At 36.0% G+C, this 144,179-nt stretch overlaps 1 protein-coding gene across 1 annotated transcript; it reads right to left on the reverse strand.

The window, feature by feature from the left end:
* Nucleotides 1-35,415: 35,415 nt before the first annotated feature.
* On the reverse strand, nt 35,416-97,651 carry LOC148677815 (neuromedin-K receptor-like). Its single transcript, XM_088626574.1, has 5 exons — nt 96,620-97,651; nt 80,358-80,543; nt 79,080-79,230; nt 44,797-44,993; nt 35,416-37,961 (listed from the first exon to the last, which is right to left on the reverse strand). Exons 1-5 carry the CDS (start codon nt 96,988-96,990, stop codon nt 37,649-37,651), a joined length of 1,218 nt encoding a protein of 405 aa, XP_088482700.1. The 5' UTR covers nt 96,991-97,651; the 3' UTR covers nt 35,416-37,648.
* Between the last annotated feature and the right edge of the window lie 46,528 nt (nt 97,652-144,179).

Genomic DNA, 144,179 nt, shown 5'->3' on the forward strand with positions numbered 1-144,179 from the left:
GTAAAAGTTCATTGTATTTTGACTTGAATGTGTATTTATTATTTCAAAAATTATCAAAGAAATACTTTGATTTTTAGGGATTAAAAAGCATTTGTGTTGTAGCTGTTTGTTTTATTATGAATGATGTTTGAGTTTTGTTTTGAGGTTATTTGAGAGAAATCCTTGATCCACTGTACTATATGTTAGTGACCTGTGTCATTACCTGTGTCATTACCACTGAGCACTGTGTTGATGATCCTCCCACCGACAAAATAGTTTAATCTGTGTGCTTTGGATTCACTGAGTAAAATTAACTGGAGGACTTTACAATATTTTGTTTTTCTTTCACCTCTCCAAGGTCTTTTAGTGGGTGTTTAAATGGATACAATTTGCCACCTAACATTACAGAGGATTAGGGCCTCTTAATTTCTATAGTCTGGAGATTCTATAGAGGAATATACTGTATTTCAAAGCATTAAATAGAAAAAATTTAAGTCAAGATACAGAATGGAGAAACACCTCAAGTCAAAAAACCTACTCGTGTCACAACAAAGCACTTGCAGAGATAAGAATGAAAAAATCGTTACTTTGTTTACCCCATACAGCCCAAACTAGCCAGCAAAGAGTGTTCAAGTCTCAATTCAAGTCAGTTTAGCAGAAGTACAGTGGCTTGTCCCTGCAAAAGTAAAACAAAACAAAATATTCCCACTTTCGGGTCTGCATAACCTGCACCAATAAATCCTGCCCTCTAATCTACTTCTCTCCCATCCTCACATTTTTCTCTCTTCACATTAAGTCTGTGCTACAGTAAAAAAAACACTGCAGTCAGCAGCATTCTCTCATGGATGGAAAGAAAACTTGTTTGATGCTAATTACATTAGGTGTGTTAAGGTGCGATACAGGGAGATTCCCCATCTGAATTAATGAAAAAAAAAAACAATAAGGAAAAAAGACCATCATGCTTTCTAATTAACATACAGTCATATCCATGCTAATAAAATTCCATTTTCCAAAAATAGTAGACCCTGTGCTTATTCTTTATACACTAAAACTAAACAAATTTGTTTTCAATATAGAACAACCTATTCTTAGTTTTCCTAAACACATACTTTGGCTTTTCAAGAAAAGGCAATTGGAATGACCTCCTTTAACTTGCAACCTGCTTCCTGTTATGAATTTGCCTGAGGTTAATAAAATCTACATATTTAGGCATATTAAGATCAATTTCTTTTTAACAGGATAGAACATCTAAAGAAACCAAATTAAAATACACTATATATATATTGAAAATGGATATTCTATTTGAAGAGGTGGAGCTGAGAATTTACAATTTATCTTCAAAGAGATAATAAGATGTAGAAGATAAGATACATACCCTAAAGCATGACAGGCATATAATATTTATTCTAATGCATAGAAAATGACTTGTTCCCAGAGGAGCTCCTTACTCCTTCAACTCCTATATGATCTTAAGTAGATGAAAACCAGTTGTTTCAATTACAATGTGACATGTTTAATGTTACATTTTCACCATATACTGATAAAGATACACAGCATAATGTCTGAAAAGATGAAAGCTAATAAAAAAATCAAACAATATTTCTTTGGATAAGTTCAACTTGTAATAGTACTTTTTCAGACCATGATGTGCGGTCAGTACCTGTTCAGGTCTCGGATACTACAGTATAATTCCTTTCCGACTGGACCTGCTACGTTATGATTTAAATCGTATCTTTTATCTAAGCAGTTATTCAGTTATTTCCACAAGGCTCTGTTCTCGGTCCATTTCTTTTCAGTATCAATACAGTACTGTATGTTACCATTGTATCTGATGCATCAGATTCTAATCAAATTTATGTTTGCATAGAATGTAACTTTAATCGAGAACTATCTTCCTTGTCTTGCTGCATACATGATGTTAAAATTAATGCAGCAAATTAATGCATCTGAACTTTGACAAGACTAAAATAATGTTTTCGAAACTTGTGCCTTTCCATGAGTTAAGTAAAGATTTACCTTGTTATCATATATCCTTAAATATTCCAAAGGCTTCCTAGATCATTTTGGTACTTACAGGCAAATTACAGAGCTTTGTGGTGATAATGTCAATGCTTGATTATGTATGGCCATCACTGGAAGAGTCAGAAGGTTACAGAAATTGTATTTTTATGTAGAAGAAATAAAGCCTTCCTACAGTACTTGTCTGGAGGTTGATCACTGTACATTAAATTAACTTAAAACATATGGCTAATGCAACCTAAGATTTCACTGGGAGGAAAAATGCAAAATCTTAGGATGGCTTTGTCAGCTTCCAAATTTATATAAAATTGAGCATATATTTAAAGGAGAACTGTAGTCCCAATTACTCAGACCGGTTCTTAAATCTCAGTAACACATTACATTTAATGACAGTATAGAAAACTCTCAAATTTCGAATTTAGTATAAAATCATAAACTTTGTAAAAGTTTGATAAGTTGACATGCTGTCATAAGCCCCTGGTCTCTCCACGGGCACAAGCAAGAGTTATTGCGAATTGCACCGTAATGCGTCCCTTCCTGCTTGCTAGTCTCTGTAATGACTATTGTAATTTTATTTATGAGCAAATAAGTACAGGTCATGCAGCAGACATTTTGCTGCAGAAATGTTGCAAAGTGATCTGCATGAGCAGTTAACAAGTAGTAAGTTGTTTGGAAGTTGAGAGCAATATTTCTATTGGAATAAAATAAATCTATTCACAAGCCTTATTGTTTATAATTGTAATAGGATCTGCCAGTGTCCACATACACTACAGATCACTGGAAGTTTTTGTTGCCTCGTTCTGAAACACAGAATACGGAGCTGCGCACACTTGGAAATTTGTCTGTTATGTGATGTTCATTGGAGGTTTTACAAGTTACTGTATACATTTTACATTATTTATTGTGGTTTGAAATGCACTCAATGAGGATTCTTTTTAACTCCGAAATAAAAAAAATAGCATTGCAGTTTCCCTTTAATATACTAAAAAATAAAATAAAGTCACAAAAACCCAATTATTGAAAAGAATTGAAAGTGTTTGCAGCAAAACATCTTAAATGATTACACAAAGAGATCAGTGAACTCGGTGAGTTGCAGGCTTCATGCAGTTATTGTTTAAAAGACATATTAATCAAACACTGACTTTTGCATTCTGAAATTTAAAGTAAACCTGTTTCAATACTTAAAATCACTTGGCCACTTCAAATTATTGGCTTGAGTACAAAGTATGTTGTTGCTCTAATATAATTCTCTAATATATTCTATATGCAGATGGAATTACTCCAAAATAATATTATAATTCTATATATGTATAATATTCTAATAATTATGAATACAAAATGCTTGATTAAACAAAGTTTTGGCTTTGCAATTTGAGAGTATGAACTGTGAAGTTTTATCACAAATAATGGATTAATTTAGATTATACAGTGACAATAGTTGTTAAATGGCTGTTGACTGGTCATCGTAAAAGTAGGCTTGTGTTGTTATTCTAACATTATTTATTTATTTTAACAAGCAACATAGAAGACACAATGTTTATGTAAAGAACATTGACAATTTAATGTGAACTCTTGTAATGTTGAAGCTAAGCAGAGGAGTGGTCAAGTGTAAGGAAGTGATGAGAAATCTCCTTTACTATAGAGTACAAAAACCTTTAGTGCAGAATGATGTCAGCCTTACAGCTCATTTTGACAAATTCCTTCTGCCAACAGTTGTCCCTTCCTGCATATCAATCCGGAGGTTTCAATTGATCAGCAGGGCAATGCATCATCACACAGTGAGGACTGCAATGACACAACATAAAGAAAACATTCTTAAGGCATTGCTTTGGCCACTTTCAGCCCATGAACTGAGTCCAGAAGTTCTTCAAAGTCATCAATGCAAGCCCAAAGCCACATACTGACCTTCACCTGTTGACTATAATTGCAAATAGAAAACACAATCTGAAAACAGATCGGGTCTGTTCATCAATGCTGCCAAGTTTATTTAATGCTCTGGGAGGTCATGCCCAGTATTAATTTTGTAAGGTTTTCATTTTGACAGTGTGCTGTATTTCATACCAAAAACATATCACAGTCCTTTGATCTTTATTTCTGTTCATGTTTTTTGGTTTTACTTTTATATCTATGTTTAGATATTTGGTTAAATCCATTTTGCTTTCAGAAGAGAAAAATAGAAATAGAAATATATAAATATAAAATATTTCATAGACTACAAATGTGATCGGGCAGAATATCCATTTATTCCCTGCCAGTGTCCACATAACTGTACACTTTGAGAAAACAACTACAACAGCTTTTATTATCACTACAGGCAGTAGGTCTATATCCATCAATTTCTAACTAGCAGGTCATTCGAGTGAGTTCTGAAGATTTAGAGAAAAAGAGCACTTCCACCAAACACAAAATAAACCCTGTAGCTCAAATTTGCCATTTATTATAAAAAAGCACACAGCAAGATCTTTTCAGGACAGTACTGTAATGTACTGTATGTAATGTGACATGACCGACCTGAGACAAAATCATCAAAATCAATGTCAAAATGTAACACTGCTCATTGGGATTTGCAGTAGATTGAGTGCTGTAAAAAAGAATCGACATCCTAGGTGAGTGGCAGATGAGAGCGGGGGGAAACTGTTGGCAGTGTACTGTTAGGGAACAGCTGGGCAGTGCTACGCATTTACAGAAACAGGGGCTGAGCGGGGATCTCGCACACTGGAACCAAGGTGCCAGGAGTTTGCTGACAGGTGAGCTGAGTGAGTCAAGCACGAAGGCAGACATGGTGCTGTGGCTAGCTAGAAACTCAACGGTGCAGCAGAGCTGTGCAAACAGCCAGAAACACATTTCAGGTCCGAGGTTGATCAGCTGAGGGTGGAAACCAGCAGTGAGACAAGAACACATTCCAAAACACAAAGGGGAGATCGGAGACCCAAGAGACATGGTCAAAGCAAGCAAGGTCCAGGAAACATGATAGAACAGTTCACAGCAAGGGCAAATCCTGGAGACAATGTTGTGAAGGCAAGCAGGTCCCCAAACTGAGAAAACATACAGGACAAGTCAAGAGGGAATCTGGATACAAAGTTTGAAACAAAGCAGAGTTTAGGTATCCAAGAGGGGCCATCACTAGGGAAACAGGAACAAGGTAAAGGCAAAGCCAGTTAAAACAAGGGCAGGCTCACAGTACAAACAGGATGACAGATCCCACTGGAGAATCTGAGCAGCCCTTCAATTCCCTCCAAATCACTCAGACAGGCCAGATCGCACTTGCTTCCAGGTGATCTGGGTCTCCAATCACTTGGTGCCCATGGCAACCGGCGCTGAGAGACAGGTGGATGGAAAAGAGGCCTGCTGCCACGTCATTGCTAGCTTAACCTGCAGAGCAGTAGCCAGGGTGAGCCTGACACAAACATGACGCATCAAAGAACTAAATCCCCACCTGGAAATATTGCTATCTTTTCCTTTTAATCTTCCTGATAATATCAGTAAAATACAATTTCAGGAAGCGTGAGTACGGCTGGTCTATTCCATTCTGAAAGGGAATAATTCTGCTCCTATATAAAGTATTGTATTTGTACTCCAAAGTGTGGTGACCCTTTTTTGGACACATTCTTTACATATTGTATATTAACATGTTCTAAAACATTAAAGGACCTTTGTCATGTTAGACATTGTACACTTTTCACTATGTCTGTGCCACTGCTTGAGCTGAAAGACCTACATTATGATTGTTATGCCACATTTCATGCTTTTACAAATGTAAAGAACAGAAATGCAAGATTTATATGTCAAATCCCAAAGTGATGGTCATGTTGATCAAAGAAAGAGAATTGACTCATTTCTTTTTAGTTTACTTTTTTTAAGTCAGTGAGATTCTCTCTCCTCACTGTAGCTGTTAAGAAAAACTGAACAGTTTTTTTGTTTGATATTCTGCACTTGGAAATCAAAATTGAAAGTTAAGGGAAAGAAAGATATTGATTTATACATTTTCTTTATCAAAGATGCTGTACATTAAAGTACATTTAAAGAATACTGAAACATGAGCCCTGTATTTAGAGTCCTAAAGAATGACATATTATGGATCTATGCTTTATAGTATATTCTTTTTTATATTCCACTTCAATAACCATAGTGTTTTTGAAGTGTACACAATGGACACTTAGTAATAACTTACAGTGTTCTGTGAGTATTAAGCAAAATTAACAGCAGTTTTTCTCAGAATTTTGTGCAGGAAATTGATTTTCTAAGTTTCTTGACATTTTGAAATTGGTGGTCTTACGTGATATTCACTGGTTTCAAGATGAATAGGTAACCTAATTTTACTCAAAGAAGTCTGGGTTTAATGGTTAAACCAGTCTGAGAAATTGATTATTGTTATTATTTCTGTTGCTGTTTAAACTAAATGAGAATGCCTATTTGAAAAATGTTTAGGACCAGCGAGCATTGTGAGCATAAAGCATTCAAGCAGGAATCTTATTTGGAATAATAAAGGAGATCATACAGCATCGTTAGTGCTGTAATGTTTTCTACAGCATTTCTATAACTTGGAACAAAATCTTGAAAAGCTATTTCTGGTGTAGGTGCATGGTGAATAACAGCTGATAATTAATAAAAATACATTCATTTCACTATTTCTACTCCATATTGCCAGAGGAATGTTGTTTTGAGCAGTATTGAGTACTATCGCCCACACACATTCATCAATACGCATCATGGCAGTTGCTAGGCTTGAAAAAGGGGTATAAGTACTGTAGCATGTCTTGGTGCTGTGGGTTGGCTCATTAGTTTTTGTTCACTCACAGAGATCCCAGTGACTTCAGAATTACAGGAAGCCCATGGTGGCATTCACTCCACAAATTTTTGGTTGTAGGCCTGCTTTTTTTGTCATTAGAAACTGTTACCTGTTTCAGGTAAACTTGCATTTTAAAATCAACAGACCTTTATCACCTTTGTAGAACTTTAACCTTCTTTGTTGAATTTTAAAGCTATTCAAAGTAACATTTGCTGATCAAATGTTTTAATTTTGTCATGATTAAAACATTTAATTACAGTATATGATTGTTTATTTACAATTTCAAAGACCCCACCTGATGACTATAATTATTATTCACAAAAAAAAAAAAAACTGAACTTAATGCAATATATTTCATATTTGCAGTGATGCTTTTATTTCAGACTTTTCTTAGGCTTTCTTTGAATTAAAATTTATGTAGGAATTTGACCTTTACGTTTATTACCATAGTTTCTTATTTTTGAATAGTTCATTCACTAAAAAAAACAACAGAATACCATTGAAGGTAATATTGGGGTAGCTACTGTAAGCTGCAATATCCATTTTAAATAAGCTGTCATTTACAGAGCAATTTTAAAAGAATACAAATGCATTGTTAAAACAATTCTTATCTTTGGTTTTCTCAAAAATCAATATTACATATCTGAAACTATGCAGTAAAATAAATTCATATTCATTAGTACAGTTGGATCCTAATGCAAGAGAAGATGAACATGTATGAAGTGTTTGCAAGGATTGAGTTAGGGAGCCGCTGCAAGGGTGTAAGTGGAGAGGTGAGGAGGGAATGCAGGAGAACCTTTCTCCCACATTTCTATTATACAGAAAATCATGTTATAATTCCATTAAACATAATCTGTACAGCTTTTATCTTTATATTACCGCTTACTGTAAATGTGAAACAATACATTGTTCCTCTTCATTATACTGTTTAGGATTGAGTTAGGGAGCCGCTGCACGGGTATAAGTGGAGAGGTGAGGAGGGAATGCAGGAGAACCTTTCTTTCACATTTCTAGAATCGAATTATAACATAAATTCTAAAACATAATCTGTACGGCTTTTATCTTTATATTGTCGCTTACTGTAAATGTGAAACAAAACATTGTTCCTCTTCATTGTACTGTTTAGGATATTCCTGATTGGATCTAAAAGAATAATGCATGACAGGGTGTGTATTGTGCTGGCATAACATCACAACCTGGGAGACTGGGTATGGGGCTGCACCTCAAGGGCATCCAGCACTAGAGAACAGTCATTATCCTGACAACAGAAACCATGAGGGGCAACCTGTTGTAAAATTGTTTGTTTCAGCATAAAAATATTTGTATTCTAAACTGTTTCCTTTTCTGTAAGGGTCATCAGCCTTGGAGATGTGTTGTATGAATAAGCAGATACTTCAAATATTTTTTGCATAACAGAATAAAATCTGAAAATGTACTGTACAGATGCAGCCATTCAAAGTGCGCAGTACAGACACGTACTGGAGGTAATTGGCTACGGTGTCGCGCATTGTGACGCATGATGACGCGCGGTACCGCGGTACGTGATTGGTTGACCGACAGGTGCACTCGTGGTCCGTTGGTCTGTTGTAGAAAGATTTACAGTAAACGTCTTTACTGTGCCCGTTTTAGTATTGAATATTTATATGGAATTTTCCCACTGAAGGGAAATCTTAGTAGTTGAGCATAAAAAGAATAGGAGCATACTGTAACGCGTGTGAAGGCCATAAATGATATTAATTTTGGAACATAAACATACAGTATATGGCTGGTCTTGGTACTTTAAAGAAAAAATACATACCAGTATTCCATTTCTCCCTAAACATTTTAAGCATCGAAGTCTTTAACTAACGAGATACCGGAGTAAACAAGAATACTTTTAGAATTTGATTAAAAGGGAATATAATATGGAATCGCGTATCTAAAGAAATTAATAACGATATAATTATATTCATGTACCGCAACACAAGAATAGTACATGCTGTACATTGTCTGTTGATAATCTTTCTGTAGTGCTTTTTCAGCAGTCTTCATGTGACCTTGCTGGTGGGGCTGTGGGTTAGGTTCCTGACTCCCATATCACATGGTCTGTGATCAAATCCCACTGGAGCCATGACTTCTTCTTTTAACAAATTTCTTTGAAAAATGAAATGTTTCCCTTGGTCAGAGATTAAATAAAACCTCACTCGTACCAAACAAATTTATATTTCTAAATATCACAATATGATCGAATTTAAGTCATTTTAATAACAAGAATAGTCACCTATGCGTTACAATATAAACATTTATATTGATTTAAATCGTAAATGCGTGTTTAAATATGTGTTTTTTAAATCACAATCAGACAAATGCAACATAAATTGATATCTTTGTCTTCTAAGTATCTTAATAAACTTTCAGCATAACTTTCTCCCCGTTTAGATTTATTTTTCTTGGGATCTTGGGATCAAATGTGGAAAGATTAGATTGTAATCGTTTTTATTTTTTAAATACATTTTATAAAAGTGTAATCTATGCTAAAAAGTTGTACACCGTCTGCTATAAAGATACATATTGTATACTTTCGGGTTTGGATAGGACAGACACGAGAACTCAGACTTGCGGAGTTAAAGCAAGTTAAAGCCTTGATTTTATATATCACCTCTAAAAGTGGAATCTCAAAGCAAAGTAAATACCCAGCACTGATTGTACCCATCTGTCATGCTAATAAAGCACCTTGAATTGAATTGAATTGAGGGAGAGAGGGGGGGGGGGAGGGCGAGCGAGAGAGCCAGGACAGACAGGCAAATAAGATACACTCCACAGACATTCACAACAGCGACATATCATAAAACGTTTGCACATTATTGTTGTTTTTATCCTGTAAAGCATTTTGAGAAGCCACCTTTAAAGGCGATATATAAAAGCGCTGATTCTTACGGAATGTGTTCTGCCGGGGATTCAACTTTTTTTTTTTTAATCGCATATCTAAGGAAATAGCAGTATAACTTTGTTCATGCATAAACAGTGGCATGTTACATTATTAATTTGGGTGTCTCCTCTTGCCAGAAAGCTCTAAATTGCATTTTAAGTGCGGTTTTTGACTTTTTCTAAATTGCAACCCATAAATAAAGCTGATACAGTTTAGATTTTGAATTATTTTAAACTGTATTACAGCAGCACAATGGACAATGCAACGTAAATTGCAAAAATGCACTTGGAATCTGTCCAAGCCCTACTTTGTCAGGCATTTTCTTTTACTGCAACAGACATAAAAACTCCCTTGCTTTTAACAGAGCGTTTTTATAATTTCTAACTACGAAAATTATTTAAACTGCAACACTTATCATTCATTCCATTCCATTATCAGTCTTCCATTTCTCCCTAGACATTTTAAGAATGAAAGTTTTATGAAACGGTACCCAAATATGCGATTGCTGTATGGAATGAATTTTAATTTAAAAAAATTATTTAACACGAAAATTTAGCTGTTTACATCTTCCGCCTGAGAAAAGTCAACCGTTGCTACCCAACGCAGAAACACAGCCACTAACTAGCAAAGAGAGGACATTAGCTAGCCAATATGATAAAGAAATAAATGATTATTTTGTTTATTTCTTTTGCAGATTTATTTGAACATTTCCGTCGATTGTACAAGCACTTGGAACCTGTCCAATCCCTAGTTCATCAGGCATTTTCTTTTACGCTGTGGGCATTCTCCCGGTCTGGCGCCGGTCTGTGTCTTCTAGGATATAATGCCAGCGAACTCTTGTTTTTATGTCCACTATAACAGACAATCTCCTTTGCTTTTAACCGAGCGTCTAACCCCTCTGATTGGAGAAAAAAGACGTGCTGGTTTGCTATACATACTGTACCAGGAAGATGATTTCTTTCTATTCGAAACGTGTATTTTAAAAGTTTAAGAAGTAAAAACCTTACAGCGTACACAGATTTCTAAACTGATCATGATCGTTATCTTTGTCTTATCCATAATAATGTTCACCTCTCTGTCCAGCAAATTAATAATAAACTTTATTTTATATAGCATTTTAAACGAATAAGTAATTAGATTGCTCATAAACCTAATCACTTTTTCTACATAAACACAGCGTGATTGCTCTCTGAAAATGCTTTTTCTTTTTATTTAGGCTCAGATTTCAACTATAGATCGTATTATTATAAACTTTCTTGGAAAAATGTCTTTTATGTAAACCATGCTTGCTATTAATTCATTTAGGGCTAGAATATGTTCATTGTCTTCCAATCGAGTCGAGTTGACATTAGAAGCTTGCCACGCCCGGACTGTTACACCAACGCATTAGCATGTACTGTAAGTACTGTTCTTCCTTGGCTTTGGAGGGGGGAGGTGTCTTTCGCTGGAAATCTCGCCCCCTTCTACTTTGAAAATACCTGTGAAACCAGTTTTATTTGTCACAGCCAGCACTCCCGCAGAGAGGGGGGTTGTACTCGTTAATGTCTTAGCAGGAACAAATCATTATATCTCATTTTGTATTTCTATTAAAAAATCGTTTGCCCAGCTTAACACTATTGTTGTTATTGTTTTTATCCTGTAAAGCGCTTTGAGGAGCACAGCTTTCTCACCACTTAGATTACTTTTTGATACCATCCTTACACAAAGCAGAAACTTCTTGTATTTTCCGATGACATACAAGTGGAAAGATTCATCATGTTTCTCTATTACAATAATAAAAAACTTTATTTTACATATCACCTTTAAAAGTGGCATCTCAAAGCAATACAGTAGATGTAAACCATAGATTACAAAGTAAATACCCAGACAAACGCAAATGCGTTTTTAATAAAATGCTTTTATCCATTCAGCATAGAGAGAGCGTAAAACCTGGGCGTAACAGCTGTTCCTTTTTCTGATCACTCGCTCTCTGGATAAACGTCTCACCTGTCCTGTTCTTTGTTTTCCTAATTTGCTGATTATGCCTTCTGCGATCCACTCCTGCCCTCACACCTAAAGAAGACTATTTTAAATTTCTTTGCGCGGTCCATTGTGCAATTAACCCTTGTATGTGCTGTCCTTAAGGTGATATCACATAAAGGTGATATGTAAAACAATGTTTTTTATTATTGTTATAGAGAAACATGATCAGATTTTCCTCGGTTCAGAAAAAAATATCTAAAGTATACTAGTTTGTCACTATTTTGCTTGCGGTATTAAAGGAGAATTTACGGTAACTAGCGGTATTTACCGGTAACTCGCAGTAGACTGCGTAAAGGGCACAGCAAAATAATGCGGTATCACCCGTGCATTTTGAATGGCTGCATCTGTATGATTTTAATTGGTGAACAAAATACAACTTCTGATTGTTGAATCTAGGAAATCTGTGGTGGAGCAGAACTGCACTGTGTTTGGTGTCTGATGTTTGCTGGCTCATGGGAATTTCAATGTTACACCTGAACAGCCTCCGAGCATGGAGATTATTTCCATATAGAGAGCTACATGCAGTTATTACTGCTGATGTTATTCTATGCAGAATTTATTGTGCCATTGCAAATCTAGTGTGAAAATAATTATGTACTGTATATGGATGGTTTTGGAACAGTGTGGTGACCCTATGCCTTCCAAAATGTGGCTGTCACAGACTGTTTCCTTTCTTTATGTTTCCTTCTTGTTATACAAAAGACTTAGATACAATCTGGAGATACAATACACATTAAGAATATCAGCTAAGAATATCAGACTTCCCTAGTGTTTGCTTTCTACTATAGGTAGGATTGAGTGAGAAGAAACCAAGTTTCCTAGTTAGTGATCTCGAACATTGATCAGATTCTTCAAACGCCTAGTGTCACAATTTACTTTAAGCTTTACATATGGAGTATAATTTTATTTCTCTCTATATTCACGTTAAGCTAAAAGGCTACCAAGTGTGGTACAAAATAAGTGTTATCTTAACAACAAAATGGCTATTGTTTCTGTACATTACTATAGAATTGTGTTTCAGCATGCAAAAGGAAAAGCTGAGAACTTTGAGTACATCTTTTACTATTCTTGCTTTAATTAAACTATTATTTTTAAAATACAAAGATTTATTTTATATTTAAAGTATGTGTAAACACTGTTGCATTTGTTGTGCACCTATAGTATTTTTGGGATGTGAAGCAATGTAAAAAGAACACTTACAATCAGTTGGACTTTCCAAGTGGTCTTTTTTCTTTATTTGTATTACAATTAGATGTCTGGTGGGTTGAGGAGGCTTTGGTTTCATTTTTTGAACATAATTTTTCAATATATTCAAGGAAACCAAGCTTCTAGATCAGCAACATAATTTTGCCAAATACAATACTGCTTTCCACGAATGCATCATATTTGTTCAGACCTATACTTCCAACATAAAAATAGTTTATACCTTTTTAAAAATGCTCATTATATTTTAAATTGACATTTGAAGACAATCAGACTTGACAGGCTCTTCTCACCATTTGTGGGACCCAGCTGTCTCCTCTGATGAGACCTTCCCTCTGATTTACAATGGCTGATACACTACAGTGACTGATGCCTTGGAGTAACCTATAAGATTGACTCCCTTTGTCATTATGACACCTGCTTGTCATAACTCATGTTCACCTTCTACTTCCTCTGGCTGACCGAGCTTCTAATGTCAAAGAATAATCTGCTATGAATTTAAGGCAGCAATTTTCCTGTACATACCATATACAAATAACTGGCAAGTGCAACATGCATTTTTGTATACTAAGAGAACTTCTGCCACATACAGTAACTCTGAAAGATTAAATATGCAGGAATACATACAGTGTATGTAGGAAACCTGCTGAACTTGTGAACAAGGAAAATACATTACTTTTCATTTTGCAGAATGAGAAGACATAATTTTCTTTGTTAAACATCATTTGTGGTAATGATCCTGCAAGATGGTCTCATGTTTGCTTCTGTTAGTCTTACAGGGTGGTGTATTACAGGTTGATTTTTATTAGCCTAGTAGTACTTCAAACTTCATTTCTTGAAGACTAATTTCAGCCTGTGTTGTCATTACATTGCACTGCCTTTACAGTATGTAACCAATAACACTGACCACTCTGAGAAGCAGGCTATGACACATTAAATAAAAAATCTGAAACATATGGTACATGTATTATGAATTTTACAAGACAAAATTATGATTTTTTGTTTAATCTCTTCTTATTTGTATACAATATGGAGTAAAGAACATCGTTTGTTGAAGTTTTAATAAACTGAAGGGGCGATGTAAATTTAATATAATTCTAATACATATTCCTACTATTCTCTCCTGGTTTATTATTCGGGTTATATACAGAATTAGGTTTGCTATAGGGGTAGAAAAATATATTTTATTGCAGTGCACAGGTACAATACTGCAGATGTACTGTTGGTCAATGATATACACAGGAATCTTCAATGCAGCACATTTATATTAGAGCCAGTGTTAGGTTTTGTTAGTGAAAGTGGCCATTATCTCATTTGAATATGACAAGCACACTTACAAATTTCAGCCACATGGAGTTCACATTTTCTTATTTCATAGAAACGGCAACTCTGTTTTGCAAAAACCTGAGGTCCTGAGGTGACATACACACATCATAATGGGGATGGAGGGGCAGTTACCTGAATATTAATCACTCCTAAGACAATTCTATATCTTATGTCAAAACAGTTGAGTCCCTGAGATATCAACACTCTTTTAATTAATTCTGAGTATTAGTGACCTACTATAGGATGGCAAACCAGTTCTCTAAATGTGATTGAAGTCTGTGGCACCCTGACCATCAGCTCTCCACCATTATGATAGCAACTAAAGTGTAAATTTAAACTACAGTACCTGACCTTCAAACCTTCTTTACCGATGAATAAACATTTGGGGTGGCAGCAGTCTGATTCTTTGAGTGACTATTATACATATTTTCTGTCATATTGGGTCTGCTTTATATTATTGCAGTGTATTGTAGTCCACATATAAGCAAAAATCAAAGAATATCCTCATTAATTGTAATGGAATCTAGACTGCTTTGTTTCTGAACCCTTCTGTTTCTTAGAGTTTATTTCTCTATTTTAAAACGATTTTCTTCAACATGATTTTACTGGAAAGTTTATTTTTAGACTCTAAAGCTGGAACACAAGAGCCCCTGGCCTGTTGTTCAAATTAAATAGCTCATTTAACCTAAGTCTGCTTTCTAATTAGCCCAGGAGAAATTTTCCATCCTCAAATAGCCAAGTTTGACTGGTGAAGAAAATGGCTTTTGGAATGACTATTAGTACAAACATAGCAGAGACAAACACTGAATCAAGCATCTTACCCCATATGGAACTCAAATAGGCTAAATGAGATAATCGGCAGCAAATTCTGAGAAACAAATGGAATGAATAGAAATGAAAACTGATTTAACAGATCAAAATGTTAGCTTAAAATGAAATTACACATTGTCACATAAGAGAAATAAACCCTTGTATCCATCAGTTATGTTCTGCTTGCTCAATCAAGCTTAATGAACATAGACCTCCACTTTCTGCCTGAAGCATAGGGCATTAGTAGTGCAACACAAGAATCTTTAAATAGTCTCTCATTTAGTTTAATAATAAACAGAGAAAGATGATTCCTTGTGTGCAGAAACCTCATTTGTTGCAGCACAAGGAAAGCTGCAATGCATTAGTCAAGAGATTGGCTGCCTAATTTTATGCATTTATTTTCCAAAGCTAAACGTTCTTTTATTCTGTCAGCATCTATTGGGAAAATGTTGAAGACCAATGTGTTTGGGGGGAAAAAAAAAGTAATTGATTTTCTTGAAGATTGAGATAATTTTTTGGTACAATCAAAACAGAATGAGTCGTTCAGATTTGAAGTATACTTTGACAGCTTTGCCTTCAAATATAACAGCAATCCAGTTAAGTCAATCCACAATTTAGACACAATTTGTCTTTTGTGTGTTGTCGTCACATCTATTTTTAGAAATTGAATACCTCCAAGGCAAGATAAAATAAATCACCCTATAGATTAAAGAAATGCTATATTAAGCATATTTATTAGAGTCTTTTTGGTCTAGAGCCAATGCAGTGTCTGTCCATTTTCTGAAACTAATTTTAAAAATGAAAAAAAAGAGGTAATACAGGTATTAAAATTAGTATTTATTTTTATACTTATACCTAGTACATGATGGCAATATAGGTTATTTTTGTAGATATAATGGTTTGGTTTTGGATTATGGGAGCTTTGGTGTTAAGATGGGTGGTTTGGTGGTGCCATGGTTAGCATTGCAGACCCTGGGTTAAATTGTGAGGTGCTATCTGCCTGAAGTTTGTATGTTCCCCTTGTGTCAGCAGGAGTTTCCTCCCACAGTGCAAAGATGGTCATAAGAGGCATGGGCAAGGCTTTAAGATAGTTGGAAAGTCTTCAAAAGTATAAGAGCTCCTCTGTTACCCTGGACTGGACTGCACAGTTAGAAAATGGAGGGATGGTATCTGGGTCCTACCTGAAGGCAGCCATCATTTCTCTCCTAGGAGGTCAAATTAAAAAGGACCCCATATGGGGTTTGCTGTTGGAGAAGGATTACTGCTAAGGCATCTTGTCTCAGTGTAACTGCTTTGAGTGGCTGATGGACACCTAATTGTTTGGGCCTTCTTTTCTTCTGAGCAGCAATATCGTAGCCAGATAAACAGAACTGTACCATTTGGCCAGGGATGTGCAGCTATAGAATAACCAACCTCTTATGACCCTAACTCTGGTTTCATTCCTTCTGCAAACTAGTGATTGCCTCTCTAGAGTCCTGCTCATAGTGGAAAGAAGATCCAAGTGGAATATAAGTTTCCTTGGCAGGTATTTCTTAATAATTCCTTTGCTGAACTCTCATGCGGAAATCCATGAAAGCAAGACCAGAGCCCACTTCTGCAGAAACCATCAGTACATTTGTCAAATAATTCTCAGAGTTATTTGTAATGGCACAGAGCCAAGATTAAAGTTGGACGCTATGCTGTAGCCAAACAGATAAGCACAGAGTTGTTGAGTAAAAGAGAAAGCCTGGTGTACTTAGCCAATACGTCTGATCCAAAAACGTTGTTGCAAAGCCCAGGTCACATAGCCTGGAGATCAGAAAACTTAACAGTTTGGTAGCAAAATAAAAAAAAGGTACTGGTAAGCAAACTTAACAGTCTGGTAGCAAGTGAAACAGGTAGAAGCTCCACTGAGATACCCAATACTAAGCACCATGATGATGGTAAGGAGTCCTTATGTATACTGGGAACCAGGAGGTGTGGTGGTGACCGAGGAGTGTGATTGGCTGATTAGGTCAGGTGCTGGCGTTTTGGAGGATTGGAAGATGCTTGTTTCTGATTACCTGTAGCTGTGTTAATCAGACACCGGCGTTTGCTCTGATTACTGTGGGCTGTGACAGTATCTTTCTGATACTGACCTGCCACAGAAGAAGTTCGGTTTAAAGTGGAAGAAATAAAAGCTGAATTTATATCCTTCAAACCACCTTGAAATAAAATAGGCTAAATAAATAGGTTTTTTGAGACTTAATTCCTCCTACTGAATTGTTTTCAAATGAAAACTAAATATTAAGAAAAACATTAGTCATGTTCAAACTATGGGCAGATCAATATTTGCCAATACCTCTATCAATATCTCTGCCTCAAAGCCTACAAATCGTGCTTCGTCAGATCCTCATTTTTTAAGCACTGTATATAACATAGTCATATTGATTTATACACTAAAACAAATTCAAGTATGGAAACTTAAACAAAAATGTTAGTTCTTTCTTTGAGAATCTTTAGAGTTATAGTAAGTGGAGCATACCGGTCATTTGTTTCCCAAACAAAACAAAAAAAGTTTGATTGGGGGCTTGTGAGATGCAGAGGAACTCAAACAGGTTAATTCCACAATGTAAAGTAGAAAGAAAAAAAGAACAGCAACACACAGAGTGGAACAAACCTGTGCATACAACTGTACTGTATATCAATTTCAGTTTTAAAAGCTAAAGAAACGTTTCAGAATGTCTGTAATGACAGAATGAGTGTCAAGTGCTACAATATAGTTTACTGAATCGTTATGTAAAACCTTGGGTGAAGTCTTGTATAATAAAGGACCAAGCTGTGGTGCCTCTGCAATACATTTAATCTCAATGACAAGAGGCACACAAAGATGCAGAATGGGAGAAAGGAGTACAATCACCTACTAAATAAGAATCCTATTCCTATCTCTGTCTACTTGAAGGCCAGCAATATTGCACACATATTCTAAATACACTGAAAAGTCTTATGTTTAATCCTTTACTTTACTGTGCTCCATTTCAAACACAGGAACCGTGCCTCCTTTGTTTAAAGATGGGACATATTTGCTAGCAAACATACTGTACATCGATTTAATTATTTTAAACCAACCGCAGAGACAAAGGGGAAGACATTAACAAATAAACTAATTAAAGCATTGAATTCAATAAAAATAGATTTTAAAATAACTGACTAATTAGAAGAAAACTATGTGCAGCTCATCTCGTTATGTTTACAGAAGTTCTTGCTACTGTTTATAAGGCAGCTTCAATTACGTCAACTTAAGATAAAAATACATATTTATTTCCATGGTTTTTCCATACTTACCAGGTTGATCACAATGTGTTAATTGAAATAGAGTTAATTTTATTTTCTTCTTCCTGGGACATTTTATGTGGAAGATTTTTATTTTTTTTATCCATTTTAAGCAGTGACTGAAAGGGTGGTGGTGAGATTATATTTATTCTGGCCGGCACAGAGCACAAGGCAGTACTACACACGGGATGGAATACCACTTCACTGCAGCGCACATATTCACACTACCAACTGACCCACACAACAAGTCTTTGGACTGTGGGAAGAAACCAGAGAACCTGGAGGAAACCCAACGAAACTGTGAGAAAATGAAAACTCCACACAGACAGAGCCAAACTCAGGCTGCACCTGGTGCTGTGTGGCAACAGCATAGCATTTTACCACTGTGCCAACCTATTATTAATAATCTGAGAAGTCATCTTAAACTTCTCATCTGAGTCTTTTATGATTAAATTCCATTAGTAGGGAACACCAAATCAGTAAACAACACAAGCAATCTACTTTACCAGATTTAGTCTCTCTCTGGGTTCGTCTTTAGTGTTTTGTATACATTTGAATTCTTGTTCCTGCTGTAGCACTTACTGTCTCTCTTCTCCCATTGTGGTACTATTATCTTTGAAGAACCACAGATTCATATTCATCACACCCTAATGATGGAAGAAAACCAGCCAAATCATTTTGAATCAGTACTATGTTTGTGAAACTTGAATTCCCTCTGTTAGGTTATATTGTACCTGCTGCTTATTTCTTCAGAAATGTTTAAATATCTATAGTAAGTACTGTACAATTACAACTCTAATGTTTTCTAACAATTTAATCTGAATTAATAAGTAAGTGTTTCTAGTATTGTATTAATGTACCCACACTTTCTGCTATACAACCATCATTTTTCCTCATTGTCCCTGTTTCAAAATGCATGGAAACAGCTCACAACATTCTTGACACTGTCCTGGTAGTTCTTCATTTGCTGAATCAAACACAATTGCATATCATCTTGTGATTAACAGCACACTCTATAAACTTCCTTGGCAAAAAGTGGGGGAATTGGGTGGGACAAGATATGGACTACAGGGAGGATATGTTGTGCTGCCTTAATGATATCTGAAATGCTGTGTTGTCTCATACAGTGTTACAAGTGTCACTCTTGCCAGCCACACATTGCTACACTGATGATTGTGATCCCATGGTCAAAGAAATAGAAGTGAGTTGAGTGGCACTTTAAGAAAGATTGCCAAAATATTTATTAAAGCATTTCATTAAAGAGATCATGAAAACAGAGTATGATTGATTGTTAAATATATACAAATGAACAAAAGCATGGTAATTTACATATTTTTTAAAGATTTTTTATGTCTGCTTTCTCATTGTTGTTATACCTACCCCACTGCTCCACGGCCAGCGTGGTTATGCCTGCTCTCACTGTTCTCCAGTGGGGTGTGTCCTGTAGTTTTAGTAGCTGACAGCCACACCTTCGCTCTGCCTTGATTGCCATGGAGACAGCGAGACAGAGAGTACCTGGCTTTAGTACAGCTTTCACTGTAGCAGGTGCTCTGAGGGGAATTTAAACCATAGGGGACCAGAGGTTGAGTCAAGCTGAGAAGATGCCTCCATTGGCCTGGTCCCAATGGCACCTGGGAAATAGGTTCTGTCCTCCTCCAGGCACTTCCCCAGAAGACTACTTGCCAGGAGGCCTCACCAACAGGCCTTGTCTTTGGCCCCCCATTAATGGCCATCTCCTGGTGCCCTTCAGAAGGACCGTTCTGGTCTGGAGTTTCCTCTCGGGCCTAGAAGGTCAGACCCCTCTGCTCTGTGAAGCCCCCTGGATAAGCACAGTTTTGGACCCTGGTGGCTCATCCCTTTCCTCACCAAACTTTTCTTCACTACCCTTCCCGCACTATAATTCTCCAGTCCACCTGGCTGCACTCCCACCATGAGGCCTGGCCACAGGAATCCACTCACGGGCAGAAGACAGGGATGCACTGGTGGCCCCTGCTCCAAGTTTCTGGTCGGTGGACTTAATCAGCACCAGAAACATCAGCACCAGAGGTGCAGTGAGCCAGCCATTCTCCCAGGTCTGTCACACCTACGCTCACTCTTGGGTCTGTTACACCTTCAGTTTTAGTCTGTTTCAGGGGGAGGTGGAGGAGGGAGTGCTGATCCTGACAACTGTATCTTGTCTTTTTAAAAAAAGGAAAAAAAACATTGCTGATGTTAACCAAAAACTGTACACATTTACCAAATGTATCTGAAAAATTTGCATTATACCTATGTACAAGAGGCAATCTGTCAGACAGTCCTCAAACATCCTGCTGATTTGGAGGAAATTAAAGATTTGAATGTTTTATATTTCTTATTAATGTTGCCTAAAACGATATGTTTTTAGATGCATTCACATGCTCGTTTGAATGATTAATTATTTAGTGTGCCCATCAGAAAACTACAGTAGTGATTGATGTAAGGCAATCTCCTCAGCAGCTGGGTCTGTCTTTCACATCTTGCAGCCTGAAGGCCAGCTAATAACAATTTAAAAAGTAATAGAAAAAAATATCTAAATATATATATATATATCTTCACAGAGTAGTTCAATATTTTATTTTACAGCAGACCCAAGAAAATGTTAATAATTAATTTCACTCCATTTTAAGAATAAAAGGAAATGTTACAACCAAGTCCTAGTAATGATTTTTCCTCCACTAAATTTACAAATTCTCCATCTAATAATGCCTTCAGGGTATTGGTAATAAACTGTTAACAATAAAAAAGAATGCAATCAAATAATTCTCAGAATGTTTGGTACTTAGGAAATTTGACAAGATATTTGAATTAAGTATTTGAATTAATAAAATCAACAAAATAGGTTAAAATTCATTAAAGGTCAAATCATTACTTGATGAAGTAAATTTAAATACTAAGGTCAAAGCTGCATGCCAGCCTTCACCTGTGCTCTTTACAGTATATTGTATAAAATGTGGTGTTACAGTCCTTCATAGGGAAATGCATTTCAATCTAAGAAAGGTGGTGATCTGTACTGCTTTTGAAAACCCATGACTACTGATTCCTGGAATAAAATCAGACGACTAGCTCCATTCACCCCATGAACCCACAACTCAGTTTCCGTGTAGATAGAAGACTCAAGAAGAGCAAAAAAAAAGAATTGAAAGGGATGGGAACTGATCTACCCTTGAATGAAGTACTGTAGAGGGTTGAATAGGTCTGAGGTTCAGTTGTGGTACTGTACTTCAATGTCTGGTTCTTACACATGCCTGTGACAATTAGCCTAACTCCTTTTGTTAGGACTACTGTACTACCACTACTACAACTAATAATAATACAATATCTGTGTCATTTTGAAAATGTAAGGGGGGTGGGGATATAGTACATATCTTTTGCCATGCTGTGCCTGCCAATTTTTTTTATTTTGAAGATCGAACCCCTAATACAACAAACAAACAAGGGAATATTTCCACAGCCTAGTTCAATTACTGTAGCATCCTAAAAGATTTATGTGAAACTTTGTTTCATTTGTTTTTTATTAGGAAAATAAACAGGAACAAATGTAGCGTGGTGATAAATGATATCTGGGTACAGTCTCTGATTAGATGTGCTCGTGACTCATGACTCTGTGGCTTAGTGCTTCTCCTTGTAAATAAACACTAGCTCCTTCAGTTTCTTTTCTAGGGTGTAGGATGCTGATTTCAAACCCTAGCACACTACTTGCTCAGTCCCAAAAATTGATGGCCTTTCAATGAAGAACTTTGACACAAGCTTCTATCACTCACATTGATGTTCCTGAAGTCAGAAAAGCTTTCTTATGAATTAGGAATATTCAGATGATCTGTTTTTCCACATTCTTTATGGCTTTTTCTATGTTACTAGAATTTATAACTCCATCCTCCTGTCTGCCTGCAATGTGCTTGTGCTTGCGAAATGCTTTTTTAGTTGTTCAGCTGCATATGATGAATCCTGTTTTATGTCAGGCAGTTTATAGTAAAACTAAAAAAATAAACATCTGACTTTCAAGAGGATATTGGCCTTCTTGGATTCAACATTTTCCTAGAATCATTTCACACTGAGAGTAATGATGTCTTGAAATAACTGTCTAATTGATTAATTCTTCAGCTGAATTAATAGATTAGGGAAAGCTGTTTAATGTGGCGCAAAATACATTTTAATACATATTAGATGTCATTTATGACTTGAATGGTGGAATTTATAATCATGTAAGTAAATCGTGGTACATCTGCAGCATTGTAGGTGCATCGATGTTTCTAGTGAGATAGTTACCAAGTACTAAGATTGTCAAAGAAATAAGCAGCACTTGGAAACTGTAGGCTGTTGGTGCAATGCAATACAGATTTGGCTTTAAACTGCTTTACATAACATAACATAACATCACATCACATCACATCACATCACATCACATCACTTTATTAGCCACATACAATTTCTTGCACTAGGAATTTGTCTTTTCACATACCCCAATTGTAACGAACAGTTCTTTCCGGACCCTATGCGGACGACACAATCCGAAGAAGTGGGAAACACTAGGACAAGGTCATGCAGGGATACGGGGCTGAAAACAGGGGGGCGTGTCCAAAGTGCGCTGGTGCATAGGGAAGGTGTGGCCGAGGCAAACAATCCAGAAGTAATCCATAGAGGGAATCCAAAAACACAAAAATAAGTCCATAGCCAAGTGATCCATCCAAACAAGGAATTAAAACCATGAACCGGGTCGGAACCGGCAGACAGGGAACGGGAACAGAGATTAAAACCTTAACGGGACCAGGCGCTTCCAGGTCCCGGACTCGCACTGTGCAGAGCCAGGATGAACGTCAGCACCTGGCTTTTAAGGTGGGCTGGGAAAAGGGGTCAGGTGCACAGAATTAAGTCTGAAGTGAAAAGGCTGGAGCACCCTTAAGGAGGGGGGACTATAATCATGACACCAATCCATCCCATGAGGAAAAAAGTCATCAGAAGCTCGCCATTATGCAGACTCAACCAAGGAGCACGCTACACGATTTAAATGTTTTGAATTACAGGTCCTCTGTTCATTTTAGGACATTGATGAACCTATAGTATCCGCTGTACTGCTTATCTCTAAGTTGGGTTGTTAAACATATTGTAGCGTTTTCAGGTTCCCTCAGGACAAAGGATTAGTGGAGACGTGATAGTAAACCAAGTGACTGCTTTATTCTCCTCTCGAAACCACACAAAAAACAAACACAGGATATACACGCACATGAGGAGACCGACGGAACACGTACACATGGATAGGGTGGTAATGTCACGGACGTCCAAAGGGACTAACCGTGGGGAGCAGGAGAGCGGAAAAAGACCCATATGCGTAGCGGCGAGACGGGAAAAAGGCCCGGGCTCATAATGCAAAGAGTTCAGGAATGCCGTATAGAAACCTATGCCCTCAGGGAGCGGACGTGGAGCGCCCTGGTGCTAGGCGGGTCTCAGGACATCCGAACGTCATGCTGAGCGAGGACAGAGTGCAAGACCCGGAAATATATAGCCCAAGGGAAAGAGAGGGACAGGAAGGACAGCAGACCAGAAACTAGGGACAGGACAGAGAAGGAGCGCCCCCTGGCTGCAGAGGGCGTGACAGGTAACTCGTTAACTACAGGCTATACACTTATAGAGCTATACAGGACACTAAAACTACTGTAACACTATTTACTGTACATATGCAGGGTCAGCTGCTGGTCATCTTGCTGACCCTCAGACTCCCCCCGGCTACAACTCCCAGCCTGCTTCGCGGTACCATGAGTGCCTAGATGCGCTCCCTTCTTACCACCGGGCGAGGATGTTACAATATGCTCCTTAGGCATTGTACAGGTACAGTATATTATAAAAATACATGAAAAAATAAAAAACTACTACTGTATGTCTTCCCTAAATCTTCATTTTCTTCATCTTCAGACAGGTAAATTAAATGTGTTATTCAACACTGTTCCTTAGGTTATTGCTTGTTTGAGATAAAAAAAGGATTTCAAAATGGACAATAAAGAGTATTGCTGCCAAAATGTTTCGGTGCAGCTCAAAATGACTGGGAAAAACAAATTCACTGGAAAGAATTCTATTCCAGTTAGGATTATACATTTAGTGGTGAAGAATTGGATTTGTTATTTTATGTTCATAATTTAATTAATGAATGTTAACGCTGTTAAAGGTTCAAATATAATACTTCTAAATCTAAGAGATACTTCTTAAAAAAAATCAAAGCAAAAAGGTTTCTGCACTCACATGTGCAAATAATAAGTAAATTATCATCAATGCATAGATCAAATACAAGATCAAATGTAACAATCCTTATTATTACAAAGCTAACTCAGACAAAGATAAAAATGCTGTCAACAACATACAGTAGATATGTTGGCAAAATTCTTGTTCTATCGATTTAAAAACCTTTACTTTTTCAACACAACAAACAAACCTAAAGTAGCAGTGTCTAACCAAAGGTTTAGATGACGCAAATCATAATACCCACTGAATATTAGTGATATCACTCACTCTTCCCAGAAAGATGCCAATGTGCGTTTCCTTGGCAACCCCAAGACTGATCTATATCCATTACATGGTTCTACGTTAGAGCAGGTCAGAATTCAAAGTAAAACAAAATATAGTTCATACAGGCTGTTGCAGTATTTACAATTAACAAAAAATAATATTAGTTTTTCAATTAAATATTTATTTAATATGACATATTTACCATTAAATACCTCATTACTAAAATGACTGCATGATTGGTATACATTTAGATCTATTAGAGTTCAAAGTAATGTGCAGCCATGTTTCTGTAACTTTATGACTATTCCAAAGCTTTGTTTAAGCAATTATATTGATTATATATACTGTCGATTGGGATTAAAATTACATATTTAATTCTTTAATTTGAATTGCCACTTATATTCTCTTCAATAACTGAATAAAAATAAAGAAGGAAAGGCACTGTTCTGTTTAAAAATAAACTGCATATTCAGGTATGCTACTTCAATGTTAGTCTTGTCCAGACGATGCCTAGTTGAGCTTTACCTGTTTCACATACTATATGTAATGTGAAAAGGTTATGGCTGTAATGAGGAATGATTCTAGTCTAAAAATATTCTAATTTTGTAATGTGACCCTACAGATTCAAGGAAAAATTACATTTGAGCCCCTGTCAATGTACTGTATGCACACGATACAAAAACGTCTGTCAGACAATGGAAGCATTTTAAATCATGAAAAAATTCGAGTGGAATGGGTTTTGGCTTACATTAGAACCTAAAAGTGAAATACCTGCTTTATGGTGTAAGGTCTGTGTAATCTCTCTTTAGTATTTCTAGTACAGGAAGCTACAGTATGCAGTAGCTAATCCCAAAAGAATCCTCTGCCAAAGATATGATGGGTTAGGAAGTATGTTATCTATTTTTAAAATTATGCTAGAATAATGAATCCTTTGTAATGTCTACCTGGCACTTGGATGGAGGTTATTTATTTATCATTTTGTGAGCCAGGTTTTATTTAACAAAAACTGTGTACAGTATAAGTAGACAAAATTCAACATTAGCAGTTGTGAATTTTAGAAAACAGATGTAGTTTTACACCATCAATATTGCATGGACATAAATGTAAAGTTGCCTACAGACTGTCAGGGCCATTCCTGCACAGTTATTAGATACATCAATAACAATATTCAAACATGAGAGGTTTTTGAACATGATTTTAAAAGTATAAAAAATGTATCATTTCTTTTTCATTGAGCTCACACTAAGAATTGATTGGTTCACAGCATGCTTTAGGGCTTTTATATCTGCATAAATGTTTAATAATATTCTTGATAATTTGACTTTACCCCATTTATTGTGTAAGATAATGCAATTCTTGGGTTTTGCTAAATTTCACAGAAGTTGACACTAAGCTTGCTTATGGGGGCAGAGTGATTTCATAAATTTTCATATGGACAAAATTAAATTGGGGAATGTTAAAAATATAAAAGAGGCTTCTCTTTTTTTCAAGGTAAGGAATTCTGCCATTACCACCTGGATGGTTTTAGGTCTTTGAAAAGGAGTTTTCAATGCTTGGTCCTAGGGGGAAATATGCCTTTAGGTCTTACAGAGCCCTGTCCATTCTAAACATGTGAACCATATTATTTGCCTTTCAATCACTGTTACGTCCCAGTATGTGTTCTGTGTGTGTTTTTTCTGTTATGTCCACACTGCTGACCCTTGATTGTTCTCTCTTCCCCATTGGCCCACCATTACACCACACTTTCAGTATGACATCATCATCGATTAGCTCTCAGCCAATCAGAACACATCTTATTCAGTATATAACATGGAGGTTTTCAGCAAAGAGAGGCCTTTTGTTTGACTTTGGTCCTGTTTGGTTTTGGTTATCCCTTCCCTTCCCTTCCCTTCCCTTCCCTTCCCTTCCCTTCCCTTCCCTTCCCTTCCCTTCCCTTCCCTTCCCTTCCCTTCCCTTCCCTTCCCTTCCCTTCCCTTCCCTTCCCTTCCCTTCCCTTCCCTTCCCTTCCCTTCCCGTGTTTTCGTATAGCTTTGGCTTTGTTGTTTTGTTGATTTTTGTTAGTTTCTTTGTACTTTCGTTTGTTTGTGTGTTCATCCTTGTTTTGCCATTACCTTGCCCTGTGTTACATGTTCAACTTTTGTGTTCTTTTATACCCTGCTCCTGTGGATTACTCTTGTTTTCCCTTATTTGTATTCCTGGTTCACTTGTGTTTGTGTGTGAACTTTAGTATATAAGGTTAGTTTAGGTTGTTGGGGTACACTTTACACACTTAGTTGATTTTGTATTAGTACACTAGTTTAGTATGGGTGAGTGCCATTTGTCTTGTATGGTTTTGGGTAGTTGGTGCAGGTTAGCTAGGGTGTTGAAGACGCCGAAGACCGTGTGTTTTGGGTTTTCTTTTGTAGTCAGATTAGCTTTCCCTCACTGTCCTAGCCAGCTCCATTTTGTTTATTTTCTTTCTTTTGCCACCACTCTAGTTCCTTACCCTTGTAATCACGCTTCCTAGTCCCTCACCGAAACCCACCTGCTTCCAAAAGAATTATCCTAAATGTTACACCCCTTTACCCCTAGACACTCGGTCGTAACAATCACAATAATCTGGATTTATATTGGGACTACTGCTCTTCCTAATTTATGGAAATCAAAGATTTTGCTGATATTAATTAGTAAAATTGTTACTGGGGTCGACAACAAGCAGCAGCGTAGGAAATCCAAAAAAACAATTTTCAGGACTGGGCCAATTACATTTAATGAAGGAAAGTGCATGTTGTTAATGTACTGGATATGCAGGTAGCAAAATCTAAACATTAAGTGGATGTCTTGAGTTTGATGTTGTACCATTTACACAAAGTTCTGTCCTGTTCGAGTGCAGTTTGAAAGTAGAACACATCACCTTTGTAGTTTTTCAGAAGCTGGGATGTTCAAATGCAATCTTTTCTGTTAATATTCCAATATCACAAAATCATTGCAAATACTCTGAGCATGTGCCTGAAATAGTTTACTGTAAATAGCAAACAGGTACCAACTGTATTTGTGATTCATAAGTTTCAATCTTAAAGCATGGTGCTTTGAGGAACAATGTGCTCAGATGCTGAAATCAAGGCACACGAGGGATTGGAAGGCACTGTGACTGCACATTGTCTGGGTAAATACAAGTTATCAGTTTTGTCATTATCATTGTTATCATGGCACCTTAAAGACAGCAGTACAGTTCGCACTGAATTGATTTAATAGTGGAAAAAGGTGTTTTGTTTCTTTTGCTTTGCTTTCATACAGCTACTGTTTGCTGTATGTATCTTGCTTACTGATTTATGTAAAGTATAGTGTTATTAATATGATACTTAATCAAGGTGAAACATTTGTCTAGATTGTAAGATTAAATACTCTGGCAGTTTGATCTTTATGTGTTCACATTGTGGTGAAATCATGGTGTTCTGATTTGGTCCTCATAGTGAAACAGAGAAATGTGAGCTTATGGAAAAAACAAAGTCAGGGATGTTGGTAAATTAAAGTCCTTTCATGATAGAGAATTCTGGCAATAAGAACTGATACCTGTGTGACAGATGTATTGCCTGTGGTGAAACAGCCCTAGTTAATGACAAATCTCTAGATAATGTGCAAAGGAATAAAAAATTGAGATCATTAAAACTGGTAAAAAAGCCAGTATTATTATATCAACTATGCTATTTATTTTTTATGTTTTTAAATTACAGTTCTCATGATACAGTATGCACATGAGATGCACAATCCTAATAAATTAAACATTACAAGACACCTCACAAGCTTACATCTTAGAGCCAATTGGTGTGAGTGTCACTCAGGACCAAATGATCAGACACGGCTGATCACTGATACCGAGTATGGAAAGTCTGCATGGATTCAAGGGGGATTTGTTTTGTCATATATTGATTCCTACGAAAGGACAGGGAAGAGAAGACTATGTTATCACAGGAAGAGGTCACATTGAGTCACATTTCAAAATTAAAACATTCTTCCTTGCTCCGATCTTTGAACATACCCATGCTTTAAGTATATGTCAAAACCACTGCAAGGCATTAATAATGAAACAAAATAAAGCACTCAGCTTCGCATTGTCAGTGATATCTTTTTGAGCACCAGCTTAAAACAGTGTACATGACAGTTTGAAACATGTGCAAACAGAATTGTTCCCTGACATGGTTGAAATGCTCCTAGTAATAAATAAAATGTTTAATCTAAGTTCTTGCATTGCCATGTTTACTTTTTAATTCTGAACCATTGGTCTACTGTATATCCTTCCACGTCTTTTCGACCATCGATAGGTAACTATGCTCTGTACAACGTAATTATTTCTTTTTAAAATGTTGTAAAATGCTAAATCATTTCCTATAATACAATCATGCACCTCTGACAATGAAGATACAAACCAGGAAGGTAAAAATCACAAATGTACATACTGTATCAAGCACTATCAACATTTGTCAGCTTTGACATTATTTCTAGATATGTATTATTTTTGTTTTGCACCACAATATACCTTAGAATGTTTAGATTATTATCTCCTGAAAATGCTGAAAATCACTAGGTAAGTGATACTGTACATTCACATTTTGGAGCACACTTGCTGAGCATTTATTACAGTAAAAATTAAACTCTGCTTTAACTCAGATTAAGAAAATAGTCCAATAAATAGTCCACTGTTCTTTAGACTATAAAATAAACAACTCTGCATGTGATTGTAAGTGTCTCAGCACTGTTTATACAAGCCATTTCTAATTCTTAAAATATTAACAAGGCTGAGACTGAAAATACTGTATGTCCATTTGTGTTTGTGGATGAGTTATTACAACCTTTCTGAGCAGAATAAAATAAACACAATATATTTTATCTGCTGTGATTCATGATACTTTAATGCAAATCCTACCTGACATACAGTACTTAAAGATTGCAAACTGCTAACAACACAGGTGCTACCTAAAAAGAAATGACTTGAAACCATGGAAAAGATACAACCTGTTTCACAAGTACTGGGATAAAAAAGTCTAAACATTTTTTTTCCCCATCATAGTCAAGAAATTTGTATTTGTAATTGTAAGACTATAATGATAAGGACAATATAAAATGTTGATTTAATATGTAATGTATTATATTGCATATGTTTATGTAATAGATTATTTTAGAATAATCTGATTAGATAAAATGAGTCTGTCTGAGATACAGTATAAGATGATGCTGTTGATATACTGTACAGTAAAAAGCAGAATATGAAAGTGGCTTAATGCCTGAGCAGTATTGTTTTTGTAATGGAGAAAACATTAGGGCCCAGATTAGAAACCTGTGGCACTCCCTTAGTGATTGGAAAGGATGAGGAAACAAATCTCCCAGATTTTATAGAGTGTATATTGTTTTGAATTAGTTCATATCAATACCAATATTATAAAATGTTTTCAGAAGGATTGAATAATTCACAGATCAATATCCTTAGATAAACATAATGTGACACACAGAGAAGGTGAGGGTGTGTAGGAAAACAAAGCAAATCAAACAAAAACCTAGCTGCTTATCTTTGAGCTCCTGACAATACTTCTGTTAAGCTGCTTATGGTCTTAAATAGAACTCTCCAATACAAAATACCTCTTAAAGACTCACAGTTCCACAGAGAGTGAAAATCACAGGCCTGCTGTCTTACATCCATGCTCTTTCTTCCAACCTAAAGTGTGACAGTGACCTTGACTCACAATTTCTTTTTTCTTAAGTCCACTCTAGCTAAAACCAGGCCTGACTAATCTCCTGTCAACCTCGTCAAACTCTCTTGAACCTACTGTACCAAAACTAAAATATCCTCAGGCTGCATAACTCATTCCACTTCAAGGAGTATTCACCTGGATTTTCCCACATCCTGGAACCTCACCTCCAGGCTGATTAATGGTTTCTCTGGTGTAGTCTGGTAGGAACAAATACTGTATGACTGCATCAACAAAATATTGTTTCTTTGCCACAGTAGACAATATACTGTAAATGACTCACTGAAACAACATTGGATAGAGACAATCGGAGCCCTGAAATGGTTGCTACATTTCCTCTCAACACTAGAGAGTATATGAAGTGGGGTATGGTGATTGTAGTGGATGAGCTGCAGGCTGAGCAAGTACAGTATCTACAAAGAAACCAGCCACACCTTACTTCTCCTATCAGTCAGCTCTGGTTACCATGGTAATTAATTCAATGGGAGTCTTGTACCACCTGGAGGTATTTATCTACCATGACCACCTGCATGTGGTTCAAGACTACAAAAGCTGTGATTTGTCAATGCTCAGGAACTCTTCTCATAGAGATTGCCACATTCCTAGCTTGGTCCTGAGTTCTTGCTGTGTTTGTTTCCTGGTTTCTGAACCCTAGGTTCTCCCTGAATTCATTCATCTTATTCACCTAGTTGCTTTGTACTGTGTCTTTGTTTACAGGCTAATTTCCCTTAGCTCTGAGTTTGAATTTCCACTTGTGCTGTGCTTCTGTATTTACCTGGGTTGGACTTTGCCTGTTTTTGGAATAAGCCCTGGACTGTTTATGGACTGTGTTCATCTGTTGCTTGCTGTGAACAGTGTACTGCTGGCTCACACAGCTGTTTGCCTGATCTTGGGTTTATTTAATGAAAACCTGACACTGATCATACTACCTTCAGTAGCGACATACAGTAAAGTACAGTAGGTTTAGATGTTTTTAGATACAGGTAGGTGTTTACAATTGGAAATGAAAGCATTTTAATCTTTAGTCAATACTGTAAATACAGTTTAGCTCATCCTAATTAATTGTACAGTATCCAACAAAACCAACTTAAATGTGTATTATTACAGATTTTAAATATTGTGGTGTTGAAACTAAGGAGGTATGATAAAAATGAATACAGAATTATCCAATAAAGAATAAATACAGCTTTATTTCAAAATGGTTACTGAAAATACTTAAGCAAGCAGACAAAATGACGTTTGCAGAAAACACTATGCTTAAAATAACCAAACAGATCAATTTGTAACTGCACCGATACATCTATAGTGGCTATTTAAATATGTTTTTTACAAAAATAAATTTGCTATGCTACTGTATACGTCTTATTTTCCATTTTCTGCATATTACTAATATAAAATAATCATTTGTTATGACACATCACCATTAACAAAAGTATAACAAAAATACCCACTCATTTATAATTTCAAAAACAGCTTTTAAGACAAAGACTAATTTCAATAACGCACAGAAAAATGACAAGCTATCTGGGCTTTTACACACATGTGCGATCAATTTGCTATTTTTTTAATGACTCTAAAAACAGTGTTCCACAAGTCTCAGTCCTTGAGGGTCACACACCAGCATGATTTATAAGTATCTTAAATCAGTCAGTGCTGTGTACTAATGCAAAGGGTTTCGTTTATCCACTTAGATAAATAAAATTAAATGATTATATCTGAATTGGAATAAAAAATTGTTACAATATGTTGCCATGAATTAGGGTGTTTGCTAAGCAAATTTTGCTACTGTGGCTGCAGTTGCTTAAAATAATTGCAGTATGTGACCCTCAAGCAATGGAAAAGACAAACATTGGTATGAAACAACAGTGAACAGAATTGTAACAAGCCAAAGTGACAAAAACACTACTGTACAATGTTTAGTATCTAAACCAGGAATCCAGTACTACAAAAGACCATTTTCTACAGTTTTTGATACATCCATAATGGTCTGGCATTTAATACCTATTATTAATAAAAGTACAATTGAAAGAAGTAGCAATTTAGTAGCCTAAATGTAGGTGATTTAAACAACTTGTACACTGACCATATTAATGCATGTTTCAGACAAAGGTCTAAAAAATCCAACAGTCCTTCTGAAGGCTTAGACAGTGATGAGCAATGATCTTTGACAAGTCCTGCACTCAGGATATTGCCATAATGCAATATCTGTACTTTTTCTTAATCTGAAATAATTCTTAATTATTTAAGACTGGCGATACGTCACAACTACATGCTACAGTATTTACAAAATGAAATACATTTACTGTTGCTTCATTTTCAGTCTACTGTATGTGATGTGTTCAGCACTGCTCTTTTGCCTACTGAATAATCCCATTGTTTTTAAATGATGTGATTATGGCCTGCATGTCTATCAAATTCTATGTGCTAATATTTTGTGAGCAGTCAACAGATGAGTTAATCAAGAGTATCAATCAGAAAATGCTACCAAAGGAAACAGGTGACTACATTTCCTGAGGTTGGAAAACTGGATTTACACCCCCTTTATTGTAAGAAATTAGCTTAATTCATATCACCTCACATATAGTACATTGCTTTTCTCACCCTTTAACATACTTAACGTTCACGGGGAATGTTTGTATTTCGTAACGGCAGAAAATGCATTTCACAATATCAGTGATTAGCATGTTACAGCAATCAAAATGTGCACTGAAATGAAGGAAAATGTGTTGAATCGTATTTGCAGAAATCATCACTGACAAGTTTGTTTTTAAGTATTATCTGTCATTGTAATATAATTAATACTAATTTACATTTAAACAAATAATACATTTGGTAGAAGTTTAAAAAAATCAAAAGGTACTGTATGTATAGGCCTACTGTTAATGTCTCCAATAAATACATGTACTGTAAATCTATCTTTATATTGTCCATTTCATGTGTTATTTCATTGAGATTTTGTTTTATATCTGTAAGAGTTAATATGATAAAGCACCAGTTCTTAAATCTATAATGTTTCTCCTACATTATTTACTTAAACGTATTAACCATGCAACACTTTTCAGTGTTTCACAGTTCACAATTTGCTTTTCAGCTGTTAATAATGTAGGGCTTAGAACTGAGATTTCTACAGATTAAATGTGTTCAGAAAATGCATATAAAAAAGCATTTCCCTCTGGTTTAACTAAATAAAATGATGCAAGGCTACATATCTATTATAGCTAAAACCATTTAATGCCAGGTAAATACAGAAATCCTCACACCTCCTGGCCAGACAAATAATGTAAATAAGTGACATTGGTGGTCTTAAATGAAACAATCGAACTTTAAACGAGTGCATTGTTCTGGTCATTCTTACAAATTATTATATAAACCCCAGAAAATGAGCGAGTACATTCAAAAGTCATTTCCATTGTGTATTACATTTTCATGTACAAAAAAAAGCTATCATTCACTTCACTACATGTTAAAATACATTCAGTTTTAAGTAATGCTGACATACTTTACCAGAACCAGGTCTTTTAAGGTTAAATAACAAGACCAGTTTATAAACTTTCAGAGCAGCTGCAAAATAAACAGCAAAACAGCTCTGAAGAAGCCAAGCCAGTATTTAAACATTTCTGGATACATTTAGTACAGTATACAGTACCTGTGTTATTTAAATAAACCAGATTTATTTTTAAGATTTAATAAACCTGGTTTTATGAAGTCAGAATTTACGGAAACACAAATTTTCACAGCAAATTTAATCCTAAGAATTCCCCTTGAAATGCCTAGTTTGGGGGCTGCATGTCACATTATTGTACACATACAGTATGACAATAACATGGAATGAGTTTGACAGCTGTTTACACAAGTTATCCAACTCAGTACTTCAAAGTAAATACCATGCATTTGACTAGTAGTGACTTCTACCTGTTCATCAGTTCACTGCAGAAAACATGCTAAATTTGTAAGTACTCATAAAATATACTTAATATGAAATACAGGACACTGAAGCCTTCTGACTATCAGCTAATTAAATAGAACGCTTTGAGCCACATTCTTGTTTTCTTTTCAGTTCACTGCTGTTGTGCCTTAACAGCACCTTGCAGGAAGACCCTGACTCAGGGAAAGGGTCAGAGGTTTCATTTGTTGTGCTCCTCAAGGTTTGGCCTCTGATCTTGGGATGGCTTCCAGCAGTGGCCATCTCAGCCATGAGGTACGAGTCTGCTTTATAATTTGTAAGGCTCCTCACAAGCAGCTGGTATTAGACCTCCAAAGTCTGATCACACATCCACATACACACACTCAGAATGTACCACAGTTATAAGCGACTTCAGAGCTTTTCTCCAGGAGCTAAAACAAAGTTAAACAAACTGAAGCATGTTTCTTATAACTAGGACACTTTGGCTTTTAAATGTCACTGCAGGAGGCAGACAGTTTCCAGTGCATTCACCCTTTTGAGTAGCTCATTCTGACAGAACAGCCCTCTCCCTGCAGCTTGGAGAGAGCTGTGACACAAAGTAGTATTCCATCTCTGGGAAGAGTGCAGAGTAACTCAGTGATGGCAGTTATAAGCAAAGGTGTATCTCAGACTGGCAATGCAAAAAATAATTTGCAACCTGACAAAGCATTTTGTTCATAGAACTGGTCATACTGTACAAAAGTCCTAGCAGCCTATTAATAATGGACAAATATAAACATCAATACCACCTATGACAAATCTAAATGATGTTGAATGTTTTGTTTTTCTTTGGAATGAAACAGGAAATTGTGTACCTGTGTTGGAAAGAATTAAACTTCTCAGCAATGTTACAGACTTAAATTATGATTGTGTATCAGCGTACACAATATAGGTGTAAGGATTTATATTGTCTAGAGATTAGAGTTATATGACTCCACAGCACAAGACAAACTACAATCATGGCACTTGTACAGAATCAGTTTCACACGATTTTCAGAAGTGTCAAAAAGCATTTGAAATGTACTATTTACAAAACAAGAAGGCTATTTCAGAATATCAATTGTTTAGGCATAACACAGAGTACATTTACGCATACACGTAATATAAAAAGATGTTCACCCCATTATAGCAGTAATACTTAAAAAAAACTATTTGATATACATCTCTATTCCTACTGTAAGACAATCTAAGCTGATATTTTAATGTAAATACATTAAAAGACATTCATTCTGTACTGTTTATCTGTTTATAAATTATAGACAGAGTGGTAACATTAGAAAAGGTCAAGATAAGTCTTTAGACTTTTGTTTCAAAAACTTAACAAGGGATACAACATAACCTGGAGATGAATGACATATTGGATGTTGATGGCTTATAACCATTTATTTATATGAAAGGCAAGTTTTACTGTAAGAGGCAACTGTTAAAAAATCTTTGATTTTAAGTTTTATATTTGTATTTAAATGCAATGTTATATTTATTATTGATGCAACTCTGTCAAAATTATAGAATTTTAAAATATTCTTAAGATAGCTGGAACACAACTAAAGCTCAGATGAAAGGGGTTAGGTTGTAGCAGCAGGAACAGCATAAGCAGAAGACTATAGAACAAACACTGTTTAGGTAAATTACATGCACAAAACTTCATTAAATGAAGCAAATGTTGACCAGTTTCAGACTTGATAGGTTTCTGTATGTACATACCATCAAAGCTAATTAAACATTTGAACGCGTTTTGTTCATTTAAACTTTCCTTCTCCCTGAAAAATAGTGATAAGTAATGACAGGTTTTTCAGTTTTTCAAATTAAATAATGTGAAGGATATGTGCCTCATCAGTATTGTATTATTTCAAATTTCTTGATGTTGTTTCAGAAACAGAATTAACAGCAATCAAATAGCAAAGTTTTCCTCTAGCTAGCATCTAGAAGATGGCAATATTTATGCTACATATTGCTAAAAATAATATTTTAAAGAAATTCATAAACTCCACTTGCTGTTCTGTGTGTGTACATTTGTTTGTGTGTTTAAATACAGTATTATGCAAAACTGGGTTATTTTGATTGTTAGAAATATTTATTAAGTTTCCCATAATAAAGTTATTCTTTGTAGCTTAATCATTTTATATCATATTATGTTCAAAACAATATAATACAATAAGACAATTTAAAGCAGTTTATTAAATATATGAAATGTGCTTGCATTTGCAACACTTTAATAAAATCATACCAAATCAAAAACCACTGCTGATGCCGAAATCAAACTGAAAATAAATGTAAAATGGAAGTTGAATTGTCTTCCAGATTTGAAGAAAGAAACATCACATGAACAACATGTAAATATTGGCAAACTTATTAAAGGGGGCAACGTTATGGTGGAAACAACAAAGAAACCGATGAATTGTTGAAAATAGAGATGTGCAATACAATGGTTAAAAAACAGGACTGTTCAAAATCAAATGACCAACAAGGCATGACCAACATTTACAGAGCTTGCAGGACTCAAGTCAAGCAAGCAGCTGTCAGCTGAGATGACTTCCACAGTGTGAATATCTCATCTCATACTTAAAAGATGAAAGGTTGTCACATGTCTGAAGTTAAGGATTTCTGGAAGCCAAAGTTGGTTTTGACTTCAAAGTAAGTAAAAAACTAATAAGTACATGTACAGTGTATTTGAAATATTAAGCCATTAAGTCAAGCAGTATGGTCTATAAAGTATAAATTCTAGATGATGTCAGTTTATTTGCAGAAGAAATTACTGTATATGGTATAATATCAATACGTGAAATGGGTAAATAGATCTAATATTATATTGGATGTCTTAGTTTCTGGGGCTAGTAAATGTGTATAAATAGAATACTAACCAAGAATATTTCTGAACAGATACTATTGCACCATGCAACTCACCTAATTGTAGTTTTCAAAATGGCAGTGAATCCAAATATACTGCAAACCTACAGTAATTATTTAAGTCCTAAATGTTGTAGAACGAATATAGGATAGTCATAAGTTGATAACCCAATGTTTTGAACAATACTGTACACTGAAGTTTATATAGCAAATTACAGGTTGATCTATACATTGAGATTATTTTGTCCACACTGCAGTGTTTCTATCTGAAGGCTTCAGGAATAGTCCTCTACCGAGGTGTTTGTGGTGCTGTAAAAACTCGAACTCCGGGATGTTTTAGTACTGTTGCCAGAACAGCCATTGATGCTGGTATATCGTGAAGTGACACTTTTCTTCCTTGCACAGTCGGGATTGTCTCCCTCATTGGGTTCGAAGACAACAGTCGTACTGGATTCAATCCTGGAGACTGTGTACATGCTGCTCTGGCGGGCTGGGTTAAATCGTGTGGTTCTCAACTCCAGCTCATCGTAGCTGGAGAATTCAATGAATGGGCACCATCGGAATGCTCGCTTGAACCCTGCCCTGAACCTAAATGGAAAAAAGATAGATATTGTAATACACAGAGCAATGAACTACTTTCTCTGTTAACAGATTTTCAACCAAGATTGGGGATCAAATCACAAAAAACACATGATTTACAGTGGGCTCAAGAATTTTTAGCACCTTTGATAAAGATGCACAAAAAAAGCTGTATAAAATAAATAGCACAAATAAAAATATATATTTTATGTCCCCAAAATGAAAACAACTATGGGCTTGTATTTAAGTTCAAGTATATAAAGACATTTTCAAAGCATTCATTACAATTTCTTTTCAAACAAATACAGTATAATTTTCTGAGTAATACAGTTTTTCTCAAATACATACATAGGTATCAAAATGAATCAGATCTCATGCTTCTATTACTTGATGCAACCTACTCTGGCACAGATAACAGCACAAAGCCTTTTCCTATAACGTTTAATAAGTTTGTAGATTGGGACTGGGAGGGATCTTGGACCATTCCTCTCTGCAGAAATTTTCCTTGATGTCCTTATGGAGTAGCCTTTTTCATTTAGACCACGGGTTTTCAATCAGGTTTAAGTCCAGAGACTGAGATTGCAATATGTTGATTTTGTTTTAAGTCAAGCATTTCATTGATGATTTTGAGGTGTTTAGTGTCGTTGTCATGCTGGATGGTCCATCTGCGACCAAGTCGCAGCTTTTTGGCCAGAATATACTGATACTTAGTAGAGTTCATGATGTAATTGATCTTAACTAGGGCCCCAAGGCCAGTGGCAACAAAAACCCCCCACAACATCATCGATCCACTGCCATATTTCACGGTGGGTATGAGGTTGTTTTCTTTGTGTCCCTCTGGTGACGCCAAATGTACTGATGGCATGAATGGTCAAAGAGTCCAATTTTGATCTCATCTGACCATAGCACTCAGTTCTAATCAAAGTCCCAATAGCGTCTAGCAAATTCCAACCACTTCAATTTGACTTTCTTCTGGCAGTTCTTCCAAATAGCCTGTTGGCATGCATGTACCATCTGATTGTTGATTTGGAAACTTGGTAACACCAAGATGCAACCAGACACTGCAGTTCTCCAAATGTGACATTGGATTCTTTTTTTGCCTTCCTCACCATGATCCTCTTTGTGTGTGAGGATATGATGCACTTTTGTCCTTTTCTGGTAAGTTTCCCACTGTTTAGTGGTTTTGAACTTATTGCCCTAATAATGCCAAGTGGTACTGTATATTTAACTTTTTATGTATATTTTGTATCTATTACCTGATTTGAGAAGATCAACAACCATTGGTCTCTTTTGATTTGTCAGGTCTTTGCCTTCCCCATGGTGATGGATGACAAAAGGTTTCCTCACGTGTGTTACCCTGTGTGTCCCGAAAAATCATTTCTTAGGACTGAGTTGTATTTAAGTAAGCAGAATTTCATTGCAGCTTTTATTTTGCTTGATTGTCTTTAAAAACAAAACCACAGGGGGTCCAATAATCTTGTCGCAGGTGTTTCACAGGGGTTGCTGTTGCTTAGGACAACCCAAGGAAGCTACAGTATGTTCAACATAAAACAAAATTCATTCAACCCTTGGAACAATATACTATAGCTTCTTAAGAAACCACAGTCCCAGGAGGTCCTACAATATCAGATTGTGATAAAGAAACAAGGTTTTTGCCCCAGTTGCCTGCAAAAGCATCATTAAACTTAATGATAATTCTAGACTTGCGTGAAAAATGTAACTCTACATACAGTAATGTGAAATAAGAAAAAAAGTGTTAGTAGTCTCCAAAGTTTTACCACCTGTGGTTTTGACTGCTTTGATGTATCTTCCTCTAATACTTGATTGTGACAAGAACCATGCTGTAGCTCAGCAGGATGCTCTTTTACACATTGACAGGTAATGCATACACCACAAGAAGAACCTGCTTATTTAAATGACTCATGAAAGTACCTGCTGTAGACTGCTTCTACAGATGACATTTTTGTAAATGGAATGCTCTTACTATGCTCAGCCTTTCTATCTTTTTAAAGAATGGTAAAGAAATGAAAATAACTCAATCAAAAGCTGTTAGGACCTTGTGGTATCTGAGCATACTATCAGATCATCTTCCTTTACAGTTTTTCTGTGTATCATTCAAAAAATACCTACAATACCTAAAACACACCTAATCTGCCTCTGTTTAAGTAAGGTAACACACCAATCAGGCACATATTATCTAAAAATAATACCATCCAAGAATTTAGGACACCTCGGAATAGTTAATTGAATGTGGATTAATTTGCTGATGATACTAGGAAAACTTGGAAAAGAATCAGAGGACAGATTTTCTTTATATTCAGTGAAACATCTTCATATTTCTTATTTCTGTGAACATTTTCTAAAATACAAATTACATTTACAGTACAATTCAGTAGAAACAGACAACATCAAAGCTTGGATGTAAATGGTAATCTGACCATAAAGACAAAGTAGTGAGAACCCAAATATATCTGTGACATGAATCAAGAGGCTGCTACAAGGGCAATAATAGGGATGGGACAGGCCTCAAAACAATGAATGCAGGGAAACAAGGACTAACTTTTTGGTATTGAAACAGAAATAGGAAGTTTAAGAAACAAAAAAAAAATCTCTCCTACATCTTATTTTCAAGATAACATTTCGGGTTGTAATTTGTACCCAGTTTCATTTTGGGGATGGTGGGTTGTATTTTTATTGCATTTTTCCAGTTGTTTCTCAGGTTTAAAGTTCATGTTACCAGATCTTCTAAAGAAACATTACAAAACATAATGAAATTAAAAAACACAACAGCCAAAATAATTCCCACACCAAACTCCTAGGAAATTTATTAAAAAAATAAATCTAGGATGCCTGACAAGATGTTTGATTAACTGAATGAGATAGAAAAGACATTGCTGCAAAGAAATCAGTGGCAACCATGATTCAAGGCTACTCCATAGTATATTTCTGGCTGGCAGCACAAAATCATTGCAAGTTCAGATCACATGAAGATTTCCTTCTTGACAGGATTTATACTTTTATTGTAACCAATATTATCATGAATTATATCCAAGTGCATATCAATACTCTAGTGCTGAACTTCTTGAAAAAAATATCTATAACTGATACAGAAATCCCCAGGATATAATAAATTATAATGTTTTAAATTTGAGGTATCCTGGTTGGATATTTTTTGGGGGGGGGGGTTGTGAGCATTTTCGAATATTTAGATGCAATTATTAGCCAAAAAGGAATAAAACAGTTATTTTTTTAGATCATAAACTGAATTTTGAATGATGACTCCAAGAATGACACTCCTATGCAAGAATATACTACTGTGATGCAAATTACTACACGTTAATGCATGCCAGAGTGCTTTATAAAATTACAGAGAAAGCCTTGTCAGTAAAACATACTCCACATTTTTAGCAAGACGGCTTTGCAGATTAGAGTTTAGGAATGCAGACTTTCTGTATACCTAATGTTGACTAATAAGGGGTTCTCTGAGAATCAGAGCTCCAGCTTCAGCTGACTGAAGTCTGTGCCTTGAACTAATAAAAACAAATCTGCATCTTGTGATCTTAGGGAACAATTAGGCACATAAAGAATACATAACTTCTGAGGATAAGAAAGACTGGACTACTTTGCAGCTACTTTAAATGGTAATCCCACTTAATCGAACAAGAAGGTTTATTCCATGCTGAAAAGAGAAGAAAGAAAAAACATGACACAACGTTGTGTTTTCTTTCTTCTCTTTTTAGCATGGAATGAACCTATTGTTTCTTTGCAGCCTAAACTACTTCAATCCCACTCAATTACAGGTTCGTCATAATTTCTATGTCAGTGTGTAATTTAAATGTTTCCCATCTCTTTCTTTAAGCTCTTAAACATTGGAAAAGAGTTTGATGTATTTTTATAAATATTTTATGAGTCATTTGCTTCATTACATATTTTCTAAGGTGACACAGTACTGTATATTTCTGTTTAATTCCTTTGAAAAAATGGAACTTGTTTATTAGATTATTGTACAATATATGTACAGTATGTGTGAAACTCCCACTCTGCCTGTACCTATACAGTGGACATTTTTGTCTTGGAGTCATCTTTTACAATTTGTAACACTAGAGAAAGCCGTCTGGGCTGGGGACCAAGTCTGAAATGACAGCACTGAAGACAAATTCTTAACCATACTGCCAAAACACTAGAAATGTCTGATGGTCTTGATCGTCTCAAGACATCAGAAATTGGTATTCTTTGTTTAGAATGAGCAATGTGAAATTGATCTCTGGATTGTTCATCCTTTTCCATTTGGAAGCTTTAAAAAATATGTCTAGCGAGTCAGCTTAAGTGTTAAATATATGGTATCATTTAAGCAATGATCAATTGCTTTCTATAGATAAGGACCTGAACTAAATCCATTAATTTCTTCTACACTTTAAGCAAAAAAAAATCTTTATGGCACACAGTAACATAATATATTCCATTATAAGTCAAATAAATGCATGACATGATTTTGTTATAATTCAGGAAAACAGTAGCATAAAGAATTCTAACAGAGATCTTTTTGAAATAGCATACATGGGGATTTTAATTAGATTATGCTAACTAAAGCGGGCAGGGAAGCAACAAAAGACTGATTTTTTTAATAATACTGAGGAATTTGAGATTTCAAATTCCAGGGGTTTTCTTACAAGTGAGAGGAACTTCCAGTTTTTGAAATGCTGAAAGCAGAATCTAAAGAGATCAAAGATATGGAGCAAAGTATCCAATAATGTACAGACAACATACTGAAAATTAAGGGGCAAAGTCAACAACCAAAAGTCAAACAAAAATTTCCAAATACTGTAGATGTCAGAAGGTCAAATCAAGAATTAAAACTTTGCTTTACTGTCAGCTTTAGTCAGTCATGTGTTTTGCCTTAGAAAAGTGTTAAGAGCAGCCTTTAAGACCAGATTCAAATATCTGAACCTTGTTGACATAGCTTACAATTCTGTTGTTTTTAGGAATCGTTGATTTCCTGGTAGAGTTTTAATGGTACAAACAGCTTCTCTTGATTAGTTGATGCATTTATAGAATAGGCTTCCCATTCACATTGTAGCATCCATATTTATGGAGAGAAAGATTCAACTGTAGGTCTTATTCTGTTTAGTTTAGAAGGCAGATTTATCTCTCTTTTTGGCCTGTGGACCGTAGGTGTTACAGTACTGTATATAGGACCTTTGAATAGCTGATAGCAGTCAGAGTTTTTTCTGGTTGTTCAGAACATAAGTCACCAAGATGCCTTGTTTGTAAGTAATGTGTTGTGATGTGTTGTGTTGTTTAGTTTATGTCATTGTCATTGGTAAGAAATATTTGGTTAACTCAGTGATATATTATTCTGTTGCCAAAGCTGCACCAGAGAACAAAGATCTCAAGTGCCTCTACTTTACTAAACAACATATCTGTACAATTTGGGGGTTATCATTATTTTATTTACCCACTGATTATCCTGCTCAGATTATTTCCAGTATTTTCTATTAAAATACATAACCCCCTATTTGTAACAATATTACAACTTACAACTGAAGCAGTAAGAAGAACACTTAAATCTGGATAAAAAACAAGAAATTCCATGAACACAAGAGGGATAGGCAGGAAAATGTAATAGGGAAATCTTGTGATGAGGCTTTATCATCCTATCCAAGGTTGTGAGCAATCTGTGTAATATTGGAAATAAAACCACAACATGGTGTCAGATGTCAAACAATGCTGATTAAACTTAGAATCAAGGACAGTGGACTCTTCAATTCATTCATAATGTTTTATATTTCCTGGAAATTCCTTGATAATAGCACATGTACTATCAACACCGATGCACATAATACTAATATATGTAAACTGAGCACCAAGTGTAGTGTGTTGATTTCATTTTGCAATGAAAACAAATTTCAACAGCTCATGGTGGTACAGAAATCAGAATGGACCTGCAAGCAGCTGAAGAGACACAGACAAAGGTAAGCCTGCAATCAGCAATGGAATGCCACAATTTCTGGCAGGACAGACCAGAGATAGTCTGGTACACAGCAAATGATTTGTTGGATATTTCAGGCAAGAGGTGCCGGAAACACTCCATGAAGGACATCAGGGATAAAACTATGTTTCAGCAAGAGAATGCCTCTGGTGTCCAGGCATGAAATGTCAGGTGTGTGATCTAGTAGTAAGAACGAGCCCGATTTCCTGAGTCACAAGTCAGGCCTCAACATCCAAAGGCTCAGCATACTGTATACTCAGTATTTTCAGTTTCGATTTCTCTAAGATTTTCTACTCACCATAGTTATTTTTCTAATTAGGCACAGCTTCATTGTTTTGGTTTAACTTTGGCTCTAGTTACAAACAAAAGATACCTGGAATACATTTAATAACTGAAATGGAACAAGTAATAGGTTTATTCCATGCTGAAAAGAGAAGAAAGAAAACACAACCTTTCGGCCGCGGAGCCTTCTTCAGGTGTGAGAATAACTGAAATGTCAGGTTGCAAAACGTGGCGCAGTCACAGTCATAATGTGCATCTTACAGTCAACAGGATGCATTGCATTTACTGATTTTTTTAGAACTCTGTCAATTATCTGTTGATTTAGTAGAAAGAGCAGTCTAGTTCACATCCTCTTGTGCAAAAACCCATTACGAACTGTCTTTGGTTGCAATGTATTTTATTTTTTGAGGAACCATTAGCAGCTTTATTCCATTTAACTTGGAATGTTGTTTTTCCAGTGCTGACATACTGAAAATAGCTTTTGTTAGCTTAGAACATGCATATTCGGAAACCAAGAATTACTTGTCACTTTGATGCTCTGATTACTCACTTTGAGACATGCAGTCTACTTACCTGCTGTTAAGGCAGCAGTAGATGATGGGGTTGTACATCGTGGAACTCATAGCCAACCAAAGAATAGCAAGATAAACTTGCTGAATGTATTTCCACCGATTCAGGTCCCGGTATATCCCAGTCATGATGAAATAAATGTGATAGGGAAGCCAACAAATGGCAAAAGTGGCTACCACAATGATCATCATTTTAACAACCTAAAGTGGGAGAAAGAAATGCCATTATCGGTTGAGTCAGAGAAAATAAACAAGTTCATCTTGTAAGCAAAACATCTGTGACAATCTTAAAGCAAAGACACAATGTATGCTATTTCCCCATTCATTTCAAATCTTCACAGAAGATTTAGGATTTAGGATGGTTGGCATATTACTTTATTGCAGTGAAATAAAGACTGAAGAGTGAAGTTGGATATTGATATCAGACTAGAACACAAAACATTTGTTATAAGACAGCTACTGTATGCTGTTATTCTGACAGTACTGTGTGACATAAAAACAGAATTGTGTAACCAGATACACCCTGCAGTTACCCCTCTCTTTTCCAGATTCACTATTCAAATGTCCTGCAACGTAGAGGTACTCTGTTTGATCACTTGAACTTTCAACATGAATTATATGCTTTAAAATGCTTGGTGTCGCGTTTATAAACATGTGATTTAGGTACTTACAGTATTAAACATGCAGTAAAATAACATTTTCAGTCTCTCTAGAGAGACATTTTACTGTATATATTGTAAATTGTTTATATTACTGCATAAAATATTACAAATTGCCATAGGGTACTATGCTGGCCACCAAGATAGTGGAATATAACATATTATTTTCTTAGTTGTCTTCTTCTTCATGTATTTTCAACAATCCTTACACGTCTTTCGGCTGTAGTGTCAACAGAAAGACATCCTGTGGCTATAACTGTGTATCAAAATTTCCCTGTGACATCCTGTAGCTGGACTGCAATTTATTTGTCACTGATTTATTTCCTTACCCCCACCAAAATCTCCTTTTTCCCAAGAAGAAGCAGCTGCATTTTTTATTCATGGGATTTTCCCCAGCCCATCTTATTATTAATTTAAAAGGTATGCACTGTACTCTCTTTGCATCTTCCTTCCTATCTCCTTAGCCCTGATGCTGCACAGTCATTTTCAATTTTAACCGAGGATCCCAGAAGATCACTGTCAATGGCTACAGACGTCTATGTCAGTTCTCTACTGCACAGTGAGCTTTTTTGGATAACCTCAAAAGAGCAGCTAATATGAACTGAAATTTATTCTTCATAGAAAAAGAATAAAAAGAATAAAAATTGTATTTTCTTTATTAAATTATAGACTGGAGAGTGAGAGTTTCTGTGCTGTCTAGAAAGTGTATGCTAGAATACTTAGTATGCCTTGCAAATCTTTGGCATCTTACCTTTCAAAGAGCTGAATATACAGTACTGTGTATGTGCATTTAATATTAAAATGCTTTAGTTTATGCATAGTTATAATTACATTATTAATGAGACATCTTTCTGTGCAGATGTGCCTAGAAAACTCAAAACAAAAACAGTGACCTTACGCTTCAGAAAGACTCGGTTGCGTTAATATTACATTTGTTAATGTTGTGATGAAGCAAAAGAGGCTGGAGTGATTACCTCAGAGCAGAGCACTGAAATACTGTACAATAGGTGCATCATCACTCCAGTGAATGGCTGGGTGAGCCTGAGCATTCTACATGGGAAAATTAGGGAAATCAACGACACCTGCTGATTTCTCTGACTAGGTAACCGAGTGAGACCAGACAAAGATCGACTGCAGCATTAGGTTGTAGAGCAGTAACATTGCAAGTGTAAACAAAGTAGACGTTGTATGAAAAGGACTAGAGAAGAATTAGAGCACATACTAGTTTTTCAAGACTGTTATAAGCTGTCGATGGTTACCATGTCTGATTGTCAGAGAAAACATTTTATTATTCCCAACTTTTGGCCAAAGTGTATCTGCCAATCAGCACTCTAACCCTAAACAGAGTTAGAAAAAGTATCCAAACTAGGTTGATAAAGAAGCAAGGGTTAGAACAATTCTGACAAACACCTGACCGATCCTACTAGAGCTATAAAAACAACTTACATACGTATGGGTTTATGTATTAGGACTACGTGTCCAGGTCTTTCCCATCACTCTACCCCATAGAAGGATCTGTTGCAATGTAATATGTAATTATTTCATAATCATTTTAATAAAAAATATTATTTTACCTGTTTATTGCCCTGAAACACCATTCCATATACAGTAGCATTTCACACCATGACAATCGATGCAATTAAGATTTTAAGCTACAGTAGAACTGAAGTTAAACGGTACCACTCCTCTGAATTGAATTAACCTTTATTGCCTTTTGTTCATTTAGATACAGTAGTTTTTCAAGACAAAATAAATTACACTTCACTCCTTTTGTCACCTCTCAGAGAGTCTGTTATGTTATCACTGCTGCATCTGGCAGCTTATAAATAATGAAAGAACTCTTTCAGGTATTTTGTTTTTGTCTGTGTGTATCTAGAAAAAGTAGAAACCACAGGCTTATCAGAAGTGTTTTTAGGAGAATGTTTAGGAGGATACAAAAGACGTCCTTCAAAAGACTTTGTCTTATGTTTTCCACCTACTGAACACAAGAAGGTTAGAAGGTGTATTTTTTTTACCAGGAGTTTGTTTTCCTTCTACTGTAAGCTGATGGACTTTAATGTACAGTAGTGTGCAATTATTGCTTAAAATATTAATCAGTTTTAATAGAATTGATTACAACAGGACTATGGTAATTTTTAAAAAGTAAGAATTCAGTTTTAAATCCATTTGCTACTGTACAAATAGTATGTAATACAAGCATAAATTAATGTCAAAAGAACATGAGTGCCATGAAAAACTGAAAACATACAGCATATAAACCCTTTTATTGATGTTTTTTTTTCAAAAAGTCAAATCTCTGTATAACAAAAGAAAACTAAATCACATTAAGATTTGATTTCAAAAGTGAATTTTAAAACTTTTGACAATTTCAAAGATTGTAATGAGAATTATGTGGAGCCTGGTCTTCGGCAGAGTAAGAAGGACTTGAGTCACAAGATCTCACATTTGTGCTACTCTTGCCTCCGTCCTTGAGATAACCTGGATGATAACTATTAATATTATGCTGTTTTTTTTGACAATGCGAGAGTCCTAATATGAACTTCAAATGACAACACAAGGTCAAATATTTCTAATTTGCATAAAAACATTTGATTGAATCCCTATTGATATGTTTTAGGAGGTATTCAATAAACATACATAAACTTTGGCTCCACGGCCAAAACGTTGTGTTCTCTTTCTTCTTTTTTTCAGCATGGAATAAACCTATTACTTGTTCCTTTGCATTCTATAAACATGTTTGGTTTCACTTCTCACATTAGCCCATTCCTTAAGAAAATTGACATTCTTTGCTCAACTATTCCAGTCTTATCTTGTTACTTTTGCATTGGTATCATGGTCAAAAATGCAGATGGTAAATCAATTTCCATCCCTTCCTGTAGAAAATATACAGGGAAACTGGACCTCAAGGCAGCATGAATAGATCTACAGTATGCATTGAGGAGAATCTGAACTGTAAGCTCCTGTTTTTGCAGAGCAGACAGACCACATCCAGAAAATTTGAGCACTAAAGTGTTCAAATCTTGGGCTTAGGTAAGGGACTGATGCCTTATAATTGTGGACATATTTATTTCATAATAGTGATATCTACCTGGCTAAAATATTTTTTTCACTTGTTTGGTGACACAGTATTTGGGATAAGGAAAAGGTTCGCATTCATTTAGGATTTATTAATTCATTTATTAATACAGTCCTGTACAGGGTAATTTCTTTGACAGGGAACAGGTTCCCTCTTTTCCTATACAGTACCTGTGCCTGACGGTGAATTCTATTTTTCTGTAGAAGATAGGACAATAAATGTTTGTGTCTTTCTCAAATAAATATTTGTCTTTTAAAGACTGGTTAATTACTTTGTTACCACACTGTGCTGAAGAACAAAGAAAAATTGTACTGCACCTACTGTATAAGTATTGCTATTCTGTGTTCACTGACAATAAGTGGGTGAGTAATTGTTAAATTTTAATAATCAAAGAATAGTCTGCATGGCAATCTGGTGTCAGGACATAATATCCTGTTTTATAATTCAACCTAATTTATTCAATTGCAGACTTCCAACTCACACAACCTAGCTAACAAAAATATAAATTACTCAATATCAGCAAACTGCTGATGATCAGCATATCAGTGAAAATCTGTCCAAGTGGCAACATGTACATACAGTATAATCATGGGTACTGTTCTTGCATACAGAATTCTATTAACTACCTTGACTTATTATGTATTAGTAGGAAAGGAACAGATTGTAAACACCTACAATTTACAGATTTGCTCTCAAAAAGACAACCCAATGAAAGAAAGCACAAGTGATGTCCACATAGGTTTCTATGTGATCCAATAGGACTGACACTAACAAAAGCCACACTTAAGTCCAGAAGAAGAATAGGATTAATTGACTCAGTGTCAGAAGCCATGATAAAATCATTAACTGAGGCTGTTTCAGGACTGAAAAGGTTTAAAAAGCTCCTTAGATACAAGATGAGATTGTAATTGAGCTGCCACTAACCAAATGCTTGTGCAAGAAAAAGCAAATTGGAAAAAAGCACAAAGCTCAAGAGTATGAGAAAAATCAAGGTATACATTTTTAAGATTAACCCAGAAATTTTTTTCATACAATTCAGACTTCCAGAATCTGAAATTTCTACTTTTCCCAATATTAGACTAGAATTAACTAGAATAATGGAAATCCTAAAATGGTATTAACAGAAATTTAGTATCAATTATTGTATGGTTCTAATTATATTTTGAAAAAAAACAAAATCTGTTTTTGTTTTTTATAATTGTGTAATTCTTGTGAATAATGCAAAATAAGTCACTCTTGAAAGAAGACACTAATCCAACTTTTGTATGCTTTTGCAACTGGTTTGAAATCAATATGAAAGTCCACTGGTGTCAAATGCTGATGTTGCTGGCGTCAAGATGTCTGAGTACTCACAGAATGCATTCACACAATTTAGAAACAGGTGAGAAATCTGGTTGCTATTTAGTATCTTAAATGGGCAAAAGCTCTTTGAATTCATTATGATGCCTGTCTGCTAGTTTTCAGAGCCTCTCTCTGCATTTACATAGCTATTTTTGTTTGAAACAGTTTGTTCAGGCTGTTGTGAGATTCAGTCTTAAGTTATTGAGATGTACTGTATCCTCATCCTCTATGTGCTGGACAGGTTGGGTTGAGGTGTCAGTAGTTTGCAGTTTCTGTAATTTGTAGCAATTTGTAGTTGTAGAGTTAATGGTAATTTTCAGAGATCCTACAAGATGTGGTTAAATTAGATTTTAGAATCAACGGGCTGTCGTCAATTAAATGGGAATAATGTCCCAAATAGTCTTGTCTGATTTTTTATTCTCATATTCATTGATAATAGACCTAATAAATTTCAAAATCTTAATGCCTGAAACATGTTTGTATGGACATTTTTCCGAATTACTCTGAGAACTTTGGTTTCTGAGCATTGGGTGCTGAACAACAAACAATTCTCATTGTAGAGCCTATTCATTAAAAAAATTACTGAATCAGCAATCACCAAGTATTTTTTTTGTTTGTTTACCCATCTAATTTGGAATCACCAATTATTATAAGACTCTGCTCTCTGGGAGAAAATGAGAGATTTTAAGACATGCACCCTCCTGCAAATCCATTTGTCTTTTGACATAATGCAATGCTTCACAGCACTCTAGTTGAAGGAGTTGCTCACTGATGTCTCTCTCTGATGTCACTGCAAGCTTTCAGGTACCAAAAGAGTTTCAGGGGTGGCTCTCAGCCAAAACGCTGAGAAAGCCTTGGCCAAGTATTCACAATCCACCTCTGGTAGTTCTCATGTAGTTTTTCACCCACTGCTGAGGTACCTGTCATAGTTGGCTAGTAACATGACTAAGGCTCGGTCTCATGACATCTGGGCCATAGATCTCAGTACAGCTGGTTGAAATGCTTGAGAAAACTGAGGCTGCAATTTTAATATAACATCTGTACTTCTGTCATAGTTCTTCTTATGTCTGCCTTCAGAAATTTTGTCGGTAACCCTTACTGTTATTTTCTGTAAATGAAATAAACCGATAGTTATATTTTTAGGCTTTGTGAATATACATGAAAAAACTCATTTCAAGTCTTAGAAAGTCTTGTTTAATGCTTTAGTGGAATCTCAAACAAATTAATGGAATATCATAATCCCTGGCACTGTCTAATTCCCCTACTAAGTTGTAGAAAATGATAAAGATAACCATGAGAAAAAAGTAATACATTTATCTTAGCCATTCTGAGTATAAAAATATGTCTTCAGCACAGCAGAAATGAAAGACACTGATATTAGCAATATACAGTACAGTTTGCTTTCATTTTGGTTGAAGGTCATTCAAAGTGTAAGCAATTAATGTTCATATTAATGTTGTATCGGTCTCTTCTCAGAAAAAAAATCTGTTTAGATGCTTCTGTTATTATGAATATTGAAGAAGCCTGTAGAATTTACATAAGATAAATAAAAAACACCTGTTCATTACTTGATCCATTAAAAGAGTCTGTAGTGTCCCTTAGAAATATCCTACATTTTATATGAATTACTAATGGAAATCAACAAAAGCAGATACACAAGAATCATTCCATTGTTTGTCCTTTATCTATGCAGAGGTGGAAAGAGAGTCTAATGGAGAAATGAGAAAGACAGTGGCAGAGAAAAGGGAAAAAGAGGTACAGTACTTGTATTGAGGGGGAGAAACAGAGAGAGCCACATGTCAGCTCTCAAAGCACAAGAGCTGACTGTACAGTAGTTTGGGCAGATTGCACCGTGTATCTTAAAGGGGACTATGCAATGTTCAAACAAGGTCTTCTGGGAGAGTAAGAGGGGCTACAAGCTAGTTAACACTGTCACATACAGAGAGACAGAGACACTAAGAAAGAGAGAAGGAGTGGACAAGGTTAACATTGTTCTCACCTCAAGACAGGTTTAACTATTCACTCCTCCCTTGAGATTGGAAAATTCTAAGATATAGATGTGTGTATAATTTCAAAAAAGTGCTTTGTATTCCCGATTCTAAAAACACAATGGCACAGTGCTACAGTAGTTGAGATTGGTGTTTATAATACTGACAAGTATTGACAATACTTCACCTACCTTTCGCTAGGCAGAAGATGGCAGAAAGTGAAAATTTGAGAAGGAATCCCAGTGAAAGAAAAATGTGGAGTCTATGATTTCAGAGCAGTAATTTTTTAGTCCTCCTAACAGGCACTCTTTGTTAATTAAAAATCTCAGTTCATGAGTTGTAATACCACCTGACAGCTAAGTAATTGAAGTGTTTGATAATTAAATACTTAAATTATTTACAACATAAAAAATATTTCTAAAACGTTTATAAAAACCAGGATAGAGATTTCTGGGAACAAACATCATTGGTGTTTTAACTAAATGAGGAAGTTAGATTAATTCCTGTAATTTCTAACTCTATTTGCATTTGGATACCAGCCAAACCTTCCCTATTCACTGTTCTCTCCCCAGTGTCTGACAATTGTCCCTGAAAGCTCACAAGACACAATTTCTCCCATATTATAAAACTATACCGTCATCATAGTAGTTAACATCTCTAAATTCATCAGTGATATGCAGTAAAGCCATGCAGTATATGATTAAGCCAGTGGAAACCACAGGTGTATGGCAAAACCCGCAGAGACTAAAAGCCTAATTATTTCTCAGCCATTTTAAAAGCCTCACAAGTGTCCCTTAGTCTGAGTACAACGCAATTTGGAAGCACCTGTTCTTTAAAAACTGAAATTGTGCTAATTGCTCCCATATTAGTTTTTTAACACAAGAACCGAGAGTGCAGACCTTTATGTAAGGCATTTTAATAATATCTTAACATACAAAAGCTTAACAGGTCAAGGAATTCTGTTTGAAGTTTGAGAAAAAAATAGATACTGTATGATTCTGGTTCTGCTTACTCTTTTCAGTTTTACTGACGCTTTGAACTAGGTGAAAAGTTTTTCAATTACTGTTCTTTATTTACTTAAATATTAAGCACTATTTGTGCCCAGAAACAAATCTTCATAAGCTCAATAAATAAAGTCTACTTCTTTAAAGATCAAGTTAACCAGTGACATGTACTGTAACTACTGTACAGTACATTCAGTTCAACTTATCACAGGACCACTCAACCACAGTACAGTACATACTGTTTGCTACTGACATTGTAAAAAACAATTTCAGAGCTCTAGGCAGTTCACTTCAAAGGTTCTACTGTTTTAACAGATTATCATTTTGTGTCATTTAAGAATATTTAAGAAAGACCAGAGCAATATGAATATTCATAAAGAAAATGAAATCTTCGTGTGACTAAACTAAATAATTCACAAATTAATTTATCCCTATCTACAGTCCCTGGTCCTGCACACTATTTATCAGCAAAGGTGATTCTGGTGTAGGCTTTTTATATTTTTTGATGTGTAGATGGAAAAAAGTGTGGATGGCTTAATTGTAATGTTGGTTCCAAGAATCAACCAGGCTCCATGGTACATTCTGTAAGCATACAAAAGTATGAAGACTATGCTGGCTTCAGAGATCATCTACAAAGTGGCCTCCTTAAACTTTCGGTAAGAGGGACAGAGGGACCTTATGTAAATACTTGTCTTAGAAGCATAATAAAAGGTATTTTTTTAATGAAGCTAAAGCTGTTACTAACAAGGTTTTCTCATATGTCATTGCACACCATTGTTGTTGTTATATGCTAAAGAACACAAAAGTGGAGCTCTAGCATACAGTAAGAAAACGTCCTTCTACTGTTAGAAATGCACTAACTTCTTTTTTGTTTTGCTTTCTGGATTTACAATACCTGGAAATAAATATGATAAATATGAAAAAAAAGTTTATTAATTGGGATTCACCTAGTGAACTCTATATCAGGCCAAACTATTGTAGCTTATTTTGAATTAATCAAAGTGTCAGGCTGATTGACATTAGTCAAATGTCAAAGGCTAGAAACTATGAGCAAACGTTTGTATCTATGGCACTCGGAAAAACGCTTTATGCTAAATAGTAGTTTAGGCTGTAGGAAAACAACTGCTATTCTGAAACACTGGGGTATACAGTACGTCATAATTTTAGTCAAAGCATAAGGATGAACTTTTGTTTCTTTATATTTATTTTTTAACTCAATCTAAAGCCTGAATATGTGTTTTAATATTTTTGTATTTTGTGCCCTGCTCTCACAGTTATTATATTAATTGTGAAATTAGCTAAATTAAAAGCTCAGTAAAATAAAAGGCAGCTGTTTTTAATAGAAAAGGGTCTGCTAAATAATTATACTTTAATTATATAAATCATATAAATATATTTATATATATTGAATATACAGTAGGTGGGTTTAAAGAATGAGAGGTATTTTGCAGTGAACATGTTATAATTTAATATAATTAAATTTAAATTTAATGTACTGTAGGCTACAGATATACAGTACAATATATGCAGTATTTAGCCAAAAACGAATTGATTGCTAAATCAATTCAGATCATAGGAGATTTGATGCCATTTTATTTGATTTATTTTTACATTGCTTTACCTTTTGCAAAAACTATATACTCATTCAGCTAATGGCTACCATTTTGATTTTTTAAAACACATCCCATTCCTGTCACTACCACATTTTAAGATAGTAGCAACTCTAACCTCATCATTAAGGTTTACTAAGAAACAAAGCTGTTTCTCTTAAAACTCTCTTTCCAAAGGTCGGTTTCAAACAATATTATAATACAATGATATCATTTTCACAATTTAGGACAATATGGATAGAATGTAAGTACTTTTGATATCTAAATGGATATGATTGGGAAAGAGTTCCACAGTGAGGAGGTGGCCAAACAGTCTTATGAACATACAGGTATCAAATACTCACCATGTTCACTGATGTAAGAGAATGAGGGTGTCTGAGCTGCACATTTTGTGAACTTGTAAACATTGGAAAAATTTCCTCAAGAACAATGGCTCAAGGTTTTGTGTAGAACACCTTGATTTACGCCAGTGTGGTGACACAGATGTGCAGAATAACAGAACATTCAGTGACAAGGTTTAAGTGGGAAGGAATGGGCTCGATCGTTTAACTGTTATGGAACTTCATTTGTAGTGATTAATGGTAACATGATGTGTGGCATCTACTGTATGGTTCAGAGACCATGAAGAGGCATGTTGTTGTCTCAGTTTGCAAGGAAAATGTAACCTAATCCCATATCATAGATATCATCTATGCAATCTTGTGCAAAACATCCTTCTCAGAAGTACAGTTTGTACAAATACAGTGTTTGTAAAATTTGATGCAGTTATAAGTGATGTTTTTTGATGCTCAGTATAGAAATATTTTATATAGGTTGCAATTACTAGACTAAATGTGTATAATTCTACTTTCTGCTTCACTTTTCATGGAAATCAAAAGTACTTACTACAGACAAATATTCTGTCAACATTCTACTTATATGTAGGTCTAATGGCTGTGAAAAACATATTAAAGTAGCATTTCTGAAACATTTCTGCACAACTGATGGCAATTGGATGGTAGTTAAATAGTACTCAAATTCAGGACAAATACAGTAAAGAGTTGCCAGTCTGTTACAGAATATATGGCAAAGTGCAAAGACGAAAATCAAGTCAGAGTAAAAAAGGGTTCCTGACCCTGACAGGTCATATAAAATAGTCCATCACCAGACTGCATTTTGTATGCATCCTGTATACCTACTGGGATACTATAATGTATAGTCACCTTTCTGACTTGTAGCATTCAAAAAGAAATTGTGTTCAGATTTCAAATGTACAAAAAAGTGGAATTATATGGGAGAGTTCATTTGAATTGTATTTGGTACTTTTATGTTTGTCTTTCTTATATGCTGTGTTGTAATAATCTATACACAAAGAGCTTGACAAGTGTTTTCACCTGAAGATTTTCCATTAAACAAGCCTTACTGATTTGTTTATTGCCATAGATGAATGGAAACTGATATCTACATCTCAGGAATCCAATATGACTACCATGAAAGAATTCATGGATCTAACCCAAAACTAGCCAATGTTTCAGGTCACATACCTGTACAGTACTGTACTTCAGGAAGTTGATGTTAAGACTTTTTGTTCTCAAGGCCAGATTGCATAACTCAGCATTGTCTCATTAAACAGTAGAATGCCATATCTTAAACCATTTATGAGACTGAGCCAGTGTTTCCTCTTTTTCTTTAAAAACTCATTTAAAATGAACTCTTTTAGTTTATCTTATAATTAACAAAGACCTATAACCACATAAAATTAAATAATGGGGATGTATAATAGATGATTTTATCCAAAGCATTTCAGAGTGAGAAGGGAATAAAATGCAGTATTATTAACTATTGGAAATCGTATTGAAAGGACAGAGAAATTAAAAGTGATTAAATGACCGGTCGAGAGTGACATAAAGTGATACAGCTGAGTCTGATGGGAACCAGTACAAGCAGTTCTGTAAAACTTATTTTTGTAAATATTTAAACTTTCAGTTTTTATAGTGTATAAACACACAAAAGAAAAATACACTCAGAAAATCATTTCACCTTTTATAAATAATATATTTTCCCTTCATGTATAACATAAAGCTAACTCCACATACTGTACTGTTCATCCAATTTCCAATTTTCAGCATCATTATTATGTTTTAAGAATTATGTTAAATACATATCATGAAAATACATACAGTAAGCTTTAATATAGCATTTCAGTATCAGTTTTAATTGCATATACGGATAGAATGAGACTGATACCTACCAGGTCACACCAATTACAAAACAACAAATCACAGCTGGATTTTTTAAAACTGACAACTTACAGATCAGGCAAACGGGGCTAAGATAAGACCACAATGGAGTACAAACAAGAAGAAACTAGAAGACTTATTTTTGTTTTAAAAATATATATATACATATTTCTGTCCATTTCTTACAATATTGAGATCAATCAATCTTCTAACCGATTTATCCAATTCAGGATTGCGGAGTACCCTGAGCCTATCCGAGCAAGCAATGGAAGAACGGCATGATACAACCTTGGACAGGATGCTAGTACTGTACTGTATACTGAGCACACACAAACACACACACACACTCACACCAGAGTTCAATTTCCCCAGAAGCCATTTAATCTACTGTACCAGTACGTTTCTGGACAGTGGGGGGAAACAGGAGCACCCAGAGTAAACCCATGTGAACACAAGGAGAACATACAAACTCCACACAAATACTGTAGCAGCCCAGGCCCAAAATTAAGCCTAGGGCCCCTGCAATGTGAACCAGCAATGCTAGCCACTGTGTCATCATGCCACACACGATATTGAGTTGTACAGCTAAAATACTTTTCATGGTTAATCCCAGCTAGTCCAGTCTCCCAGATCACATCATCCTTGATCACATGAACACAGTATCATGTTATTTATAATAACAAATACGTTTCTAATGCCATTTTACTGCCCTCTCTTGTGGAACAAAACCAACACACCAATGGCTAAGAACATAAAATGGCAAAACTATGTAAACTAGCCAATAAGAATATTTGTGTCAACATAAAGAAAGATGATGCCTTACATCTTCATAACAAAAACAAAAGCTTTAATCTTTTTTTGCAAGTCGTTTTCTTCTTTGTGTTGTTTCTTTCTTCAAAGTTCTGGCAAGTCCGGCAAGGTGATTTGTCTTCACCTTTCCATGTACTTTATTTTGGAAAACAAATCCTTAGACAGCTGCTTTGTATTGATGCTTAGCTGTCACTGAATTAGCCAGCTACTGTATGCTCTGTAATGGCAATAATAATACCCATTTATGATTTGTTCACTTGGATGACACTATGAAGAGGAAGATGCATTGTACTCTGTGTGGTCATAGGTTAAATGTAAACCTATAACTAGAGCGGTTAACAGAATGAGGATAATGACTAGGAGAATAGTTCCAACTTCCTGTCAATATCATCAGCCAAGTTAAGATCCAGTACTTAACTTTGTGAAAGGCTATTTATTATAGATTGAGTGTGTATAGGTTTTGGATGTGTTAACGTTGTTAAACATGCTCAGCAGTCCATTACCTATCTCTTCGGAGGTGAAACTGATAATGAAATATCAAGTCAAAGCATGCTCATCCAAACGTGTCAGATTTGCTGTAATCATTTATTGAAGATTGTGGTTTCATTGTCCCCGGTGTTTTTCTCCAATTTTATTTTTTTCTTTAGCTGTATCATTGAGACTAGCTTCAGTGCGTGAAGCCTTATCTTTGTATTATCTTTTGTGTTCCCAAAGCTACAGTTGACAAAAAATGTTTCCTTTTAGTCTAAACAAAGTTGAAGCATAACATCTCAGAAAGGGCCTCTCACAATGCTTTTAAATCAATTTATCTATGTTATTTTGTTTACCAAAAATCCGTAAAAGATCTGTTCTGTGATATTTATTTATATTTAACTAACCTGCCCTCTTTAATGATTCAAAAATAAGTGAGAAACAAAGCATTTTTCATTTCACACTGATTAAACCATTTACCTTCAGCTTTATCTCAAACCAACCATAACAGCTTTCATTGCCTGTCAATCTACACCATGTGGAAGAAAAAGCTTAAAACAAATATTTAATCGTATATTCAGTCTGTGCTTTGGATACAATGTACTGCAACTTTTTAAGTATCTCCGGGAAATTATTTTTTTTCAAACAAGAGGTAGGAAGGATCAAAAGAACAGAAACTTAATATATTTAATAATGTTTTATACACTTAAGCATGGCTATACCCAGATATGATCACTTGTGGATATTTCGAGACTATAACTGGGCATTTGTGCTCTCTTACTGGACATAGGAATTCTTCAGCCACTGATTGATTATTAACAGACTATGATCTTCTAAGCCTGGCTATGCTTTACAGATAAAGTGATGTTCTTTGGAGCATCTTCATCTCCTTTTATTGTCCACAATAAACTTTCTACCACTTTAGTAAAGATTTATCTGGGCCTCATCTTTTCATAAACAATTAGAGCAAATTCTAATGTGTGGTGGAGGTAACTTCATGGTTTGCGCATACACAGCCACGTCTGAAAGTGGTTCACTTGTCTTTCTTGATAATACACTTAAGGATGTCAGCAGCAAAAATGAATTCTGATGTTCACATACAGTAAACATTCTGTCTGCTTACATAGAAGAAAAAGCTCTCACACTTAATAGATTATGCTTCACCATGCAGCATGACAATAACAATGACAATGACACATGTTACTAATGCAGCAAAGTGCATCAGGAGAAAACAAAGTGGAAAATCTTTGACTAAGTCAATCTTCAGATTTAACTGAACATCTTCCAACTGAACATGTGTTTAACACGTTGAAGAAAAAACTGAAGCTGGAACCCCCTAAGAAAATGCAAGAACTCAAAGTGTCTGAAGGAAAGGCTTAATGATTAATCTGAAATTATTATACAAAGGCTTTGGTGATCTCAGTGGGTTGCAGACTTCATGTAGTTTTTGCTTCAAATGGATATGCAGTAAATTATTCAATTTTACACTCTGAAATTTACTTAAATTGAATGTATCCTAGTACTTACTGTATGGCCACTTGAAATCACTGGATTGACGACAAAGTATGTTATTGTTACTGTATATTGTAATATGATCAAATGTATGCATAGAATTACTGCATATAATATATATTGTTATGGTTATTGCAAGTGAATAAATATATATATATACGATTATTGAGGTGTCTCAAGAATCTAAAGACAATATATTAACACCTGCCTAGTCAACATTTATAGTTCTTGGGGGATTTAAAGCAACAGAGGAATTGAGGTGTTTACTGAATGGAAGGGGGTCTGAGACACATTGAGCAAAGGAATTGGCTGATTTACTTTGTTCAATTTAATTCTAGGTAAATGATTAAGGGTCATCAATAGTTGAGGAAATGAGGCAGGTAGAGAAAAGAGAAAAAAAGAGAGGATAAGCAGCAAGACACAGTGAGAGAGGAGAAAAGACTGTGCCAGGTTTGTACTCCTTGTTCCGCTCAGCCTAAGGCCAAATTCAAATAATTATTTTAACTTTGTTAAGAGAGCTTGCCATTCTGTTGTTTTTAGGAAACTTTTATTTCCTGTATAGAGAATCCCTAGGTTAAAAAAGGTCTCTCCAAGTTAATGAATTATTTTTTAGAATAGGGAGATGGGTTCACATTATTTTTTTTAGCATCTGGATTTATCTAAAGATACATTTACTGTAACTCTATGTTGTATCCTGTTTGGTGTAGAAGACAGATTTATTTCTATCTTGTTTGTTTTTTTTGGTAGGTCAGGATTTAGGCCTCCGAGACACCTTGTTTTTAAATAGACTAGCTTGCATGTAGTATTTTTATGTTATGTGTTAGGTGTGTTTAGTGTGTCATTATAATTATTAATAAATATGTTTAACTTAAAGTGTCTAACTTATTAATCTCTTCACCAAAGCTGTGTGAACAAAAAAAGCTAAGGTGCTTCTAATTGTATCAACCACTCGGTTATATTCTTGGCATAATCTTTACAGTTTATGGGTTGTGATTAATTATTTTTCTTATTGATTATCCCACTCTATGTTCTGTAATTATCTATTTTCGTAACCCCTATTTGTCACAATGATACCTTATATTATATTTTGCATTCATATCCTATACTCTCATATGAAAACATAGCTGTTTAGACATTGCTGTTCCAATACTTTCAAAGAGCACTATGTGCTCCTTTAAGGCCACAAAATGACATTATGATCATTTCTGAAGGTATAGATGAACAACATCAGCAGGCCTGTTGGGATGCCCTCAAGGCAGCGTGATCCTCCTTCTGTTCCAGTCTTATTGGGGGTAACAGTAATTCTATAGTCATTTTTTTCCCATCAAAAGAAAATGTTCAAATGTGCTACTTATTCTACATTTTCTCCCTCTATTCAACAATACGATACATTCGTGCACTTTTTTCCACAACAATGTTAATAAATATTGATTCATAGGTTTGTGTTTCTCTAGCTTTGTTGCTGCTGATGCAGGAAGACCTACAATACAATCCTATTCCTATGCCCATATGCAAAGTTAGCTTCTCTCTTTCTTGTATACTACTAAGAAAATTAATGAGCTACTGAAATTTGGTCTTCTTTCTGTAGCACTCTGTTACTAAGTCCACATCAATCATACTGTACCTGTGTCAAAAAAAAATTCCAGAACCTCGAGAACTTCATATCATATATAAGATCATACAATTTGACTTTTCTGGCAGCTAATGCTCACTTAAGAACCTTGTTCTACCTATCTGATATTTATTGATACGTGCCTTCATTGAAAACAAAAATTAGACTATTGCAACTCCTTACTACCAGGCTGCTGTCTAAGATATTAAATAGTCTTTATTGTCTCCAGACACCCGTGACTTGTGAGCCAACTAAAAGGCTAGTTAAATAAATGGAACTGAGTGGTCAAGCTCAAGGCTATTTTATGGATTTATTACATGAATATATTCCAACCCTTAATTGGAGATTTGGTTATCTGGGCCTTCTTACTTTGAAGAAGACTAGTCTCCATACAATAGGAGATAGAACCTTCTCTTGTGTAGCACCTGCCTGGGGAACGCTCTGCCCAAAATATTAAACTCAATTAAAGAACTATCTTTTCACTGTAGCATTTAAAATATTATATAAATAATACAGTGCAGTGCTTTAGATTTTAATAGGTTTTCTTAATTTAATTCCACTTGTAACTACTATAAATTGATTCAACAAATTTATCCAGCACAATTCATCTGTCCAATTACAACTGAAAACTGAAAAACTTGAATGTGATAAAATGCTAGTGCAATTAACTTTATCTGATTCCCTGTGGCTGGATGGTCATAGACTCTCATTTGTTTGAAGATAGATATTCCAAATGGGGGTTAAAAACAAAATAAAGAAACACATACTTGCTATGTATGCAAGTACTGTATATGTACTAAAGCTCTAAAGCAGAGTGATAATTATAATGTTCTCGTTATAGATTGTTATATCATGTGTATGAAACATTTAGAGGTGTAAATTGTCAAACAATTCATTCATTACAGCAGCGATATCACCCTGCAACTCATAATTGGCAACCCACTGAAGCTCAGCAGATGTGAGCCTGTCCCGTACCTGGATGGCAGACCTCCTGGGAAAAACTAAGTTTGCTGCTGGAAGAGGTGTTAATGGGGCTAGCAGGTGGCACTCACCCTGCAGTCTGTGTAGGTCCTAATGCCCCAGTATAGCGATAGGGTGTAAAAAGGTGCCGCCATTCTGATGAGATGTAAAACTGAGGTCCTGACTCTATGTGGTCATTAAAAATCCCAGGGTGTCTCTTGAAAAGAGTAGGGGTGTTACCCCAGTGTCCTGCCCAAATTTCCCATTGGCTTTTACCAATCATGGCCTCCTAATAATCCCCATCTATGAATTGGCTTCATTCCTCTGTTCTCCTCCCCACTAATAGCTGATGTGTGGTGAGCATTCTGGCGTACTATGGCTGCTGTCACATCCTCCAGGTGGGGCTGCACATTGGTGGTGGTGGAGGAGAGACCCCATTACCTGTAAAGTGCTTTGAGTGGAGTGTCCAGAAAAGCACTACAGTATATAAGTCTAAGGAATTATTATTAGTATTATTTGTTCAAAGTGGCATTTTCCCTTCATAAGGCATCCATGGCAGAATGAATCAGCACAGAATCATTTTGATTCATGTTAGATAGACAAACCAGATTTTTGTCTTTATTTATTATCATTACTTGCCCAATTAATATATGTGGTACCCTAACCTTCAAGGTGATTTTCAACTAAATAAAGTTTCAAGTTTTTGAACTAAATAAAGTAACATTCTTGTTGCACTACTGTTTTCCCTGCACATTTGGTCCTTGAAAAGGCTGAGAAACAATTAGGTTATGAAAAGAAACATTCAAATTTATCATCAATAACTAGAAAGCAAGAATTGAAAATGTCAGCCTTCAAGAAAACAAGGAGACATTTCCCTTTATTAACTTTGATTTGACACAACCCTTTTATTGCTTAAAGCTGCTACTTGTTGCATGTTAAATACCACAGAAGATTTAAAATACATGTCTGTTTTCTAATAACAACTTGTAATACAAAGTTAACAAAATGTAGTCTCCTGGATTGGTCACAAATTAATTAACATGCTTGTAGTGCAACCAGCTTTTATCATATTTAAATTCACTCTTCACTCATCCATTTCACAAGACTGTAACCCAACTCAGCAAGTATTTTGTTTATTTTTCATCTCAGACAAGTGTATGAGAATGCAATTGTCTTTATATAACAAGGTGACGGAACAGACCTTCCCCTGTTGTATAACAGTCAAATAAAAACATTGTGTAAATTATGGATGGGTGGCCATGTTTATATTAAACGCGCACAGGACCAGAACCTGTTAGTAAAATAAGCTGTCTTAGTAAAGCATAAAAAATAAACCATCTTTATATTAGATAGATGGCCCAAATGGCCTCCTTTCAATTGCAAACGTACAGTACATATGCTCTAAATAATGGTATACAGGCTTATATACAGTACTGCATATCAGCAGAGCTCAGTGATTTCTTTTGAAGAAGGAACTCTTAAACTTTATTTTCCTTTTTGCAACCACCTTTGCATCCAATATTTCTTTCAACAAGTAAAACTGCCACAGTCCCTTTAGAGTTCTTTTTATGGGAAGGGATTGGCTCATTGTCCACTAGGAACACACATTCCCCAAGTTCTCATGCTGAATAATTAACACCTTCCTCACAAAAGCCACTCCAAGCCCATTATGCAATTACATAATACTTAATAGGGCTGAGCAGAAAAAAAGTTGGCATGGTACTTATCACAAAAGATACAGTAGTAGTTTAAATTTTGTTATTATAAATTCTAGAAAGAACATAAAAATGCATATTTAATCTTACCCTTCAGCCAATTACAGTAAATTTAGAATTACAGGAAAAAAGTGGAAGGGAGGAATAAATTCCTTAGCGAAAAATGCATGTGGTCCAGAATTATGTCAACAACATGTGGTTGTTGACATAAAGAACTTTGCCAATGTCAAGACACTAATTTTAATTTAACTTTATTAGCACTTCAAACATCCTTTTCCTTTTCATAGGATATTTAGAAATCAGCAGTAATGCACTCCACAGAGTAACAGATTTAGAATCTCCTGTTTAAGCTACAGTACTGTATAATTGCCATACTGTGTAGATACTGTACATATTTTAATACTCCTCAATCTCATAAGGGAGAACTTTACATTGCAAGATTAGCTTCAAAAGCCAAAACAAAAAAGCCATGGAATCACAAAAGTATAAGTAGTACGAGAATCATTTTGTGAAAAGTTCACAAAACAAAACAAAAAAAAAACAGTAGTTTTGTTCTCTAAACCTAAGTACAGCAAGTTGCTCATTATATTGGCAAGGTGTTCATCACTTCTCAATGGAGAGGCTGGTGGAAGCTCAATGTACTGTACTTCAGTATATTCTCCAGAAAGTTAGCTATTTTGTTTGCTTTAATATATTCACAATGGAGCTGCACATAATTCTGTGACACTGACCTACCAGAGGAAGGATTACAGGCTTGGAAGAAAACAGATGGTGACCTTGATACGCCAGTAAGATTGGAGCTGCTGGAAGCACCAGACATGTCAGACACAACGCTATTGAGTTTTTATAGTATGTTTTTCACCTCTGCAATTATTTTACTCCATCTTTTTGGATGTACTTTTCTTTAAGGAAAAGCCATTAAGTGTTTTGTAGTTGTAATATTACATCCAGCTGTATACAGTATATAGTAATAATCAGTTGATTAGGACTAAGCCATTTCTTTCATGTGTACTGCATCTTTCTCTCAAATAAACCCAAATCACATTTAAAAATCATTTGCACTTGTTTCATATATTTTTTGTTCCAGAGCTAGCAAATGTGGTGATAAAACTATAAACAAGGGGTTGTAGATGGCATCTATCAACACTTCATGAATTAGTAGATACTGAGAGACATTGAAAGCAATACAAATTAGTTTAGTATCACATAATCAAGAATAAAACAGAAAGTGATTTATGATTTAGGCACAGATGAACTGTACATAATGCTGAAGCACTTAATGACATGTCAATGCTCAAAACTACTTTTAAATCAAAGTGGTTAAATGGGGTCCATTTTTTCATTGAATGGGTTCAATATACTGTATCATGTATCCATTTCCTGTTAGCAATATTCACACTAGTTGTTCTTCATTTCCATCTATTTATTTTGTAACCTCAGGTTCAGAAACCCAGGACCCCAGCATTGTGAGGCAGCAATGTGTCATGGTTCCCCATAATCCGAAACAAGCCCCTTCCAATTCCAGAAGACGCCAGAATCAGAACTAACTATCCAGACTACTTAAGGGCTCTTCACCACTACCACAGTGCTCATTATTGGGTATACCAATAGAGGTCCTCGTTCACGTCCTTGTAACGACTCGCTAGTTCTCTCTCTCTCTCTCTCTCAGACCTTTGGCTTCCTGATCTGCGCTTCCCTTCGACTATGATTTCAGATTCCACGCTTTGGCTAAGTACTGTACACCCAGCTCGCTCAACCCCCGCTCCCTGCTCTCTGACCTTCTACCGCATAGGGTCCTGACTTAGCCGTAACACAATGCTAACCACTGTGCCACCTTATTCCTAGGTTATGTTCCTAAGGGAGAATTATTATCCTTAAGGATAGTTAGTTTGCGATACATTCCCAACAAACAGTTCAGAAATGGATATCTAGGTAACTTTAACAGACCTGTTATAAAACTTTTCTACCTGTTATAAAAAAACAATACATACAGTAAAATACAAAACAAAAACAAATAAAACAATACAACAAAGAAATAGATTGCATCGCCAGCTTCTTTCAAAGTGTCAAAATCCTGGCAAGCAACAGATGTAAGGCAGGGTATATCCTAGACCGGATGCCAGTCCATCGCTGGGGCCACACACCCACTCATGACCAGTTTTCCCAGAAGCCAGTTAACCTACCAGTATGCCTTTGGAATGTAGGAGGAAACCAGAACACCCAGAGGAAACCCACTTGAACACTTTGAGATCATACAGTATAAACTCCATGCAGACAGCACCCCAGGTCATGAACTGACCCAGGGCCCCATCCCTACCAGGCAGCAATGCTAACCAATGTGCCACTATGCCGGCCACAATATTTTATGAAGTATCTTAAATTCTATTAAACATATATTGGACACATCCTTCAATACTTTTAAAGGATCTTCTGAGCCAAAATGGCATGAGTGAAACTGAAAACATTATAATTTATAAGAAACTGAGGTGTATGTAAAGGAAAAAATACCATCTAAAATATTCTGTTTAATCATAATCAGGTACTGTATGTCTTTTCATTTGAACTTATGCTACACTTTGAAACAGTAACACAAATAAAATGAGATACTACGATGGCCCGATGGAGAGAATAAACTGGATAACATGTACAGTACCAACAGTAATTTTAATTCAAGTTGATGAAACATCCAAAGTTCTATGTATTATCCTGTAAAGAGCAAATTGAGAAAATCCAATCATATTGTTAATCTTAATTGCTTGTTTAGTGCCAGATCAAATGAAACAGGTCTGCTCCTTTTCTAGGACTAGTGTGTACTCCAACACCTTTTGGAAAGCTGCAACCTTTTTTGCCTTTAAATACAAGAAGAGATTGTTATGTTCTACACTGTAAAAATGTACTGTGGATTCATAAATTACAGCACTATAAAATTATTAGATTTTAATCTTACTATTTCAATGGGAAGATTGCCTTTACTTGTGCAAAAACACAGAATTAGAAGTCAGTTTAGATAATTCTGCATCTCCGTGATGCAAAATGGCAAGAGGTAATTTATATTCATTCCCATAATTTTTATGATTAATTTAAGCCTCTCATACGGTACAAACTGCAATGCCTATTTAATAAAACATTTGTTAATTCATTTGTTTGTCTAAATATACTGTTTCTTTGGTGTATGCTTTTTTGTTCCTTCCAACACTACAATAAAAAGAAATAACTAGTGAAAAGATTATTACTGTCTAATGAGGTTGCATTTGTTCTGGATTAGAAGTGTTCTTTTATAGAGATGTTTTGGAGAATATATTAATTACACAATGAACATATGTTATATATTATATATACTGTATAATCTTAATAGTATGGAATATGTGTTTATGATACTATATTTTATTGTAAAATCTAACTTTTGCTTTTCTTTCTCCTTAACTGATAATTAGTTAAAGTCAGTCACAACAAACCACATCACTGCAATACAACAATACGAAAAATACCACTTTTTGGTACATTGTAGTACCATGGAAAAGCAAGAGGAAGGCTACACTGTTCTGCCTTTGTTGAGTCAATAATATTATTATACGAATAATAATAATAACAACAACAACAACAACAACAATAATAATAATAGTTGTCGCTGTATTACCATTTTCACTCCTCTAATTTGTAATCTGTACACCAACCACTTCACTTTGAGAAACAGTCTGTTGCAAGACAGTTGCGTCTTAAGGTAAAAAAGACCTGAAGAGACCTTGAAATCTGCTTGATTGTTTATTTGTTGCAGTCTGTCACAAAGCAAGGGATTTTTAACCTAGAAAACTGCTCCAGGCTGGAATTTTGTATCTGTCCATAAACAAGATCTTACCTAAGGTCATTAAAATTCTGCATCCTAACGGTCAGCTTTGCAAATGGCATTTTCAGATGACATGAGAGGTTCTGCACTATGTGGAAAAAAGGTTAGCATTCAGAAAACTGACATGACCAATATATTCATGGCAGTTACACATTCTTTTTTTATTTTCAATGAAATATGTAACTGCACTACTCAAAAAACGCAAATTACATTTTCAAGCTATTCCAAGAACTTTCAAAAAAGTGCAGGAAGTAATGCTGCATCATTTTGAGGATTTATAGGCTGTGGAATAAGCAGGTTACGCAGGTTATGAGCAGCTCAGAGAAAGAGCAGGTCATGTTTGTGTAGGAGGAACATCTGCCCATTGTGAGAAAGGGTCGTGGCAACCCAATGTTTATTTCAGGCACACCCTTGGAGGGATGCCAGTCCACTGCAGAGCCTGCACCCACATGAACTAACAATTTAGAGACACCCATTAACATTGTGAACACTCCCCTGGAAGGGAAGAAACCAAAACACACGGTGAAAACACATGTGAGTGAAGGGAGTACATGCAAACTTCACATTGAAGGCACCCTAGTCTTAAATCAAATCTGGAACCCAAGAGCTATGAGGCACTAGTAATAGTTGCCCTCCTGTCATACCAATGCTGTGTCCATCACACGTCACTCATCCAATCACAAAGCACAGAACCGATAACTGACCGTGTATGTGTATTCACCTTTTTACACATGCAGTTACCAGTTCAGTCTCCTGCAACATTGTGACGGGATGAAGAGCTAAATGGCTCTGAATTTCAAGTGGGGAGCTGCATTAGTGTGCACCAGCTGCAAAGGCGCAAGTACTGTAGTGTACTTTCTTTCTACTGTTCAGAATGGACTGAACATTGACCTATTCTTAATAAAGAATTCATCCTCTTAAGTCATTACAAATGCTGCTCTTGGCCCCACACATACTTTGAAAAGTATATAAATATTTCTTGGGGCAGGACAGTGGCACAGTGGTTAGCATTGTTGAAGTCCTGGGTTCAATTCCTGGGGTGCTATCTGTGTGGAGTATGTATGTTTTCCCTGAGTTTGCATGGACTTTCTCTCACATTAAAATGACAAACTAGTAGGTTAAATGGCTTCTGGTGTGACTGTGTGTTTACTTGTCAGGACACGCTCAGGCTACCCTGGGAACCTTTATTAGATAAAAGGGTTACATAATGGATGGATGGATATATATTTACACATTTTGCATACAACAGACGACAACCTCACTGCCTTGCAGTCTTGTCTGATAGCTTAGGCTCCTGCTCACTGCATATTAGGGATCTTTTATGTTGTTTTGAGATTTTTTCAAAAGCTTAATATCACCATACTTATCATTACAGAACTGAATCTATTTGTGTTTTTATTTATATATTTTTTTCATTTGAATTGCTGTATTGTATTTGAATTGTCAAATTGTTCCAGTTATGTTTACAATTAGTGTATTTGGATTATGGATATTCTGAGGTAATGTATCATGAATGTTCCTCTAGTAATGATGAGATTTATTGACTGATTGAAAATTCACCAAGTTAATACGAATTTCTACAGCCAAGTAGAGAATTCCCATGATCAGAGAAGAATGACAGTGTTATGCTAACATTGTGGCCAAAACCCATACAATGAATAAAACTGTCTGCTACAGAGTTCCTGTTGTTTCAGACAAAGGTATATATTTATTACTACACATTAGATTTTTCCAGATGTATTTAAAATATATTAATTTTACAAGATAATATAACATTGCAGTGCTTTCTGACAATTCTTCCTGCACCAAATACCTATTTTATTACATTACTGTGGGGTAGGCTGCAAAAAATAACAGCATAATTCTGAATGTAAGAAATAATCAAGATACATAATATAACCTACAGTGGCAACCATATCAATTTCCAATACAAAGATCTTGTTTAAATTTCTAAATCTTGAATGGATGATTTTTAATACAAGATATATGTCTATCAGAATTACTGAATAATGGTTCACCGTAAGAAACTTAATTTGTCACTGACTCCAGTCAATGATTGAAATACTAATTGCTAACAGAACACAAAAGGCTTGATGCTATGTTTACAAGACACAGAGGGCTTTTTATTGATGAAAGGTAGCTTTTACTGCAAGCTATTTTGCTATGCTCCTAAGACATACTGTACTGTACCCACATTTTAATAAGCATAAATACTGTAAGTTTAAAATGACTTGACTTTACAAGCAGAGCAACAATGAAATAAAGATGAACAAAGAATTTTACAGTTGCACTGCATTTACATATGAATGTAGCAGTTCTTTAAGGACCCAAGTCCCTTCATGCTCTTTTGTTTGAATATGGTGCATTCAGGGACAGTACAGTGGTGCAGTGGTTAACATTGCTACTGTACTTAGCAGTACTGGGGTTCTAGGCTCAATTCCAGTCCTGGGTGCGATCTGTGTGGAGTTTGTAATGTATGTTCTCCCTGTGTTTGCGTTGGGTTTCTTCAACGTCTCTGCTTTCCACATTCCAAAAATATACTAGTAGGTTAATTGGCTATGGGAAAAATTGGCCTTGGTGTGTGTGTTTGTGTCTGTTTGTGCATGACAATGGACTGGTCTCCCACCCAGCGTATATCCTAGCCTGGCTTACTGGCTCCCTTGAAACCATGAATAGGACAATGCTGTTAGAAAATGGATGGATGGAATTGCATTCATAAAACAGGTATTTCTCCTTGAAAGTAAAACATTCTATAACCATCATACTATTAAAAATGAGAGTTGTAGCAATATTTGTGTTGAATTTGTCAGTGATTTAGCTTTTGTTTAAATACGCGTAAGAAGTTTGTCAATAAGTCAACAAACGTGTCAATAAAACGCATAACTTGTTGAAAGTGGCCACATCCATGGCTACCCCTATGTCTATAAAGCCATTACAGAGTATTTCTCAAAAGCAACATCTGAATTAAGGAAAGGACATTAAGAATCAATACAATTTAATTGACATGCTGAAGAAATCCTCTCCACAGTGTTCTTTTTCCATATTTCAGTTATCATTTCACACATTCCAAGAGCTTCAAGTTATTTCAATCTGTACAAATGGTTTACTTTATCTTTTGCATTAGGGTTAAAGAAATTAATGCATATCAAGGCTCCAAAGAGGAACACTGTAGTATACAGTATGCAATACTTCAAAGTCTGTGCCACAGTAATAAAATACATATACTGTATAGTATCATTTCCCAGTTTTGAAATTACATTTATGAAGTGAAAACTGCATAACAGTCTGACCTCACTGATTGTTTAAAATAATGCTGAACTGCATGATGCTGTTAGAAAATGGAATGAATGATGCATTCTGGTCCGCGGCTGGAAAGTGGATCTTTTTTATATGACATGTTGTTTTTTATAGTGTAAGGCAATCTGCTTATCCATCCTGTAGTTTCAGTATTCAAAGAAGTTCAGTCTTACTACAAAATACCAAAGGTACCTGGTGAATTTACTTAAATGATGAATAATATACTGCAATGTGATCAATGCTGTAAAGACAAGAATTGCAGAATGGGAGAAGTAATGAAATCCAAAATCTAATGACCCCTGTGAAGCGGTTATCTCCATTTTTCAAGATAGATAAAAAACTTTACCTTCTTCAGTCAGTTTGTATGAGAATGTAATCAAGCCAAGTAAAAGAAAATCAGATGTGTGTCCATTACTGTTGTTTGTTGTTCATATACTTCTAAGCTCACTAACTAGCTCTTGTAGCCGTCCTTGTCAAGTTTTTCAGAGAATGAAGCTTTTTTAAAATAGTCTATTTTACCCCATTAGGCTGTGACTGTTAGTTGCAAATTGACTGTACATGATCCTTCTAGTTTAGTTCTAATTATCATTTACAGTACATTACCTTTCAAGTAACAGAAATAATACTTTTTGGTTTTTAACCGTTTCAGATTTTTGACCCCTCGATATAGATGGGCACTACATTAGTGATTTTTCAGACAATTGGTATTACCCCTGTCTTGAGTGATTGTTACAGTCTGGCTAATGGCCTACAAATAATGCATCTTATTTGACAGAATGCTGTCAGGCCAGCAAACTTGTTGATCTTAAAGGCTTCTAGTACTTCTGCCTCATCTGTGTTAATATCCTTTAATAGATAGTTTGTTATCTGCCTAATTCATAGTGTCAATTCCAGAGTGAAATATTTTATACATCAGCAATCTTTCTTACATTGACTAGGAGATTCCCATTATTATTCCAAGAACATTCTACTTAACCTGTTACAGTTATTACAATACAGGAAAAAAATGGTTTTAGCCTCCTTTATAATATTCCTTTCAATCCTTTGTTGGGCCTTTTTGGGCCTAATTTTACCTACAAAGTTTGCTATTCAATATATTCTTTTTCTTGTGAAAGGTTAATAGAATTCTGTTATAAAGGCATCACCTGAAAGAGGCTGTTTTCTGTCACATGTGCCATAGGTCAAGCTCAGTACGGTTTAATCACACTTTCCTAGTGAGGCTGCTGCAGTGCTATGAATAAGCGAATGACCGTCAACTTCCTCAAGTTTCTTGAACTCCCTGTTGCAGTAGTATCTGGACCTGTAAACCACTTGTTCTAACTCCATATTTAACTTAATATTTAGAATTTCAGAGAATGTTCTGTTCTAACATGTTTCCCAAAGTTCTGCCTAAAGCTCTGCGTAGTAAAAGGATGTAATCAGCTCAGTAACCTGTTTTGATCACGGTATATAAACTGGCGAATGTACCACTGTAACTCTGAACTGCACTGCCCTTTTGCACTGGTGGTGTTGTTCCTGCATGCATACATAAGAAAGATCACCGGTCTCATTTAAACCAGGACCTGAGTTCAGGAACTTATTTCAGCACTTGAAACAGATCCTATTCTATTTTAATTATTTTGTAAAGAGGTTAATTTCATTAAGCTTATTTTCATTTATCATGTTCTGTGCTTTAAGCAGAATATCTCTCAATTGTTTCCACCTAATATATCTCATATCTGTTCTCTAAGATCTCATTCCTTCATAGTTATCTTTCCCTTATTTCTAAACATTTGATTTGAATTCAACCTTTACAGTTTTAAGTATACTATAACAAAATAAAGAAGAAGAAGTTAATGTAGTTTTCCTTTTGTGAAATAGATCAATAGAATACAGTAAATAAAAAACACAGGAAAATCTTTTAGCTTGGTAGTTTCCACACAGAGAATGGTAATACAGTCAATTAAAAACATTAAACTTATTAACATCGAAGTTCTTACAATTCACATACTGTACACAGGCCATATTTTGAAGGGTGCTTAATGTAAGAAATGTATGCTTTTGGTTGATTAGTACAAAACACAGAGAAAAGGCATCTTAACCTACTTCTTGCTAACAATCAGGATAGTATTCACTGTAATCAGGTTGTTGAGCCACTGAGATCAAGGGATTATAACAGTCAAATTGAAGGTATTTTGGCAATCTGAACCACCATTATCCTGCACACGGTATTTAATATCAGGAAAGCAAATTTAATCCGATGAGACAGGGCCTTCAGTACAGCGGTAAGCAATTTGGATATATTTAAAGGAAATATATGTTTAGCATGCAGAAAAAATACATTCCAAAAGTCATAAGAACTTATGAAGTCTCCACAGTACAGTATGAATAAATCTATAAAGAATGTATGATGTAAAACACAAAACTAAACATTTGTATCAGATGCAAAAGAATGATATTCCCAACGCCATAAACACATAAAAGACCATATCAGACACGCAATCTGCTCTGAAAAAAATAAGCTCTGCAGGACAGAGCCTACAAAACACATTCTGAATGGCACAAAAGCATTTTTGAGTCAGGTTACCTGCTAATATGTGGTTAGGAAAATGGCTAAACAGAAGGCTGAGAGCATGGAATTTGTTGTGTTGACTAACAAATCATTAATATCATTAATAATTTACTAATCAAGGTTTCTTAAGCTTAAGAAAGTATCCACGTAACAGAGAACTTTAAAATAGATGAAAATCATATACTGTAATTAACACAGGAAACAAAATATCAAGTTGTTACTAAAATGATACCAACCAAACTTGGAATTACTGTGACTGGCCTAACAATCCTTAGAAAGGAGCACTAAGATACTATTTTATTATGCAATAGATGACCTGCAGCAGGCCAGAAATAGTATCACAACAATCAGAAACAGCTTTGGTCATCCATGAAACCTGCCAAGTGTTGATTCAATCAGTCTAGCAGTTGACAAGACAGAGATAGCTTGGAATGTGAGAACTGAGTAGCAGCTTGGACATACTAATATCAGGAACGACACCATGTCAGATGGTAATGGTATGTTCACTGGAAGGATAACACATATGCTTTCAATCAATTAACCAAACAGTCTCTGAAACTGGTTCATGAACTAATATAGATTTAAAAATTGTCACCACTTGTAAAACACAATTTAAGAAGTGCAGCATGATGTTAGTGTAAATTAACTTAAAATGACAACTAGACAAACACTGTATATACATTTTAATATTTCATGAGAAAACCATGCTAATAATAGTCTGTGTAAATATACAAATTATAAATCCAGTGTGTGAACAAACACACTCAAAAGGAGGCATAGTACTTACTGTAAGAATTCAAGATTCATACAGAAAAAAAGTATAGTGTATATAAATGTAAGGTAATTTGTATATTGTTTTATACTGTACATATTTGACAGAGTTTCCTGTGCTGTGTTCTCATAGAGAGAACTGTTCTGAAATGAAAATTTGATTTGGATAGTTATATAGTAGTAAGTGACATTATAATGATTATACCCTGTCATTTTTTAGAAAAGAGAAAATCTGACCGAACTTGGAAAACATCTTAAATAAAATTCAATAAAAAATGATAAAATTTGACAAAATCTAAAAGAGATTCCAAAAAACAATTTAGACCGATTATTTTTAAAGCACAATGGCATCATATTGGTCATCACATAATAATCCTTAGTCCACTTCTGTAGCTTATCTAAATAAAAAACATATTTAAGCACAACTCTGATGTGTGGAAAAAGCCTTTGTGAACTTGTTTTGGAGCTGGAGACAACTGTGCAACAATGCATTAATTTTTTGGAATGTCCCTCCCCGAGATAATGCATTGTGTGCATTGGGATATCTGGTTTCTCTGATGAATCAAGGTTTAATTTTAAGGAGTGATGTTGTTGGGTGCAATTAATGTTATACTCCGATAACATCTTAAAAGTCTTATTATCCAAAACTATGTTGATAATATCTCATGAACAGTCCACTTTCTAATACTAGTGCAATGGCTGCCCCCACACTGCCAGTACTACAGTATACAGGAATGATTTTGGTCATGTAATAGATTGACCATCATGATCATTGTGTTCAACATTAACATCATAGACCATCACAAAATGGTTACAGGCATTAGCAGAAGCCATTGGACAGCTATCTTAAAGTTGTTACAAGGTTTTTATCAAGTGTTTATTTTTTCTCTTATTCTTTTATTTTGTTCTGTGTTTAAAAGGTCTAATACAAATATTTACCATAGTCTTTAAATAAATATATGCTTGTGTAATATGACTTTCTTACAACTGGGGGCTTGGTTTCAGATGATTAAAAAATTCAAACTCAAAATTCAAATGAAGTCTCTGTGGGAGAGTCCAGTTACTGAACAGTTACTGTTACCAGTCTAACAACCTTCTGATCCCTGCAGGTTGTTAATATTTCTGATATGAAGTCCTCTCTTCCTTCAATCCTCTGTACGTCTGGGTGATAATTATATGCAGAATAACTTGCACATTGACATTGTTTATTATGCCAAGGACATTTTAGGGCTTACAGCCACATTTTAGAAGGTGGTAAGCTCGGAGCACAGTAAAAAAAACTAAAGAGGTTCGAATTTTATCTCTTGAACAGCCTGGTACAAAGCGTTGAATTTCAGCTTGAATTCAACTGCCACCTGTTAATGTCGGACAACTGTCAAATATCTCATGCTGATATCTGCCTGCAGAAAAATATTTCAATGCTGACAAGAGGGCGGTGAGAAGAGGAAGAAAAACAAAGTTTGAACAGCAGAGCGTGCAGTCTTGAACCCTGCTGACACTGATCCCTGTTCGCAGTCATGCAGCAAGGTTTAGGGGTTTTCATGCATCTTGTGACCACTGGCCAAAGTACAGAACACTATAGGGAGCAACTGGGAAGAATGACCGCCTTCTGATCCCATGCTTGCTGAGAAATTTAATGAGGAACACAGATCCTTAAACATTTTTACAAAAATGTTAACTCATTCAGATAAAAAAAAACAGTACTTCAGCATCAAAGTTAAAATTATACCTAAATTTTCAGTATATCCAGCACTGTAGTTAAAACGCATAATTGTTTACATTACTTGAAACCTTAATGACTCAAATCAATTTCCAACTGTGTACTAACTTTAATACTGAGCTTAAAAATCCTGAGTAACTGGACTCTTTCTATGGGGTTATCTATGTGCCACATGCTTGTTATGGTATGGATCTGCAGATTAAAATATCCATTTTATTAAAAAGCTATCAACTGAAATGTACGGTACCTTGATGGTTTTGTCTGTTTTTGTGACAAATAATTTTAATAGAAAACTTCACTGCATTAAGCATACACGTAACAAAAGGAAAGAATGTGTGACATGTTGAGTGGATTAAGAGTGTGTATGCAAATTTCTATTAATATATAAAAATGTTAATAGCTAACATATATATTTATTATCAACAAAATATGTAATTGTTCCGTGATTCATTTGTTTACATAGAAAATGTGCATGTACTGTACTTAACCAGAGTCACTTTTATTAAAGTATTACAGACTGAATGTACAGTATATGTTCAGGTGGGTACTGTAGCTGCGTCAGCATGCGTAGGCTGCAAAGGAACAAGTAATAGGTTTGTTCCATGCTGAAAAGAGAAGAAAGAAAACACAACGTTTCGCCTGTGGAGCCGAAGAGTTGTGGAGCTGTCACACACACGAAGAAGCATTGAATAAACCTTTTACTGTACTTGTTCCTTTGCAGTGAATGTACTATATATGCTACCTGTGAACAATATCTGCCATGGACTACTATAGACAGGTACTGGAGGAGATGTAGGTACTGAGTGTTGCACTAAAATTGATTTTACCTTTATCTTTTTTCTACTTGTTCTTTCCAGGGGGGTATTGCTGCCACAGTCGATTTTAGTTATAATGCAGTTTATATTGAAGCATCGGTGAAACATGAAGGAAAACACGTCTCTCTAATCCATGAGCTGCAAGAGCAATTCTTAAGTAGGCAGTAGCTTTGTCAAAAGTCTGGGTTCCCAAGAGTTTTTGTCGCAACTGATAACAAAGTACCTCTGCAGACATGTGCACTCATTCAAAATGGGCACCTTTACAATAATCGTAAAAGTACCATTCCGTTATTGCGTGTACTAGTAGGAAAATAGTTATTATATTTCTGGATGAAATGTTTTTCAATTGACAGAAAGTTCATACTATACAGCATATACAGTATAGTGCTGGTAGTAGAGACACTGATAGTGCAGATAACGATCAGATAATGATTATTTGTATGGGACAATTAAGTACATTTTATTTTATTTTATACACTATAGGTATTATTATTATTAGTAGTAGTAGAAGTAGTAGTAGACAAAACATACTGTAGTATGCACTCGTTAACAAAACAGAATAGAATGACTATTTGAGCCTCATTCACTGAGACATTTTTTATTTTGCATGTGTATATACTGTATGTCTTAACATGCAGAGCACAGCACGAAAAACAATTATCATTCTAAATCATCAATGTAAAATGAAAAATATTATTTTATTTTATACACATGGCCCAAATACTCCCAAAGAAGTAATATGTTAACAGGGTTACAGTAACTTTATTACTAGTATCAGTGTGCAATAAGACTGACACAAATGGAGACTAGAAAAGAACAGGTAAAAATCTATTCCATGTCGAAAAGAAAATACACATAATGTGTAGAAGGGCACCTGAAGAAGGCTTTCAGTATGGAAAAGACCTTTACTTGTTCCTTTGCAGCCTACACATACTGACGCAGCTACCTACTTGAACTTCATGGAGACTAGATTGTTTTAATAATTTCCTGATACAGTACATTATATACTGATTTCCAGTTATATCATAGGGCCACTTAATAGTGTTTTCAATGAATTTCCGTTCTGCAGCTAATTTTGTGAGGAAAATATTAAATTGAAAAAATATTACATCAAATAAGTCAAAAACAGAAAAAGCAAAAAGGTTGTTTTCTTGAAATACAACTGGGAATACATAAAATCAATACATGCATTTACTAAAAGATGAAAAAGCCTACTGTCACTTCTGTGCATACTGTATTTGTGTCCCAAATATTCTGTATAATTTAATTCTATACCATAAATAAACTTATTTCTGTAAAGTGACATGCAGTATTTGAGAGATGTGGCTATTGTTTGAATATAAATTTAAATACATTTATTTTTAAAATGTTATGTTATTGTTTACATCCAGTATTTATCAGTATGGTTCTCTTAGTAGTTTTAAGCTACAGTATATTATTATTTAAACAAGTAATACTGTATAACTATTAAAAAAATTGAGTTTTTCAAAAGAGGTTAACAACAGATAAAGATTCATGTTAATTTTTGCAGGGCATGATGCTTCTGTAATGAGGTCAACACTTTAGTGCTGTTTTAATGGAAATCTGGCCATGCTTACACATGGTGAACTTCAAAAAGTTCTTATTAGACATTTTCTTCTACTCAAGTGAGTTTTTACTGTGTATAAATAGTTATTCAGAAGCACCAGACATTTATAATCCAAGTTCAAGTAGGAAATAATAATAATTCCTTACACTTATATGGCGCTTTTTACAGGGCTATACAGGTAATGGGGACTCCATTCCACCACCACCAATGTGCAGCATCCACCTGTGTGCTGGTCTGCTCACCACACATCAGTGGGGAGGAGAACAGAGCGATGAAGCCAATTCTTGGATGAGGATTATTAAGAGGCCATGATTGGTAAAGGCCAATGGGAAATTTGACCAGGACGCCGGGGTAACACCCATATTTTTTTAGAAACTTCCTGGGATATGTAATAACCACAGAAAGTCCCCTACTGGCCCCACTAACAACCTTAGTTTTTCCCAGGAGGTTTCCCACCCAGGTACTGACCATGCTCACACCTGATTAGCTTCAGTGGGTTGTCAGCTGTGAGTTGCAGCGTGATATGGCTTCTGGCATGTCTTACTCTGAGATTTATTAGCCAAAATCAGGGGTTGTTTGCCTTTTGTGTCCTATGTAAGGTTCTATCCTCATGCATGGATTCCCATGTTTTCATTCTTTATTCCTTTAGTAGAAAGAAATGCTCACCATATGTTCCAATCCCTACTGTGATGGTAGAAGATACTGTATAATATTCACTCCTTACCTTTCTCTTGGCTCTGAGTTGTTCATGGTAATTGTCAGAGGTGTCTCCTGGGATCTCCCCTCCCCACAGGGTAATGCCTACTATGGTGTAGGTAATTCCCATTACACCCAGGGGCAGGAGATAGACCAGCACAGTCAGAATGATATGATACCTATGCAACAACAACAACAAAAAAAAAACAACAGCTAGCTTTATATCATTGCTGATACACATTTTCAGACAATGAATATATCTCTCCTCCAAATTGTTTCTCACTTCTCTTGCCTAGTCCTGATGTGAAAGATATCAGGGTGTCTTTCATCACTTACAGTACTGACACTCTTCATTCCCCACAGGGTCCTAGTGCAGCTGTAGTCTTACTGAATTTATAACTTTTGAATATTGTAAAAACATATACAGGTCTACTATTGCCATTTTACGTTTTACGTAAATACGTTTTATAGAGTTCATTTAGATTTTTCCAGCTACAGTATGTATTAGAACATTTAGAACTTATTTTGTATGTTCCTTTTGATTGAAGGGGTACAGAGAATTGTATTACGAAACTGTACATAATAAGATGACCCCATCCATTTTCTTATTAGCATTTGGATTCTTAAGTTCATGATTGCTTCATTCTGTTTGGTATACACTTTCTATTAAGACATACAAAAAAGTCTGAAAGCGTAAAAAAGCATATCAGTGCTGGCCAGATTATAAAGGCTAAATTAATAAATGTTTGTATATTTCATCATGTGCCATTCCTACAAGCTTGTAAACAAAATTCTTAAGGGACTAAGAATGGGCCAAGATGAAGGGACTACAATGGGCCAGACAGATAACAAGAACAACTGAACATCACTGGACAAAGGAAATGTGAAGTAGGATCCCAAGAGACAAACAAAACTGATTAAAATAAAGACCCCTGGAAGATGGAAAGATGAAATCGGTAATTTGCCAGATCAAGCAGCTACTAAAAATACATTTGTGAAGAAAATGTGGGGAAGTCTTCATATGATACTGAATTGACATTGGATGAAAATTATGATGGTAATGATGATATATGGTGACTAATTTCCAGGCATCTCTGTACATTTATAATTTCTGAGGTAATAATAAAAGGCTGCTTTATTTGCATCTTTCTAGCTTCCTAATATGGGCACATTATGCTTGTAGAAAATGTTTCCTTTAAAAGAGAAATTTGACTCGATAAATGAATATAAATCTGAATTCTGAATGCAACAAACACTTTTACAAAGAAAAGCAGTTTTAAACTTAGGGAAAGAATAAGAGGCTTACATGGAGGAATCCTTGTTTCTTGGCCAGTGAATGTAGCATAGAGTTCTCCCTGGTAAGAGCCTGGTTTTGGAGTAAAAGCAGACTGGAAAGGCCAACACAAATGCTAATATCCAGATGCTCACTATAACCACCTTAGTCGCGGTCGCCGACAGTCTTGGCTTCAGAGGATGGATGATGGCCATGTATCTAAGTAAAAGACAAATAGATGACAATTAGTAGCCATGGCAGTCACATCCCAATAGTCTCATTATGGTTTCAAGGAATATTTAAGGCAAGTCACTTTTCTTAGTCAAAGCAAGAGACTCATACTCTGACCAACTATAAATATTTTATATCTAAAATATTTGTTTTTTTCAGGGAAGACCATTTAAACCCAAATGATTCATGTAGATCACAAGATGGTCAAACATTTGGAATCTATTTTATTTTCACTAGAGTATAGGATAGATTTACTCTAAATGCATAACATGCCATCTAAAACTGTATTTTACAAGCACTCCTCCTGTCCTGGCGTTAAAAAAACAACGAAGAAATAGAATAACACTTTATCAGTACAGATACTGAAAAGGGACCACTCACAACCAAGTATTTTAATAATGTGAATGACTCATGTGAAGGTCATGATTTCCAGCCACAAGGTTGAGGTCCAAACATCTTAAAGAAACTTGTAGATGAAATCTTAGATTATGTTTAAACTGCACTTAAGATTTACTAAATTACTATATAGTGTAATCACTTTGAGTCAGGTGGCTTTATATCATTTTATAATGTTATACTTTTACAGTATGGTTTTAACATTAGCTGCTGTCATTTTAGAAATTCTAAAGGTGTGACCAAGACCAAGGTAATCAAGTTTAGTTCTAGCGATGTGGAATAGTCTGGAGATGTTCTGTGACCACTGTGCTGACTGTGGTCCTGAAAATGTACAGTACAGTGTCTTTGCTTTCTACCTGTCAAAGTGCTGTGCTTTGTCCTACATTTCAAAACACCAAGCAATCACAAACAATCCCTTAACTCACAAAAGTTAAAAGCAGAGGATTAAATATTTTGTTTTCTCAGTAGCATCTTTGTAGCTTAGATTGCATTGCAGATACAATGTAGCCTTTTGTTTGTGAACATTCTGAAATTAACTAATTCAATTCCTTTTTGTTTCCACAACTGTGACATTGAACACAATTTATACTCAATGCCAAAGAGCATCTGCTCTACAGTAAAGCCTGCCTACAGCTATATGGTGGATCATTTGAATGACACAGCCAGCAGCTGGTGTGGGATATAGATCTACAGAGAAATTCCAAAACACAGAAATTAAAAAGCAAGGAAGGCACACAGTGACTGGAGTCAAAAAGAGATGCAAGGAAAAAAAACATCAAAGAACAGGTCACTAAATAAACATACTGCACTGACTGATATGCAAAAAGTTGTAACTGCCAAATTACTAAATCACGGCTGACAAGAAAGCGATGGAGGCAACGCACCATTAGTGGATACAAAGCATTTAAAGGGGAAATGCAATACTAATTTTGTATTTCAGGGTTAGAAAGAATCAGCATTGATAAGTGCTGTTATAACCACAATGAAAATAAAATGCACACAGTAACTTGTAAAACCTCCAATTCCAATTTACAATGCAAAATAGATTAAATTTCCAGGTATGTGCACAATGTTCTGTGATTCAGAATGAGGCAACAAAACTTCCAGTGATGTGATGCAGCGCTATTACATTGTAAACAAGCAGGCTTGTGAATACATCTATTTTTCATGGTGGTTTTGGTGATAAAAGGAACTTACTTGTCTGCATGCAGATCATGTTGAAGCTTTCTGTGCTGAAATATCTGCTGCACAACCTGTGCTTAACTCACCAGTACATGACATTACATTAGTTATTACAGTGACTAGTGAGCAGGAAGGGCCGCTTCACGTTGCGATTCACGTAAACTCTCACTCTCGCCTGTGGCGGGACCAGGGGTTTGCATCAACATGACGACTTACAGTACTTTTAAATTGTTCCTAATTTTATGCTTAATTCGAAATTTGTAATTTTTTTCTATAGCATCAATGAATTTCTTTTATTTACCAAGATTTAAGAACCAGGGGGATATTGTGGGATACTTAATTTCCCTAGTGAGTTAGTCTTTAGTTAGGAAAAACCTTAACATGGTTCTGAAAGATCTGAAACTGAAACATGAGACAAAGCTAACAATTGCTTTCTTTCTATTGTCAGCACAGGTCAGAACACCTGTGCTTACCCTTTTAAACAGTGAGGAAAACAGAAGTGAGAGAATTACTAATGATCTTAATATAGTATATTCAGTATACAGTTAGTCCAATAATCATGATTTATTATATTAGGCAAAGAAAACTGGAATGGGAAAAGACAGATGTGAAATCATCAGAAAGTAGATGGCAATCGATCAGAAAGGCTTCATGCCGGAAGCACAAAATAGATCCAAGTAATCCAAGAGTACCCCGATATATGTTGGGGTTAGGAACTAGAGTGTTGCAAGTAAAGAGGAATAAGAACATACAAGAACAATGTAAACTTAAATCTGGGAATCTGTTACCATAAGAATTAAAGGAATAGAGTCAGACCATAAATTAGACTTTGTTTGCGTTTTACTTTTAGCTAACCAAATACCATGGGTCCTGTTATAATTCCAGGTTATCCATCCACAATTTTCTTAACACTTTATCCAATACAGGGTCGCAGGGGAGCTAGAATCTATCCTGACAAGCAACAGGCAGAATATACTGTAAACTGGATGGCACTTGAGATCATCGTAGACACTGACACAGACACACACTCACACTAATGCCAATTTATCTACAAGTATGTCTTTGGACTGTGGGGGGGAAACCACACAAGCACATGGAGAACATACAAACTCCACATAGATAGCACCCCAGGTCTAGAACTGAACCCAGGGCTCCATCAGTGTGAGGCTGCAATGCTAACCACTGTTTCACCATGTCCCCAGGTCGTGCAACTTACTGTATAATGGAATGACTTATAAAGGAGAATTTATATCCTTAACGAATTCAAATAGAGATACTGTACATTTCCAACATACAGTTTAGAAATTTATATACAGTTACTTCAATGTACTCTATCTGTAACCCATAAAAAACAATAAATATAAATAGCATCTCCAGCTCCTTTCGAATTGTGGTATCATTGAAACCAACAAAGTCAATCTGTGCTTCAGGGTAGATTTTTTTTCCCACACCCTGTTCAAGCATTTAACATCTGTGATCACAACTTGATCCACTGGTGACATACTGTAGTGCATGGTAGCAACAACTCAACTTTAATGCTGGGGCATAAGGATGTCATGTGCATTAAGAATTTACTGTATATTGTTAGATTTTGGTCTTCTCAATATTTTCTAATTTCTGGAACAACATAATCTGTGCTCTACTTATTTTGCTAGTACCTTGAAATGTAAGTGTGGGGAATTTTTACGTTGAATTCCACATTCTTCATGCAATGTACAACAGAGGCCACTTGTTTAATAAATCTGTTCAATTAAAGAGAAAGAAAATGCATTTTAACATGATTAAAATAGAACAACATCCAGTTAAAGAAACTGAGCACTGCAAAATGCAAGAATAGGTAAAGAGCATTGTAGTAAAAAATGTGTGTAGGTTTTATTTCCGTATTATTGTGCTTACCAAGGAATATATCAACAATATGCCTCATACTGAGTAAAGAGAAAGAATTAACATAGAAGAGGCAGAAGTGTTGTTGGACTTCCTGTAAGTTTCCCAGGGCCTATTCTACAACAGTTAACAAAACTCTTCCAATGACCAGAATACCAGAATAGAAGATAATACCCACTGACTGGAAAATTGCTAATGTAGCGCCCATCTAAAAAATGGGTGACAGAACTAAACCAAATAATTATATGTTTTTGTCACATATAAGAGTATGGACACAGTAATTACTAAACTAGGGAATGTAGTTCAGGGCTTGGATGAAAGACAACATGGTTTTAGAAAAGGTACTGTAGGACTTGCATGTTAAAGTTCTTTGAACAAGTAACAGCAGTAACATAGCATATGGGATGGTATATTTAGATTGCAAGAAAGCTTTTGGTAAATTCCTCATGAAAGATTCATTCTTAAATTGCAGGCAGTGGGCACGCAGTATAATGCATAAGGATTGGTAAATGGATAGAAATAATAGAAAAAAGACAGATGGCGGCTTTGGTGTTTATGCTGACACATCATATTCATCTTCTTAACAAGATGGCTAAGCAATGTGATTGGCAAAACAAGTTAAGATATGAACTTAAATGTGCACACGTTATATCAAGGATATGCTATGTTCAATGCGCTAGCAATATTGTATTTAGAATATTGTGCATATTTTGCCCATCACATTACAAAACGGATAGTGCTATTCCAGAATCAATCCAGAAAAGAAAAGACAGCTACATTACCAGGCTCAAAAGAATGTCCTACTCTCAAAGGGAAAGGAACTGCACCATTTTAGTCTTAGACGCAGAAGACTTTCAGGGGAGGGCGGTCTGAGATACTGTAGTTAAAATTACATATACTTTTACAACTACAGTACAATTCCACAGTCATTCATTTCAAGGTTCCATTTTCTACATTAAGTAAATCATAGGCAGCTCTAGTTCACTTGCAGGGTTTATCAATTAATCTGTATTACAGATAATTTCTTCAGTCTTAAGAAAACATACAAAACGTATTTGGTCTTGGGGCCGTGCAATGCATAATCTGACTTCACGTGCAATTTCAGATGAAAGTGTACTGTCTTTGCAAATTCTGTAGGTACCATTTAACAATGATACTTGCAATACTTGCCTCCTAGGAAAAACAGACAAATCCTTTTCATAAATTGTATTTTTCTTGCCCATTTCCTGGAAGAATTTAACTGTCGTAAGGAGACATAACCATACTCTGGGGCATTATGACATACTGTAGCAGTCTATTTACTTTAGCCCATTTACTGATTTTAATTTGTTTTATTTCACATCATTTTCCCCTTGAAAGAAGCTATCAACTGGCATTATACCATCTGCATTATATAATTTCATTATATGTCTGTTTACAATAAACATGATTACCTTTTTAATTCATGGTAACTGATGGTTATCTGAAATGAATTTATTTTTAATGAACCACTGATCCTTCCATTTTCTAACCGCTTTTAATTAAGTAGACTGAATTAAGTATACCGAAAGGATTAAGGAGTGTTTTAGTCAAAATCTGTCTTAACCCACTTGGCTGAGGGCTAACCTCCCGGACAGAGGACGAGGTGGCTAGGACCCTCATGCAGAATGAGGGGTGACCAAGGGGCAGCTGCAGAGATCGGGTGGAGATGTACTGTACAGTACGTGTGGGAGATGGGAGATAGGGATAATGTACAGTATTCATATTGTTTTAGGTGAGGAAATGACATCAGGACTGATAGCAAACTACAGACAGCTGAACCCTATTGAACTTGGCTGTTGTCATCCCTATGTTATAAACTCCATTTTTGGATTGTGGAAGGAATGCCAAATGAACAAGGGGAGAATATTCAAACTCCACACAGATAGTACCCCAGGAATTGAACCCAGTGCCCCAGTGCTGCACAGAACCAATGCTAATTATTGCACCAACTTACAGTACTGCCCTTTTTAAAAAATCAGCACTAAAAATGTATTTGTGGATATGGTATGGAGTAAAAACAGTTACCATAAGTGTATCCTACATTCTGGTTAAGAATCCTAGCTTCAAATCGGTTAAAAATCCTAGCTTCACATCGGTTAAGATGTCACGAGTTAAGAACAAAAATTAAAAGACTCCAGCTACAGTATAGTAGAGTTATGGCATTGATTTTAAATGGAAAGTTGGGCCACCACATTGAAAACATAATTCTGCAGGTTTTCATGCTGTGGCCACGGTTAAAACACAAATTTAATTTCAGAGGAACAATCACTGCCATCAGTTAAAAGCTGTGATCACAGAACAAATTGAATTCAATATCACTTCGAAAATTATGGATCAGAAGACAGTGGTGATCTATTCCTGATGGAAATTAAAACATTCTTTTCTGTTAAGCAACCAATTCAAAACCACTAAAGGCACAGCAGTATTTTCACAACTTTTTCAGTGAGCATTTGCAATGGTCGACCCCTGCTGGCTGCTTCATTGATCTCCAAAGCGAAATGATGTTTTTCTAAGAGAATTTGCTGAATTATTATGGTTATGTTTCAAATTGAACAGGCCTACATTTTTGGTGGCTTTAATATCTACTGTGATTCCCCAGTGTTCGAATTTGCCTCTAAAGATTTGTGTTCTTAAAATGAAACCCTCTTTTTGCTTTTCACATTCCATTCCTACTTTTATATTTTGTTTCTATTTCTCAGCCTCTTGCCCTTTGGTGTTTAATAATATTAATAAATCTCTGAGCTTTAATACTGTGCTCTCAGCATAAAATATTACTGCTGTTACCTCAGTGGCGAAAACAAATCTAATTTAGCTTGAGATTGTTACTATCGGCCATTACTAAATTTGCTTTTCTCTTAGAAAAATCTTGAGAGTGTCTCACAGCACAGCAAGTAATCATCATAGTGTAAATAACCTGTAAGTCCATTTCAGCCTAGTTGCAGACTGGTACATCGCACTGAAACTACTCTTGTGAGTTCTTGTAAAAATGTGATAACTGCTGACTCAATCCATTTTCTGTTTATAATCTATTTTCTATTTTATATCAGTCAACTGACTTAAATTATTTTGGATTAACGCCGCTGCTTTTGATACCATAATCGATAACACTCTAGATTGTTTGGTATTTCTGGCTTTGTCCTCAGTTGATTTCATCTCTTACTTCTCTGCAAGAAAACAATAACAACAATCATTAGTCCAGGCATGGCATGGTGGCGAAGTGGTTATCATTGCCACATCGCAGTGCTGGGGTTCCTGGTTTATTCTAGACCTAAGGATGCTGTCTGTGAGAAATTTGTAATGTCTTCCTGCATTTGTGTGATTTCCCCCCCCCCCATGTCCTCAAGTTTGGTAAGACCAAGAACATACTGGAAGGTTAACTGGCCCTAAATATGAATTTAGTGTCTGTGAGTGCCCTACGATAGACTGGCATCCCGCATCCCTTGCTTGCCAGGATAGGCTCCAACTATTGGAAGAAGCAGTAAGAAAATGGATGGATGATTGGAAGGTAGAGTCGATGTCCAATGTTAAGATGGTGTCCTTCAGCAGTGTTATATACTATGCCTTTGTTATTTAGCATGCACTGTATAAGTTTCCATTAGAACTAAATTCTCAACTATGCAAATGGAATTCTATGAGACTAGCTACTGTCAGTTTCAGTTTTACTTGTACCATTTTTATATTTACTGATATTCTTGAAAAAGCCTCATCACCATATTTCTTAATACTTTAGGACGTGTAATAAGCAAATTGTGATTGCATTTACACGTTGACTGCTCTACACTTCATTACTTGTTTAGTGGGATTATAACTGGTGAAAGCCAAAGCCAAATCATCAAGGAAATCAAGTTGTTGAAAACTCATGCACATAAAAGGAATCCAAAGTCTAATACTTCATGAGTTCAGTTGTCTTTTTTATTTTAAATAAAGTTAATGACACAGTTTCTAAATTAAGTTGCTCTTCCAAATATTGTTAATGTGATAAAATGATATTCTGTACTTACAGTACCTCTAAACAAATCCCTGGTACCAGTACTTTTTTCATTTGCAGACTGACAAGAACAAACTTTTTACTACAAATGAAGGTCGTAACAGAAATGTTTCTCCCCTGTTAAGGTTCTATTGAGATGTTTTCAAGAACACACTAACTGGACATTTCCAAAAGACTTTTCAGACGTGACGGAGCATGTAGGGTATCATTAGAAAAATTATTGAGCTAGAGAACTAAGCAAAATAATTCAATGTAAATATTAGAAAGTAAGATTTAGAAGTTTCCTTTTTTTAGGCAGTATACAGTATTTCTCCGAGAAGGAATGATTTTTTTTAATGTAATAGATCTGTTTAGGTCTTTTTATTCAAGACACATAAATATATTAAAGTTCTGAATATATAACAGAGAATTTAATAAATATTTACTACAGCAAGTACCCAATGGAGTCTCTCAATTAACTATTTTATCTGATTCTGACTCTCAACACTGATCATTTGATTCATCCCCACTGCTTTATAGCTAAATATTCAGAAATTGGGGTGAATTAAGTCAGCTGAGGAGATACAAAGTCCCCCTCAAGTTCTATGTAAGTGTGTAATTCTACATTCAGTATGTATATAAATTATTCAGCTGCTACCTTTTATCAGTGTGCCTATTCTTGGGATGTATTAGTATTAGTATTGGCTAATGAAGTCTCACTGATATTGTTATGAACATTTAATTCTTATGTTTCACTACACACCTGGTAAACCAAAAATTTTAAGAGAGTTCAGAATAAATAGTGCACAGTAAAAATAGTAAAAACTCTACATATTCATACAGATTGAAAACAAATGGGATTTTCTGCTTTGGTAATTTTGAAGGAACACAAAGCACAATATACTGTAGGTATTGGTTGGTGTTAATTTGGTTCATGTTAGAAGACACAGTGTTCCACATCCTATAATGTAATTGTCATCAAGAAATGAATGGTGTGTCAGATCTTTGCATTTTCATTTCCTTCTGCTTACAAGAATCATCACTATAATTCACAACACATTCTCCATGTATTATGTACAGTATCTTTCTGAGATGGCAAATCAAGCCAGACTTTATTTTTCCCTTTAACTTTACAACTTTTACTTTGCTGTCCGGTCTACTTTTATTTTCCATTTGAGTGATTTATTGAATACTTATTGATTTCCTTTTAATGAGCAATACATTCAACAAATTCAACTTTGCCATAAAGACAGTTGCACAGTCTTTAATCAATGTGCATTGCTACATTATCCCTCATAACCACAATCTAATATTTGGGGTTAACATAAGAATACCAGAAAAAAATGATCACATTAATGATTAGAAATGCTGAAAAGGAGCCATTAGTCCTTAAAATGCATTGCTAGTATATTTTTCCTGATGTATGATACACAGGATGTGTAGACAAGTGAGAGTAAACAATGTATGTTAGTTTGAGAGTGTTAGCAGCCGTGATCCTGAGTAAATCAGTTGCTCTTCCAATATCTTCTGTAATGGGAGACCTGAGAGATTTAAAATTGTAATACCACACTCAAGGGGGAAATTGGGTGATCAAGGTCTTGAAATATTAACAGATGAAGCCCCTTAATATAAGAAAGAGAGTGAAGGAGTAAGTATTAAAACTTAAGTGCTGGACTATTTTTTGTGTCAACAGGGAAACAGTTTAGCTATTCTGTATAACGAGTCAGTGCTTGTTTAGAAAGAAATGTAAAAGTCTGGTTGGATTCATGTTCGTGTACTTTCACTTAAGATTTTGTTTGATCAATAATAAACATTAACATCTTGCTCCCGTAACTGTTTTTCTGCCCCATTAACCCACTTAAGGACTCAATCACTCCACCACTGTCCAAACATTTCTTTTTTTCATAAAAAGAATCTGAAATACTGAATAATACCAGGTTTAGTTCATTAGATCATAGCAGTACTCTACAGATATAAAATGAATCCAAGACACTGGCAGTTAACATTAATTGCTATCATTGCATAAACGAATAAGAATGTTAGCATGCTGTACTGGTCATTCATTACATTACTGTTTCTAAAAAAGCTGTATATTCAATAAACATCTTCACATTGTCAGTAATTTGTCAAAGCTTGTGTTATAGAGCCATAGAGCTCAATAGACTGTGTGTTTTATATACAGCTCAATAAACTGTATATTTTAATGAAAATTATAAAAAATGTATGAAATCTACAATATCACAATATTTTCTCAGCCAGTCTGAGCTTCTCCCTCTTTTTTAAAATTGCATACTGAAAGATATTCTGCATTAAGAAGGAAGACTTATGAACTAGTGCTATTATTCTCGCTGAGGCATGTCAACAGTTCTACTAGACTGGACATTACATGTGGATTCTCAAACCAGTTGCTTACTGGTGATCCACTGGTAGATGAAAGAAATGCAGAAATAAAGGTGTAACACAAAATGGCTGTGGAAATCACATCATAAGCCATCAATTGTCCTCAATAGCATCACAATCTTAATTGTATAGAAGGCTGTTTTGATTTTGAAATGTTGCAGTACAGTACATCCAGGATCTGATTCTCACCTCAAGACCCAAAACTGCAGCTGGGTAGGGATCATTCTTAAAGTGAGAGATTACAAAAACATACAGTACACATTCCTTTTCTGACACTTGGAAGTCCCCTGAATTGTTTGGAGCTGGTGTCAATGAGACACACACAACACAAGTCATTCTATAATATGACTGTGAAGCAGTAGTGCTGACCACCGTCTCAGATCTTACACTGTTATAATTTCAACTGTTTGATACAATGAAAGACATGTGAGGTCAGGACTTCAGTAATGACAGATCCCTCAAGTGGCAGGGCTGGAATCATAATTTTAACAACAACAATCCTAATTTTATTAGGAATACATCCACTGTCTTCCTTAAGCGGGAGGAAAAGTGTACACATACTATATGTGCAAGAGGACTAAGTTCAAACCCACAATAGTCTTTTCCCCTTGTGAAGCATATTTGGTGGATAAACAAACTTTCTGGATGTTTTTCAAATACCTCTTGTAAACATATAATTTTGTATTGAGTTCCCATTGGAGTTTTCAATGCTTATTAAACTTTAACTTTAGTTAATATTAACTACTCAACTTTAAATTTGATTTGCTGCTAAGCATACTATATATACTGTATAAATTACAGTATAAAAAAGCAAATCGTACAAACCTATGTTAAGCAGGGACAAATCACTGTAGAATTTACATTTGGCAGAGCATCCTCCTGCTTGATTATCCACAAAGAGAGAGACATCAATTGTTAAATACACCAAAGCTGAAAAATAGTGCTGACATCTCTGGGACTGACTTGTCTGCTAGTATTCAGTTTGCGCTCCTTGTAATGTGAGCATGCATACCACTAACTTCCAAGAATGAGACTGTTTACGAGAAGAGTAGGAAGGAAAAAAGGACTGTAATACATCATGATCATTGGCAAAAACAAAACCTGCTCGCAAGTTTTGAGTTCCATCGGACAGAATTTTCATATACTTTTGTAAATAGTAGGGTTCAGTTTCGGGATGTCATAAAATATCCAGAATCCTTCAGCAAAAACAGCTATGGCTATGACTTATGGTTTTAACAAGTGCTAAGAAGTAGTAACAAGTAGAATGTTAGTGTAATTGGACTGGATTTCCAGGAGCTCACCAGTGTAACACTTCGTTTTTTTAGGATAATCAGTAAATGACAATTTTGTGTATAAATATTGTAGTGACCCACAACCCCCTGTACCCATGACCTCTTCCCTTTTACCCCTGTTCACTCCTTTTCTCATTTTTCCCTACAGATTCCCTGTTCTTTCCTCTTTCCTCCTCTGCATCTAGTAGACTCCTGCCCTCATTCTCTCGGTCTTCCAAGCTATTTTACCTGCTCCATGACTACCAGACCCCACTGTTTTAAAAAGGGCAATAAGACTGTCAGTGAGCAGCCTGGAAAGTAATCTCCAGCATGTCATTCCCTATACCACCGATGCAGAACGAGTGGACCATTACAATATCATTGTCAATATTGTAATTGTATATATATAGTATATATACAGACTAAGGACCTGCTGTTAGAACAAAAGCAAAAGTGTTTAAAAGCACTCAGCATGGGTATTTAGAGTACAGAAAACATGTATAACGTGCAAACACTAGGCAGTACAACAAGCCCCCCCCCCCCCCCATCTCCCTTTATCTCTACGTGTTAACATGCTGCAGACTGCCGTGCTTGTTGTGCCAACACATTTTTTCCTCTGGTAACCTGGTACATTACCTGTAGATCTACTTTTGATAATTTACTCTTCATTAGTAGACGAACTGGAAATTTTGCTCCAGAAGGAAGAGTGCCACCTACTGGATCAACGATACCACTTGAAGGAGCACCCTAGCTTGCTGTGGAGGTCTCCCATCTTTGTACTGGTCCAACACTGCCTTGTTTAACTTCTGCTATGCGATAAGATACGGTTACAAGGTAGTAACACTGCTGCCTAAATTCACTTACTGTATTTAGTGTATATATTTTATTTGGGCAACTCTTTTTATATACAGCAAGTGTTTAAATAGCTTGACTTTGGCAGTGCACTTATTCATGCAGTTGCCACCTACTGATCCACCAATACCCCTGTCAGCAGCCACCTGATTTTCTCACCCAGTACCACTCAGGCCTAACCATGCATAGCTTCTGAGACCTGATAAGATCAGGCTACAAGATGGTAAGACATTATTTGACTGTTTGTGCTCAATGTCTGTGCATAGTTAAGATATAATCATGTTTCCATTTGTTACAACTGTGCTGGAAGTGTGCCAGTCCAGCACTGACTAATAAAAAGCACCTCTGTGATCGTGCCAGGTTTGCCTGGTTATGGTCAGAGTTTGATTAATTAATTATGGAACACGTCCTGAACCTTAAGCTTTGTTTATCCTTACACATTACCTCAGAACACAAGGAGTTTTTCAGTGTGAGAGCAATGTGCCAACTGCAGCTTCCTTGAGATTTCTGAGAGTGATGCTGATAAACACACCTTTTTAATCTGGTTCATTTGAGTGTTATATCTGTGTTATTTGCAAATGTGCATAAACAGTGCTCAATTTATCACTAGTGTAACAGCCTAAATAGTACTGTATGAATTCAGACCTTTTCTTGCAAAATCTCACCCCAATATAGAGAATTGTAATACTGAAGCCAATCAGTAAAGTAACTTTATATGTAACTTTAAAGAATGACCCTGTACAATACTCCGTTGCTTCAAAAAAATTGCTTTGCCTTAAAGATCCTCTGAAAAAAACGGTCAGTCAGAACAATAAAGCATGAGAAGGACCATATAACAGCCCAATTCCAAATCATAATACAGTGCATGAAAACACAATTACTTAATGGAGTCATACAATCACACAATACTTGACAATTTAAATAACTGTATTATACAAGACCAAATACATGACTCTGAATGTATTCTTGATTTACAATGGGTTTAGTGTTTAAATGTTTATCTAGATTAAAGATTTTAGTGCTCTCCTAATTTCTCAATCACGGGAATTATACTGTCAAACATGTATTCCCTTAGACTTTGAAAGTTTCAATTACAATCCCAAAAGGTAAATTTAATTCCTAAACATACTGTAAGATTATCAAAGACTTTTTAAGAAAAAGGAATAGTTTCTTTTTGTTTTGAACAAAAGTATCACCATATTGTATCAGGACCAGATAGCAAATAGCAAAACAGTTTTGATAAAATGATAAAAGGGTTTTATTTACATTAAATTACCATAAATTATTAATAAAGTAAGTTTTTATTGAACTTTACCATGAAGTGCTCTATGGTTTGGTTTTCAATTTAATTATTACCAGTAAGAATTACAAAATATTTGTAGTGTATAATGCTATTTCCATAAAAATTCAAAAACAAATATCAATTCCTTTTTCAGGTACAGTAATTAGCATCAAACGTCTGAGCATCATCTCCATTCTGTATTACTCATCTGTCTCTGCCTATAGAATCTGATGCTGCAGCATTTGCAAACATTATGACAAAGCAATTTGAAAGCTGACTTGATAGCTCCCTTATCATAAAACCCCAAGGCACTCCTGTACTGATGCCTTAAGTCACAAGTTACGTTGACTTTTAATTATTGTTATATTTAGTGGCATGGTATTTAGCATTGCTGCTTCACAGCTATTGGATTCAAGGTTTGATTCTGAACTGGCATACATTTTGTGTTGAGTCTTAATGTTTCTCAAAATCTGCATGGGATTTTGTCAGGTTCCTCCCACCATCCAAGGGCATGCTGGCTAAGTTATCTCAGCTCTCAGCTGTCCCTGTTACTGTATATGTGGACTGGTGTCCTATCCAGTATGTGGTCCTCTCTTGTGCCCTATGCTTCCAAGATTGTGGAATATTGCGAATGAGCAGCTTTGTGATAATGGATATTGTAGACAAAATAATGGATAGAAATCAAAAACACTATCATTCTCTCCAGTATTACTTGAATCAGTAAATAAGGTTGCATAGCATTAAAAGTGAAAGGCAAATGAATAAAATGCATACACTGTATAGGATCTTTTAATATATTTGTTTATAGGAACTAATACTGTTCATGCATTTTCAGCACTATGTGACGTTCTGCAGGTGAACTGTAAAGTACATACTGTAGTTGATAAACATACTGTTGCAAATGGCTCAGTACAATAGGCTTTAAATATTCTACTATTGTAATCAATACCAATGACACTGATCAAAACCGATGAAATGATGAAGGCCGTAATTTTTTTAAAGGACTGGAATTCATTCTGGGTTTCCCACCATACGCTATGATTTGTAAATCTTTATGAGCTTGTTTTGATTTGTTCTGAAAGAAAGCTTCAAACACACTTAAATACAAAACTGAAAATCATGGATGGAAAGCACTCAGTGAGCTAATTGGTATAGACAACATTGTGTAAAAATGGAGGAATAAAGAGCTGCATTAGTATGTCAGATTAAATTATTTTTGAGATATGCAGGGAAAGAGTTAATTAAAAAGCACAGAGAAAGCTGTGACCATGCTTCCCTTTGGCTGACAACAGCCCATTTGTTTTTTTTATCTTTTGTTTAGTACCATTGATCTTGCATGCTTTACCGGGCATCATACCGAAAGGCCAACTCATTTATTTCTTTACTGTAGGTAGTATATGTGTATCATAAAAGGCTGTTTCTTGTTTTCTTTTGTACTTTTTATATTTCCTATTATTCTCATTGTACTTGTGCTTTTCAGCATTGCATTTTAAGTGTTGTCTTCATGTACAGTAATTGAAACCAGTTACTTTCTGTATACACATTGTAGACATTTTGCACTGGAGGAAAAGTAGCACTTGAGCAATTATTGTGTTCACTTGAATATTGTAGTGTTTACAGAAGAGACCAAAACACAGCTTTTGTAACATAGTATACCAGGGTTGTCAGTCACACATTCTTAAGTAAAAAATTATATTTTATGTTTGAATTTTTATTGTTAAGAAAGCATGATGTATTTTATATGCAGTATACAGCATATGAAACACTGTATCTTAACATTCTTAGTATTCGAAGAATAAAGCTGACTTCCTGAAAGCAAGACTCAGAGCTGTAGCTTCATAGTTTGGGTTTTTAGTGTCCTAGTGTCTTTTGAATAACATTCTTTAAATGCTAAATTGCATTTTCTAATCATTTCCCATTTTAATCTAGAATTCAAGAATTTTAGATGGCATTTAGGGACCAGAATTGGTCATTTGTGGTCTGCAGTTTGTATTGTAACAAACACTCTGACTTACAATGTAGTAGGGCTTTTGTTACAAGAACATAACATTTATTTTTTATATGACACCTTACTGTAGATGACATTTGCTTATTATTTCTCCTCCACATTTATTTTCAGAGAAATAGATTTCCTGCAAATGAACCTTTAGCGAAAGTTAAGAAATATTTCAGAAATCTGTTTCAATTCAGTTGTTTCAGTTTGCCAACAGCATGTCAATTAAGGCAACTACTTTTTACAATGAACTTAAAACTATAAAAAAGTAATAAAAAGTACCAAAAATACATTTTTCCACGGAGTGCAGGGACATAAAATTGTGTGTCACAATAAAACAAACCTGACTTGCACTACTTACTGTACATTAACAGAAATCTGTTTAACAATCCTAGCTTTTAGAGTTAAGTTTAACTTTAAGTCATTATTTTAGATTAACTATAATAATCAACCCTTAAAACAGATGATGCACTGATATATAGTACAGTTTACAGAATTAATTGATCAAGCCATTTAATTTAAAATATATCTGAACATATGAAATACATAAACATACTAAAACAACATACATTTGGCAAATGAAGTAGCTTTTATCTTATAACTGCTTTTTAGTTAAACAGCGACGACTTGTAGCTAGCTCATTTCATTTAAGTTATTATTATTATTATTATTATTATTATTATTATTATTATTATTGCTTTCATATTTTTGTCACAAGAAATGAAACGGTCTGCTAAGCGTTCACTGGTACACTACGGTCTTTTTTTCGAAGCAACGTTGATATATGTATTAAACAGTATTTAAAAGAGTTCTTACCTGTCAACAGCAATGGCAGTCATGGAATAGATGCTGGCAAAGACAGAGGTGATGGGGAAAAAGTTGTGAAACTTGCAGTAATGCTGTCCAAAGTACCACTCGTTATGAATAGCATAAATAAAGTTAATGAGGGTGTTGAATGCGGCCATTGAAACATCGGAAAAAGCCAGGTTCACTAAAAAGTAGTTGGTGACGGTTCTCATTCTCTTATGAGCCAGAATTATCCAAATAACAATCAGGTTACCAAAAACTGAGACTGCTACCACTGACCCGTAGGCAATAGACCACAGACCTATTTGCCAAGACGGTTGAATAAATTGATTCGACATGTTTCCCGTTATGTTAAAGGATCCGTTTATTGACGATGACATTTTAAAGATTGTTTCTGAATGCACTTTGTTGTAATAATAATAATAATAAAATAATAATAATAATAATAATAATAATAATAATATGATGCTAGAGAGAACAGTTACTAAGCAGCTAGCACAGTAACCAAACAGATTTATACCGCTGTTACAGTTGGTGCTGAGCTATCTTACTGTATCTCTAAGTAACTCAGCTATGAAGAATCGGCAGGCTCCGGTAGGCAGTCTTTGGGATGAATCCCAATAAGGTGCAGCATTGTGACAGAACAGACTTCTGAACAGCATTTTCTAAAGGCTGAGTTAGACTCATCCCTTCAGAAAACGTCACTAAATGCAAATAGCAGACGCTGTTCGCCTGCAGTATCACCCCCCATTTAAATGAAGCCAAACGGTAATTCAAGTTCGAATAGCGCACTTCAAAACGAGCTTTTCTCAATACTTTTTCGTTAGTATATTTTTTATCAAGAGTAACAATCCCTTTGATGCTAAATCGCCGTCAAAATGTTTCAAATGCATGAATATGCTCAAGCCAACTTTCGAATAATGAAAGCACAAGCCCTATTTAAAGCTGGGATAAAAAGGTGCCTAGGGCAAAGCACTCCATAGAGGCAGCTGTATAAATCTAATTAACCCTAATCGAAGTACTGCACGTGTAACATTGGAAAAAAGAAACATCCAGTTATGTGCAAACAAACGCTGTATCGTCACGACCTCACGAATTAGACAAATGATCAGTCCTGCGTACATACTTCCACAAATGCATTACAGACCTAGTATTTACTCTTTACCTGTTAATGATTTTAGTCATGTTATTTCAGTACATCGGAAATCTATAAAGGGTGGCGTGTTTGTTTTTTCTAGTGGCTGCTAGACCATACCAAATGCTATGCTAACTATAACAGCTAAATTTGCGTTCGCATTTCAGATAAAATCGCATTTGTGATCTTCGACATAATTAATCCACTTACTGGTGGACGTTAGAAATGTTGCATTTATTGACTGTGGAGAAAATATTTCCCGTCCCACTCCCCCTTTCAAAGTTTGCTTTTAAAGTCGTTCCATTCAGTTATTACAATGCACTCAAAGAAAAATATTTCCATTACAATCCGCCTGCCTTTAGCCATCAGTTCTGTGTTTACTGCATGCCTAAAAGTTTCATGCAGGATTAGTATTGGTGGTAATAGTGAGGACACATTTTTAAGTACCAGTTGTCAAATACTGTTCCACTTACGGCACGGTTTTTCCAGAATTCAGGTAAATTGTAGATGCTTAAGTTACTGTAAATATCAGTCTGTGCCACCTTACCTGATTGCTCCCATAATGTACTGTGTAATCAGTTTGTGATAGTTTTGAAGTATTGTTTACATTATTATTAATAATAAGCAATTATTTAATATATTAACTGTACTTTAAAAATGTGGATTTGTATGCAGACTACAGTACCTGTAACCCAGTGTGTTCATTCTCACCTTTCACCTTTGTATTTACTAAATGATAAAAATAGAGAGTGCACAGCTACTGTAGAAGCCCCAAACCTGGGACCAAAAAGTAATTTAGTGATAGTGATTTTTGCTTATCTTTTTTTTCAATGGATGCCAGAGATTATGGTCACACGCAGATAGTCTTTCGTACTTCTTAAACGGAGGTACGGTACAGTAGTCTAACACCCTTTGCTTAAAGTATGTAATGAGGAGTCACTCTTGAAAGTTTAAGAGTGGAAGATTCATGGCATACTGTAGAGTAGGGCTGAAGAATTATTTGGCCTAGGAATGAGCATTTCATATGGAATTGACAACCCCCATTAGTGAGAATCTTTAAATACTCCCCAGGAGATCCTTAAAATATTTTGGAACTTTATTAAACATCACAGATTTTATCTGCAGCCCTAAATTACTGTCATCAATCTGAAAAAATCTTTAATTAAAATCTTGATTTGCTTTAAATAAATACATGATGTGAATTCCCCCGTGGGCTTAGTATAACATATTGATTGCGATCAGAATCAACAAGTCAGAGTTTAATTCTGATTTTTTATCTGTGAAATGTTATGCTTGTAAATCTTGATGTAACAGTTGGGTATCTAGTGCAAAGTAAATCAAGTGAAAGCTTCTGCTAGTATTACTCAATTTACTGCTATTTGTCAGTCTCCCCTTCATAACCATGTCTTAATCGTTATCATCCTCATTAACCAAACATACTGTATACAGCAGTGTTCGTTACAGTTCTGCGGTAATACTACTACTACTAATAATAATAATAGCTTACACTGATATAGCACTTTTCTGGACATTCTACTGAAAACGCTTTACAGAAAACAAGGACTCTCCAATGTGAAGCCCCACTTGGATAATGTGACAGCAGTGCTAGTGCACCAGCACACTTACCACACATCAGCTATCAGTGAGGAGGAGAGCCACTGAGAAATCTGGCCAGGACAAACACCCCTACTGTTTTTAAGAAATGCCCTGGATTTTTAATGACTACAGAGAGTCAGGACCTCAGTTTTAGATCTCATTCAAAGGACATCGCCTTTTTACAGTATACTGTAATGTCCCCGTCACTATACTGGGGCATTAGGACCCACACAGACCACAGGGTGAGCGCCCCCTACTAGTCCACTAACACCACTTCTAGTAGTAACCTTAGTTTTTCCCAGGAGGTCTCCCATCCAGGTACTGACCAGACTCATACCTGCTGAGATTCAGTGGGTTGTCAGTTATGAGTTGCAGGGTGATATGGCTACTAGAAAGAAATTTGTGCCTTTGTGGCAGCAGGGGGATAAAGTCCAGCAGAGGCAATTTCATAATTTCTGTTTTCATTTTCAACTCCTACTCTTACTCATTGTTCCAGACTAACCCTTCTGATTACAAAAACAAGAAACCTTAAACTTCAATGTCTCTGTTTCTTCTCACAGCACCAGAACTCTTTTGACTCTACAGCTTATTTTCTCTGCTGTCTCCTTACAACACATTCCTCTGTATAAAAGAAAAGTCATTCTTACAGAAAACTCACACCTGTGGCTTGTTAAAATCTTTAGACCAGATCCAGGAATTCTGGACTCTGATGGTAAATCATCCCTCTCCCTTTTCTCCTGCTCTGCCACAAAATGAATGAATGAGTGAGTGGATTAATGAAAGAACATTCGTGTTGAAGTGCAAATAACTAATAGTTTAGTGCTCTTTTTACTATTGATTAATTAAATAAAAGCCTTCATATTGGGAAAAATTTCACACTTAGCTAACAAAAAACTGCTTACCTTACTTTAATATACAGTACTAATTCATTTTATGGAATGCATGAATCGTTAATAAATAGATTGGAAAATACGGCATTCAGTCTTTTATACTGTATAACCTGTCTTAATTTAATAGATTTGCAGAGAGATGCCTGAGATTTATGTCAAGTTCATGTTTTGCCAAAATGCTCTCCACAAATCTATTCAGCAAAGCCTTGCTTAGCGCCGAGGATGTATTTCAGAGAAAAGATCAGCGCCAACAGAGGCCACTATAGCACTGGTTCAATAGGGATTCATACCATGAGTGCTGTTTTTTTATGAATGGTGTGAAGGCTTCATGTGAGTACCAGTAATGGCATTACTGATATTTTAACCTACTGTAGCTATTTTTACCATCCTGTGACATATCTCGGCCTTTGGTTGTCCTGGAAAACCAGAGCATTCTCAAGAATGCTCAATTTTTTTGGAAAACCTTGCCACTGTGACCGGACCTTCTTTTGGCCACTCCTGCTAATTCCACTAACAATCAGGACTCTAATTATTCCATCATTCCTTCTTCCCATTTAAATTCCTGAAGCACCTCTGATGTGACGCTTCTTCACCCCTATTTACTTCAATTTACCGATAATGCTGCCAACACACCTTCCATCCCTCTGTCTGGCTGTTCCTCTTGGGCTGACTCTTGTCTTCCTGAAGATGCTTTCACTGTTTCAGCAGTCTATCCCTCCCTGTCTGTCTCACTCTCGTTGTTAGCCTGACATCATCTCTGAGCATTTGTCCAGGTTTGCAGAGCTCTTTGCAGACTGCCCTTACTCCACAGCTTTAACGCTGCAGTTCATTCTCACCTGGAACCTCCAATTTCTTTCCAGCTGCTTCATTCTCCACTCCTTTCCCGAGCTGCTTTAATCACCTGGACTCCCTGAGCTCATCTCAGACTGTCTCTACCCTGTTCCTGGAGTATCCGTTACTGTCCTATCCTGCACTCACTGTGGACTGCTTTCTCTTCTCCATCTGATATTAGATATTTGGTCTTATCTCACCATCTTATCTCTTATCTCAGTGCTCCAATGCACCACTTACCTTCTCTTTTGCTTTCCAGGTTCCCATCAGGGCCTTCCTTATTTCTGGGATTCTGTTCCCTGGGATCTGTCTGGGAGCTCTGTCCATGACTGTGTCCAGGGCACTTTCAGACCACTGTGAGAGGGGTGGAGATTGGGAGACAGCTCGAACCCTGTCTCAGTGGTCTTAGGCTAGAGGAGCCTCTACGCCCATGCAGGCCTAGTCTTGGGAGGAGGCTCCCTGTAAGAGCATGGATTCTGTTATGAATGGGATTTGGCATGCCTCTTTTGAAATGCCCCAGCATGAGTGTCACTCCAGGCTGTCTGAATCCAGGTGCTTCCTCAGAGAATTGCCCTCATGGGACAGTGCATGCCTGGCCTTGTCCATTAAGGGACCCCCCCCCTGAGGGCGTGCACCTTGAATTGACAGGCACCCAGAGCCCTAGGAATTTTCTGCCTGGCCCGGGAGGTCGAATGCCTCTGTGCAGTGAAACCTACTGGATGAAGCACAGATGTGGACTTTGGTGACTCATCCCTATCCTAAACCTGCTTTTCTCTTCATATTTATTTCTTGAGCATCAGTCTGTCAGTCTGCCTGTCTGCCTGGGCTATTCTAGTGTCTGCCAGGTCCATGTGGCCTCACTTCTCCGGGAGCCTGCTCAGAAGCACAAAGAGTGTCACCCTGGTGGCCCAAGCTCTCTGACTCCTGAGGTGCAGTAAGCTGACCTTTCCCTGGATTGTGACACCTAAGTCTTTTTGTCTTTTCTTGCGGACCGACCAGGGCTATTCAGGCTCCATCAGCCTGTTTAATTATTTAATCATCACCTTTTCCTTTTTCCCTTTCCCTCTGTCGTTCCAGAGTGCTCGATTCTCCATACAGTCGAGTCTCTTTGGGCTTCTCCAGAACTCACCAGTTTCTTGCATTTGGATCCTGACAAGTCACCCCTGTGGCTGTACGTTTTTGTATACAGCCACTGTATAACATAATTTAAAACCTATATTTTGTAATTAAATTATAGTTAAGTAATAAAGCATAGTTTAATTATAGTTAGAGAGGAAACACTATAAACTTGGCTACACATCAATGAGGTATTAACCACGGTCTGGCTTCACTCCTCCGCAGCTGGCAGGATCTGGTAGGATGGGCCAGGCTGTGGCTCATCCAGTGGATCTTGAGACTTCTTTTTGATGAAGGTATCTCTGTTAGACTGGTTTGAGCACCTTCAATTCTCCTGAGCCACCTGCCGGCAACAAATGATGTGCACTGATCTGCACTGCTGCATTCAAAACCATGGTTGATCTAAACAAAGATGTCCAGTGCCTGTGTTATCTCGGTGCCTGTGGCAGGCCAGCTGCAGTGAGGATAGCAGTTTCTGCTGACCTGCCACAAGAGGCTGTTAAACTCTCTAATTTCTGTATACAAGCTCACTTATGGTGCCTTGATTGTTAAATTAGTGAATTGGTAAAGGGCTAAGAGCCACATTTTCACAAGAGGTTAATTTAGGCTAGTGTGATATACAGTTCCGAAGAGCCTCGCTGTGGTAAGTGGTGTTGGGATGAGCCTTTTTTTTTGTTTAGAACACAAGACTTGGTTTAATAAAGTCTCTGTTTCACAACCTTTTTGTCAGCCATTGCAGTTTTAAATGTGCTCAGGCTTCACAACCCCATGTTTAGAGGAAGGCCAGGCACACAGGTATTGGTAGACAATGGTGCTGTTGAATCATCAATTCCTTTGCAGAAAAGATTTATCAGTTTTTTCATCTTTCTTCTCCGTTGATGCTTGTAGCCATTCAGTTACCTCAAGTTTGTCATTAGTGAGAGCCCTTTTCATTGGACTACAGCAGTACCTCCACATCGTTTTTGTTCACATCCTCCTGGCCTGTCTAGTTTACATTTTGAGGTATGCTTTTCTTCTGAGAAGAACAATGTACAAGAAGGCATTAGTTTCCAGAATACAACCATACTGTAGGTTCTTGGTGATTGTTGTAGGTTCATAAGTGAGACATACCAGAAGAAAATCAATTTAGTGAATGCAGTTTTAGTTATTGATCAGGGTTAAAAACCATCCTTGACATAAAGCCCATATACAGTACTGAACCATATACTGAACCTGTAGGCTGTGGGGCACTCACATAGGTTTTTGCATTTGTGTCCAAGCTCTTTTTCAACATCACAACAACAATAGGCTTGTTATTAGTACTGTTAGGTGTGCTTTATGAGTTTGTTGTAAGCGATACACAGTATACAGTATGCTACTCATTTCCTTATGCACCATTTTCATTGTTTTTCTGCAAGACAGGTGCATTTCTATATCTTTTGCATAGGCTAATATAAATGCCAACCTCAATATACTCCATAATTGAGTTCAGATTCCAAACAAACCAAACCATAGTATTTTGAAAATAACAAAAACACTTACTATTTCTCAGCACTACAACCTTTAACCTACAGTGTACTTCACCAGCTGTGGATAGCCTCTGAAGGTCTTAACTCATTCTTTCTGTGTATTCAGATGTATTCATATATGTCTTTAGAGAGAATAAGTGTACATAGCAAAAGTTGCAAAAGATTTTAGCTTGTTCTGGGGACTCTGTTGCAAGCAGTGTGGAAAACTCCTTGCGTATTTGCCTCACAAAAACTTGGATTGCCAGTCCTTTTCATTACGTTGATTTCATATGAATGTAAAGACCTACTTTAGTAGCAGAAGAAAGTATTCATCAGATGAGGAATTGCAATCTGTTACTGCAAATACTTTTGTCGTCAATGTGATCTGTAACATACAGTATTTGATGATAACAGGGCACGTGTCTTTTGAGGATGTGGTCTGGGTTGTATATAATTGAATGGAAAATATCCACTCCTCTGCGATTTTCTGTCTTTTTGGTTGTCATGTGGTAAAGCAAGGTCACCAGTGAGCCCCTGTCCATGGCCCTCCTGAATCATGTAACATTCTGCTCTGCTCAGTGCAGTTGTTTACATGCTGTGGTAAACAAATGCCGTACTTGCTATCAAACAGAACTAATTCCAAAAAGAAATGTCTGTTAAAATGTTTGCAGCCTCCAATTTGTTTTAACATGTAACTAAGTCCATGTTTGACAATCACTTTCACATTGTCTGTCACCTACTGTACTCCAGCACCTGCCATCCCTTCACACCACTTCACACCTGCTCTCAGTGGGCAGATATGTGATTACAACACAGTAAACTGTTAATATCTGCGTTATGAGCCCACAAAAAGTATGATTCGGCCAATGATCTATGAATAATAATTGTATCGTGCTCCTCTTCTCTTTGATGCTCATACCTCAAGTCTGTCCTTGCATTAATGAATGGATTCATTGCAGTTTTGATCATCTGTGAGCAGGTGGAAATAACATCCAATCTGTTCAAATGTATTAATGCTCCAGTGGAAATTATGGTCTTCAGCTTAAAATGTTCAATTTGCAGTGGCGCATACTGTAACATCTGTAATGTAGATATGCCATTATCAAGTAATAATCAAAGCTGCACTATTGCTGCTGTCAGCCCTGAGCTTTAACTAGTCAGAAAAGTGTCATCTTACAGTCACCTGTTATATGACTATTGTAGCAGCAATGCTTGTTAATAAGACAGAATTAAGTGTTTCTGTGCTTTCCCAAATGAGGCCTCATCTCTCTCTTCATCTCTGTGGTGCAGCCACAGAGAAACTATTCATGCAGGCTGATTTAAAGATGTTTTCTTTTGATAAGGGACAGCTCCCAAAGGGGGATGCACTTAGCTAAGCCTGGCTATCATGATCAATGGTCATCCATTGGCGCCTATCTGTCTAGGGAGTGCCAGATGGACATCTGGACTGCATTCCTAAGTTTCAGGAGTAAGTGACTCATATCTCACCTTGATCAACCAATCAGGGACTGGTAGGGCCGAGTAACCCACGTGGGACTCTGATGCCCAGGAAACTTTCAGCCAATGAACGAGCTGAAGTTCCTCCAGGTAAAAACAGGCAACATAGAGGGCCTGAGAGAATTCTGAATTCTGTGGAGGATTCTGTGGACTTTTCTAAAGGGAATTCAAAGGAGAATTCCAGGGCAGGACGGCCCAGGAGCAGAAGGCTCCCAAGGGAAGGAGATTCTCGCAGCGTGCCTCCTGACCATCCTGAGACTCAGCCCGGACAACCACGGAATGGCCAGTGTGTCCGAGTGCCAGAACTTTCCTTTGTTCTAAGAGTCTAGAGCGGAGGTTGCCAGAGAGTAACCAGAGGATCCACCTGAGGTTAGCACCAGCAGCAGGCCTCATGAACAGGTCAGAACTGTGGACAGCTGAATCACTATTCAGAACTAGCTCTTCATCAGGAACGAACCGGTCCTCTTTCTGACATGTTGGGACCCACAGTCATCTTTTCTCCTGTGCACAAACTTTGCTAGTTAAAGCCAACACTAACTAGCCGGTCAGTGAACATCAGCAGCGCACCGTCGCAAGCTGCACAGCACAGCCTGGCACGGAGCCAGAGAGCCCGCAGGAGATCTGAATCCCCAGAGATTGGATGAGTATTCAACTTCAATGCATTACTGCTCGAGAATTCAATTGTTATCCCAACCAGTTGATATCAATTTAATTCCTAAGAGTTATGTACTTGTTTTGAGTATCTAATGTAGAAGTTATAACCAAGTTCATTTACGAAACGGTCTAAATGAATGATATACTGAACGTATGTCCTCTTGATATATGTAACTCTTTGTAACTGACTGAATATATACCTTTTGTATTCTGATAACCCTCTCGATAAGATCTCTTAGGTTTATATGCATATTCTATGTATTAATAAATGTATCCTTGTGTATTAGTACCTGTGTGTGTGCGTTGTTTGAGTTATATCGCATGGTTGGATTCTAAGGCCATCAAAAGAATCATTTTGTGATTTACTGCTACAATTAATAATTGTCACAGTAAATGCCCAAACCCTACAGAACTGGTGCCTTCAGAGAGCACACTACACTATTAACTCAAAATTACAAGGTTAGGATCTTAAAAGTAGTTGTTTAGTTACAGCCCTATAATCCAAACACTGACACATTTATATCACTATAGGAAGCATTTGGAATGTACGCATGTAATGTAAGATTTTTTTCAATTCTGTAATTTCAATTATGTTTTTGCAATTTTACAAAACACACAATACAATATTTTTACAAAACATAAAATAATTATAGTTTAACTATTGACAGCTATTCTAGAATCAGTCTATAATATGGATTTTTGTAAACTTTATAAAAGCCAAACTGTTTATAGTTTTGTCCAATCAAGCTTGATAGGTTTTAGGCCCTGATTAATCTCATATCATCAATCTTTCACTTGAAAGAAGTCAAAGTACTGACTTCCACAACATGGCTGGGTACCTTGGTCCAAACCCCCACAACCTTCTGTGTAAGGAAGTACCTTCTATTCATATTTTAACATTTACATAGTTTCCAATCGTGTCTTCTGGTTCCTGTTTCATTGTGTATTCTGAAGAAATCCATTGATTTATTTCATACTAAATCCATTGCCTTTTTTCAGTGCCATTAAGCATTTTAAATCCTCCAGTCTAAATACATATTGCACCACATGGTCTTCTCTGTCTCAGACTAAAATGGTTATTTTAGCCTATTAATATACAGTATATTATGTCACTCCCTTAATCACAGGAATGTATCTGGTTGCTCTTCTGTGAACAGATTCCTGAGTTCCAATATCATTATTGTATCTTAGTGAGCAAAATGTAACACCGGAACAAGTAACGGTTTATTCCATACTGAAAAGAGAAGAAAGTAAACAACGTTTCGGCAGTGGAGCCTTCTTTGGGTGTCAAAAATTGAACACTATATTCTAAACAAGGTCTTACTTGTGCAGTGCAAAATTATAACATACTGTTACATTGATTTACATGCTAAACGTTTAACTATAAATCTTAACTTTCAGTTTTCCTTTTTCTGTGCTTCTTATGCCAGCATACATAATTTTTCATAAACACCTTCTTTAAACTAAGTATTCCAGACTACACTGTATATAGTTTCTACAGATATTTTGCTCCCTGCCTGAAACAGTCATTTTCTATAGCAAAAGTTTTTTTTTTAGTTCTAATCCTTCAATTTTTATATAATTGGTTAACTTGTTAAGTTTACTAACTGTACCAGAATCTCAAACATTGCTATAGTTTAAGAAGATTAGTAGCATAGAGATCACAGTGATAATCATAATCACATCATCCCAATTTGAGCATTCACACCTTGGCTGTATTCTATTTTCTATCCATTACCAAGTTCTAATTTCTACAATTTTAGATTAAAATTCTTTTTTGATCAACTTTTCCAAAAGCCATCTGAAAATGCATGCATTTTATATAATCTGTTTTGTTTGTATTCATTTGTGATAGTGCTTGTTCAAAGAACTTTTAACAAGTTAAACAAGACCTTGCGTTTCTAAATCCATGTTAATGATCCCCTAGAATCATATTAGCATACAGATTATACTCTATTTAAATTTTTATTATAGTTTCCATAATCTTACAAGTAACACAAAAAAGAAAAAATGGTCGGTAATTACTTTGGTTTAGTTTTCTCACCTTTTTATGGATGGGCAACAAATTCGCAGTTTTCAACTCATTGAGTACCAACCCTGTCCTAAGTGACTGATGGACTTGTTTGCTTTTATGAATATTATCTCATTTCTCTGAATGCAAGTGGAAGAATACCATCAGGTCCTTAAGGTCTTCTTAACTTAATTTCTTCTAGTACCTATAATCCTGCTGCCCTTTAATATTATTTAATACAGAGCTTTGTCTTTCTTCCACCTGAGGCATTATGCGGAAATGAAATAATCATTTAATACATCAGCAATTTCCCTTTCATTTTACTTGGAAACATTTTACTTTATCCTTTAATGTTCTTTTGTTCTTGTAATACTGAAAAAAATAATTTTAAGCCTCCGCTGCTATATTTTTTCCGTCTCAGTCTAATGTTCCCTTTTACCTGCACTTTAAATTTATTATACCACTTAAAAGTACAGTTTTCCTCTATAATTTCTTATTGTTTTATTAAATCACAATAGGTTCTGGGTTCTGCTGTGATTTCTCTTTCATCTTTTTTATCTTTTATCTTTATTTTACTTTGTGTTTTGTTACTTTGATATAATTTTATCTCTTAAGTGTGCAGGAAGAAAATTGTCACTTACAATAAAAATACATTTAGAAATAATTCACAGTTACACCTGTGGTGCAGGTATTCATTCCAAGAGCATTCTCAAACCATCACACACTACTTTTGATTGTTTCTATCTCATTCTTAGACTGATCCCATTCTGTTATTCCATAAAACCCAAAATATCAAGAATTAAAAAAAAAGATGAACCAAAAAACAGCCAATGAGTGTTTGGATGAAATTACTTTTAAAACAGTATCTTGGATAGTAAATAAATAGCATTTTTCCTTTGGTTTATTGAATAAAGTCTTTAAATCTAGCTCCATTTCAAAGCAGAAATTTAAGCTACTACAAATGAAGTGACTGACTTTACTGACTGCTGAACTGTGACTTTCTGTGTGACTTTCTGACTCAGTAACATACTGTATGAATTACAAAGCAATAATACAGATAACGTTTTCAAGATCTCCAAAAATACTTTTAAAAATCAAAAACATACCTACTGTTGTAAACAAATATAACCATATCTGCCTTCAAGGCTGCAGTCCTTCCTGACCAGCTGGGACCTGCTAACCATTTCCAATTGTCCTCCTCCCTTATCCATCCACCCATTTTCTAACCACCTTATACAATACAGGGTTGTGGTGGAGCTAGAGCCAGTAATGAGCAACGAGACAGTTTTCACATACCTTATTTAACTTCTAGAAAAAAAGATTAATTAAAAAAACAAAAACAGAAAGAAGCCCACAACCGTAGCTTTGCAGGTAACTCATCTCTATCAGTTTTGAATGTTTTAGGCTAAATGCCCTCTGCTCCAGGTTCCAATGATAGAGAGGCAAGAATTCATTTTAACTAGTGACCAGTGAGTTTTTAGACTGTAGAAGGAAACTGGAGCACGTGGAGGAAACCCACTCAAACACAGGGAGAACATTCAAACTCCACACAGCAATTCTAAACACTGCCATTGGAGAGGGACATGGGGCAAACAGGGACAGTGGATTGAAATTTCTGGTCCAGAAGGTAGAAGGACACACATACTGTACCATGCCACTCCAGCAGTACCCTGGATTTCCCAATTCCTGTAGTGACCAGGTCAAGCCTCATTTGGCTTCTACGATCTGATAAGAATAAGCTAAAGGTTGTACTGCTTCTGCCCAGATGTCCTCATCTTTCATGAGAGTCACTTTTTATAAGCCTTAAAATAATATTTTGTACAGTACTGTGCAAAACTATTCAACCCCCAAGCAAAGAATTTGAAATCTGGACACTTATGAAGAGGGCTCTTAGTTTGAATGTGCATCGCATATTCCAAACAAAACTTACGAAAAATGCGGATAGAAGCTTGATGGTGATAACAGTATGTTATGGGAATCTTTCTCATCAGCAGGAACTTGGAATGTATTCAGAACTGAGGGAACAATGCATGTTGCAAAGCCCAGGGGAAAGACAAATCATCCAAGAATTTAAAACTGGGTTGCAAATTCACAGTTCAGGAGGACAATGACCTCAATCTCAAAGCTGAAGTCGCACTGAAATGCTGCAAAAAGAAGAGAATGAATGTCCTTGTGTGGCCCATCCAAATCCATGTATTTTGTCCTATAAGAAACATAAACAATACATTTATGGCAAGATTTGTCAATTGCAGTCAAGCAACGTTTCCCAAGAAAACTGTTATCAGCAGTTTTGCTGCCAGCAATAACTGCTGCTGAAGGTGCTTCCACCAGCCACTGTCACAGGGGCTGAATACTTACTGTACGCAATCATTAAACTTAGTTTGTGTTCATAGTCCCAGTCACTTTCAATAACGACTTCTTTGCTATGGAGGCAGACTACAGGCATCCTGCTTTGAAGTGTCACAAAACTAGTTTTTATAGCTGTATGATATCATAGAATCAATAATGTGGTGTCTTATTGCATGTCTTCATATACTGGCATATACTGTAAATTACTAAGCGATCTCCTTAAGTTTGTTTATTTTTGCAGCCGAACTATTAGTTAAATTCATACAACACCAAATGTTCTGTGTAAACCTTTTGTTATAGATCAAACCTTTTGTTATAGATGGCATAATATGTTGTCCTCAAGAATAAATAGCAGTTTATTTGCAAGCAAAAAGAGTCAACTTAGTATAGCCTTAGTATTAGGCCAGTATCGCACTCTGAATCACACAAAAATAATGCGCACTTGGCTATTCATAATCACCCATTGTAGTTAATGAATGACATTGTTGTTGTTAAATTTCAGTACCCTGTTACTAAAGATTCTATACTGGGAGAAAAAAGAAATGTATATTAAATGGACTAGATCAAAATACAACATCGATAAAATAAACAGAACTGGCTACAGTATAACATCTTGATTTTGTATCACTCTATTCATGAATATTAAGAGCTATTCAAGATTAATTTAACTTGCATATTCCTTAATGGTTTCCTGGAATATGATTAAAGCTTCAACAAGTTTCCTTTAAGCCTTGATTTTTATTTTTATCAATCATTAAAAACTGAGCTCAAGAATGAGATAAAGCAAACAAATGCCAAAGGATATGATTAAAATTAGTTTAAAAAAAGTGTAGACTGTTGTTGTTGAAGTTTTCTGATTAAGTGTGCAATGTTCTGGTAAGTTAAGAATGCAGTTCTAAACTCGCATTAAGTTAATAAACGTCATTCCTTAAAAAAAAGAAAGACTAGAAAGACCATCAGTTTCCCTTCAGGATCAATAAAGTCTTATTTATCTATAATAAAACACCCATTGTCACTTCCTATAATACATACTGTAGAAACATAAGGAATTATTACTTTGAACTACAATTATCCATAATATCACAAGAGGACAAATATTGAAGGGATTAAAAAATATCTTCCTTGTTCTACAATATGGCAAATGGTCTCTTCTTGTTTGAAACCTTTCTAATGAATAAAAATAATTCTCTAAAATGTTGAGCATTTTTAAAAAATAACAGAACGCTTTTAATAATTCACCTTGTAGAAGTATCATTCTATATCTTAAGGTGAAATAATCCAGTATGCTGATAAGGGACAATGAATTACAGGTCAATAAAACTGCCAAATTACTGGTTGAATACACCTGTTATTCTTTCTAATATGCACAAAAATACCTAGTTTACTACTGTATATTTATTGAATTTTTACTAACACAATTAATTATGCTTTTTTTAAACCACTTTACCTTTAGGAACACAGCTATACTGAAATGATTACAAAGAATGAGATTAATGTCTAAACTCAAAGGTGAGGCACATGTACACGTAGGGGCTAAAAGAAACTGAGAAAGCTCTTTTGTTAAAATATTCAAAGCCCCAATGAGACTGATGGTAAAAAAAAATCAATCACACTACTTAAAGCTCAACAAGAGAAATAACCCAGAGGGAACAAATTGAAGTTAAATTGCTGTATTTTTAGGTCACAAATGATCAGGCATTTCTCAACATAAAAAGCTGTGTTTGAAAAAGGTGGCTTAACATTATTCACAGAGATCCTTCAAATATCTTTATGGGATACTTGATTCAATAGGTGAATAACAGAAAAATAAGATGAGCTCAGGGGCCTTCTTTTCTTTTTTCCTATAAAATGAAATTTAAAAAAGATATAGATAAAATGAAAGTGAGTAAATGCTTGGCAAACGTTTAATATAGACGAGTGCAATATTTTGCATTCAGGTAGCAAAAGCAAAGTACGGTATAAAAGAGAAAAAAAGAGACATAAAAGGTCTTTTTTTAGCTTTTTATATAGGCATGTCATTTACAGTACATCTTTTTGACAATGCATGGAGGCAATTAAAAAAGAAAAAAACGTTAGGATACATAGTTAGAAGTGTAGATCTTTTGATGTTATGTTAAAATTATATAGTGCACACGTAAGGTCTCCATGCTACAGTAAAGACATATCTGCTCTTGAATCAGTCTAGAGAAGATGACGAGGGCACAAGGATACAAGTACTCAAAATCTTCAAGTGCCTTCACAAATTGAGCTCATTCCAGCCGACCTCTTAAGAATGAACAGCAAGACATGAACCAGAGACACAAGTGGGAACCATGCAGAAGTGCATTTAATACTGAGAACATCTTTAACTAAAGTTCTTTAGGAGTATAGTGTGAAAAACAGCATACTATAAATATGAGCAGAATTTGATTTGAAGTCATCTGAAGTAACTTCAACATAACTATCGGATAACCGTTTGTTCCTGGAATTTGTCTCCATTTGTCTCAGCTTCCATGGATCCCTGAAGCATAGAGGACAAGATGAGGTTACACTCAAGTCACATCTGTTTTTGTCTCTTTGTGGGGTTTTCCCCATTGACTTCCATTTTATTTTTTAGAACTATTTACTGCTCGGTTAAAATAACTCAATATGAGTGGAAAATAGATTAAAAATTGTACAGTATTATAATTCTAAACTGTAAAATAATTATTTACATTAGGGTACAGAATGTCATTGCATTGTCTGTCAAGAGCTGTTAAGGTTGTAGAAAAATTCTTACACTTTTTTCCCCACACTGATAGGTGAATACGGGTGGCAAAATGGTGCAGTGGTTAGCCTTGCTGACTTGCAGCACCTGGGCCCCGGGTTTGATTCCTGTACCTAGAGTGCAATCTGCATAGATTTGCATGTTATCCCTGTGTATTTGGGAGTCTCCTCTGGGTGCTCTGGTTTCCTCCCTCATTCCAAAGACATGCTGGTAGGTCAGTTGCCTTCTATGAAAATTGGCTGTGGTGTGACTGTGTGTCTGTCAGTCCTGTGATGGACTGCTGTCCTGTCCAGAGTGTATCCTGCCTTGTGCCTTTTGCTTTCTGGCATAGGCTCCAGATTCCTTCTGACACTGAATTGGTAGAAGTGGTTAGAAAATAGACGGATGGAAGGATGATAGGTAAATATGTTCATGTACACAGGGACAATTTAGAGATAACAATTACCTTAGCTAGCGTGACACTGGAAGAAATGTGACACTTGTGAGAAAACTGGAGAACCAGGAGCAGATACACACAAATCCAGTGAGGACATGCAGTAGGCACCTGTGTTTAGAATTAAACTCGAGACCGAAGAGGGCACAGTAGGACTAGTCACCAAGACACAGAGTCACCCCTGGGAACTCATCTTACATTAAAATGAGGATCCTCTACTAGAACAGCCTAGAGGTAGGGATGCATTTCACATTTTGATAGAAAATGTGTATTTACTGTATACGTCTTCAAACACGTGATTGTTCACCATTACTGTTTCACAAAAGGTACAGATAAGCATTCTAGATTTAGATTTTGAGTATCTACTGCTTTTCTCCTGCTGCTACACAGATTAATCAAATGTCCTTTTTTCTAGATTGATACAACATGGAAACTTCATATTTGAGTACAATCAAGACTTTAATACCCCTATAATATTTATAAAACACAGGACCCCTTTTCCAGTATGTTGTACATGTTACTGTTCATGTCCATTTCAAAGTACTCATGGAATGCTCACTTACTTGTGTGCATATTATGCTGTGTGTTGGTCAATTTTAGCTTGCTCTTGTTCAGTTCAGCAACAGTGGCAATTTTAGTTTTGAACACAATTAACATAATGCATATTGCAGGGATGCAAGACATTACAGTTCAATTCAGTGTAGACCTGAAATAACGGTATTATAAAAGCAAAGCAGATAGAAAGCAGATCGTTTTTTTTCTCAAAGCGTAACTAAAGAACAGGTATTTTGAGTGTTTTTATTCCTTTGACAACATCAGACAATTTAAATAACCATTCCACAGAAGTTCCACAAACGAAAGTACCAAAGGTACAGAAGACAAACAGTCTATAAATAAAGGAATTAAATCTAAACAAACTCTACAATATGATAATAGTTTTAAAGTCTTATAATACTTTGGATTAATTGCTGAGATTAAGTAAAAGGATGCATGCTTTACCCATGTGTTTCTGTTTTCTATCTTATTTGGTATTATATTGTTTTATTAACAGTAAATTAAAAATAGTAAATTTGTTTTCAGTGTTTTTTGGCTAGTTTGAACTGTGGACATGGATGTTGATGTTCATTAGAACAGTTAATTTGACGTGACCTATTATTATTATTCCTTTAATTTTGTATTTAATATGGGTTTTAATATGCTTTTATGCCTTGGGAACAAGAAGTTAGCAAAAAAAAAAAGAAAATGGTGCATTTAAACAATTGCTTGACTTAAACTTTATTCAGAAATTTAACTTGCAGATAAAATCAGGAGAAATTATGAAACTTATTTCCTGAAATGGTAGAAGAGACTGTGCTCTAACACCATCAGCTAGTGCTGATCCTTATGAGCAAAAGCAACTGCTACACATATCCAGTTCAGCTTTGTTAACCTCAGTAACCCTTAATTAGTTTGACAAAATAATCAATGTTTGCCCATGGGACAAAAATGGAATGGTGTTTTTAAATGAGGTCAGTACAAGGCTATAATGTGAATGATTTTTCAAATCTAAACTAGATGTATTTCCTAAATGATTTTTTTAAATCATTGGAAGAATCCTTAATGTTTCAGGTAATGCAGCAGCTGGCTCAGATGTTAGCATCAACAATGGCTGTTTAATTTAAGACCCATTATTACAGCACAACTTAAGTTTCAGAGCCATATGTGAATCTGTTATCAGTTCAGAGATCAATCAGCTAGAGTTACTTTAACTCTAACTGGGCTGGCTTGGCCAGTGCTCTGCTTCACCCTTTTAATTTAGACTATTTCTCCTCAGAGATTCTAGAGTTCATCATTGGCAATGTAAATGCATATCATGTCATTAGAAGGTCTTGTTTGGTTTAATTTTAAGAACTCACTAAAGAACACAAAAAAAAATTAAAGGTTGCTCCTTAAATTTCAGGAAAAATGAATACTCTTAAAATATAGTAATGGGAAGGATCCTGTGATAATTACAGTATGAACAACAGAATTTATTGTGTACTCTCATCATGTGTGCACTACAATATCGGATGATGCAGTGACCCTAAAGTGCTTGGTATACTTCACCATTTTGGTTGATGGCTCTCATTGCCACGGAATATACTACAATATTCAGTGTAAGTGTTTCCTTACATTGACAAAATGAGCAGCTTAAGCAATGACTTGTGATTTCTTTCCCTAAGAATAATTTAAATAATCAGTTTTGGAATGGCCCACTCAGTCATCTCATTCTACTGTTGAAATCTTTTTGCCTGGATGGGAGAGATATAGCCTTGTACAGTATCCAAGTTCTCAGATGTGGTGTGATGGCATTTTTATTTCTACAAGACTGCATTTCAAACTGAAGAGTTAAGCAGCACATGGAGGGCTGGCATAGCTCTGCCCAGTAACACGTCAAGCTCACGAGCCAGAAATTCACAAACCTATTCATAAAGACCTGAAACCCACCTTAAAGTTCTGGTTAACTGGGTAGTTGTGTGCATTATGAAATCCTAGCCACAGGTTTAATTTAATGCAGTCCAGATCTGAACCTTCAGCTTTTAGAAAGTTTCAAGCTGTGTATTGAAGAAAGAGTTGTGCCATTCAGAATCCCATAAACTAAGAAATCTATCTGTGTTTTATTTTTTAACACACATATTGTAGAAGAGATCCTGCTCCTTTTCAATGTAATATTCATCAACATTATTTTTCTAAAAGAATACTATAACAACAAGACAATGCACATACAGTACAATAGCAATATCTATTCATCTATCTTTTTGAACTCCAGTATCAACACATGTGGGACATTCATCATGTAGAATTGCTGAAAAGCACCTTTTGATTGTCTGCAGCCCTGCACTGCCTATGTCAATATAGAAATCCTCCTTGACAATTCATATAATATAGAACCTAACATAGTAATAGAAATAAAACAACAAAACAATCACAGCAACTACCTTTTACTTAGTTCTAGGTCAAGAAAGCTTCCACAGCTTTAGCAAGAACAGGCTCCAATGTTTTGCCCCGATGTACTGTAGCTTATGATGTGTAGTGTGCTCTCTGAAGGCACCAGTTCTGCAGGGTTTGGGCATTTACCGGGACAATTATTAATTGTAGCAGTAAATCACAAAATGATTCTTTTGATGGCCTTAGAATCCAACCATGCGATATAACTCAAACAACGCACACACACAGGTAATATATACACGAGGATACAATTATTAATACATAGAATATGCATATAAACCTAACAGATCTTATCGAGAGGGTTATCAGAATACAAAAGATATATATTCAATCAGTTACAAAGTGTTACACATATCAAGAGGACATACGTTCAGTATATCATTCATTTAGACCGTTTAGTAAATTAACTTGGTTATAACTTCTACATTAGATACTCAAATCAAGTACATAACTCTAAGGAATTAAATTGATATCAACTGGTTGGGATAACAATTGAATTCTCGAGCAGTAATGCAGGAGATCTGAATCCCCAGAGATTCCTGCGGACTCAAAGAAACAGTTGCAGGCTGTTGCTGTCCAATCTGCGCTCTCTGGCTCGGTGCCAGGCTGTGCTGTGCGGCTTGCGACGGTGCACTGCTGATGCTCACTGACCGGCTAGTTAGTGTTGGCTTTAACTAGCAAAGTTTGCGCACAGGAGAAAAGATGACTGTGGGTCCCAGCAAGTCAGGAAGAGGACCGGTTCGTTCCTGATGAAGAGCTAGTTCTGAATAGTGATTCAGCTGTCCACAGTTCCGACCTGTTCACGAGGCCTGCTGCTGGTGCTAACCTCGGGTGGATCCTCTGGTTTCTCTCTGGCAACCTCCGCTATAGACTCTTAGAACAAAGGAAAGTTCTGGCACTCGGACACACTGGTGTGTTGTCCGGGCTGAGTCTCAGGATGGTCAGGAGGCGCGCTGCGAGAATGTCCTTCCCTTGGGAGCCTTCTGCTCCTGGGCCGTCCTGCCCTGGAATTCTCCGTTGAATTCCCTTTAGAAAAGTCCACAGAATTCTACCACAGGCTCTCTGTGTTGCCTGTTTTTACCTGGAGGAACTTCAGCTCGTGCATTGGCTGAAAGTTCCATGGGCATCAGAGTCCCACGTGGGTTACTCGGCCCTACCAGTCCCTGATTGGTTGATCAAGGTGAGATATGAGTCACTTACTCCTGACACTTAGGAATGCAGTCCAGATGTCCATCTGGCACTCCCAAGACAGATAGGCGCCAATGGATGACCATTGATCATGATAGCCAGGCTTAGCTAAGTGCATCCCCCTTTGGGAGCTGTCCCTTATAAAAAAAAAAACATCTTTAAATCAGCCTGCATGAATAGTTTCTCTGTGGCTGCACCACAGAGATGAAGGGAGAGATGAGGCCTCATTTGGGAAAGCACAGCAACACTTAATTCTGTCTTATTAATAAGCCTCGCCGCTACAGATGTATAATCAATCTAGCCCATTCTCTTTAACGTTGGCATAATACCTGCTCATGAGTGGGTTGTTCACCCACAAAGCAATTGCGCTTTGAACAAAGCAATTGTTTATGAACAGATATCCTGCATATACAGTTATTATTGGCAGTACCTTTTTATTCTTTTGTTCACTACAGACAACAAAGTCATGAGACAGTGTCATCAATGTTCTGATATTATCTGGAACTGGACTCCTTTTCACTCTGACATACTGTACAGTACAGGAGATCTGATCAGCATCATGCTGGCCTATTACCCCCTGAAGGATTAACCCCTGGTACTCATTTAGAAAGCAGGCTAAGAGGACCTTGGAGCCGTCTGGAACGAATTAGTGCAAGCTACATCGCTTGCCCCCACCTGGGATTGAACCCAGAATCTTCCAATCAGGAGCTAGACACCCCTTGCTGTTTGAGCTACCACGGCTCCCTTGAAACTTAGTACAGAAATAAAATATATACAATATATAAATTCTCTGTCATTTTGATTTTGCAGAATTTCAGCTCACCTGAACTCACAAACCTTTTTGTAAACATTTGGATTTGAAAGAGAATACAGTAGATTCTTTACTCTTTGTATCCCCTTTCATAGATTTTTGTAAACACCTGAATCATTTTATACAGTACATGTTAAACAATTTACTGTACCTGGCCTTTCTGTCATCCCAAATCATGGTCCATTCCATATCTCTTCTTTGATGATGAGCTGAAGTCATGAAGCCCGGGGATCTTTAATAGAACTACAGTACCACATGCATGTATTGCTGAAGAACAATCATCACAGAAGAGAACATGGTAACAAAACTCAGTACAAGATATCTCTCCTGGTTATTCTTTTGAAGTAATTTTTTCCACATAGAAAGGGTTTCATATAGTATTTGCAATAAATTATGTTACTAATAGAAGGTAATTGTTACAGTCCCAGCATCCTGCCACCAGAAGGTACCTCAACCTCTGGTGCCTGCTTCGTCTATTTGGAAGAGGTGAAGATCAAGCAGATGGCATTAGCCAATCCCTGTTTGCCTAGTCTCTTTACATCACTACGCCTCCCCAAGCCTATTTAAAACCTGTCCTTGGTCCAAACTTTTCTCAGTATTGTTTTCAACACCTTGAGCGCTCTTCTCATCTTCTGCTATATTCACCCTGGACTTCTTGCTTATTTTCTTAATTTTGGCCTGTCTCTTGACCTTGATTTTTGCGACCTTGTAACCCGCATAGGGTCCTTCCCTTGCCTTCTGAGTTGTGATCAGCCTAACAGGAATGTCCAAAGCAAAAAGTTAGATTTTATTTTCTCAAAATTGAGGAGGTTATTAATACAGATACTGTACAACAAAGTGATGGCACTTTAAAAGAGCAGCCAAACCATTAGTCAAGTCAATTTTACTTTATTGTCATGAGTATATGCGGAATATCTTTCTAAATGATACCCTTTTTGTGAAAATGAAGCGTGCATTTATGCCAAGTCCCTGTTGCTTTAATTTGGTCATATTCTGTTGCTAAGACAGAGGTTATATTTCACTTTCGTGCCCTAGTGACGAATACATTCCAGATGATCCAGTTCCATTGAAATCCATATTGGATATCTTCCAAAAGACTTACAAATAGCAGTCTCTGTTTATAGTATATACTTTATGGTTTCGGTATAAAAGCTCTGTGGCAGTCCATGACAGCCCTCTTGATTCATTGCTGTACTGTATGTATGGCCTTGCTTTTTTCACAAAATAAATTCTGATATCAAACCACTACACAGGTTTTATGAAAGATGATGCAAGGACAGAATGAGAAAATATTTAGCTGCTAAAGTGGTCTATACATATAATCTGAGAATACCAAAAGATAGAAAACAATATGAATCCTTCATATTACACAATAATCACAGCACAAGACTTGTTTGTCTTGTATATCAGTCTGTCACTGTTACATTGGATGTGTAACTTGAGTCTTATTGAGGTGGTATTGGATTAGAAGGGAGAGGTTTAGGGTTTCAAAGTGGGGATTATGAGAAAATGTTGCAATAATAATCCCAGTGAACACTCTCTGTAACAATGACAAACCGACCAACAAGTCAAATGAGGCTCCATCCTGTAGGAGTTTTCTTTAAACAACATCTAACATACACAAAGCTCAGCAGTGAATTTACAAATTCACTTTTGTTTGCTTTTCTTTTCATGACCAATGCTCTTGCAAATAGCTCTAGATCTTTATTGATTACAAAGATACGTTCCCTTCTGCAATTTATAAATATTTAACATTGTTCTTAGTCCCCTCTTAAGTGAGAGAGCTCCAGACCCACTCAACAGATGAAGACATTGGTTAAAAGCAGAAAACAAGAGGAGATGGATTTGAGACTCAAACTAGGAGACACATCTATGCACAAAGAAGCATGAGCTGCCAGAAATGAAAACATCAAGATGGGCCAAAGGATGTCATCTCATTTAGTAAATGTCTTACATGTTCAACATTTGCATATCATAATCAAGCATACTGTAATATAATGCAATATGATTAACCTAATGTCTACTATGTTGTCTTAGGGAGTTTTATGTCTGTCTGAAATGCACATGGGGCAATTTGGACATAAGAAATTGACATACCCGTACATTCTATCTCTAGTGTATGTCTGCTGTCCAAGGTGCTGAAACTGTGTCAGCTAACCTATAGATTTCTGTCATCCTAGCAGTCCAGATGAGGCAAATAAATAACTGTCTCTTGCTTTGTTCTCAAATTTTATTTTAAAAATATGTTCAAAATCCTACTTAGACAATATTCTAAATATATATATATATTTATTTATTAAATTTGGATTTTTTTCCATTAATGCAAACCTCACTCTGAGGTTAAATATTTAAATATTAAATATTTGTTTTCTATGGTAAATTCATGCCACGTTTCCAAAAAATATTTTCACAGCAGTTGGAATAACCTACAGTAGCTTCCAAAGTTGAATATAAGTGTTGACTTGATATAACCTCTCTTTGTTCCTGCACACATCTCAATAATATATTCATGCATTTTAGAAAAGATTATGATCTTAATGTAACATCCAAATGGGGATACTCAAATCCATATTTACAGTACATCATGAAGAAACAATACCATTTGATTTGGAATGTTCAATATAATTTTAAAGAAACACATTATCAAGCATCTTGGTACTTTTAAAAACACTCAGGCATCAATATGATGGGCAGGATTGTTGAGCTTTGCAGGATTCTTTCTGCCACAAAAAAACAGTACATTGTCACAGTAGTTAAATTTTATTGATCATATAGCTAAGGCAGCAGCATAGTTTTTTTTTTTCAAATTTCACTGCCCCATATCTAATACCATAGAGCATCCACTTTAATTATAGTATGCATGTTAGTACAAATATTATGTTAACTTTTGTAAATGCTATTAGGGCAAAGACAGCAAATGTGTGATACATTGAAATTGAGCACAGACTAGTAAACCGCAGTATTTTCTGTTTTCAAACTCACAATGCTTAATGATTTAATTGAAATGTACTTGAAATTTCAAATAAATAAAATTATCCAAAGGTCTTTGTCTTTTCTTCTAAGGACAACTCAAAGGCAAATGGTCCTAGAATGTCATGTCATTTTATTTATTTGCTTTAACATCAGTTATAATCCATGCTTTTTTTTTTCAAATACCGCTTAGTCCAGTATGTCAGTTGCAGTGAGCTAGTGCCAATTAACTTGTACTGCTTGCCTTTGGAATCTGGGATGAAACTGTAGGATCTGGTTAAAAAAACACTAGTTGATACATGCAGAAGGGATCAGACCAATCAAACCCTGAACCTAACAGCAACACTGACCACCAAGCCATTTTGTTTACCCTGTATGCAAATGGAAATAGTTTGGGGTGACTGGTGTCAAGTACATGTGCAACCTATCCCTTCTGACAAATCACCGAAACAAGTGATACGAAATCTGCCTCCACCTCAGAAAAATAATATTTCCCATTGAAATTCAGAAAAGAAGTAATGTAAAGAATTACTGCATCCTAGGAATTTAATTTGACTTTGGCATTCAGAGTATAAGAGAATATGGAGCAATGCCAAGTAAAATAGGCACGATTAGAATTCAAGAGTTTAATTTGCTAGGGCTCAGATGTTCAGTTCTAGAACTGGGTGGTTCCCTGGACAAGAGGACCTTACTGTAGCAATCAGAAATGCAGAAGGCCAGTGTCCAGGAATTCTACATTGTATAGGACAGAGATGGGCAACATTCATCTCTGAGGGCCAGCTTGTTTTATGAGACATTTGACTTGAGTTAAACTAATTGTTGGATTATGCTGTCAAATCACCTATTTTTTTCTAGTACATTAATTTGCTGGTAATTGAAAAATACCACTGTGATTTGAAAACATTTGATTTTGATTTGATTTGTTTTCAATTTACAGTCATATATAGAACAGTGGTTAATATCACTGTGGCACAAACACCAATCAAAAGGTAAATGTGTACGAAGTGGGTCAAAATCTAAAAAAGAACAATCATATATTTTTGGAAAGCAAATTTATAATAAAGGACTTTAGCAGATTAGAGTTACAAAATGCAGCATCATGAATATACTGTGTATCTGAAACCTTATTGTTCCCTTGTATTCAGCTTTTTTATCCTAAGACCAGAAATTGTTAATGCTTTCAAAGCTGTAAGATTAAGAATATAGTAAATAGCCTGAATATTCCTGAATGAATTTCAATGATTTTTTTACTGACATTTTTGAGTGTCAAAAGACCATTTGCAGACTAAAAACTTGATTGTATTGATTATTATTGATTTTATGATGTTCATCTTATAAAACCTTGTTCAAAACTATTATGAAAAACAAGCTATTTTTCTTATGGGTCTCCTATAAGTTTGTTCTCAGTTTTGCCACTTTACTCTTTTCAATAGTATCTTCTCAATTGGTGTTGATGTCTATGGTTAATGATCCATCACTGTAGTATAGCTACATTAGTGAGACTGTACTCTATACTACGCTGTGAGCACATACACTGTACACTGTACAGTTTATACTGTGTATGAGAGGCATTATTATTCTAAACAGGCTTTGTGAACAGTTCTATTTTAAATCGAGCCTCAAAATATTTTGCCATTGTCTAATCCAGGGAGTTTCTTAATCTGGTTCTAGAAAATTACAAAGTCTCACTTGTGTTTCAGATAAGATATTACACAACTGAATGGGATAAATAGTGTATTCCAAATTCATAGTAAGATAAATTACCAATTTGGAAAACCTATGAACTATTGAGTATTAAAGTTCTTTAGGACCAAAGGTAATAACCACTATTTTAAGATTTCTTTCTGAAACTAAGGTTTGATTAATATTCAAATACAGTATCAGCACTTCATAACTAGACAAGGTAGTGTAATTCTATATTACAGTGCCTATAGAAAGTCTACACCTCCTTGGACTTTTTCACATTTTATTGTGTTACAGCATGGAACCATGATGTATTTAATGGAGATTTTTTTCCACTCATTAACACAAAGTACTCTATAATGTCAAAGTAAAAACAAATCAGACATTTTACTCAATTACTCAAAAAAAAAAAGAAAATAATTGAATGCATGAGTATTCACCGCCCCCAGAGTTAATACTTGGTCAGACCACCTTTGGCAGCAATTACAGCTGTGAATCTCTTTGAGTAAGTCTCTATCAGCGTTCCACATCTTGACACTGGAATTTTTGCCCATTCTTCTTAGCAAAATTGCTCAAGCTCCATCAAATTGGATGGGGACCGTTTGTGAACAGCAATTTTTAAGTGATTCCACAGATGCTCAATTAGATTGAGGTCTGGGCTTTGACTGGGCCACTCCAGGACATTTACCTTTTTGGTTTTAAGCCACTACGGTGTGGCCTTTGCTGTATGCTTTGGGTCATTGTCCTGTTGGAAGATGAATCATCTTCCAAGTCCCAGTGCTCTTGCAGTTTGCAGCACATTTTCCTTTTTCCAGATTTCCAGTCCCTACCACAGAGAAGCATCCCCAAAGCGTGATGCTGCCACCACCATGCTTCACGGTAGGGATGGTATTCTCAGTGTGATATGCCGTGTTAGGTTTGCTTCAAAGTTCAATTTTGGACTCTTCAGACCATAGAATCTTCCTCGAAGTTGATTCTCTTACATGCCTTTGGGCAAACGCCAACCGAGATGTGATATTATTTTTGTTTTTAACAAAGGCTTTCTTCTTGCCACACTTCTGTACAAGCCAGATTTATGAATTGTGCATGCTACTGTATGGTTGTCTCATTTCTCCCATTTCTGTCATGGAACTCTATAACTCCTATAGAGTTGTCGTAGGCCTCTTGGTGGCCTTCCTTACTACAGCTCATCTTGCCTGGGCACTCAGTTTTGGAGGATGGCCAATTCTGGGCAGATTCACAGCTGTTCCATATTTTCTCACTTTTTTAATGGACTTCACTGTGCTTTGAGGTACAGTATATTCGATGCCTTGAAAATTTTCTTATATCCTTACCCTGCCTAGTATTTTTCAAGAACCTCATCCCAGATCTACTTGGAATGTTCCTTGGTCTTCATGGTGTAGTGTTTCCTTGGAAATGCACTAACTAAGTGGGGAAGGTCCCAGACACAGGTGTATTTATTCTGAAATCGTGTGATACACCTCAAGAGCACACAGGTGGACTCCAGTCAAGTAATTATGTGACTTGGAGAAGAGAATTGGTTACTTCAGAGGTAATTTAGGTGTGTCAAAGCAAGGAGGTGAATACTTATGCATTCAATTATTTTCTGGTTTTTATTTTTAATTTCACAAAATGTCTGAATTTTTTGAGTGGCAAACATTTTCCGTTAAATACATCATGGTTCCATGCTGTGACAATAAAATGTGAAAACGTCCAAGGGTGTTATAGATTTTCTATAGGCACTATACATAAATTATATCACAGTGGTCAATAAATAATGGTGATGGTTGATCTGGCAAGTGCTTCCTCTGTCTGCAAATGAAAAAGTACATCCAGAAATTATGAGAGTATTGGATAATATGTTACACCAGTGCCATAGGCAATTAAATCTAGAACTGGAAGACTCTAGTGGCAAAGGGTTTTAAGAGACTATGTGGTTGGGCTGCATATGCATGTAAAAGTGAATATTATTTATTTTGTAAAAGAAAAAGAAGATTTAAGTGCAAAGTGTTAGAAGATTTGACATGAAACAGAGACTGCCTGCCTCTAGTTTCCTGGGACTATTAGAGATGTGTTCATTTCTTAGTCTTGCAGTACAAAGCCTTACATAATTTGAACATTCTCTCATGAAACAAAGTCTTTTCAATGTACAAACACAATTACTGTACAAATCCATTCAGACTTAAGGAAAAAGTGGTCACAATCTTTAGATCTGTTAAACATTTTTATTATAATAACTGCACACAGGTTACATTAACATTTCATGCTATTTTCTCTCTGTTAAAGTTGGTGTACGACCTTCACTACCTGTGAAAGGTATAAGCTTTCTACTAGGAAATGACCTGGCTGGGGGTATAGCCTATTGTTTATAGCCTATAGAACATAGCCTATTGTTTGATTGGTTTTGTTTCTTCTTTGTCCAAACATTAGATGTTTGTTTTTATGGGTGGGGGTGTTACGTCCCAGTGTGTGGTCTGTGTGTTTTTGTTATGTTCCACACTGCTGACCTTTGATTGTTCTCCCTTCCCCATTGGCCCACCATTACACCACTGTTCCATATGACATCATGATCAATTAGCTTCTCAGCCAATCAGAGTGCATCTTATTCATTATATAAGATGGTGGTTTTCTGATGGAAAGGCCTTTCGTTTGACTTCAGTCCCGTTTGGTTTTGTTTGCTTCATTTCGCTTTGGTTTTCGCTTCGTTTTGCTTTTGCTTTGTGTGTATTTTCGTATAGCTTCGGCTTTGTTGGTTTCTGTTAGTTTCTTTGTACTTTTGTTTGTTTGTGTTTAACCTTGTTTTGCCATTACCTTGCCCTAACGTGTTATGTTCAACCTTTGTGTTCTTTTGTACCCTGTTCCTGTTGATTACTCTCATTTTCCCTTATTTATATTCCTAGTTCACTTGTGTTTTTGTGAAATGATACACCCCTTTACCCCCAGACACTTGGGGTTGTAACAATGCCATCTGAGCAATCAAGGTAAAATTGTGTCATTGGCTCACAAATGTGCCCGTTAACACCTGTTGCTGGCTGATAGAACAGTCATGATGATTTAATTCACTCACCTACTACAGTGGATATAAAAAGTCTACACAACCTTATTGAAATTGCAGGTTTTTGTGATGCAAAGCCAGAAAACAAGATAAATCACGTCAGACATTTTTCCATCTTTATTGTGACCTTGCAAAATACAAAATTAAAGAGAAAAACAAATAGATAATCAATAGGAAAAATAATTGAACTTAAAAAACCTACAACACCCTAGTTGTATAGGGGCAAACCTATTAAAGTTTTAGATGATGATGGGATCTGGACTTGGCGATGGAGAATCCCTGTATCACTACACGAGAACAAGAATGGGTATGGTGGCTTCAAACCTATTCCTTCGCTGATTTTTTAAAGTGAGAACAGAGGCTTCGTCTTTTACCAAGGACAGCTTAAATTGTGCAGAAAGTGTGGTGAACTAGGTCACTTTGGAGAAGCGTGTAGGAAAGTGGTGTGTGGTAGATGTAGAGAAATTGGTCACACATATACAGTGTGTGCACAAAAGTAAGAAAGGAAACTTAAAAATAATTTTAAATTAAAAGATCTTTTTAAGATAAGGCTAGCTTCACATGGTATAACCCCAATGGAACACAAGCCTCACATATAGACTTTGTTTATTTGTGATTTCACTTGCAGATCTGCACAACTGAACCTGTTTTTTTTTCTCCTGATCATTGTCATGTGAGCTTTCAACCCCGGCAGCCGTTACTATAGTGAAAGGCAGGGTTGTGGGGAATTGAATACCTCACCCCTGGAACACGTAGACGTAACCAGTAAATTCGGGGAAAGTTATAAAGAATGGCAATCCTTGTACGACCTTCTTAGCACCAGAGCAAGGTGGTGCGATGAGGAAAGGAGTGCATCTAAACCTCTTTTTTTATTAGAGCGGGGAAGGAAAAAAGCAATAAGACATGGAGAGTTGAAAAAGGTTTACAAAAAAGATTACAAAGATTTTAAATTGAGGGAGGAAGGGTGGGATTTTAACAAGGAAATTAAGGATGTCAAAACTGAACCACAAAAGATCTCGACAGAGAAGGAAAACAGTCATGTTCCAGAGCAGAGTGAAAGATCTAGAGGAAGGTGAAAATGCCAAAAATTATTTAAGAACTTTAATGCAACAATTTTTTTTTTAAATGTCCAGGGGGAGACATGTTGACGATAACTGAGAACTTTTATAGGAGAGGAATTGTTTGGAGAGAAATAAATTTCAAATGTGTGGTTGGGGAAACATTTGTAAACTTTTTTCCAAATAGCATAACGATAGCACAATCTTGTCAAAAGACCTCTCAATGGAAGAGCTATAAGTTTGAAAACCACTAAAACAAGTAAGACACCAGGACTGGATGGTCTGCCCTTTGAGCTTTGCAAAACCTTCTGGAATATTTTAGCAGGGGATCTTTTAACCGTTTTTTAAAGAATTTGTAGTTTTAAAGGAACTACCTGAAAGTTTTAAAAAAGGGGTAGTGTTTTTATTATTTAAAAAAAACAATCGGAAGGACCTGGTGAGTTGGCGTCCAATAACCCTTCTGAATTGTGACCTGAAATTGTTTTTTAAATGCTTAACATTGAGATTAAAATCTGTTTTAGGAGAAATTATTCACCTAGATCAGGCTTGTGGAGTAGCGGAGAGGAAGATCATGGACAGACTGATATTGATTAGAGACACCTTAAGCTATGCAAAAGAGAGGAATATCAACCTAGCATTTCTAAACCTGGATTTTGAGAGAGTTTACAACCGGGTCTCGCATGAATTCATGTTTAAAGTTCTTCAAAAGATCGGGTTCCCATCCAGGTTTCTCACTTGGGTAGAGTTACTATATAAAATATAGAAAGTAAGATAATGGTTAATGGGTGTACATCAGTCAATGAAGGTGAAATTTTGGGTCTGTCAGGGAAGTCTGTTATCCCCGCTCTTATTTGTTTGTTGCTTGGAACCTCTGGCATAAACTTTTAAGAATGATTGACGGAATTAACGGTATAAAGATCCCTGGAAGTGGAGGTTTGGAGGTAAAAACTGTACTTTATATGGACTGTGCAAAAGTTTTGTGTACTGACTATGAGGGGATTAAGGGATCTCTGAAGGTAACAAACCTGTTTTTCTGTGCATCTGGGGGTAGATTAAACAGGAACAAATGTGAACTTATGCACTTTAATGATGGTTTTAAAGAGGAAGATGTGGGGGTTGTGGTTTGCAGACAAGATATAAAAATTTTGGCAATAAATGGACAAGAATGGAATGGGAAGTAAGAAATGTGAGGGTTTGGTGGGGAAAGTCCAAAGAAAAGTCAGCCAATGGAGCTCAAGAAAATTGTCAATGGAGAGGTATGATTCTGGTGATTAAGTCTACTGTTTTACCCTTATTGTTGTTTCTGAATGTTTTTTTCACACAATCAAGGTTGGTTTTACTGGTTTTAAAAAGTTATTTTTTACTTTTTGGGGGGGTCTAAATGGGAGAGAGAGGTGGTGTCAAAGAGGCTGGGGAAAGGTGACAAAGGGATTTCTGATTTATGTGTCTTTTTAATGTGTAAATATGTGGCAAAGCACTTGTCTTTAGCTGTAGGAAATGGGGGTGAAGGGAGCTTTTATGTCTTGTTTTTTATGCAGTTTTTATCTAAAGACACAAAGTCATGGAAATCCCCCTTACAACCCCCGTTGCATTTTAACCTTTTGTACCTTTTAGAAAATGGAACTTGTAAAAAGATGCTTTGGACACTTTGCTAAATGCAAAACAATTAGAACTCATGATGCAAAATGGGGACCAAGTGTGTCAGATTCAGGGCTTGCAGATGGGAACTACAACAGAGTCTGGAAAAGGGTTGGCCTCCCCAACCTACTGAGCAGACATCGGGACATGTCCTGGTTGATCTACTGTACCAACAAGATCCGTGATGCACTCGCAGAACATGGGGACAACAGCCAAGTGCCCTGTGGACAGTTGCAGACAGGAAGAAACCATCTGGCATGTCCTGTGGGAGTGTGACGCTGCACAAGCAGTATGGATGAGAGCCACCAGCTGGACAAGATACTTCTTGAACCGTGGCACACATGACCCCCAGGTAGTGCTCTACGGCCTTGGACTAGAACAACTTACAAAAAGAGAAGAAAGCAGAGCCTGGTGGGTCATCTGTTGCCTGAGGGAACCCTATGGGAAGCCAGGAACGTGCTCGTACACAGGAAGCAAAAAGTCCCACCGCTAGCAGTGATGCAGAAAGCAGCACAGCATCTGAAAGACTAGATTTTTTTGCATCAGAGTATGTATTGGAGTGAGTAACAATAGCTCTCTGGAACATAGCATCATTATAAACAATTTTAATGTCACTGGACATTGTCCTTAGCCTCGTTTTAAAATGTTTTATCTATTCATTTAATTATTTGTTCCCTTTCTTGACCCCATGTAGAATTTTGTTTTTGTATCAATAAAATAATCAAATTCAAGTACTTAAAAGACTGGAGATAAAGGTTTTTGTTAGGCACCAAAAAATAGGCTTATAGCGGGATAATATTGGTAGCAGCCTCGGTCGTTTTCCAGGTCGGGACGACTGTAAGACGATTGAGTGCACCTGGCCAACCACAATCAACCAAGAGGTTATTGCCAATGCTATCCAGGGAAGGTATGATTGTGGAGACCCCCTGCCATGCTATCAGAAAGGGGGATCTTTCACAATATTATACATTGAACATTGGAGGACAACACTCTGTACCACATCATAGAGTAAATCAGATATTTTATATCACATATTATATTATTATTAATATTAATATTATTTACCTTAACTCTAGTAAGGGGCATGCAAGATGAAATTCAGAAGGCATCCCTGTGTCAGCTGTGGTATTCATCATCAAGCTGTTCAAGACTAAGGGTCAGGTTTCTGCCCCCCTAGGAAAAGGACAAAAGGAAAATCTTTCCTAGATAATAACAAACTGTACATTTGAAATTCAGGATCTTCAAAACATTTAGCTCAAGGGAATTTCACACATGACAAAATTGGTCATTTCATGACCAGCAATCTTCTGGTCCTTAATTTAAATTTAAAAAGGTTTCTAAACTCTCAAAGGGAGCCTAAAATTTTCTTTCATAAGAAGGGCAGGAACCACACCTTGATTGCTAACAAATATTTTAAGTTCTAGAACAAATTCATGACTCCATACATTCAGAATCCTTTTTAAGCAAGAATTCTTGTTTAAATTAATGCAGGTTTAGTGTGACTGTACCATAGTCCACTCTCTTAGGAGTAAAGGAGTAATGCAACAGCTTCACTGGAGCAAAAAGGTAAATTGGTTGATTACAATTTCACTTCAAATAATTTTTAAGAGGTTTTACAGACATCTCCATAATTTTGTTTAACCTGCTGTATATATACTGTATACTGTAGCTATTTAAAGATTCGTAAAAGAGGCTGTTAAAAGAACATACAGTACATGATCTATGTAGGGAACATGCTATTATATTTTTAACTTATGAACTTAGTGTACCAATTGTTAAAATTGTTAATGTTAAAATGGAAATGAGACACTGGACACAGAAAATAGGAAGATGAGCTGTTTCAAAAGCTGTTATCATCATGAAACACCTTTCCTATCTGAACTAATACTCTATAAATAATTAGAAAATGTTATCCATATTATGTTTTTATGTGAGGAACACAAAACAGTTTCAAACCACAAATAGATTATAAACATAAATTAACAGGATCTCTGCCACCCACCAACAAAAACACACTTTGGCCTAAAAATAAGGATGAGCTGAAATGCAGGTACTATGGAGATGGAATATGTCAGTCAACACATTCCTGGCTATGAAGCAAAAACCTCAGTTGTCAAGTCATTACTGCTGTGAGCTGAATCTCTGTGAGAATCACAGCTTTCAAGAGAGCTACATATAGCACTGTACTTGGTGCTGGGAAAGAGAAAGCTGAGAAGAGAAGAATCTGCATAAAGAGAAGAATGGGAACACACTGATTTTAAGAGATTCTTGTTTGTTTTGGCTGCAGTTCATAGAACACCATCAGACTAAGGTGAATTAGAGGTTGGGTGCAATCAGTCATGGTTTAGAATCTAGATACTTTTCCAGTTAAAAGCTAAATTCTTTTTACCCAATTAGATGAAGGGATCGCTTTAAAAAGTGACAGCTCTATTCCACTGCAGTAATCTTGCTTACAAAAGCCTTACCGATGATCATTTAAAAAAAAGATGTACAGTAGGTAATGCTGCCACTAGAGGCAGCATATATAGAATAGAGCTGTCACTTTTTAAAGCGATCCCTTAATCTAATTGGGTAAACAGAATTTAGCTTTTAACTGGAAAAGTATCTAAATTCTAAACCATGACTAATTGGACAGGTGGATGCTACACATTGGTGGTGGTGGAGGGGAGTCCCCATTACCTGTAAAGCGCTTTGAGTGGAGTGTCCAGAAAAGCGCTATATGAGTGTAAGCAATTATTATTATAACTATCAATGTACAAGATTCAATCATTTCAGTATTTTGGTGCAGCTAAACTAAATTACCTAGAAGTACTATCCCACTCTACGTACAGTAAATACTGTACAGTATAGTACATCCAAGCATTCTTTGGCCTCGATGGGAATAAACAAATCCAATATCTGTCATGCAGTAACAATCTTCTAAAATAAGATAAATTGGTTCCTCTTTTGCTATTTTTTATTCCATTACTCCTGTTCACAATCACAGATGGTTTACTCCACTTTTAACATTATGCCTAGTTGCTTTTGAGCATATCATACCCAAGTTATGTGTGACATCAATTTCTTATACTGTATATGCTTTACAGTGGTTGTGTTTTTGGTGAGTTGGCCATTTGTTTCACATTCCCAGTGTTTTTTTCACAGGTTTATTAATTGTGATTTACATCTAAAATTTTAATCTGTTCTTGAGCATGTGAAATAATACTGTACTGTATCACTATGCTGTGTACTGTATACAGTTATACTGTAATTGCTGTTTTGGAATCAAATACATACTGTATAACATAATTGGTAAAGACCGCTTTGTCTGTGATGCATATTTTTAATGTCAGAAAAACAATGTTGTTTTTAAATGTCTAGACAGTCTTGTTGTAATATTATTGTGAATCAGCTTCAACATCAAAATTCTGGAGAGAGCATTAAACATTATGACTTAATTTGATTTATTACAGAAATTGAGTTGTAGATTGTTCTAAATCAGATAAGAACATCAGAACATCAGTGTTGTTACAAAATAGAAAAGGTCAATCAGACTAACTTGCTCATTAAGGTACTAGGAGCTAATTAGTCACAAAATTCCCTACAACAGGGGTCTGAAAATCAATTCCTGGAGAGCCTAATGTCTTCTTGTTTTTGATCAAACCATTTTCTCAGTTACATCCTCAGTCTAATTAATAGTTTGCATAATTGTTGTACTTCTGACAAGGCTCTGAAATTATTTATAGGTAATTGTACCTTTTAATGAAGTGAATGTCTTGTGTAACCAATTGAAAAAGACCTTAGGACAAATCCTATACGTCTTACAAAATAATTAGGTTAATTGTTTAATTGACTACTCAGACTAGATAAAAAACAGAAGTCTGAAGGCCCTCCAAGAACTTGTTTGAAACCCCCCTGACCCACAGAGTTTTCTTGAGAACGCCCAGACAATTAGCTTCAAAAACATGGTACAGTAGGTAGTATCTCTCAGTCACCAATGATTCTTTGTGTGACAAAAGGTATATGCTATTAACTTGCTCTCATGACTCTAAGTTCTTAATTTATAGCTGAGACTGAAATGGTCTCTTTAGTTGACTTTGTTAATATCTACAGTATGAACATACAGAATACTCTAATTAAATCACCTCACAATCTCCTCTGTTTAAAAGAGAGAGTTCCTTTATCCTCTCTTATGTACTGTATGACAGTTCCCACAGGAACAGTTTTCTATGCTTTCAAACTGTGCTTTTTCATGGGTAGTAATATACTTTTAGCAAAGAGTAATGAAATCTGAACAATATTTTATGTGAGGCCTTATTAGTGCACAACATAATTTTTACATTACCTCTCCCAATTAAAGTTTAAACACTTCTCAGGTGTGTATGTACATTACAGTAAAAGAGATGCCTTAGGGCATGAAAAGTGTTCTGAGATGCAGTATAACGAGGAGTAAAACTATTGATATAATTGGTTTCAGAATGGTTCTCATTCCTGACATGAAAACTCTACTTCAAGGGGCTACAAAACATCAGAAGTTTTCAAAGGTCATTGGAATATTTTGTAAAGGGTATTCTCAGATGTAATTCTTGCTTTCATGGGAAGGCAGTCTGTTTATTGCTACAGTACCTTAGTTTTTAATCTGGTACATTTTGCTGAAACACTATTGTTCTGTGTGGTGATGCAGCTTTGAAAATGCATCACATTCTACAAGGTAATTTGCGTTCCAAGTAACACTTGTGTTTGAAGTTCAGGCAACAGAGGAACTTTATTCTAAGAATAGGAGCACAATAAGTATGAATAAGAGTACAGAATCCATTACATTTGTGGACTAAAATTGGGACTGTGATCCACATATTCGAAAACCCTTTCAAAATGTTCTTCATACTGTATGAATCACTGCTCCAATCAATTTACCAGACTTTATTAGTGTTTTGTTCACATTTGCACCTGCAATGTTGCAAACAAAAATTAACACTTGGAAAGAAACATAAAGAAACTTTTCCAGCTCAAAAACTGTCCAGCTAGTTAACTCCAAACCTTGTTGGTGTAATTCTATAAAATACATGTGAAAGCAGGGATCCTGTGCAAATGGCCACCTGATCATAATATATTTTGTTCATTGTAAATAGAAGGTTTAGAACACAAACCCCTCTTTGTACAAATACTATTTGGCTAATAAACTCTAAAAGTGATCAATTGTAAAGAGCATACTATTAACCTGTGATGCAGCTTTATTCTGTGTATACCAAGATAGTCACATGGATGCCATTTTATGCAAACAAGCTCAATCTGTGTGTCTTGGGAATCACAGTACTGACTGAACTGAAACTGAGACTAAATGCTCTTCTTATTTAAGAACCATTTGGTTAATGAACTCAAAGCTTAGTAAATATCACTGTAGGTTTCCTTTAGTTTAAAGAGTTCTTACACTACATAAAGTAAAAGGTCAGGGACTTACTTGGAAGTTTTTAAGACTGTATGCAATGTTCTACTTAGAGAAATACAGTAGTTTTGCTGCTTAATTTCCTTTTCCAAACTTTTCACAAGTGCTAATTTAAGTGGTTAATTTGGAAAATTGTTCATTTCCATTCCACTCATGCCCTCTGGAAGGAACTGTGGTCTTTTCAGATGAGATCTCATTAGTCTGTTTTACACGGATACAATCATGTCTCCTATAATTTGCATGAGTTGCTTATTAGGCTCTCAATTTGCATCTCGGCTTTATACTGTAGATATTTTATTCCTGCTCAGAGGTACAAAACTACCAGATACACGCTGAGCATCTTAATTCACTGCTTATCTGCAAGGTGAAAATTAAATAAGATCCTTCCCCTTTAACACTCTTTAACAATTTTTCTCATTACATTTTTTAGTTTTGTTCTGTTCTTTTTCAAAACACACTCACAATTTAAGAATTCATTAGGAAATCAAAAGGACTTTGACTTTTAAAAAGATACAGCCAAACAATGACTAGTGTGTCACAGTATATTCATTTGTATTTAATGCGTTTGATGGTTTTTAACATTTGGGGAAGAGGAAGACTAAAAAGAAACGAACAAGAACGTTTGGGCATTTATATTCTGGATGCACAGCCTGCAATAAACAAAATTAATCACTACAGTGGAAAACATTTTATGCGTGTAATACTGTATAGTAGCTTCTTAGTTGTAATTAATATGAAGATAAATATACAAAAAGTACTGTATATAAAAAAATAAGTAGTCCACTAACAGGACCAGCAATCATTGCGAAAATAAGCATCATATGTCTAAAATACACCACAGTGCATTATTTTTTCTTTCTAAGGTTAGACTAAATTGAGTGCTCATTATTCATGTCTCAGTCAGCATGGTGGCACAGTGGTAGGCATTAGTACTTTGCAAGGACATGTCCTGGGTTCAGTTCCTGGGGTGCCATCTGCATAGAGTTTGAATTTCTCCCTGTGTCCACAAAGGTTTTCTTTGGGAATGCTGGTTTCCTCCCACAGTCTAAACACATACAGTACACATAGATTAATTAATTTCTGGGAAATTAGCTCTGGTGTGTTTGTGTCTGTGTGTGCCCTAAAATGAACTGGTGTCCCCTCCAGGATGTTCTGTATCCTGCCTTGTACCCACTGCTTGCCGGGATAGGCTCTGGCTCCCCTGCAACCCTGTATTGAATAAAGTGGTTAGAAAATGGATCGATGTACTTATATTCATATCTAACCTTGTTGTAAGATGGTGGTTCTTGTCTGAACCACATTCCCCAGAAAGCTGTGGGAACTGACCTGCCATCCTGTGGAACTTGACCGATTGATAGAAGGCAACTGCTTGGGTGATAGCTAACAACAGGAAGCGTAGCTTTGCATGTGTTAGTTTTTAATGTGTTGTCTTCTAGACGATGTCAGAGCCTCTGTTATGTGCAGCAACAGGCAACAGAGAGGAGAGAAGCAAGGAAAGGAATGAGCACAGAATTTGAGGAGCATGAGATATTATGTGAGTATTTGAGATTTTGAATTTGAGAGCCAGTAAGCATCTTAGTTGCCTGAGTATTTATCAAAAGGGACATCAGAAGAAGTTTAACTAGAATTCTTAAAAGGAAATAGGTTTTGTTTGTAATTTTTTCCACTCTGTATAAATAAAAATCACTGTTTTATCATCCAAAGGCATCCTTGTGTTGCTTTTTCCAAATCCTACCTATTAAAAAAGATTACTCCTGCACTTTGCTGACGGTGACACACTCTTTAATCAACAACATTTGCTCTGACATTCGACATCCTCAGCAATATTGTTAAGCAATATATGATGTGTAACAAATCTTGTTATACTGCAACGGTTTTAGAATTTTTTTTTAGTTTATTGTACTCATATGCTATTTCATCCTTATTTCTAGTGGATTAACTTAAGACGCTTGTTGTTCTGTTCATAAAAGCAATATCCCTTTTTGTCTTGCAATATACCCTATTGTTAAAGAATATCCTATCCTTTTTCAAATCCAAATGAAGTGAAAAAATGAAGTAGATACAGATGTCCTAGCTGTCCATTCATAAAAGCAAAAGTTAAATACAACTGCTGTGATTTTATGTTTTATACAAGACTTTTATAAAAAAAAAACTGTCAGTCTACACTATTTCATAAAACAGTTATACTTAAGAAAGGACAAGCATTTTTCAGTGCTTACAAGGGAAGGCTTTCAACAACAAAAAGTAATGCTATGCCGTTTCAAAAACATTAATAAATGTCGCAAAGCTGTATTACATACCATTTGCACTGTTCTATTATTGATCGCGCTCCTAATCCCACATTACTGAGTGCTTTGAATTTGCTGGAGAGCACTAATCTGGGATAAGACAAGGGCCTTACTAGTGAACATTTTCAAATAGCAGATAGAAAAAAACAGTTCAAAATAATTTCAAAATAAAAGTAGAGGTTTTAGAAAGCAACTTGGAAATTAACAAAAAAATCTACAGTATCATCTACTGAATACAATAAAAATTCTTCAGAAGAAAAAATATTGTAATATATTATTAAATAATTATTTGTAATAATATTTTTGATTAAAAATATATATTTTTAATATTTGCCCTATTATGTAAAATGAAATATTTTCTTGGTCTTTCCAATGATCATTTTTAAATGTGAACACAAACTAAGATATCATTTGCTTAAGGCATATCTTCATCTGCACAAATACATTTGACCCTCTCACCAGATGGTAACTTTAATCTGGGGAGTGTGCTCAATGTAATGACACTATGAGATGTACAGTAATTATTTTAGACATCCTGATACTGGTAAAAACCCATCTGAAAAAATGTATTTAATGTACGACACAGGACGTTATTTACTTTATCTCTTCTCCATGTACTGTAGTAAAGGGCATGTTGACAAATCCAAAGTGCAGTTGAAACGAGGAATACTGTAGAAGAACATGACTCTGCAAAGTGTAAAACTCGCATAACTGATATCTGACTGACTCCATATTATTTTATCTAGCTCACTAGACTTTATCTGATATATTACAAATTTCTTATTGTGCTGATCCCAGGCAGCAGACACAGACATAACTCCCTTTTTCCTAAATTCTTTGGGTTCAAAACTTTTGGCACCTTCTCTGGTTAATGGGTTTTGTAGATATTCCTCCTCCTAATACACCAGACTTCACTCCTTCAGTTCCATCTGTTATCTCACCTGCCTGCCAGCCTGTTGTATAACTACAGCATATCCACAAAACTATGAGAAAAAAATGAAAGTTTTCTGTAGCACTTTTTGTGTATTGGAATTTTAGGAAATTTTGTGAACCGACATCCATCTATTTTCTTAGCACTTCAACAAATTCAGGGTCACAGAGGAACTGAATCCTATCCCCAAAAACAACAGGTGCAAGGCAGGGTACACTCCAGACAGAACACCAGTCTGCTCACACACAGATACAAACATGCACACATTCACACTAGGACTGATTTTCTCAGAAACCAGCACACCTGGAGGAAAACCACGCAAACACAGGGAGAACACAGAAACTCCTCATAGATAGCATCCTTGGTCCAGAACAGAACCCATTTGGCCAGGACACCAGGGGTACATCCCTACTCTTTCCAAGAAACACCCTGGGATTTTTAATGACCACAGAGAGTCAGGACCTCAGTTTTTACGTCTCATCTGAAGGATGTTTAAAGTATAGTGTCCCCATCACTATACTTGGGCATTAGGACCCATACAGACCACAGGGTGAAAGCCCCCTGCTGGCCCTAATAACACCTCTTCCAGCAACAACCTTAGTTTTTCCCAGGAGTTCTCTCATCCAGGTACTAATCAGGCTCACACCTGCTTAGCTTCAGTGGGTTGCCAGTTGTGAGTTGTTAAATTATGTTTAACATTTACTAAAATTAACATTTGTCATCAAAAGAGCTAATCAAATACCCTGAAATTCACTGTGAAATTAAATTTTGCAAACAATAAGGTTTCCAACAATCCTTGTACCATGTTCTAGATTCTGACTTGTGGGTTTTTGTCTTATTCCTCTTTTACACGCTTGTACTTATTTAGTTATTTCAGCATGATACTGTAGTTTTGCAGGGTCAGTAACTATAGAGTGTCACAGGCTGGAAGTGGGAATAATCATAGAGTACACCATTTTCGTAATCTTGTCTGGACTGGCAAAGAAAACATTGGTGCTGGCAGCACAGAGGGAGTGCAGGAGCACTATCCCTAAATCAGGAGAGCCGCAGCCAACCCATAAGAGCGTGAAATAAGAAGTGACTGTGATTACAGAATCAATCCCTGGGAGTAAGTGGATTCTGCAAGAGCTGCCAAAGGGTCTGAACCACTTTCAAGTCAGTAAAGACTAGAACCCTGATGTTGGACAGGTTCAACTTCCACATTACAAAAACACCAATCAAACAAACCTTTTACTGGGAATGTTTGGGAACATCCTGAAGATGCAACCAGGCTCCAGTCAAAAGATGGAGAATTGTCTTGGGCTGGTGGAAAGGTCAAGTTTACCAAGTCGATTAAAGCCATGACTTTACTAATAAGGTATAGTTTCTAGAATCCTATGGCCATTTTTGATTTACTAAGCTCCCACTTCAAAAGTGGAGGCCTGTGAGAGAAGAGTCAGCACCATTAGATGGCTGGGTTTGTAAACGTTTCAGTAGCAATGCACTCTACAAAATTAACAAGCAGTTGAATGAAGAGTTCAAGGTTTCCCATGTAAGAGAGGTGCTGTATAAAGAGGCTGGAACAGAGATGAAGACAGTAAGGAAGGTGAGGGCTAAAAAGCAGTGCTTGTAGAGTGTTGGATACACCATAAAGTTATGGTGGGAAGAGCTAGGCTTTGACTTGAAGTCACTGTAGTACTACCCAAGGGAAATAGAGTCATGAACGTATCAAAGAGGAAGCAAGGCAGTAGCAGAAGAAGAGAAATGCAGGGAAACATTAATCACATGAACTGGTGATAATTTTATCCTTAAACACTCTAAAACTTGCATTCTGTCTTATTTATTGTTCTTTGCTCTTGCTCAGAAGTTCTAATAGTTTAAATTTGGCTTTGTTTGTTGTGATTTTTATCAATTAAATATAGTTTAAAGACTTTTTTGTATCCACTTGACCAGTCTCAGGCACTCCATGTTCAGAAAAGTATCTGATGGTGCTTTTGTAGTGTAGATACTTGCATTGTCAGAGAAGATGTAATGTGAGCAACTGGTGCTTCTAAATCTTCAAAAAATAATAAAATTGTACTGAGATGGATATGACAGACATAACAGAAAGATTGGTTCACTGTTGTACGATTGAAAATTTAGATTGGATTTTAAAAGGTAATGACCAAGAAAATACTTTCTGTGAGATGGCTTCAGATAATCAATATTTTCAGGAGAAAACTAGGTAAACAGAGATGATTAAGAAGCTTTCCTTTAGCAGTAGATTCATGATCTATACTTATAGTATAGCACTAAACATTATTTTACTGAACATATTTACCTAGACATCATGTACATATAATATAAAAGCCATAACGAGCATCAAAAGAAACATTACTTATAACTGCCACAAGTTCTGACAACTTGAATGACAAAAAAATCAATAAAATCTTTATGTAATAGGATCACAGAAATGTTACAGAACAAATATGACAAGAAACTTCATAAAACATTTAAGGATAGTAGTATTTGGCCACCAGCAATACATCTACAACACAATCTCCTCCATGTTACATGTTTTGAGGGATTCTGTTCCGTTTTTCATGTACAGTGTGGAATGGCATTTGCCTAGTAACTGATGTCTGAACCTGAGATATAGATAAGATAAGATCACTTTATTAGCCATATACAATTTCTTGCATTAGGAATTTGTCTTTTTCACATCCCCCAGCTTGCTCTCCATGAGACACACAGGCACACAGATGGGGAGAGAGAAGCTTGAGGTCAGAGCGCAGGGTCAGCCATTTATTCGGCACCCCTGGAGTAGTTGAGGTTAAGGGCCTTGCTCAGGGGAGTAGGATTCCTCTGCTGGCTGCGGGATCACACATATGACACACGATCACACGAATATTCAATGGGAATGGCATAATTCCACTATCCTTAAATGGACAACACTCACCAGCCAGTAACAAGAAAGTCACCACAACACTGAGTTAAGGCGGGGGTCCCGTGAGGGTGAGAGCCTGAGGTCACAGACCTGGACAGGGAAACATGAGAACTACACACATATACTCGCATACCACTTAATCCCCTGTTCTTTGCCCCTTCCAGGAGTTACTGTAGCAATGTCCCTGATAGTTTCCAACTATCCCAGACAAATTCCCACCTATTCCAGCATGCTCTCCTGGGGCTGACATCAGCAGCCCCGCTGCTAGTCTGCTTAGTGCCCCATCACTGCGTGATGAGGGTACTACAATATTGAAATGTGAGAAGCATAAAGGAGTGTATTGTTCTGTTGTAATAGTGTCAATTCACGATAAGCCCTAAGGATAGAGGTTAGTTACCTGTAAAGCTGCAGTTTTTTTAATAAATATTTTTTTTCTAAAGCCCTTTAATTAAAATAATTGTACTCCTAATTTTCATTTGCTGTGTAGTGTTTATGACTCTAAGGTCACAATCTCCATTATAAATTAATGTATTCAAACATTTAGATTTAGAATGCTTTCCGTTTTACTCATGTTATATATGATGTGGAAAAAATCTGTATTTTAACAAAGCAATCCATTCATCCATCCATTATCTAACTGCAATTCAGGGTCATGGGGGACTGGTCAGTAACTAAAGATAACCAGGTGTCAGCTGCAAGTGGTGTTTGTTGACCAGTTGGTTCAACTCTGGACCAGAATGTTTAAATCAGCATCCCTCATATTCCAATATTGTATCTTAGAAGACTGTGTTGTACAAGGTGTCATCTTTCAGATGAGGCATTTAATATAAGTGGTGAATTATTGGTTGTAAATGATCCTGTGGCACTGTTTGTAAGATTAGGTGTATTAATCCCTCTTTATGAATTCCACTTTAGCCTTGCATAATCTGACCTTCCTAAATCCATCCATTTTCTAACCACTTCTTGCAACCCTATCTGGGCAAGTAACAGAGACTCTGAATGGGACACCATTCCATTACAGAGCAAACGGAGACACACACTCACACTCACACTCACTGCAGGGTCAGTTTTCCCATAAGACAAATAAAATTCCAGTATGTTTTGGGAGAACATACAAACTCCAGATAGCAACCCAGATCCATAATTCCTGTCAAATCGGTACTAATGGAACAGAAGATCCAGATATCGTTTCATTTGGAAAGCTACACCTCGAGGTCTCCCATATTCAATAACAAGCCTATTTACTTTTTAATTTGTGTCTGGACAGCTTTTCTTTGGCAAAGATTCAGTCAAAGAGAAACTGACCCAATTACCCCTTCAGAGCAGAGCTGCTGCATTAATGAAGTTGAGTGATTATAAGGGAAACTCCAACATGTGTAACAGATGAAGATCCCTACACCTAGTCTTATACTGAGACAGACCAATCATCCAGGTGGATGCTGCACATTGGTGGTGGTGGAGGGGAGTCCCTATTACCTTTAAAGCGCTTTGAGTGGAGTGTCCAGAAAAGCGCTATATAAGTGAAAGCAATTATTATTATTATTATAATTAAACCCAAGGCTCCAGTGCTGTGAAGTGGTCATTCTAACCTCTGTGCCACTATGTCTCCCCTAAACAACAACATAATCACAATAATGATGAGTCAAGCAAAAATGGTCTTTTTCTTTATAATGTATGTACTCTAAAGAATGATGAACATGGGCATTAACGATTTTAATAGGTGATTAAAAAGTGTATAATGTAAAAAAAAATCCCAAGAGGTCTGAAACAGTTCTTCACCAGGCATGTAAGGTATATTTTACAGTATGTCTTTACGTTAGCATAGTCAAATCATGAGGGTTGGCATTAAACATGTTATAACTTTATTAGAATATAGAAATGTACGAAGCACACTGAAAACATTGTCTCATAATGCCTGAACTTGTGTAATCAATGCAAAGGAATAACACATGTGGCATCATTGCTGTAGCACAACACAAAATAATTTAAAGTTATTTTTCTCAGTTTTTGTCCATGTGATTTTGCAAAAAGGAGCAGATTTGGACCTGGTTATTTCCTGATCCACATGTTCAATTAGATAACTCTTGAAATAACTCTCAACTGAAACTTCTGACATTGGAGATTGAAAGCTCTAGAAGACCATGTGTTGTATTGATTCATAAATTCATAAGGTCACCATGGGTCACTAGGGTACCAATGTTAAATCATGTTGTCCAATTTTTCCATGGGACAATTTACATCCATCTTTCCTCGATGTGTTGCAGTATGTGTAGTAATCTGGTTATCTTTTAGCAAGAACAATGATAATTCTTTCAATATTTTTACTCTTCAATAGCGAAAGAGTTCAAGCCTCTTAAGGACAACCCCCTCCTCAGCCTGCAGTAATATTCTTCAGCTTTGTTTTCTGAAGTGGCTTTGATTAAAACATTACCTTGAAGTACAGTATATTGCTGTAATTGCTGTGGAAGTTAAAAGAGAAAGTAAGAAGGGACTTGTTTGACATAACATTTCAAAAACTTTCCCCTGAAAACACACAGGCACTAAATAAGACATCGCTAATAAGCAGTTCTAACTAAAGCATTGGTCTGTCTCAGTATAAGACTAGGTGTAGGGATCTTCATCTGTTACACATGTTGGAGTTTCTCTTATAATCACTCAACTTCATTAATGCAGCAGCTCTGCTCTGAAGGGGTAATTGGGTCAGTTTCTCTTTGACTGAATCTTTGCCAAAGAAAAGCTGTCCAGACACAAATTAAAAAGTCATTAGGCTTGTTATTGAATATGGGAGACCTCGAGGTGTAGCTTTCCAAATGAAACGATATCTGGATCTTCTGTTCCATTAGTACAGATTTTACAGGAATATAACACAGCTAATAGTGTCAAAGACTTGGACCTTCAAAGTGGAAAGAAACTACAGAAGCACAGAGTGACCTCAGGAGCCCAGTACTCTCTGACATACAGTACTGTATGACCACCCTCAGTACTCTATAGGCTCAGTGAATGATAAAGGAGATGGAAATCTGTGTCCAGTCTTGTCTGGGTGATTTGATTCTACAGTACTAAGGAATGCAAGTCTTTAAGCAGAACTGATTAACATTTCCCCATTCACATATTGCAATACTGTATGTGTCTTACTATGATTAAATAATTTTACAAAATTATGCATTCTGAAGTGAAAAGTTTTGGAAGCCCATCAAATTATATGAATTATTGTGTGGATCCTGGTAAGTAAAGATTTTATTTGATATTGATAAGTGTATATGATCCTATTAATCATCTAAAAAGGTAAGATCTGTAGCAATATATATTTAATATATATTCAATATTATTTATATGGCAATTCTAAAACAAAACCTAATCAAACTGAATTGTACAATTTGACACATGTGAATCCCACTAACTGTATATTACCATTTGGTCTGCAGTACTTTTATTATCAGAAGTTCTAGAGATGGACCTCATAAAATATTTTAATGTATTACACAACATTTTTTGTATCATACAAATACAAATAACTGAGATATATATATATCAGTTTAAATGTACCCACTCAGAAAAGTTGGATTTGCAAAGAATATTACCTTAAAATAAATGTTACTTTATTTTCCAGCATTGAATGAATGGAATGCTACGAACATCAAAAGAATACTGTTTTGGCTGTAGATCTGCCTTCAGGTATGTGAGTTTATGAGAGAGATCATTGTGATTCAGCGTTACTCTCACCCTGTATAATTTAATGCAGGCATGAGGTTTTGTTTCATACTGTACCTCTACGTTGTAATAAAATTTAGAAAAGGTTAGAAAAGTCAGGTTCTCTGCCTGTATCAATGTCAATGATCTCAGTGGTTTGAAGTCTTGTTGTTATTCTAACTAGAATTCTATTATTCTCTTCACATACTTGAATACTA

The sequence above is a fragment of the Lepisosteus platostomus genome, chromosome 1 (genome assembly GCF_059453375.1).
Source record: "Lepisosteus platostomus isolate fLepPlt1 chromosome 1, fLepPlt1.hap1, whole genome shotgun sequence".
Classification (NCBI taxonomy): Eukaryota; Metazoa; Chordata; class Actinopteri; order Semionotiformes; family Lepisosteidae; genus Lepisosteus; species Lepisosteus platostomus.

What these genes read in the sequence shown, in the direction of transcription:
- LOC148677815 (XM_088626574.1), bottom strand. Translation starts at nt 96,990, where the DNA reads ATGTCATCGTCAATAAACGGATCCTTTAACATAACGGGAAACATGTCG. An exon ending in AGAAACAAGGATTCCTCCAT is followed by an intron (nt 79,231 to 80,357) that starts GTAAGCCTCTTA and finishes GTTGTTGCATAG; the next exon opens with GTATCATATCATTCTGACTG. An exon ending in AACTCAGAGCCAAGAGAAAG is followed by an intron (nt 44,994 to 79,079) that starts GTAAGGAGTGAA and finishes CTCCCACTTTAG; the next exon opens with GTTGTTAAAATGATGATCAT.